At 47.6% G+C, this 141,619-nt stretch overlaps 5 protein-coding genes across 7 annotated transcripts; 2 read left to right on the top strand and 3 right to left on the bottom strand.

Moving 5' to 3' along the window:
- Nucleotides 1-5,158: 5,158 nt before the first annotated feature.
- Nucleotides 5,159-40,793, top strand: ZNF697 (zinc finger protein 697). 3 transcript variants are annotated; one of them, XM_062192072.1, is made up of 3 exons: nucleotides 5,159-5,236; nucleotides 34,208-34,467; nucleotides 36,103-40,793. In XM_062192072.1, the coding sequence occupies exons 2-3, from the start codon at nucleotides 34,251-34,253 to the stop codon at nucleotides 37,530-37,532; spliced, it is 1,647 nt and encodes a 548-aa protein (XP_062048056.1). In that variant the 5' UTR covers nucleotides 5,159-5,236; nucleotides 34,208-34,250; the 3' UTR covers nucleotides 37,533-40,793. The 3 variants fall into 3 exon arrangements, with proteins under 3 accessions (XP_062048056.1, XP_062048055.1, XP_062048054.1); XM_062192071.1 differs by lacking the exon at nucleotides 5,159-5,236 and adding an exon at nucleotides 6,026-6,059; XM_062192070.1 differs by lacking the exon at nucleotides 5,159-5,236 and adding an exon at nucleotides 20,347-20,431.
- Nucleotides 40,794-52,947: 12,154 nt separating this feature from the next.
- Nucleotides 52,948-63,791, bottom strand: LOC133760107 (3 beta-hydroxysteroid dehydrogenase/Delta 5-->4-isomerase type 1-like). The gene is made up of 3 exons (XM_062192074.1): nucleotides 63,647-63,791; nucleotides 56,659-56,823; nucleotides 52,948-53,759 (listed from the first exon to the last, which is right to left on the bottom strand). Exons 1-3 carry the CDS (start codon nucleotides 63,789-63,791, stop codon nucleotides 52,948-52,950), a joined length of 1,122 nt encoding a protein of 373 aa, XP_062048058.1.
- A 12,288-nt stretch (nucleotides 63,792-76,079) lies between these two features.
- On the top strand, nucleotides 76,080-83,130 carry LOC133760105 (uncharacterized). The gene is given in 1 exon segment (XM_062192069.1): nucleotides 76,080-83,130. A coding segment is annotated over 1 exon segment (5,214 nt). The 5' UTR covers nucleotides 76,080-77,135; the 3' UTR covers nucleotides 82,350-83,130.
- A 10,635-nt stretch (nucleotides 83,131-93,765) lies between these two features.
- On the bottom strand, nucleotides 93,766-104,621 carry LOC133760933 (3 beta-hydroxysteroid dehydrogenase/Delta 5-->4-isomerase-like). Its single transcript, XM_062193514.1, has 3 exons — nucleotides 104,477-104,621; nucleotides 97,474-97,638; nucleotides 93,766-94,577 (listed from the first exon to the last, which is right to left on the bottom strand). Exons 1-3 carry the CDS (start codon nucleotides 104,619-104,621, stop codon nucleotides 93,766-93,768), a joined length of 1,122 nt encoding a protein of 373 aa, XP_062049498.1.
- A 15,188-nt stretch (nucleotides 104,622-119,809) lies between these two features.
- Nucleotides 119,810-124,484, bottom strand: LOC133759181 (3 beta-hydroxysteroid dehydrogenase/Delta 5-->4-isomerase type 1-like). Its single transcript, XM_062190127.1, has 3 exons — nucleotides 124,433-124,484; nucleotides 123,516-123,680; nucleotides 119,810-120,621 (listed from the first exon to the last, which is right to left on the bottom strand). Exons 1-3 carry the CDS (start codon nucleotides 124,482-124,484, stop codon nucleotides 119,810-119,812), a joined length of 1,029 nt encoding a protein of 342 aa, XP_062046111.1.
- Between the last annotated feature and the right edge of the window lie 17,135 nt (nucleotides 124,485-141,619).

Below are 141,619 nucleotides of genomic sequence, written 5' to 3'. Positions count from 1 at the left end.
TTGTGGGTAGATCAAACCCTCTAAAATCCTCATATCTGTCCACCTAGACATCTGGGCTCTGAGATGTTTTCATTCGGTTTCTCGGCTACCACATCACAAGGATTTTCAGTTCCCAGCCTCTGGTTACAACAGAGGGATCTTTCCTATCCACGCTTTCCTCCACTCAGTTGCACGTTTCAGGATCTGCGCAGCAGCATCCCACGTCCAGCTGCACAGAATGCTAACTCAGAATAGCTTAAGCCCAAAAGGGAAAGTTTTGATTCATGTAACTAATAAGTCTAAGGATATCTCCACTCCACAAGTGATCAAATAATATAGATTTGCTTATGCAAACATTCTCCTTCTCCCTGCCCTTCTCTGTCTCTGTCGCTCTCTCACACACACCCCCCATACCCACACACAATCCTACACACACACCCCACTCCCACACAATCCCACACACACCCACACCCCTCACACCCACCCACCCACATATACCCACACCCCACACACGCACACACATACACATACTGACACACACCCACACACAATCCCCCACACCCACCCACCCACCCACACACATCCCCCCACATACACCCACACACATCCCCCCACACACTTACACCCCCATACCACCACAAACGCATACATGCCCATACACACATCCACACAGTTACCCATACACCCACACACATCCCTCCACACACTTATACCCCATCCCCATGCACACACCCAGTCACCCACACACCCCCACACACCCATACACAACGCTACCCACATCCAGCTGCACAGCTCCCCCACACCCACACACACAGCCCACCCACCCCCACACACCCCACGCACATACACTCACACACACTTTCTCAGCCCTGCCTTCTTTCGTAGCTCATGCCTCCTACAGCACTAACATGGGCTCATGACAGGTTTTGAGCGTGGACTCCCTCCATGCAGCTCTGCCCTGCTTTAAAGCGTAAGGCTAAGGGTGGAGAGGGGATTATTTCCCAAAGGTGTTGTTACCAAGAAAAGGGAAAATGGGTGCTTGCCAGGTTATGAAAAATAACAGATGTTCTTATATTTGAGAGCTTCAAATATGTAGGCCAATCAGTCCACGTTCAGCTCCTCTTTTAAAAGCTGAGGATGAGAATCGCTAACCTGTTCTACCTCAAAGTGGTGGGAAATAAAACAGCAAAGGTAAAAATATTTGTTGAATAAGATCCAATCCAATCCACTCCACGGGCTTCAGAGTTTACACTTCCCTGAAGCTGCTGTGTGCGGGTGGGAAAGTGGAGGCTGGCACTCCCCCCTTCAGTCACTCCTCTGTCACCTTCCTGAGTCGGGGAAGGGCACCGGAGGGCGCATGACCAGCAGGAAAGGAATGTCATTTCTGTCTGGTCTCAGACTCTGCGTATCTTAGCTGGGAATGTGCAGTCTACTTATTTCAATCTCAATATCTTTGACAAGGAATTTGTTAATTCAGCCAGTATTTGCTGACGGCTAATCCCACATTCTCTTTCTCTCCTCTGTCTTGACCCTCTGATCCTAGCCCAGATATTTTCCCCCAGCATGTAAGCATCCCCACAGGATCTCTCTCTCTCTCTCTTTTTTTTTTTTGTTAAGATTTATTTATTTCAGAAGCAGAGTCAAAGAGAGAGAGAGAGAGAGAGATTGATCTTCAAATCTGTTAGTTCACTCCCCAAAGGGCTACAATGGCTGGAGCTGACTTGAGCCAGGAGCCAGGAGCTTCTTCTGGGTCTCCCACATGCGTGCAGGGGCCCAAGGACTTGGGCCATTTTCTTTGTTTTTAAAGATTGTATTTATTTATTTGAGAGGTAGATTCACAGACAGTGAGAGGGAGAGACAGAGTAAGGTCTTCCATCTGTTGGTTTACTCTCCAAATGGCTGCAACGGCTGGAGCTGCACAGATCTGAAGCCAGGAACCAGGAGCTTCTTCTGGTCCCACGAGGGTGCAGGGCCCAAACACTTGGGCCATCTTTTACTGCTTTCCCAGGCCATAGCAGAGAGCTGAATTGGAAGAGGGGCAGCCAGGACCAGAACTGGCGCTCATATGGGATGTTGGCACTGCAGGCAACTACTTTACCCCCTAAGCCACAGCACTGTGTTTCTCTCATTTGAAACACAAAATAAAACCCCACAAACAGAACATCTTCATTTGTTCCAGTTCCTTCCCAGCTTAACCCCTTCCCTGCCACACTGCACATCATAAGGAGTCCTCTTTAATACACAACAGCTTCTCCTGTGTCCTTCTCCTCCAGCTACTCTGGCCCCACTCCTGCCTCCCAGGAATGACGTGTATTGCAGAAAGAGCATCCCTGCTCTAGAACATGAGCCATTCATAAGGCTGCCTTGTAGTCCTCTAGCCCTGTGTAATCGTCCATGTATAGCTTTCACTGCTATATTTTTGGTTGTCTTTCCCTTTATAATATTTTCCTTCTCATATGAATCATTGAACTCTGTACTTAATATAGAGTTAATCATTTATGTATAAAGTGATTTGGAAATAGATCTTAGTAAAGAAAAAAGTGAAAATAAGAAAGGAAAGAGGAAGGGGGTGGGAGTGTGGGTAGGAGGATGGGCATAGTGGGAAGAATTACCAAGATCCTAAAGCTATAATTTTGAAATGCATGAAGGGCGTAACTGCAAAGCAGTATAGTCATATATACTCCTCTACAGTCTCACTTTTAAGGGTTCAGCTAAACAAATTGCTATAGGATCCCCAAATCCCTTAAGCTGGCTGATAAAAATAGAAGCTTAAGTGTTATAAAGACCAAACAGATAGGATTAAGTGGCAAAGTGACCATATAGTTAGGATCCAGTTATCAAGTGACCATATAACTAGGACTAAGTGTATGGAAACAATAAAAAAACAGAATTAAAAAGGAGAGAAGGCCCCAACATGGGAAGCAGTCCATACAGCAGACTCATAGAATAACAATCACTTTAAATATCACTCCAACTTCAGAATCAGCCCTTATGGCACTCTGGCCAGGTGGAAAGCCCAGGGAGAGCATATCAGGCATGGAAAGCCAAGACACTCCAGTAAAAGACATCCTACACAAAGGACTCCTGTGAGTGAGACCCCAGTGGAAAGAAGGGGCCACCAAAGAAGGATGGACCTTTCTCTGAAGGGAGGAGAGAATTTCCACTTTGTATACAGCCTTGTGGAGCTAGGGTATCCAAAAGGCTTCCACAGCTGAGGCAGCTCATGCCAAGAGCCTTGGGTGATCACTGATGTCATACATAAGAGTATTATTTATTAAATAAACAACAAGAGTCACTGTGCACTAACTTCCCACGCAAAGAGTTGTACCATGAAACTTAATAGTAGAACTTGTTCTCAAGAATCACTTCCTTTTAGTATATTAAAAGGAGGCTACTAGTATGTCTCATAAGTTATATTTAAGGCTAAGAGCCCACAAAAGATGTATCACTCTCGGGTTCTTCTTTAAAGAGAATTAAGTTTCTAAATGGAAAGAAGGGGGAGGAAGGAAGGGAAAAGAGTCAGGGGGGAAAAAGTGAAATCACCTCGGAGAAGCAACAACACAGATCAGCCCTTGTGTAGGCTGTTGAGGAACACTTCTCTTGGATGTTTTTACTCCATTTGTTCTTTTTATCTTTTTCTTTATCTTTATCGGATAAAACAGGAGAGAAAGCAGGAAGGGGGGGAAGGATCGCAGGGCGGGTATAGTGGGAAGAATTACTATGTATATAATGTTGTATTTGTGAGATACAAATTAAACAAATAAATAAAAAAGAAATGAATAAAGAAGGTTTGTGGAAAAAAGAATTAAACGGTGTTTACTTTGGTGCAATTTTTTTTGAAATTCATGTATAGATTTTCCTAATAGCATTTCCCAAGACTTTTGGAAGACTCCTCATATTAGAAGCAAGGCACAAAATAGCTTCAATGAGGGCATTGTAGACAATGTTAAATGCTATAGGCAAATATATTATGTTTTCAAATTGAACACTATTAAATGCTACTCGATTTACCAAAGACTCTCAATTATTCTTTGTGTGGGGTGGAAGAAGTGGGTAATTCCACTGGAATTTACCAGGCTGCAAACCGTGAAGGAACAGTAATTTATAAGGTCCCGAAAATGCAAGCATCTCAGCACAATTAATTTTAAATGTTTGTACTGTGATTTATGTAACCATTTTGTTTGATGGACATTAAAAACATCTTGATTTGAGGAGAGAGAGAAAGAGAGAGAAATTCCTATCCACTGGTTCACTTCCCAAACACCCACAACAGGGCAAAGCCAAGAACCAGGAATTCAATCTAGATCTCCCACGTGGGTTGGCAGGGACTCAACTTCTGGAGCCATCACTGCTGTCTTCCAGAGGCGGCATTAGCAGGAAGCTGGAGTCTGGATCAGGAGCCAGATATGGAACCCAGTACTGCCATGCGGGACACAGACAGCTGGTGTCTCAGCCGCTGGGTCATTGGCCCCAGCACAACTCATTTAGGACAATAAACATCCATGACGTGCACGCCAGGTAGACAAGCCGACCTGCATGCTTCTCATTGATTCCATACCTTATATTAACCCAGCTCATCTTAAATGCAAGCTAATCCCCTCACCCAAGTGTTCTCATTCCTACAGGCTCAAAATATGGGATGCCGGGAAGGTGCTGTGGTGCAGTGGATTAAACCCCTGCCCGGAATGCCTGCATCCCCCATTGGAGCATTCGGGTTCAGAGCCCTGCCTCGGCTTCCCATCCGGCTTCCTCCCTTCTTGGGAGGCTGCAGGTGAGGGGCTATGCACTTAGATCCCTGTTACTCATGTGGGAGACTCCGAGTTCCAGGATCTGCACAGCTACTGCAGCCATCTGGGGAGTGAACCACAGAATGAAAGATGTCACTACTTCTCTCTTTCAAATAAGTAAACATTTTTTTAAAAATGAGATACCAAGTGGAGGTGAGAGGTAATTAGGACCTCCTAGATGATTATTTCTCAGCCACACTCCAGTGCCTCCTAGAACCCCTCCTTTCCTAGCACGGTTCATTGCGTTGGGCTCACTCTTCTGGCCAGTCGCATCTTTTAAGCACCGAGCCTCTACCGGTGCTTCCTCTGGGCAGTGCCAGAAATGGACAGGCACTTGTGGAGGGCACCGCAGACTCTGGCTGTGTTCGCCATAGGGGACGCAGGGTTCCTCTCTTGTGGCCAGCGTCACGACCAAGTTACAATGGCCAGCATGTCTGTTCTGCAGGACCAGTAGTAGCCGGATCCTAAAGGTGAGTCAGGGAAAAGGAAGGGGAAATTCCAGCGCGCTCCCAAGTCAACAACACACGGGTGTTTACATGTCCACTATTTAATTCATGCACGTTATCTTCAATCTCTTAATTGCGTTTCTTGAAAAGATGCTTGGGTCGAGGCCAACATCGCAGGGAGGAATGTCACCGGCTCCGCGGGGCTTTAAGGACGCGGCGCCAAGATCTTAAGGAACCTGGATTCCTGGTGAGCAGTCAAGCTCTCTAATCCGCCCCCAGCAGGATTCCGGCGGCTCAAAAAAGAGAAGGAAAATCTGCTTTTTAAAAAAAAAACAAAAACAAAACACAAGTCTACCCAACGCGAACCCATCACAAACTTCCTCGTTTCTAAAGAGAAGGCCGCTCCCAACGCAGGGTTGTCCTGCACACTGCGCCCGCGTCCGGTGCGGCGGAGAGCACGAGCCAGCGGGGCGGGGCCCGGGCTCCACCCGCGGCCGCTCCAGTGCCCGGGTGCGCCGCGAAGGGGCGAGCGCCTGGCTCCAGCGCGGGGCCCCGGCCTGGCCGGAGCTCGCTCCGGGGCGCTCGCTGCTGCGGTGGCAGGAAGTCCCCGGGAACTACAAATCGAGGCATGCTGGGAACATTCCCCTGCTCCTCCCAGGAAACGTCCTTTGTCCAGCCCTACAGGAAGCCCCAGTGAGGAGTCAGCCGGGCAGCCAGCCAGCCAGCCAGGCAGCCAGCGGCCGCTGCAGCCGCCGCCACCGCAGCACAAGGGCAGACGCGCCGCGGTGCGGGACTCGGGCCGGGGCGCGCGGTGCCCTCGCTCCCCGCCGCGCCCGCCGCCGCGCAGGTAGGAGCGTGGCTGTGGCTGGGCTCACCTGCCAACGGGGGACGGGGCGCCCTGGGACCCGACTGACCGCTGCGGGATGGAGTATATGCCCCAGGGCGGGGGCGGAACGGCTGCGCGATGCTGTGTCTCGCAGGGTGGAACGATGTCCGCTCCCCTGGGGCGCAGGGACCCCGGGCGCTTGGGGTGCTGCTCTTAGCGCCCCGAAGCTGGGGCTGAGCTCCCTCCGGGTCTGGCGAGGGGCGGGGAGGCTGAGACACGAGGGAGGAGACAGCGCTGCAAGAGGGAGTCGGACCGTCCCGCCGACCACCGAAGGGGGCATCAGAGACCCTCGGAAAAACGAGGCCCAGGGAGGAGCTTGGAAGGCCAGGAGAAGGTGAAGGGCTTTGTGTGCAGCTGTGGACCGGGACGGACTGCGCTCTGCTTGCGGTCTGTCCGCGCCTCCAGCCCCACAGAGGGCTAAGAGGGTGGAGGCGGGCCCCCCGGAGAAGGGGCAGGAGAGGGCCCGCAGGTCATCTTGGGTCCTTGTGAAATGTGTGCCTCCCCGTTCCTCTCCGCTCCCTTCTAGCCTGACTCATAGGAGCAGCCGGGGCTGCCGTCACTCCGGGCAAATGGCACAATATGGATGGGTGCGTGGAGGGGTGGGCGACGGCCAGCTTCCCAAGAGGGGTCGCCTCCAGCCTGGTAGTCTTCCCAACGGCAAGTCTCTTCATCGGGCGGTGGGTGTGGGTGGTGGGCAAAGCTCCAGCCTGCACGCTCAGGCTGGGGATTGTGAGCGGAGGAGGCAAGGGCGAGGCGCGCATGCTGTGGGGGTTGGAGGGCGATTGACCATATGGTCAGTGTCGGTGACGGCCAGGCCGTGAGAATCGGGTTGCCACTTGCGCTGGGACTTTCCGCGATTTTCCTTTTTTCTGCCCTCACGCCCCCGCCCCGATAGTGAATCACCCACCCTTTGCACCCTTGGCTACGTGAGCGCTAGACTGAGTTCAGTGTTGTATTCCTAGGGCTCTCAGAGCAGGCTTACTTGTGCTTAACCTGTGGGGATGCAGGAACACTCCACATTGGCCACCTCCTCCCCGGAGACTGAGTGTGGTAAAGGTGGTTGGATAATAGCTAGAGAGTTAATGGTCTTTGAGGAGCTATGATAAATGAGTGGGCAACTTTGCACACAGTCCAAGTGCGGCTGCTGGAACTGCACTCTGCTCCCCGTCTCTCCTGTGTGCCCTCCTCTGGTTTTGGTGGCTGACTCCAGATGCTTACCTCTTTCTCTTGATGAGTGAACACATGGTTATTGGCTAAGGTGGCGTGTATTTTGAGAGCCAGATGAGCCTTGAAAAGTGTGACTTGGGTGGCAAGGTGGGAGTACCCGAATCTGTGGTAAGAAGGATGTGATAGGGTGCAGAGAGCCCTGTATACATGGCTTATAGGAGGAAACAAAATAGTTTTCCATTGGCTTCTATAGGAGAGATCATTGAATGAAGAGAAGAAAAAGAAAAACCCAGTTGTCTAAGGTGAGGGTACAAGTGAAGGGGATCTGTGAAATCAGATGATTGCCAGTTGGAACAGTGGATTGTGTATGTGTGTGTGTGTGTGTGTGCTGGGAGAAGGTTGATGGCAGAATTTCAGGTCAGGGGTGGGCATTCAGCCTAGTGGTTAAGACTCCATAGTCTTGTATTGGGGTACCTGGGTTCATTATCCACTACCTGCTCTTGACTTCAGCCTCCTGCTAATGCAGACCCGGGAGAAAGGGGTGATGGCCTGAGTCACTGGGTTCCTGTAACCCATCGGAGAAGCCTGGGTTGATTGCCTTGCTGTTGGCTTTGACTGAGTCCTGGCAGTTGCTGGGTGTTTGGGGATTGAACCAGAGGATGGAAACTCTGTCTCCTAGTTCAGCCTAGCCCAGGAGAATAAGATGGCACTAGATGAACCAAGATCAGCAACGGGAAGTCAGGCTGCGCTTAGTGTTACATGAAGGAAAACATAGATGGCCTTCGAAGACTACTGGGGTTAGCGCTAAGTGGGTGCAGATCAGGAAGCCCAGCTAAGGCAGCCGGATTGGCGGGATGAAGCGTGACCTCCCTGCCTGCATGACTAAGGCTGATGCGTTTGCGTCGCTTTTCCTCTCTCCTCTCAAAAAGCTCTCTGGATTTCCTCTGAGTCTACATGTTTGCGTATGTTCTAGTATCCAGAGAAGGGAAGAGACAGAGCAAAGGTTAGTTACAAAGATGATTAACTAAGGCAAGAAGAGGTTGTCTTGGGGCCAGCACTGTGGTATAGTAGGTTAGGCCTCCCCTGGGGTGCCGGCATCCCACATGGGTGCTGGTTCGAATCCTGGCTACTCCACTTCCAATCCAGCTCCCTGCTAATGGCCTGAGAAAGCAGCCAAAGATGGCCCAAATGCTTGGGCCCCTGCACCTGCATGGGAGACCTGGAAGAAGCTGCTGGCTCCTGGCTTTGGATTGACCTAGCTCTGGCTGTTGCGGCCATTTGGGGAGTGAACCAGAGGTTGGAAGATCTTTCTCTTTTATCCTCCCCCCCTCCCCCAACTCTACCTCTCAAATAAAAATAGGTAAATCTTAAAAAAAAAAAAAAAAAGAGTTTGTCTGCCTGCTCATGTAGAAAGAAAAAAATAAGCTACAGTGTCCTTAAGAGGTCTGGATCCTAAATCTCTCTCTGCCCGTTTGTTGGCCTTGGCCTTGTATCTGAGATCCTACTTCTTTTTTCTTTCTTTATCCCTCAGCAGGTCTCTTCGTGCCACCTACTTTGCAGAGTTAGTGTGATCAGGGAAGGCTATTTCTTACTTTGGCTTTCGGAGGCCCTTGCAGTTACTGTGCCCAGCTACCTCCCAGGCTTGCAGCACACAGCCCTCCGTTCCCAGGTTTCTTCTACCTCTGTGGTTGTCAAGTTGAACCCCATGCCTGTTGGGCATTCTGGCACTGCCTCGATTCTTTTTGTCCAGATTTTCACCCAAATGATCAGCTCTCTTATAAAAGCCATCCTAGACTTCCCAGTCAGAATTGATCTTATCCCTATGGTACCTGATTTTTTTTTTTGGCACCTTTCTCTGTCTTGTGATACTTATCTTTTTCTCCCTCACTCTATAAATCCTTGAGGTCAAAGACTCCTCTCTACCTGGTGCTTTGTATCTGGCAGGATGCTTGATTTGAAAGGCAGGAGTTAATGAAGAAATAAATGAAAGAGTATATACACCTTAATTTGTCCCTTTCCTTTCCTGTAAAAAAATTAGAGAGCCCTCCTTGTAGACCTGTGAAGATTCATTGCAATTGTGAAAATAAAGTGTCTTTTATGTGGTAGTCATGCTTTTCTATTTGCTGTTGGATGTAGAGACCCTAAACCTCTCACAGGGTCTAATATAAAGACATTCACAAGGAGTTTGTGGATAAGCTTCTTTGCCAACCTAAATTTCAAATATATGAAATGGGTTAATCCTGAGAGAATAATCCACCAGTTTTGCCCTTTCCTGGACTGAAGCAAGTGTTTCCTTTCAGTTATGAAGGTATGACGTGCTCCTTAGAAAGCAGCACTATAAAGACTGTCCTGCTGTTTGCAACGTACCCAGGCATCCACCATGTTGCTTTCCCTTTTTTAAAAAAATAATTTATTTATTTTGCTTGAAAGGCAGAATGACTGAGAGAGAGAGAGAGAGAGAGAGAGAGAAAGGACAGGGAGAGAGAGATACCCATTCTCTGGTTCACTCCCTAAATGCTTGCAGCACTGGGCTGGGCCAGGCCAAATCCAGGACCCAGAAACTCCATCTGGGTCTCCCAGGTGTGAGATAGGCACTCAAGTGCTTGAGGCATTATCTGCTGGCCTCCCAGGCATATTAACAGGAAGCTGGATCAGAAGCTGAGTAGCTGGGACTCGAAACAGGTACTCAGATATAGGATGCTGGCATCCCAAGTGGTGGCTTAACCCACTGTTCCACCATGTTTGCCCACCCCACCTTCATTTTTATCGGCCAGGCAATCTACTAGCTCAAGACACATCAGAGTTTCCCCCAAAGACATTGTAATTTAGTAGTCATCGCCTCTAACCAAACAGTCTTTCATGTTACCTCTGTTTGTTCAAGAGGCAGGACAGACAGACTGAGGGTATTTCTATTCACTGGTTCACTTCCCAAATGCTTGCAACAGCTGAGGCTGGAACCAGGAGCCCGGAACACAATCCAGGTCTCCCATGTGGGTGGCAAGAACCCAGTTAATTACTACTGCCCCCAAGGTCAAGGGGAAGGGAGAAGCTGGAGTCAGGAGCTTCTCACTGCTAGGCTAAACATTCACTCCCTCATGTTGCCTTTTTATGTGATTTCCAGAGTCATCATACCATTTATTGAGCATTTATGAGTCCAGTCAGCTGTTAAGCTCGATTGTTTACATGTGTTGTCTTTTGTAATCTGAGGATTTACATATTATTGTCTCCATTCTAAAATGAGGAAACCAGGGCTCAGAGTATACTTAAGGACCTTGCCTGGAGTCCCAGATTCTGAACTGGAGATGGACTGAAATTTATGTTTGTTGACTGCCTGGAATTTTTCAGAATTTGCTTTCCAGTGGAGAAAACTACCCAATCTCTATTTCTTCTTCCTTAAAGTCTTCCACTTTCCAGGTTGCCTACCAGGAGCATTTTTGGGCTTATTAACTCATGCTAGAGGATCTCATTCTGAGAAATGTGTGTGTGTGTAAATTTATGTCCTTAAACTCCCATGGCATCAATTGGAAAGTCCAAGTTCAGAATGCCTAATCAGACCTTTGGACATAGAACTGTTTGCTTGGAATTCTTTTTTAAAAGTTATTTAGTTATGTATTTTCATCTACTTGGAGAGAGAGAGAGAGAGAGAGAGAGAGAGAGAGAGAGACAGAGAGATTTCATTGGTTCACCACCCAAATGCCCGTAATGGGCAGGCTGAAACCCGGAGCCAGGAGCTCCATCCACATCTCCTACGTGGGAGACAGCCATCACCTGCTACCTTCCAGGATGCATGGTCAGGAAGTTGGATCTGAAGCTGGCACTCCAGTATGGGATGCAGGTATATCAAGTTGGCAGCTTAACCTGCTGTGCCACAATGTCTGCTCCTACCTGGGATTCTTTTTCTTTCAGTATCTCTCAGTCATTTCTGTTGCTCTCTTCAGGCTGACCTCATCTGGGCAGCCCTTCTTGACCAAGACAAGCCACCCTCAACCCTTCCTCCAATCTCTTACATTATTTGAAATACCTGGGGTTCAGTGTCTTCTAAATGAAAGTAAACTTGAGTCAGCGCCCACCTCCCCCACCTCCCCCACCTCCCCACCCCATGTTGCAGAGACCACGTTCAGAACTCAGCCTGGCGTGTGGTGAACTTCCAGAAACTGAGTTATGGATGAACTGGTCATGCCTAAAATGCAGAAAGGTGGGCAAGAAAGATTTGTCGGTTGACAGCTTGTTTCTGTTGTAGAAGACAGAGCAGAGAGAGGATAATTTGCTCAGTTGATTTTCACCCTTCTCATGTGACTGTCCAAACTGGTAAGTGCCCTCTGGAAGTGTCCCAGGGCAGATCTGTGTAACTCTGAGTTTTATGAGCGTGACTAACACCGGCACTCAGGGATTGCAATGTTTTAATGATTTTTGGTAGCATGGATGGGGCCATTGTGTTAGTGCCTTCTGCCTTGCTGGCATGCCCAAACCTTCTAGCAAAGCATTTGCTCTGCATCTGAGAAAAATCAGGAGTTCCTGACAATGCCGGTTTGGGGAAAAGCTGCAGGTTTGAGAAGGGGGGAAGGGGAGAGAGGGAGAGAGGTGGGAAGAGAGAGAGAGAGAGAGAGAGAGGAGAGAGATGAGAGAAGGAAGAAAGGCAGGCGAGAGTGAGGAAGAAAGAGAATTCATTCTGTTTTTGCCTCTGAGACAGAAGTAAGAGTTGTGTGGGGAACAGCTCTGGGCTTTGTTGCTTTGGTGTTAGTCGAGGGTGGTTGAAAGATGAGCAGCTCTTTGGGTGGAGGAGGCCTTCATCTGTCGTAAGACTGAACCCATCTCCCGAGGCTGAGTATGCCTTCTTTTCCTTTGACCTCAGTGCTGCACCGAACTTTAAAAGCCTTGTCTGTGTACACAGTACGCCATGGGTTGCTATGAGCACATTAGTCATTTGACTTTTTAAACTTTTTTACTTAACAGATAGAGATGTACACATGCTGGCTCACTCACAGAAGACAGGATCCTGGAACCCCATCTGTGTCTCCCACATGTGTGGCAAGGGCCCAAGTACTTGGACCATCTTCCACTTCTTTTCCAGGCACGTGAGCAGGATTTGGAAGTGCAGGAGCCAGGCCACAAACCGGCCCTCATATGGGATGCTGGCATCATAGGCAGCGATCTGCGCCCCAACACCCACCCCCATTTGTTGTTTTAAAGGAGATGGAGAGGCAGGTAGTTGGTATAGCATTTTCAGTACCACTTGGAACACTTGAGTCCCATATTGGACTACCTGGGGTTGAGCCCCAGCTCTGCTTACAGTTCCAGCTTCCTGAATAATGGGCACCTTGGGAAGCTGCAGGTGAATGGCTGAAGGACTTTGGTCCTTGCCACCCACTTGAGAGACCTGTATTGGGTTCTGTGTTCCTGGCTTTAGCCTGGCTCATCCCTGGCTGTGATGGGCATTTAGGGGAATGAACCAGCAAATGAAAGCTCTTTTTTTCTTTCTTTCCTTTTGCCTCCCTCCTTCTATTTCCCTACCTGTCAAATAAAATTTAAAGAAGAATAATAGAGATATTTAAAGGAGAATGGGAGAGTTCCCAGAATTGCTACATCTATTCAGCAAGCCATGTTTTATGTATCCATTGGTTAGCAGCCGTGTTTTATTGAGATGTGTGGGAGAGCCACATGGAATCCTTTAGGCTTCCCCTTGCTGTACAGAAGACAGTCTGAGTCCTGTGCCTATAACCCTGACTTGTTAAGTATAGTTAAGGCAAAAGGGCCTGCTTATATTTAGAGAGGTATTTTAATATATGTGTTGTTGATTGATTTTACTTAGGTGTGTATAAAATCTTCTAAGAATTTTAGCAGAATCTTATCATAAATCCAAAACAGGGACCATTCTTTCTGGTTTTATCTACTAAGAAATGTGTCACTTTGGTCTCAGTGTCCTGCATATCCACTTAGAACCCTGTGGGAAGTCCTTTCCAGGTGATTTCCACCAAACCCCTGCCTCCTGAAACTTTGTACATTTCAATCAATTTTTTTTTTTAAGTAGAGAGATTGACATTGAGATGTTTCATCTACTGGTTCACTCCCCAAATGCATGCAACAGCCAAGGGCTAGGCCAGGCTGAAGGCAGGATGCCCTGAACTCTCTCCAAGTTTCCCAAATGGGTGGCAGGGGCCCAAGTACTTGGGTCCTCTTTTGCTGCCTTCCCAGGTGCATTAGCAGGGAGAACCTGCTAATGGCAAAGGATGAGAGTTTGGGTTGCTCCACATATTCACCAACATTTGGTGCTATTGGTGTTTTGGATCAGAAGAGGAGCTGGGACTTGCACCAGCAGTTGGATGGGGTTTCTGGTATGGTGATCGGTGCCTTAACCTGCTCTGTCCCGATGACAGCTTTTTTTTTTTTTTTTTAAAGATGTATTTATCTATCTGAAAAGCAGAGTTACAGAGAGGAAGAGGCAGAGAGAGAGAAAGAGAGGTCTTCCATTCTCTGGTTCACTCCCCAATTGGCCTCAACGGCTGGAGCTGTGCCAATCCGAAGCCAAGAGTCAGGAGCCTCTTCCAGGTCTCCCACTAGGGTGCAGGGGCCCAAGGACTTGGGCTATCTTCGACTGCTTTCCCTGGCCATGGCAGAGAGCTGGATTGGAAGTGGAGCAGCTGGGACTCAAACCCTCGCCCACATGGGATGCTGGCACTGCAGGTGGTGGCTTTAACTGCTACACCACAACACCGGCCCTGATTGCTTTTTGTTCCTTACAGTCTTTCAGTAAGGTATTACTGGTAATAGGAGGTGGTTTTGAAAGCTGACTTCTAAAAAAATTCAGTGTCTGGAATACAGAACCTAAAAAATGGGGAAGACAATGTAAGTGTTCAGTAAATATTTGTTGAATGAATGAATGGGTTATATTTAAAATATTTCATTGCTTTTCTTTCCTAATGTGGTGCTGCCCATATTTTACAGTGAGGTGTGTGACAGGTTATGTGTTTCTAAATTATATATGCTGGGGAAATAATTATACATGTACACACATATATATATTTAAAAACAGAATTAAACAATTTAAATGTATTTATTTATATTTATTTTATTTATTTGAAAGGGAGATAGACAGAGAAAGAGAGATAGAGATCTTCCTTTAGCTTACTCCCCAAATACTCTCAACAGCTGGTGCTTTGCCAGTTTGAAGCCTGGAACCAGGAGTTCAGAGCCCAGATCCCAAAACCTGGAGCCAGGAGCCAGGAAACTCACTCCACTCCTACATGGGTGGCAGGGACCCAGTCACTTGTTACCTCCAGGGTCTGCAGTAGCAGAAGCTGGAATGCGAAGTGGAGTTGGTGCTAGAACTCAGGCACTCCTGTGTAGGATGTGGGCATCCCGAGCAGAGCAGCGTCTTTACTGTTGGACCAAACACCTGCCCTCACACTGTATTTTCAAGAGCTGGTTTAGGTTCAGGCTAAAGCGAGCAGAATGTACAGAGTTCCCATATGCTTCCTGCCCCATAGCATCTTGCACCAAAGTGTTACGTTTGTTAAAATTGATAAAGCTACGGCAGCACATGATCATCACCCAGTATCCATCCATCCATGCATCCATGCACTTTCGGGTTCTCGCTCAGTGTTGCACATACCATGGTTTCTTGACAAATATTTAATGACAAAGAGCATTGTACAGAAACTTCTGTGCTCCACCTGGTCATCCCTCTCTTTCTCTAAACCCTGTGACCACTGATATTTTTACTGTTTCCATCATGTTGCCTTTTCCAGAAAGTCATATAGTTGGAATCATATAGTGTGTGGTCTTTGACTTAGTAATATACATTAAGGCTCCCCCTTGCCTTTTTATGGTTTGACAGCTTATTTGCTCATTTAGCATAAATTGATATTCCATTTTCTGGTTGGTTGTATTGCAATTTAACCATTCATCTACTGAAAGCCATTTTGGCATCTTCTGGTTTTGGCAGTTATGAATAAAGCAACTGTAAAGATTTGTGTAAATGTTTTAGTGTGGAACTAAGTATTTGGGTAAACACAAAGGAGTGTTCGATTCTGTGGGTAAGAGTAGGCTTAGTTTTCTAAGAAACTGTCATCCAAAGTGATTGTATCATGATGCGTTTCCACCAGCAGAGGATGAGAGTTCAGGTTGCTCCGCATATTCACCAACATTTGGTGCTGTTGGTGTTTAGATTTTTGACAATCAGTGGTAGTGGTGTCTTGATGATTTAATTTGCAATTCCTTAGTGTCAGCTGGTGTTGAACATGTTTTCACACACACACACACACACACATATATATGTATGTATGTATGTATATGTATTTGCCATTTGTGTATCATTTTTGGTGAGATGGCTGTTCAGACATGCATTTTTACAGAGTTCTTTGTTTTCTTATTGCTGAGTTTTATGAGTTCTTTGCATATTTGGTTAACAGTCCTTTATAGATATTTCTTTTGCGAATATTTTCTCCCAGTCTATGGCTTGTCTTTTCAATCTCTTTATTGTAAAAAATACAAATTCTAGGGGCCAGTGTTGTGGCACAGCATATTAAGCCACCACCTATGACATTGGTATCCCATATGGGTGCTGGTTGGCGTCCTGGTTGCTCCGGTTCTGATCCAGCTTGCTACCTAATGTGCTTGGGACAGCAGCAGAAGATGGCCCAAATGCTGCCACCCATATAGGAGACCCAGATGGGATTCTAGGCACCTGGCTTTGGTCTGGCTCCGTTCTGGCCATTGCAGCCACTGGGGAGTTAACCAGCAGATGGAAGCTCTCTCTTCTGTGTGTTTCTTCCTCTGTGTAACTCTGCCTTTCAAATAAAAACATAAATATTTTAAAGATAATTTCTAGTTATTTGAAAGGCAGAAAGACAGACAGAGGGAGAGATCTCCCATCCTCTGGCTCACTCACCAAATGTCCACAGCAGCCAGGACTGGATCAGGCTGAAGCCAGGAGCCAGGAGCTAGGAACTCAGACCAGGTATCCAGGTCTCTCTTGTCAGTGGCAGGGATCCATTTTTTTTTTTTTAAGATTTATTTACTTTATTTGAAATGCAGAGTTAACAGAGAGACTGAGGCAGAGAGAGAGAGTGAGGGAGGTTCACTCTCCAGTTGGCCGCAACGGCCAGAGCTGCACCTGTCTGAAGCCAGGAGCCAGGAGCTTCTTCCAGGTCTCCCATGCAGGTGCAGGGGCCTAAGGACTTGGGCCATCTTCTACTGCTCTCCCTGGCTATAGCAGAGGGCTGGATCAGAAGTGGAGCAGCCAGGACTTGAATCAACGCTCATATGGGATGCCGGCACTGCAGGTGGTGGCTTTACCCACTATGCCACATCTTTGGGCTTTGTATCCAAAATAGGTAAGTTGTGACTGGCCACCACCTTGGGATGCTCTTGTGTTTCTACATCTGGTCAGTCAAGTGCCCAGAGCACTTCCGAGCTCTTTTTGTCAGTCTGGAATCTCAAGTCAGCATCCCTTTCTCTCAAAACACATCTAATACCTTCATCCAAAAAATGTTTTCTGTTTTATTGAAAGGCAGGGTTGGGGGTAGAGATTGAGAGATTACTCCCTAAATGCCCACAGCAGCTGGGGATGGGCCAAGCAAAAGCTGAGAGCTGGAAACTCAATCCCAGGTCTCCCATGCGCATGGCAGAGACCCAAGTCCATGAGCCATCACCCGCTGCCTCCCAGGGTGTGCATTAGCAGGAAGCCTGGGGCAGGAACTCAGGCCCTGTGATGTGGGAGGTGGTCGTGTAACGCTGCTTCCAAACCACTAGGCCCGGTGCCAGGCCAGGTGCCCACTCTGCGTGTTGAATATAGTGTGCTCCTGCTCTGCCCTCACCCCAGCAACCTTTCTGGTCTCATGATTCCCGTTTCATTCATGTTTAGTTTCTGTGCTGCTCACTGTGTGTGTGCGTGGGGGGGGTGGGTGGGTAGGAGAGAACTGTGTCTTGTCCGTGTGGAAGAGTCTCGAATATCCCAGGAGGAACACAGAGCTCCCTGGCCCCTGATGAGTGCGTGGCAGAAGGCAGGGTCAAAGCTGCGTGCAAACGGAGGAGCCGCACCGGGTCACTGGTCCGCACTGTGGGTGCTGACATTCAGCCGAGGGCTGCAGGATTCCTTTTCTAGAACGTTCTGTCTAACTTTTGAAGGTAATTGCCACTGTCTGTCATGAGTGCCTGGTTAGCAGGGTAATTAGGTGTGTGTCGGTCCTGCTGCTCCCAGGAGTTAGAAGTTAGTTTGCTCCCGTGGCCCAGCTTTACCTGATGTGATCTTGGCCAAATCATTGGATCTTTTTAGATCTTTTTTATGTTTGTTTGTTTGTTTGTTTGAGGCTGAGGGAGAGAAAGAATTATACCTAATTTTATCCATTTCAAGAAATATTTCAGGGTCTGTTATTTGTGGGGAAATCACTAAAGTGAACAAAAACAACTTTTTTCCCACAGTGAACTTAGAGTTGAAAGGAGGCAGAGGAGAGCGAGAGCCAAAAATAAGATGACTTCACAAAAGTATGGTTCTATTTAAACTCTAATATTAAGCAGAGTAACATAGCTTAAAGAATCATCTATTTGAGCACTTTTTTAAACTTTTTTTTTTTTTTTTATTTGTTAGAAAGAGAGAGAATCTTCCATTTGCTGGTTCCTTTACCAAATACCAGCAACAGCTGGGGCTGGGCCAGACCAAAGCCAGGAGCCAGGGACTCTGTCATAGTCTCCCACATGGGTGGCAGGGGCCCAAGCACCCAGGCCATCCTCTGCTGCCTCTCTGGCACATTAACAGGAAGCCGGGTTGGAAACAGAGTAGCTGGGACTCGCGCCTGCACTTGGACCTGGGATGTGCCCTGCCCAAGTGGCAGCTTAAGCTGCTGCATCACAAGGCCTGCCCTGTGTCATTTTTTGAGGAAGAACAGCCTAGCTAGAGAGGAGAAACAGCATGCCTTCGGGGGCATTTACAGCAACTCTGGCCAGAGTTTGATGAGGGAGGTTAAGGTGAGGTGAGAGAGTCCTGGGCGATGGCATTGAGGACTTGGAGTTTGTGCTTCTGTGGCAGAGTCACTTAGGGGCCTGTGCCGTGACAACCAGGTGATAGGTGGGTACCGGGAACTAGCAAGCGTGTCCCCTGCACTGAGAGTGGCAACAGAAAGAAGAAGAGAAATGTAAAAACATGGCAGCTTACTTGGTTGAAAGGGGCGAGGTACAGGTCAAAGTTGGAGCCAAGGTTTTGTGCCTGATGCATAAGAACAAAGAAGGTATGAACAGAAGTGGACACTGTTGGGAGGAGCTGACTTGCAGCAAAGACTGGGAGAACAAGTCCTTGTTTTTTTAATATGACTTGGGCAGAGCCACATATTGCAAAGGGAAATTGGTATCGTCTTTACAACAACCTCCCAAAGTCACATGCTTTTTCCCATTGTATAGATTAAGAAACTGAGACCCAAAGAGGTGAAAGAGCTGTCGGGGACACACAGGATAAACATGGCAAGCTTCCATCTTTAACAGTGTTTATTTATTTGAAAGGCAGAGAGAAAGAGAGAGAGAGGGATCTTCCATCTGCTGGTTCAGTCCCCAAATAGCCACATCAGCCAGAGCTGGACAAGGCTGAAGCATGGCATAACCTATACTATTTTTGCAGCTTGAGGCTGCCCTCTCCCACCCCCCAACACCAACTTTTCTTTCAAATACTATAGAAAGAACTAGGAAGTATTCCATGTGTACCGTAACACTCCATTAAGTCAATGCTAATTAAAACAACGGCTTTTTTTTCTACTCTACAGGATGTTTTGTATTTTTCTAGTAAAAACAGTAGAGAATCCAAACCTGTTGAACTAGAGACCATTTCTGAGGCTTACAGGAGTTTAGTTTGAAGCATGTTTTATAGAGGAAAAATAATTAAAATCACAATAGGGAAAAGGGATCAGCTAGAATCACGAAGAGAAAGAGCAATATAGGAAGAAGAAAGGTAGGATCAATTAAAGGCTGCCACAAAGCGGGAACAGTGAACCCAGAATAAGGCAGAAGGGGACTGGGGACACCCGACTTGGGACATTGAGACGGTAGCCTGAGTGGTCATCCCGGTTTTCCACCAGCTCACTGGTGAATTCAAACAAAGCACTTACTTTCTTGGATCTGTACTCTTTGTTTTGTTTTTGTAAAATGAGAGCCATTTCAAATAAGTTTTTTTTAGGTTTGTTATTTGAAAGGCAGAGCAACAGAGAGAGCGAGAGTGAGAGTGAGAGCGAGAGCAAGAGCAAGAGCAAGAGAGAGAGAATTTTGCTGGTTCACTGCTCAAGTGGCTATACCAGCCAGGGCTGGGCCAAGCTAAGGCCAGGAGCCAGGAACTCCATCTGGGTCCACCTTCCACTGCCTCCAAGGAGCATTAACAGAGAGTTGGATTGGAAGTAGAGCAGCGTGGACTTGAACTGGTGTTCTGTTATAGGATGCTGGTGTTCAAGCAGTAGTGTTACACCAAACACCGACCCCTAAAGAAATTTTCAACAGAAAGTTGTGAGATCTTTCTCGTTTTCTGTGGGTATATTTTCTTTAGAAAATGTAGCTTGTAGTGGGCTGCCCCTGCCACCTGACCCTCTTCTGCACAGCTGGCCACGTGGGCAGTGTAGAGCCACTAAAGCAGCAGCCAGAAGTGTCATAAAATAGAGGGGGAGGGGCGAGCATTTGGCACAGAGGGTCAAGCCGCTGCCTGGCGGCCAGCATCCCCTATGGGAGTGCCTGGTTGGAGTCCTGGGTCTGGTACACTTCCAGTCAGCTTCCTGCTGATGCACACCCTGGGGGGCTGGAGTTCCCAGCTCCGGCCTAACCCAGTCCTGGCTGTTGTGGGCATCCGGGGAGAGAACCAATGGATGGAAGCTTTGTCTCTCTGCCTTTCAAATAAAATTAATGAATACAAAAATTTTAAGTTTATGGAAAAATAGAATTAAGACAAGTTTATTTTTAAAAAAGACAGAAGGCGACTCAGACTGTATTTGTAGTAATGGGACATGTGGAGTTGAGCTGGGTTCTGGATCTGTGGTGCAGTTTTAAACTCTTTAAACTGGTGTTGCTTGAACAGGGGCCTCCCTGTGCTGTAGTCTTGAGTCATTCCCAGAATCCCCTTTACTAACTCTGGGTCTTTCCATGTTATATTTTCAGGCAAGATGACTTTGCTAACACTTTGAAGATTTGTTAGGAATGAGTTGGTGAGTGCGGCCAGATTTTAATTCTTTTTCTTTTGAGGAGAGAAAGATTAGCTAACAAAGCATTTTGTGTTCTCGATAGGCTGTGGTTTGATTAATGTGCTTTGACTCACTGCCCAAGTAAGCAGCTGATAGGAGCCATAAACCTGGGCTCAAACTTATAAATTGGAGCCGTCCCAGAGAGGCAGTGTGTTGGAGGTCTGAAGAGCAGCTTGGCTCCCTGTTAGTGCACCTGCCCCATAACACAAGTGATTAGGTAGTGAGAAGCAGATGAGCTGATGATGCTTGGAGACCCAGATCGACAGTGAATTAGCCCAGCACCATAGTCCAGGTTGGGTTGGGATTGGGCAAAAGTTGAGATGCCTATGGTGTAGGCTGGTGTGTCCTTTACTGGTGTGTTCGTGGGTAAGTCCCTCAGCCTATCTGAATCCTCCGTGCCTGACACATCTGTGTGTGCCAGGTGAGATCACCAAACTGGATCCGCAGGCTGCGATGTTAGGTCGCCCATTATCCGTCCCTTTGGAGATTTACTGGTACCTTTGCCTGCTTTCGCTTTTACCATGTGGTGGTGACATTGCTCCTCCGCCCCTTCCCCGAGACCTCTCTGGATGACTCCTGCAATGTCGTCGCGCGGCCTCTGTAGGAGTGGTTTACAGTGTTTCCGTCGTTTGGTTTTTGCTCTGTGGATCCTTTCAGAATCCAAGGAAAAGCTATGGGTCTCCTCAGAACAAAGTGTCTGCAGACACATTTACGTAACGTTCTTGGACTTTCGATGTCCTCAGACTTAGAACTCATGCTCGAGAAAAAAAACCCCGCATTTTATTTACAAGCTCCTCAGGAAATGCTAGGAGCTGGAGATACGAGGGACAGATCCAGTCTGATGAATGACTCCGGAATTGTGGTGTTCAAGTTATGAATATACCCTGGACACTTCGATGGACGCATCACTTCCTGGAGGGGAGCTGGGGCCTGGGCCTGGGCTGGCTCTGTGTGCCGTGGACTTCCTGGCCACCGCTGAGCTGTTGGTGTCTGGCATGGAGTGGGAACGTGGTGTCTCCGGGCTGCTCTCTTTCTACTCTGGTGCGGTGGTTTGGATGACACCTTGAGAATTTTCTCTGAGCAGGGCACTACCAAAATGTAAAAGTTCCTAGATTTGGCTGGTAGGGTAATTCTGTTCTGGCAGGTTCATCTCATGAAGATCATGTTTTCATACTTCACTGTAATGCTGGCTTCCTATTTTATCTGTACATCCCCCCTTAGAAGAGCATTCTGGGAACCGGCACTGTGGTGTAGCAGGTAAGGCTGCTACCTGCAGTGCTGGCATCCCATATGGGCACCAGTTCGAGACCCAGCTGCTCCATTTCCTATCCCTCTCTCTGCTGTGGCCTGGGAAAGCAGTAGAAGATGGCCCAAGTTCTTGGGCCCCTGCACCACCATGGGAAACCTGGAGGAAGCTCCTCACTCCTGGCTTTGGATTGGTGCAGCTCCGGCAGTTGCGGCCAATTGGGGAGTGAACCAGCAGATGGAAGACCTCTCTCTCTCTCTCTCTCTCTCTCTCTGTTTCTCTCTCTGCCTCTCCTTCTCTGTGTAACTCTTTCAAATAAATAAATAAATATTTAAAAAAGGAGCATTCTGTGAGGGGTCCGGTGCCATGGCTCACTTAGTTGATCCTCTACCTGTGGCGCCGGCATCCCATATGGGTGCTGGGTTCTGGTCCCGGCTGCTCCTCTTCCAGTCCAGCTCTCTGCTGTGGCCCAGGTGCTTGGGCCACTGCACCCACATGGGAGACCAGGAGGAAGCACCTGGCTCCTGGCTTTGGATCGGCGCAGTTCTGACCGTAGCGGCCATTAGGGGGGTGAACCAATGGAAGGAAGACCTTTCTCTCTGTCTCTCACTGTCTATACCTCTACCTGTCAAATAAAAAAAAAAAAAAAAAAAAAAAAAAAGAGCATTCTGGGGATGGTCAATTGTTGATGTACTTAATCTGTTGGACACTGGCGTCGTTTTGTCAGTTTGATGGTCCTGGGGATAAAACATTCTCCTTGCAAGGCTGTCACCACTAGGTCCCCTGGGTTCTGAATGTGGAGTTGGTGAATTAATGGTGGAAATAAAAAAGTTCTAGCTGGCAGTGTCCTCCCTTGAGTTCTTTGGAAATATAAAAGTAGATCAACATGGAAACAGGATTCTGATTCTATTTTGGACATAATAGCTATTCCTCCATCTTATAAAAAGAAAAAAAGGCCAGCAAGCATCAAGCTGAAGTTTCCTCTTTACTCCCCTGTCCCTCCCTGCGGTTCCCACGAGCACAGTCAACAGTAAGCATGCTAATCACTCCTGATTTGGCATGGCTTGTAAACCAGGCTGGTCCTTTTACGGATATCATTGGCATCAAATCTGTTCAGAATCTTTTAAAATTTTTAAAGTTTTTTTAAAAAAATTATTTATTTGAAAGGCAGAGTGCAGAGGAAGAGGGAAAGACAAGGAGAGGGGAAGAGGAGGAAGGGAGAAGGAAAGGGGTAGGGGAGAGGAAGGGGGATGAGATCTTCCATCTGCTGTTTTGCTCTCCAGCTACCCACTGTGATGGAGACTGGGCCAAGAGTGGACCCAGGTGAAGCCAGGAACTAGAAACTCAATCTAGGTCTCCCATGTGGCAGTCAGGAACCCAACTGCCTGAGCCATCAGCTGCTGCCTCCCAGGGTGTGAGTTGGCAGGAAGCTGGAATTAGGGGCAGAGCTGGGACTGGGACCCAGGCACTCTGACATGGGGTGTAGGCATCCCATCTTGTGTCTTACTTGCTAGGCCAAATATCTGCCCCTCTGCTCAGCATTTGAATGAACATAGTTGGCCCTAAATTTCTGGAAAACCTTTTTTTCCATTTTAATGTTTTCTGGCAAATGTTAAAAGAGATGGAGCAGTATAATCAACTTAGGTATAACACCACTCAATTTTAACAGCGTGGCCAATCTTAATTCCACCTCTACCCCTGCCCATTTCCTTTGCCCTGGAATTGTGTTGAAGGAAACTCTAGACATATCATTTCTCTGTTAAATATTTCATTATGTATCTCTTAAAGATTTAAGAACTCTTTGTAAACTTGATCAAACCTTAAAACATTCACAAGTCATGTCAGATATCCAGTCAGCATTCACAATTCTCCAATTGTCTTAGAGTTTGGTTTTGCAGCTCGTTATGTTGAGTGGAAGGGCCGATGCATTTAGGTGGTTGATAAATCGTTAGGCGCTTTTGCCTATCAGCTTTCCTGCTGTTTCTTCCTTCCCATTTTCTCATCGTGTTGTTGAAGAAAGTGGATCACGAGTCTTAAGTTTCCTAAGATCTGAGTTTTGCTGATAATGTTATTTTAAAGGAAACAAGAGTAGCACAAGTATGTAATTTTCAAAAAGGCGCCTTTGCGTGCGTGCAGGTGTTTTACCTTGGGTCTGGCCGTGGGGTGTAAATTGTAAGGAGTCCGGGATTCAGGCAGCAGGTGACTCCTTTTTCTCCTGCTTGCTCTTTGTTGGCAGAGGATCCGCTGAGGTGCAGTGGGCCGGAACGCGCCAGCCGTTCTTCCTCAGCAGCACCGGTAATTTTAGACAGAGAGCTGGAAGAGCAGTTTTTCTACTGCATCTGCCGTGGAGGAGCCAGGGTGACTGGATGGCTGCCTCAGTTCCTCTGGCCCCAGTGGTCCTCCCTCCTTGCTGGCTGCGAGGCACGTTCTCTGGAGGACTGTTCATTCCAGTGGAAATATGATCACAGGATCATCTGGACTGGAAAAGACTTCCTGAGGTCACCTGGCCCCATCTGGCAACCTTCACTCAGGATTCCGGCATCAACTCTCCCAGAACGAGGCTGTTTATTAACAACTCCCGTATCTCCCACAAGCCCCTCGTGCATTCGGAGCCTGTTTTCTCTTGACCTTCAGAGAAGTGGATGATTAAATTGCATCTCTCTGCTGTGGGGGTGTGTGCCTGGATACACACATGTGTCTGTGTAGATCTTTAATTAAGATTCAGCCCTTCTTCCCTGTTGCCTTCTACAGCATATGAACTCTGAGACTCCACTCAACTGCCTGCGTATTGTAATGGTTTTCATGAAAAAATAAGATGTTTTATGCATAAATTTTGAAATATGATGGGATTGTGACAGAGTGTGCTTTTTAGCTACAATATGTATTGTGGTAAGTTTTTAAAAAAGTATATATTTTTGAGAGAGAGAGAGAGAAAGAATTCTCTGGTCTGCTGGTTCACTCCCCAAATGGCTGCAAAGGTCAGGGCTGGGCTGGAGTCAAAGCAGGTACTAGGGATATATATATATATATTTTTTTTGATAGGCAGAGTGGACAGTGAGAGAGAGAGAGAGAGAAAGGTCTTCCTTTGCCGTTGGTTCACCCTCCAATGGCCGCCGCGGCTGGCGCGCTGCGGCTGGCGCACCGTGCTGATCCGAAGGCAGGAGCCAGGTGCTTATCCTGGTCTCCCATGCGGGTGCAGGGACCAAGCACTTGGGCCATCCTCCACTGCACTCCCAGGCCATAGCAGAGAGCTGGCCTGGAAGAGGGGCAACCGGGATAGAATCCGGCGCCCCGACCGGGACTAGAACCTGGTGTGCCGGCACCGCAAGGCGGAGGATTAGCCTAGTGAGCTGCTGCACCAGCCAGTACTGGGGATATTATCCAGGTCTCCCCCGTGTCAACAACCTAGTTACCTGAGCCATGCTCGCTGCGTCCAGAGGCCTGCAGCAGCAGAACACGGGAGCCAGAAACTGGAGCTGGGAGTTTAACTGAGCACTGCTGTGTGGAAGGCTGGCATTTCACTGCCCGTGTCTCCGCGGTGGGCCACACACTGCCGAGATACCATAGTCCAGCGTCATTCTGAGCATATCTGGGAGGGTGTTTTTGGATAAAGTTAACGTTTTCCTTGGTGGACGTGGGGTCAGTGCAGCGCCCTGTGTAATGTGTGTGGGCCTTGTGCTGTTGGCTGCGGGTCCGAGGAGGACACAGAGACCCAGCAAGAAGGAATTTCCCAGCAGATGGCCGTTAGCCAGGAGCTGCTTCTGTGTGCCTGGGTCTCCAGCCTGCCGGCAGTGGTACCAGAGCTGCGGTGTTGGCTCCCAGGGCTCCAGCCTGTCCACCCACCCTGCAGATCTCGGGCTTGTCAGGTCCTGTGATAGCACGAGCCAGTTCTTTGTAAGAAACCTCTTTCCACAGTCGGATGCATTGACTATTGGTTCTCTTTCTTGGGAGAACCCTAATACGGTCTGCCAAAAGCAGAAGGCAAAAGGGCAAGCGTGTGCCGTGGCTTAGCTGTCTGTTTCTGTAGGAGTGGCTGTTTTTGTGTTGGGAACGCCATCAGGAAATTGAGATTCTGGCCGCCACTCTTCCAGCAACCTGGTCACACTGCTTCCCTGTGGCTTAGTTTAAACAATGAGATGTCCAAGACCTGTGAAATCCATGAAATACTAATGTTGAACATTTGTGCCGGCTGCTGAGAATGTTTCTGAAGGTAATTCTTCTCAAAGCCATCCAAGGTTTCCCTAGTTAAATAAGAAAAAACACAAAACAAAGCAAACTGCTCCCCCTTCCCTCACCCAAAGCAGAGGGTATAGCCACTGTGGTACAATGCCAAGCACTAGGGACAAACATGGTGTGTAGAAGGAAGCCCCAGGTAGCAGTGGAATATTCTAATCAGCTCAGTAGAAAACTGGAAGAAAATGCCTGCATGAAGACTTAGCTTCTTTTTTTTTTTAAGTAAATTATTTATTTATTTGAAAGGCAAAGTCACAGAGGGCCAGAGGCAGAGAGAGAGAGAGAGAGAGAGAGAGAGGCCTTCCATCTGCTGGTTTACTCCCTAAATGGCCACAATGGCCAGAGCTGTGCTGATCTGAAGCCAGGAGCCAGGAGCTTCTTTGGCGTCTCCCACTTGGGTGCAGGGGCCCAAGCACTTGGGTCATTCTCTACTGCTTTCCCAGGTGCATTAGCAGGGAGCTGGATCAGAAGTGGAGCAGCCAGGACTTGAACCAGTGCCCTTATGGGATGCTGTCGCTGCAGTCGGGTGGCTGCTGGCCCTAAGACCTAGCCTCTGTGACTTCTCACCTGGGGGCAGAGTCTAACTTTGAGAGCACTTTCTAATTCTTACTTTATGCAGGGGGTGTAGGGTGGTGGTGGCAGAGGCTTGATAGCTGTGATGGGGGGCTGAGGCCCTTGGGCCAAAACCGAGGGGCGCTGACCCAACCAGTGGTCAGGGAACGCCTGACCGTGTGGACGTTTGGGGCTGGGCCATGGGGTGCAGTTTGCTTTGGTTTTGAGGCTTCCTCTTTTTTCAGCTTGGATGTCCTTCTCCAGGTGGGAAAGCAGTAACCACAAGGCAGAAACCATGTAATTTTAACTTCTGTCTGGAGCGTGGTCAGCACTCAGCTATAGAGGTCAGCTGGCTTTCCCTGTCTGGAGTCCATGTGGTCTTCAGGCAGTCGCGTGCCCCTTGGGAGGCTGGTATTTTGGGTTGGCGGTCTGGGTTTGTGACTGGGAAAGGCAGCTCAGAGGAAAGTCAGCTGTCCCCTTGGGACTGTGGACACATTCTGTGTAAGGTGGTTGCTCCCTGCTCACTGCAGGCATTTGCGGCAAAGGCCCTAGGGCGGCTTCCTTTGCTTTTGAGCTCCTTGGGACCCTGCTCTTTCCAAGAGGGGGCAGGGCCTTGATGCCTGGTCCCTTGAGAGACGAGTTGACCCTTGATCCCATTGGGACTGAAGACCCACAAATGATTAACCCCTTGGAATCCCCAGTTAGACCCTACTTGTGGTCATGAGTTCAGCCTGTTGAACCACAAGCAGAAATTGTTTTCCCAGCCTTCTACCCAATCGGGTGTCCCCTCCAGGATTCTGCTATAGAAATGCTCCCTTGGGATGGAGTGGTAGGCAGGGGGGCGTGGGAAGCCTCCAATTGCTGTTGGCTGACCGGGTCCCCTTGAGGCGCTAGGGAGTGGGCCTGCAAGATGAGTGCGAGACAGGAAGAGAGCTGTAGTCTGGAGGAGTCTGAGTGGGAGCTGCTCCTGGCCCACTGCCTGCCTGGCTGCTTCCTTCCCTTGAGATGACAGCCCTGCCTGCCTGGCCCCCTGCCACCTGGCAGTGGCTCCAGCACATGACCGCCCCCGCCGCCACTCCAGGGCTGCAGGGGGAGCCATAGGGAGTGATCTGCGAGCAGTCTCAGACTGGTCAACTCCCTCCCTGCCCAGCCACCTCTGCTGTGGAGCGCTGCCAGGTGGCACCGCTTGTCCCTTTCTCTTGCTACGCACGAGACCCTCACCAGCCGCCCCCTACACAAGGAGCCAGACTCAGAAGAAAGTACCAAGGTATGGAGCCAGGAGACTTGCCACTGTTGAGTCTTGTTTCTCCACCTAGCAGGTAATGCCACCTGGGGCCCCCCAAACCTGAGCCCCAGTAATCTTATGTAGAAAGAGGGTTGCCCCGCTTTTGCTCACAGAGTTGTGAGAGTCCAAGGAGCAGGAGTTGCCTAGGTCCCTTCCAACGGGACCCTGTCTTTCAGCCCTGGACTACAGCAGCTTCCCTCCCCCAACACGTGTGTCCAGGCCAGAGGTGGTAGGTGCTGTGGGGCCCTGGCCCAGTGCCTCCCTAGCAAGGCGGTAAGCTCCACCATTGTTTATCACTGTGGAAGCTTGTACTATTTCTGGCCTTGGTTTCTCCTTGTAAAATCCAGGAAGGTGGGGGAGCAGTGTGTCCTGCTCTGCTCTGATCCCCTTCACAGGAAGTTAGGTTAAATCCATTCTTTGGTAGGGTTCTTGCTGTTCAAAAGAAATATATTTTACAGCTTGCCCAAGGAGGGGCGGCCGGGAGGATGTGCCAGTAACTCACTTCAAAGTGGCCTGGTTGGTTCTTCACCTGGGGTTGAGTTTGTCTGGAAGGAATTTGAGCGTTTTTGTAGTTTTTCTACTCTACAGATTAGTAAGTGTTACTCTTTCAGTTGGGGGCATGGGTAGGAGAAAGGGACATGAAAATACTGCAAGTTCTATGCGGTGGATGTTTGGCCTGGCGGTTAAGATGCTGGTTGGGATACTCACTCCCATGTTGGAATACCTGGATTCGATCCTGTCTGTGACCCCAGATTCCAGCTTCTTGCTAATGCATGCATTGGGAGGCAGCAGCGAGGGCTCAGTTAGCTTCCTGCACCCATGTGGATCGAGTTCCCAATTGTGGCTTTAGCTTGCCTGGGCCCTTGCGGGCACTTGGCGGGGGGGGGGGGTGAACCTGTTGATTGGGGTTCTGTGCATGTGTGCGTGTGTGTCTTTCAAATAAATAAATTTTTTAAATGGTAAGTTCTAGAATCTGGGTTTAAGCAGTCTTTTTTTTTTTTTTTTTTTTTTTTGACAGGCAGAGTGGACAGTGAGAGAGAGAGAGAAACAGAGAGAAAGGTCTTCCTTTGCCATTGGTTTACCCTCCAATGGCCGCCGCGGCCGGCGCGCTGCAGCCGGCGCACCACGCTGATCCGAAGGCCGGAGCCAGGTGCTTCTCCTGGTCTCCCATGCGGGTGCAGGGACCAAGCACTTGGGCCATCCTCCACTGCACTCCCTGGCCATAGCAGAGAGCTGGCCTGGAAGAGGGGCAACCGGGACAGAATCCGGCACCCCGACTGGGACTAGAACCTGGTGTGCCGGCGCCCTAGGTGGATGATTAGCCTGTTGAGCCATGGCTCAGGCCCATTAAGCAGTCTTTATGAGGTTTATGAGGTTGCCTAATCCTATCTGGGAGTTTTGGGGGGCTGCATGAGCTGCTGAGCAAACAAGCTGGCGCTGAAAATATCTAACGGGACTGAGTGTGGAGCCGTCCTGGGTTAATTCACCTGTACTGTGTTGTACTGAGCTGGAAGAGGATCTAGGCATGTTCAGACCCAAGCTCACAGAACAGAAGCAGAGAGGAGGCATAAACTCAAAAGTCATGCAGTGACGGTGGCTGCGCGGCCCCAAACTGGGCGCTCCTCCATTACTATTTAAGTCTTTGTATCTCCTTCAGTGATTCTGTTAGAATTAGTTTTGTCTGCTTCACTGCCCCCTCCCCTCATTGTTTTTCCGCCTCTAAGCTTCTAGCCCTTTTCACTGGGGGGAGGGTGGTGTAACTTAGGGTTTACGGAGCCAGGCACCCACCTCCCCTTCAGCTTCAGGCTTATATTCTGTGTGTGGGCTGGGTTATTGGCAGCTACAGACTAATATGACAGTGCACTTTTCTCCCTCTACGTGGCTGGGCTGAGTGACCGGTCCCTCCCTGGTGGTTCTCCTATGTGGTATGCTGTTGGAGAACAGAGCCTTACGCAGCAAGATGAGGATCCTTGCTTATGCTTGCCAATACGGCGAATAGGTGACTCCCAACTTAGAATGGACGGGTGTGTGTGTATGTATGATCTGTTTTGTTCTTTTTAAAAAAGATTTATTTATTTATTTGAAAGTCAGAGTTACACAGAAAGAGAAGGAGAGGCAGAGAGAGAGAGAGAGAGAGAGAGAGAGAGAGGTCTTCTATCCGCTGGTTCACTCCCCAATTGGCTGCAATGGCCAGAGCTGTGCTGATCCAAAGCCAGGAGCCAGGAGATTCTTCCCCATCTCCCATGCAGGTACAGGGGCACAAGCACTTGGGCCATCTTCTACTGCTTTCCCAGGCTGTAGCAGAGAGCTGGATAGGAAGTGGAGCAGCCAGGACTCGAACCGGTGCCCATATGGGATGCTGGCCACAGTGCTGCCCCCGTATGATCTTTTAAATCAGGAAGTTGGCTGCAGTTTCATCACAGAGACAACCACCATTCATTGTCTCTCCAGTATGCAAGAGGTGGTTCTCAGAACAACTCTGAAAGGTGACTGGCAGCGTCTTCGATTTTATGGACGCAGAATCTGAGTTCAGCAAGGTCAAGGGTCTCGCACATGACACAGCAGCTGGCACAGAGCAGAGGATTCAAGCTCAAAGCCTTCCCAGCACCCTGCTGCCCAGCGCTCTCCATCCCTGGCCTTGTCTAAGAAAACGTGCTGCTCGTTTTGAGAATTAATGAAAAAGGAGTGGGAACAAAATGTACCTGAACACCACCTACTCTGACACTAGAGCCTGGTGTCTAGATGACGTTGAATATGACGCCTTTTAGATGAAGTGTCACAGCTCCTGCTCATCTTCCTTTCCTTTGCTTCTCATTGACAGGTCTTCCTTTAATATATTTTATTGTGTTAAAAACAAAGTTGGCCTTTTTTTTCCTGGTAAAAGGTACATGTCTAGTGCATAAAATACAGCTAGACACAGTAAGGGCAGGTTTCCCAAACCTCCCTCCAGGTTTTGAATGTGCAACAGGTGAGCAGTGAAGGTGGCCTGCGGGCGGATGGGCCCCTGCTCCACGGTTTGCCTCCTGTGTGACCTTGGGCTCTCCACTTCTGCACCTGTTTCTTGTCTGTCAGGTTGGAAATCATCTCTTTCTTCCTTAGATTTTTGTTACAATAAATGAGTTAGTAACTGCAAAATCCTGACTTGACCAAGAGATGTCTCGTTTTCTTTTTTTTTCTTTGTTTTTTTAAACATACACATCCCAATAGAGAGATACTCTTTTTGCTTTTCTTCAACATTTTATTTATTTATCTGAGAGAGAGAGAGAGTGAGTAAGTTAGTTACAGGCAGAGAGAGAGAGGTCTTCCATCCTCTGGTTCACTCCCCAAATGGCCACAATGGCCAGAACTGCACCAATCTGAAACCAGGAACACAGAGCTTCTTCCACAGGGGCCCAAGCACTTGAGCCATATTCTACTGCTTTCACAGGCCATAGCAGAGAGCTGGAGGGGAAGATGAGCAGCTGGGACATGATCCAGTGTCCATGTGGGAAGCTGGTGCTGCAGGTGGAGGCTTAGCCCACTACACCACAGCACTGGCTCCATGTCTGTCACTTTCATCAATTAACTTCTGGCCTTCCTCTCTGAACCTATGCATACCTGTGAAAATATATATATGCTACTGTGCACAGATGAATAAATAAGGCTGAGATACCAGTTTTAAAATTTTTTTGAAACAGATCTTTATGTGGATCTGTAACTTTTATTTACCTGAATGGCAGAGTGACAGAGAGGGAGAGATAGAGAGACACAGAGATCTTCCATCTGCTGGTTCATTCTCCTAATGCCAGGGCTGGGCCAGGCCAAAGCCAGAAACTAGGAACTCCTTCTGGGTGGCAGGAACCCAAGGACTTGGCCATCTTCTGCTGCGTTCCCAGGCACATTAGTGGGGAGCCGGATCAGAAGCATGGGGTAGCTGGGACTCAAATCAGGCACTCTGATGTGGGATGGCAGCATCCCAATTAATGGTTTAACTTGTTGTGCCACAGTGCCTGCCCTGTGTTTTAAACTGGCCACTTTTCATCTAATAATGTACTGTGACCACCTTCCTTTCCCTTTAAATAGCCTTCTCCATTGCTTGACAGCTGTCTGCACCCCACAATGTGACAATGGGAGCAGAATGGAGTCTGTATGCTTGGGCCTGCAGATTGCCAGTGCTGCACTAGAGAAATGCAATTTTATACAAATCCGAGTGCAGATATGGCACGAGTGGTGGCTCGGAGGGCAGGAGCATCAGCTCTTTACCTCTTTCCCCGCACATCAGTGAGGGCCAGGTTCTGAGTGTGGTGCACTTTCACGCGTCAGCCGCAGTTGGTGCACTTTCACGCGTCAGCCGCAGTGGGGAGCTCAGGCTCTGGCTGTCCCACTCACCTCCTCTGAAGTCTAGAAAAACCCTGGTTTTGTGTTAAATGTCTGCCATGAGTGATGTGTAGGTTCTCACGAAATCACAGATCGGAAAGCCTTCTTGTTCCTTCTTGCTCCATCTGAGCTTTCTCTATGAAGCCTTGTCTGGAGAAGGGCTGGGAGGTAAAGCCCTGCCTACCGCCTCCCAGGTGGCGCCCCAGACCCGGAGCTTCAGGCACTTCTGTACCCGGCCCCGTACCGCAGCCTGCCATCTGGGGTCTGTGAGTTGCTGGTGACTTGCTTATTGAGTACTTTACTTTATTGACATAGGACTCCTGCTGGTCTTGGATGGGCAGAAACCATCAATTAGCAACCCCTTCTCACCCTCCACTGCCTTTGGCCACTAGCAAACCAGTGCTGTCACCTGATGCCTCCCAGGTGCACATTAGCAGGAAGCTGGAATTGGGAGCGGGACTGGAACCCAGGCAGGCATTCAAATATGGGGGGTGTGTGTGTCCCGAGTGGAGTCTTAACTGCGATGCTAACTGCCCATCCCTCAGCTGCAATTCAGGATGCTGCTGACTGCCCCACCTCGGAGGGAGCCATTTCCTAAGACATTGAAGGGAAGGGCTCGATTTTCCACTCTGAAAAGCGTATCTTCATTTCATGGCAGAGAAACAAACCCCTGTGCTATTTAGGGTGACCTGTCTGCCAGAGTTACAGAGGGCTGGTGTATTTGAGCTGTGCCGTAATGACATCAGGAGAAACAAGTGTTTATTGCACATTTGTAAAAGCCAGAGCATCAGTTACTCTTCAGCATCTCTAGCATCTCTAGCTTCCTTCTGACACCCTCTCTGTGAGGAAGATGAAGTGGCATTGCCCTCCCCTCACCGCAGGGGGCTCACCCAGCCGGAATTTCTGCTGCCTGCCCCTCCTGCTTGTTTTCCACTGTGAAGCCTCTGCAGAGCCATGGCTGCCCTGGGGAAGCACTGGACAGAGGCAGGAGACGCTGCCGGCTGAGACAGGGCATTTTGCACATCCATATTCTTGCAGTCCTGTCTGGGGACTGTGGAGGCAGAGAGTGAGCTGGTCTCTAAAACGTCATGGTCAAGATCCTTGACCTTCAGACTGTTCTGCTGCTTTGAGCTCAGCTATAGGAGTGGCAGATGACAGAATTATTTTGGCCTCAATTGGTCAGTCCTGGCAGGGGCCCTTTAAATGTGAAATGTAAATCTGACATCTACAAAAGGTTTAGGAATCTGACATTACTTTTTCCCCTGTAGTTCACTGGTTGGCCTTTTCGATATCGTGTTATCAGTCATTGATCTCTGGTGCATGCTCCTCTTAGGAGGTTTCTACAGTTGAGATACAGTAAAATACGTAATTAGGACTGCAGAGGGACGCTGCATCTCTTCCCTCCTGCTCCCAAGACACACACTAAACACTGAACCTTCCTGGCTCCCCGCTCCCAGCAAAGCAGCAGATCCACAACACAAAGCCAGGTCTGGTGATGCCATTGTCTTAGATGAGAAGTTCCCATACTTGATGCATCTGTTCTTGTCTTGAACATACTTCTCCTCTGGCACCTTAAAGATGCACTCATAATCAAACGCTCAAGGTTGCTGTGGGCTGGAGGACAGCAAACAAGGAAAGCATGGACCAGTGAGGTGGCACCATGGGTTTGATCCCCCCTCTACTGCCTACAAGTTATGGAGCCTCAAGCCAGTGGGGTCTTCTCTTCGAGCTTCAAGTGTTCTAAGCTGTAAAAATGGAAACACCTGCCTCACGGTTAAATCGTAGAACCACACTAATGACAGCCACTTTGTAGACAGAAGCAGGCCCAGTTTTGGCCCAGTGAGTGCTGGCGTGTGGCCTCAGAATGAGGGCACTGGTTCCCCTGCCACCCAGACACCCTCCTTTGCCCTCAGTTGGTTGCTTTCAATTTACATGGAGTGAAGTGGGGGCTTGCCATCTGCAGCGTGGAGCTCCAAACCTGTTACTGGACCAGGAAACCGAGGGCATAACTGGCGAGGGGACAATGCCAGATCCATGTGAGCTTTCTTTGCTTTCTGTGTTTTGTCAGGAGCAGGGGTCCCAGGTCACCTCCCTCGCCCTTTTCTTCCCGGATGGAACAAGAAGCTAACCAGGGTGTGTGTGAACGCCAGGAAGCAGAAGACAGAGGGATGGGCTCCGACTTTGAGAACTCTGAGGACCGGGAAGGGGACCCACAGGATACCGAGAAGGGAGAAGGCCGCCTGGTGCTGGAGGCGGGCTGCAGATCACAGAGGGACGCCCTAAGAGGGGCCTCAAGGGACGGGAAAGTATTGCCTGACACCTGCACAGGTGAGGAGCAAATGGGACTTTTTTTTTAAGATTTGTTTATTTGAAAGGGGGAGGTGGGGAAAGAGAGGAGGAAGAGGGAGGGGAGGGAGATCTTCCATCCACTGGTTCACTCTCCAAATGGCTGCAATGGCTGTGGCTGGGCCAGGCAGAAGCCAGGAGCCAATAACTCCATCCGGGTCTCGCACTGTGGGTGGCAGGGGCCTTAGTACTTGGGCCATCTCCCTCTGCTTTCCCAGGCACATTCACAGAGAACTGGATTGGAAGTGGAGTAGCCAGGACTCGAAGTGGTCCTCTGATATGGCACGCTGGTGTAACCTGCTGTGCCACACGCCAGCGCCTAAAACTGGACTTTTTCTGGACGTTGCCCCATTCACATTGACTTCTAGCTCCTCTAGGAACATAGCTGGGGGCAGTGTTCTTTGTAGGGGAGCTTTCTGGAGACCATTGTGCAGGATTCTGTGCTGACCTAGCCTTTCTAGTAGAGTCCAGTCTGGGGCAGACTGTGCAGGTCAGCAGGGGTGAAGAGGCTCGCTCCCTGGCCCAGGGAATGCTGCAGTCGGTAAACATATGCAGCAGTGCCACATAGCATCTCGCAGGCCGTGTTAGAACCGACCTACCCCCGGTGTGTTGTTGGGAGAGGCAGATGACTTGACGCACGCACATCGGGAGTGACTGAGCACCGCGCTGGGCAAACACTCAGCATGTGGATGTGTACAGGCTGATCTCACTTTGCAGATCAGCAGGAGCCATGAATGCCCTGCCTAGGTCCATGTGGCTCATTCCCGGGGTGCCCAAGGCCACTGCTGGATTCCTTGCTGCTGCTGACCTGGAAAGAGAAAATGCCAGGCCCTCCATCTACCTTGTTTTTGTCTTTGGGCAATCGTTGTTTTATATCCTGCTCCACGTTTGCCCTGGGGACAGAATGAGCTGAAATACTTTACGGCCAGCACTGTGAGATTCCATTCCTTTGCCTGTGACACAGTCCCAGATTCCCTGCTGCCTGCCCTCACAAGCATGTGACTTTGCACAACTCTCTATCTGCTGGGGTGAGGGTGTGTGCCCTGGGTTGGCCTCTCACCATCTGCTGGGGGCGAGGGTGTGTGTCCTGGATCGGCTTCTCACCTGGGCTGTGTGCTCTCGTTCCCTTTGTCTCCTACGGCTACTCCCTCCCCGCCCTCCATCAGTTTGGTGTTCACCTTAAGCTGTTCCAGACTGACCAAATGTATTTCTAAAGCAGGCCAGAGCATGGTTAGCCCAGGTTGTCCTTTCTTGGGGGTTGCCAGATTGGTCTTGTCTTTTTTAAGGCATCGCAGCCTTAAAGGGCACTTGGCACTTTCCTCCTGAGGTCCCATGGAATGTCTCCAGCATAGGCTGTCAAGGTCTCCCCTGGCCCTGCTGGGGGGAATCTCAGGTACAGCGGGCAGGGCAGAGGTGAGCTGAGGCTCCGGAGAGTGCTCTGTACTTTAGGCCTTTCCCTGAAGGCCCAGGGGTGGGGAAGCAGATCACAGGGTGGGCTTCAGGGTCCCAAGGGAGGAGGCTCACTGAGGCCCATGGTTCCAACCCAGGGTTGCTCTGGTGCCTGCCGCCTTTGGGGCGCAGGTGTAGTAACCGCCACTGCTGCTGCTTCTGTTGCAGAGGGGCTGCTGAGGGAGGAGGAAGGGGCTGCTGGCCCTCAGGAAGAGGATGCCCAATCTGGAGGAGCCGACATGGGCATGTTCCCTGGGCTGTCCGAGTCTGACAGTGTATCCCGCAGCCCTCAGGAAGAGGAGGAGGAGGAGGAGGAAAGTGCTGGGGAGAACCGGCTGGAGGAAGAAGAGGAGGGGGAGGAGCAGCCGCCCCCTCCCATGCTCCCCTGGCGGCGCCACCTCTCCCTGGGGACTCGGCACCGGGGTGACAAGCCTGCCCATCGCCGCTTCCACCGGCCCCACCACCCCATGGCCGTGGACCTTGGGGACCTCGATAGCCTGGTGGCCAGCATCATGGACGCGCCCACCATCTGCCCCGACTGCGGCGAGAGCTTCAGCCCGGGCGCCGCCTTTCTACAGCACCAGCGCATTCACCGCCTGGCCGAGGCCGCCGCCGTGGCCAGCCTGGAGCCTTTCGGCTTGGCGGGCGACTGCGGCGCCGTGGTGGGGATGATGGGCGTGGGCATGGCGGGCGGCTTCGGTGCAGGGCCCACGCTGGCCCGGCCGGCGCGGGAGAAGCCCTTCCGCTGCGGGGAGTGCGGCAAGGGCTTCAGCCGCAACACCTACCTGACCAACCACCTGCGCCTGCACACGGGCGAGAGGCCCAACCTGTGCACCGACTGCGGCAAGAGCTTCAGCTGGCGCGCCGACCTGCTCAAGCACCGGCGCCTGCACACGGGTGAGAAGCCCTACCCGTGCCCCGAGTGCGGTGAGGCCTTCAGCCTCAGCTCGCACCTGCTCAGCCACCGGCGCGCGCACGCCGCGGCCAGCGGTGCGGGGCCGGCGGCGCTGCGGCCCTTCGCCTGCGGGGAGTGTGGCAAGGGCTTTGTGCGCCGCTCGCACCTGGCCAACCACCAGCGCATCCACACGGGCGAGAAGCCGCACGGCTGTGGCGAGTGCGGCAAGCGCTTCAGCTGGCGCTCGGACCTGGTGAAACACCAGCGCGTGCACACAGGCGAGAAGCCCTACATGTGCTCCGAGTGCGGGGAGACCTTCAGCGTCAGCTCGCACCTCTTCACGCACAAGCGCACGCACTCAGGCGAGCGGCCCTACGTGTGCCGCGAGTGTGGCAAGGGCTTCGGCCGCAACTCGCACCTGGTGAACCACCTGCGCGTGCACACGGGCGAGAAGCCCTTCCACTGCGGCCAGTGTGAGAAGCGCTTCAGTGACTTCTCCACGCTCACGCAGCACCAGCGCACGCACACCGGCGAGAAGCCCTACACGTGCATCGAGTGTGGCAAGAGCTTCATCCAGAGCTCGCACCTGATCCGCCACCGCCGCATCCACACCGGCAACAAGCCGCACAAGTGCGCCGGCTGCGGCAAAGGCTTCCGCTACAAGACGCACCTCGCCCAGCACCAGAAGTTGCACCTGTGCTAGGGCTGGGTTGGCAGGAGGCCGCGCTCTGGGGAGCAGGTGGCTGTCCTGGGGGCAGACCCTGTAGAAAGAAGTGGAGAAGGGGCGGGAGGGACAATCTCCCAGTGATTCGGGATCCTTTGGGTGTTGGGGTCCTAAAGGGGAGGGTTATGTATGAATTGTTTTGGGGTGCTATATTTTCTCAGCCTTCTCTCTGCCCGAGAAAGGGAGACTTATTTGGGGAGATGCGCTTGAGTTGATGACTTCATTGCAAACAGGCTGTATGGGGCAGAGGAGCAGGCGGTTGGAAGACTGCCTGGAGGAAGGGAAGTTGGGGCGCCGGAGTGGGAACCGGACAGGCAGGCAGAATAGGTGGGGCGGGGCTTGTGATGGCCTTCAGGAACCAGGGGAGAGGATGTGGTTGGAGGAGGGGGTTGTGGGGTACACGAAAACGCGGGTAAGTCTGCTGGTCCCGGCAGGTAGTAAGCCAGTGTTTGCCCGGAACCCGCATGTCAGCTGTCGCCCCAGGCTAAGCTTGGGGGACTTGGCCAGTCCTGCAGGAGAGGGTGTTTAGTGTGCTCTTCCCCTCTTTCCTCTGAGCCACAGTTAGCTGCTATTTTGAGGCCCCTCCGGGGAAACTGGGCAGAAAAACTACACACTGTCATTTTTAAAGCAACTTTGGAGTTAAAGGTTCTTTCATAACTGGTTCTCAAATCTGGGAAATCCTGGTTCTGCTCCTGGTTCTTTGCTACTCCCTTGAACATACTCTAGCTTCATGCTGGGTCAGGGGCCTCTACAAGAGGGGCTTACCCCCCCCAACCCTCCACCCCCACCCATGTGTCAGGTGTGTGCCAGCCCTAGTATTTCTTTTCGGTCTCACCTGTGAACTTTGATGTGCAGGGAAATGGAAGACTCCCAGTGCACTATGGGTGACCCTCCTCCTTACAGGTCAGCTTGGTGTGTGTGTTTGCACTTCAGACCACCAGCAATTGGCCCAGTGACCTGTCACGAGTTGCCCAGCTCCAGCTTTGCTGGCTTTGTCTGGGGAGCACAGGAGCCCACAGCCCTTCAGATGGTGGGGTGCAGGCCTGCTTTGCCCATTAGCCTTCACTTTGCATCTGTGCACCTTGCTCTCCACTAACCTCCCCCCATCCATGTTGATGAAGGATCTAGGCCCAAGAGGAATTTTTGTTTTTCCCCTACATGTGGAGGCTTTGTAGAAATCTCAAGGCTTTATGCAAGGAGGGCACAGTCAGGGAGAGGTACAAATGCAACATTGCCAAATAGCACAAGCAACGAATGTTTTCTGGTTGTTGATCTAGATGCCAAAATAGCACTTTGGTATTTGCAAGGTGCTTTATGATTTTTAATGACTATGACTTGTTTCTCACAGCTCTGTGAGGTAGATCAGTATTATGAGAAAGCCTAGGGACAGGAGTGTGGCAGGCTGTTGGAAAACAGGCTGATGTCAGTGGGCATGGGTGTGGCCTGACCTTGTTTATTCTCCAGCTCAGCTGCTAAGAAGGTTTAACCTGCCATGTTTATATAATTAAATAAGGACACTGAAAATTCTTGTGCTTGATGGGAAAACTTGAGGCTAGCCTAGGAGGGCCAAAGATGTCCTTATTGGACAAAGCTGGTCTTTGTCCTCTAATTAGGTCACCCTAGCTAGGTTTGATTTCTGGTAGGGGGCTGTAGTTAGATGACTGTTGTGTAGATTACAGTCACCCATGCTGAAAATTGCTCCCCTAGGTTAACCTTTAGAAGTTAGAGTGGTGGAAGGCAATACTGTTTTCTTCATTAGCGATTGTTACCCTGTGTCTTTCATGGAAGCATCTTCAATGCTGTTGGACACAATTGATGGGGGGTGGGGAGCTATAAAGTTGTTTTTACTGTTTTAGCAAAGTTTCTGTGGATGCTAGTAATTTATACTTGATCAGTTGTATTCTAGCAAAGAACCTCTCTGGGGACTGTAGGAAAGCATGTTTTTGTCATTATAAGAACATATTTTTTAACAAATCCTGAGAATCCTGGCCTTGCATAATATCTATTAATCCTGCCCTCTTAATCAATTTATTGTTAGTCACAAATGCAAATAGATTTTCAAACTCTAGTTTTAAAAGACACTAATTCAAGTGTAAGACAAGAAAGTGTCCATTATTTATTCTGACTCTTGTAGTCTGAATAACAGGTAGATAAGTCCCACCTGAAAATAATATGGTCAGTTTGTAGGTAATTTTCTTTCTTCATGGTGTTTTCTCATGCATATCTACCTCCTCTGGCTGTTTTCAGTTCTCTCAAGTCTGTGCCTGTGAAATTTCATCCAACTTCTGATTGTTCGTGGGTTGATCATCCTCTTTATAGGTTATTTGGCCTTTTGTTGCCATCCGTATGTGCAGTTTTGCTTGCATCAGATATGTTACATATCAGCAATTTTAGAGAAAGAGTTCAACGGGGAGTAGACATTGAATCCAATGTGAAACGACTTAGTGGTAGTGGGAATTTTTGCACTTCATTTACCTCTCGTTCTCTTAGCACGGATTAGAGAGTTAGCTACCACGTCCGTGTCTGTACTAGGAGCTATTCCCTTACTGAAGTAAACAGTGTAGGCAGCAGCTTCCCACTGGTGGTCTATTTAAAAGTGATTCCCTTATTCTTAGGATTCTTCAGGACACATGAGCACTAGGGGAGGGTCAGTGTATTCAGGAGGTTGTTTCTTGTCTCTAGTTCTAGAAGGGATAGCTTTTCATCAGTAAACCCTGTTAAATGTGGTTCACTCTTGAAAATGTTAATCTGAGGACTCCTCCTGCTAACCCATTCCTGATGGTGGAGCAGGTGTAGTAGTTGTTTTCTGGGGAGTGTGGTTAACAGCAGGCTTCCTCTGCTGCCCTTCACTAAGCAAAGCCTGGAGCAGTTGATTAGGTAGTTTTGATTGCATCTTGAGTTCTAGGTTGGAAGATGAGCAGTTAACCCTTTGAGCCATGTGGTCTCTTTACAATCAAGAGGCCGAACATATGTGAAAAAGTGAAACTAAAGAACCTGTGTTCAAAGACAATCTGAACTGTGTTTCTGAAGTGTGTGCACATTTTCCTTCATGGTAATGTTATTTTACAGCTGTTAAAATTGTGAATAACTTAATGAACTTAAAGTAACAGATTCCGTGTGAATGTGTGCTTATGTATGTGAGAATTGCCTTATTTTCAGGTTGTTTTATTTAATGATGGTTTCCTGGACAGCATTCTGGTGTTCAGCAACCAATGTGGAATATTTGTTATTAAATCCATATCAGTCTTTCACTGTGTCATGCTTTCTTCCTTATTTGTAACCCACAAAATGTCACTCAGCTCAATCTGCAGAAGCTGTATTCTACCAAATGTTGCCTTGCCTCTTTGTAAGTAAGATTTTTAAAGAAAGGTTTCTTTACTTATTTGAAAGAGTGACAGAGAGGGAGAGACAGAGACAGAGACAGAGACAGAGGGACCATCTATCCCCTACTTCACTCTCCTAAATGGCGCTAACAGCCACATCTTGGCCAGGCTGAAGCCAGGAGCCATGGACTCCATTCAGGTCTTCCGTGTAAGTGGAAGGGCCCAGAGCATTTGAGTCTTCATCCACTGCCTTCCCAGGCACAATAACAGGAGGGTAGATTGGAAGCAGAGCAGCTCGGTCTCCCATGGGTGCTCTGATATCAGAGGCCAGTGTTGCATACTGCCTCACCACAATGCTGGCCACTATAAATACAATTTTGTTAGAAGTCATACACATGCAGCTACATTAAGCTGCTGTCCAGTTACTTGCATACTTCAATGGCAAGTTGAATAGTTATGAGAGACTCTATGACCCACAGTCTTTTTTTTTTTTAATGTCTTTTTTTATTTGAGACACAGAGAAAGAGACAGCAAGATCAATCTTCTGTCCCATGGTTCATTCCCTGAATGTCTGCAACAGCTGGGGTCAGGGCAGCCTGAAGCCAAGAGCCATGAGTTGTAGCTGGTTCTTCCATGTAGGTGGCAGAGACACAAATACTTGAGCCGTCACTTGCTCAAGTGTGCATTAGCTGGAAGCTACCTCAGAAATGGAACAGGCACTCTGATATGGGATGTAGGTATCCCAAGTGGCAGCCTGGTTTGTTGTCTCATAATACCCACCCTGATCCACTTATTTTTTTTTTCTTTCTTTCTTGGGACTGGCATTGTACTGTAGTGGGTTAAGCCACTGCCTGTAATGCGGCCATCCTATATGGGTGCCTGTTTGAGTCCACGCTGCTCCACTTCCAATATAGCTCCCTGCTAACATGCCTAGGAAAGCAGTGGAAGATGGACCAAGTGCTTGAGCCCCTGCGACCCACGTCGCTCCTGGCTTTGGCCTGGCTTAGCCCATGATATAGCCATTTGGAAAGTGAACCAAGAGGTAGAAGATTCTGCCTCTCTGTCAGTCACTCTGCCTTTCAAATAAACATAAATGAATCTTTTAAAATAATCTTTGTTTGAAAGGCATGGAGAAAGGTCTTCCATCTGTTGGTTTACTCCTCAAATGGCTGCAGGAGCCAGGAATTCCATCTGGAACTCCTATGTGGGTGGCAGGAGCCCAAATACACAGGCCATCATATACTGTTTTTCCAGGTGCATTAGCAGGGAGCAGGATTGGAAGTGGAGCAACAGGACTTGGAACCAGCACTCCAACATGGGATGTGAATGTTGCCAGTGGTGCTTTAACCTGCTGAACCACAATGCCAACTCCCCCCTCCCCTGCCACTCCCTGTGCTCCCCTTCTCACCCTTCCCCTCAGTTCACAATCTTAAGATATTTATTGTCTAGACCTTTGTGGGAAGGCTCTTGGCTCTTGGCTGCAGACTGTCCTGACCCCAGCTGTTGCAGGCATTCAGGGAATGAACCGTGGGATAGAAGATTGATCTTGCTGACTCCTATACTAGAATGTTCAGGTCAATCCTAGATCCTTCTGGAATTGGCTGACAGCTGGCATCTAAGGAGTCTGCTTATTATAAGCAGTAACGTCATACAACACGTTTATACTAATGAGGCCTTGGGTAACTGGGAATGTGTTAATGTTGTATGATTGGCATTGATTTCCAAAGATCTGTGTGTTCATTCTTTTTCAGTCTGCAGGACGTGGTCAGGGACAGGTGGTTGTGCAGAAGGGAGACAGTCTGCAAACTAACCTATAAAAAATGCTTTCCTGGATCACAGAGCATGGGATAGTCTATCCCCCACCCCAGTGCATATAAATATAACGTAGTGGTTGCTGATAATACTGAACAGGACTTATCAGTTGGACTAGGCTCTGCTCAAAATGTTTCTTAGCTTGTCTCTGCCCACCCTCATGAGACAGTGAGTCTACAGGTCCCAAGGAAGGGATTATCCAGACATAGGGAAGAGGAGTGTGAGATGCACCTTGTTTTCTTGGAAAGATCAGAGCTGCCTCCCACTCTGGACATCCACAAGTCCTTTTCCTGCCTGGCAGGGCCATGCCAATGTTGGGTCTAGTCTCAGAAGGAGGCAGTACCAGGGCTCTGGTCACCATATTTGTCACACACCTGTTTGTTCTGGCTCAAGCGTCTGCCAGGCTGGCTCCTGGTTCCCCAGCGTCTCCTGAGAACCTCATCCTCAGCTAAGGACTTTAGTACCAGTAAACCTGCATCAAGCCAGGACAACAGGAAATCAGGTGCCTTGGGCAGTGCCTTGAAGGTTTGTGCAGCCTGAATTTGCTGTTAGAGAAGGGCTTCTGCCCACATTCCAGGTAGAGATGCCATATCTGACCAACTTGGAAATCCTGGGATTTGATTAACTTAGGCTGCAGATTTTCTTAGCCTTGAAGAGGGATTTTTAGCTTTGGTTTTTAATCTGAAGTTTGATGAGATGAGACCCAGTGCTTGTAATTTTATAGAAGTTCTATAGGTGATTTCAGGGGGAAACAGGATTGAGAATGCTAAAATGTGTTAGGCAACTCCTTTTTTAATTAATAACTTTTTTCTTGTAAAGATTTATTATTATGTGAAAGAGAGTGAAAGAGAGAGAATATTCATCCTCTGGTTCACTCCCTGAATGGCTGCAATGGCCAGGCTGGTCCAGGCTGAAGCCAGGAGCCAGGACCTCTGTCCAGATATCCCACGGGTGTGGCAGGGACCCAAGTACTTGGGCCATCTTCCATTGTTTTTCTTCCCATACACATTAACAGGGAGCTGGATCGGAAGCAGAGCAACCAGAACTTGAACTGGCACTCTGATATGGGTTGTCAGTGTTGCAAGTAGTGGCTTAACCCCCTGTGCCACAACACTGGCCTGGCACCTCCCATCCTCCTGGGGATAACAGAGTGAGCCATAAGCCATAAGTCCTGGCCTCTGCCAAGCAGTGTAGAGGCCAAGGGTGCTGTGAAGTGCAATGGCTGTGCTGCCTGTCTGCTCCCCGGAGGCTGACTTTTCAGCACACTCCCCACGTGGATTGGGCCAGGCCAAGTGTGTGTCTTGGCTGCACACCAGAGAATACTGCACAGGCACGGCAGGCCACCAGCAAACCTTCCTGCCCTCCACCCTGCTTTCTTCCCCTTACGATGTTCATCCCCACACTCAGCTCACAGAGGGAAGCACAATTCCATGTATTACCCTTTGCAGCTGCCCTTGGCAATCACCTTGCCTGCCTTGGTTGTGCCCTGGTGGGAGACAGGAGGAGCTCACTTGGCCAGCATCCAGCGTGAACCGCCAAGTGCTTCGCTCCTCTGGGTCCCCTGTCAGGGCCCCAGGCGCGCTGCAGATTCCAGCGCCATTCTGCAGCCTATGACTTCAAGGTCATCTCTGCTAACCCAGAGCACATTCCAATGGTTTTCTCTTTCCAGTTGCCCCAGTGGGATCCCAGCCACTCTTCTAATACTCTGCATTCATTAGGACAGCAGTAGCAAATGCTCTGCTTTGGAAACTCATGAGGTGGGTGGCAAGGTGCATCACGTTGCCCTATGCTTAATGAGTTTTTTAAGATTTATTTTTATTTATTTGGAAGGCATAGTTACAGAGAGAGAGAGAGGGAGAGAGGAAAAAAGAGAGCCCTCCCATCTGCTGGTTCACTCTCAAATGGCTGCAATGACCAGGAGCTGGCCAGGCTGAAGTCAGGAGCCAGGAACTCCATCCGGGTTTCCCAAGTGGGTGGCAGGGGCCCAAGCACTTGGGCCACTTCTACTGCCTTCTCAGGCACTTTAGCATGGAGCTGGATTGGAAGTGGAGCAGCTGGGCCTAGGACCAGAGCTCATATAGGATGCCAGTATTGCAAGTGCTGGCTTACCACACTGTACCGTAACATAGGCCCCTAACGAGTTTCAAAAAGGCATCCAGGTATGTGCAGTGCTGAGGACGGTGTTCCCAAGCAGACGTGTGGAGATCTTCCACCTGAGTGAGAACATTGACAGCCTGCTGTGCTGGAGGTGGGAAAGTCACTGGACACAGCTGCTCTCAGAAGACACTCCACTGAGACGCCTGCCCAGACCCACTGCAGCGGGCTGAGTTCTGCACAGGTGTCCTTACCATATGCTTAAATCATTCCCTCAGTGTGGTTGATCTTCCTCCTCACAGGCCCCAAGGCTGTGTCCCATTTAGAACAGAGTTTATGCATACGCTGAGTGACCACATGCTTGGTGACGTGGTCAATGTTGAGCAGACGGGTGTGAGAGATGCAGAAGCCAGCATATTCCATCACTGAAGGGTAAAGGCGGATTTCATTCCCTACCCACCGTCAACCCCAGCTTCCTTGTGGTGGATTTGGCACTGCGGTAGGGCACAGGGGTTGGGGAAACAGGGACGTCTTACTGCCCAAGCTTCACATGCTATGCATGGACAAAATAGAGGGCGCAGCAAAGGCTCAGTGGTGAGCAGACTTTCAGCTGAGGGTTTATGCAGCCGGGAGTCAGGGTCCCCATTGCTGTAGCCAAAAGGGAATGCACAATTTATGTGCCTTGGTGGTTGGTGTCAGACCTTGCAGAAGGTATAAAAAGGGGCTGGAAAAGGGTCAGGTGAGACATTCCTATTGTCAGATGTCCTGTGAGCAAATCAGAGTAAAACCAAAGCAAGGACCAACTCAAGGTTTCAGCTAAAGGAACTGTGTTGCTCTCTGGGCTGAAGTCAACAGATGGAGTAGACCTGTGCAACTGTAAGTCATGGTGATCACCACTGCTGCAGAGCAGATGCTATCCAAGCAAGCTGGCTTTTTATGGGGGCAGTATGACCTCGGAGAGGATGCGAACAAGGGGCTGGAAAAGGATCAGGCTAGACATCTCTACGGACAGATGTGCTGCGAGAAAATCAGCAAACCTAAAACAAGGACCATCTCAAGGTTTCAGCTGAAGGAACTCTACTGTTCTCTGGGCTGAAGTGAACAGATGGAGTAGAGTCATGGGCCTGGCTTCACAGCCAGAGGGTGCCTGGCTTGAGATCCATTGCTCAATTTTGTGGCAAAGACCAAACACTCAGATAGGCCTCTTCTGCACACAGGGAAGGCGCAGGTGTGAGGTGTGGGGTGCAGGTCCAACAAAGCAGCAAGCATGAAGGTCTTGGGAGATTCAGGGGCCGTAGCAGTCTTGGGAGTCCAGGGGATGGCAGGGCTGCAGTGGAGGGGCTGCTGAGGGCAGCCAGGAGGTGTAGGGAGCCCAGGAGCCTGGAGAGAGGAGGCAGGCAGTGAGGTGCATGTGGACCATGTCTCCTGGGACTCACTGCTCGTGGGGCAGGGAGAAGGGAACAGAGGTGAGGGCCTGCACCTCCCCAGGGAGAGAGGAAGAAGGAGAAAGAGGATGCAGTTCTGCCCTCCCTGGGAGGGTGTGCTGTGCTAGGGGGAGCCTGGGCAGAACGGTGCACAGCCTGGCAGTGGTCTTGACAAGGCTGTGGTCTTTCATGTTCTTCAGTAATTTTTTTAACATTCAATTGTCTGCTTCATTTGTTTTCATTTGAAAGGCAGAGAGACAGAGAACAAAAAAGAGACAGAGGGGCTGGCATTGCGGCATAGCAGGTAGAGCCACTGCCTGTGACATCAACATCCCATATGGGTGCCAGCTCCCTGCTAATGGCCTAAGTAAAGCAATGGAATATGACCCAAGTGCTTGGACTTCTGCCGCCCATATAGGAGACCTAGATGAAGCTCCTGGCTACTGGCTTCAGCCTGGCCAAGCCCTGGCTGTTGTGGGCATTTGTAAAAGTGAACTAGCAATTGGAATATCCCCTCCCCCCACTTCCTCTCTTCCTGTAACTCTGACTTTCAAATAAATAAATAAATCTTTAAAGAGAGAGAGAGACAGAGACAGAGAGGTCTTCCATCCATGAATTCACTCTCAAATGCCAAAACAACCAGGACTGAGCTATGCCAAATACAGCATCCCAGAATTTAAGCCTTTTCTTCCACGTGGGTGGCAGGGACCCAAGTACTTGAACCATCATCTACTACTCGCAGAGAGTGCATTAGTGTGGCAGTGGAATCTGAAGTGGGGCCATGCCTTGAACCCAGGCAGTCTGGAATGGGATGCAGGAGTTTCACGTGGCATCTTAGCTGCTGCACCAGACACCCATCTAGAGTCTGACCTTCCTGGGACTCTGTTTCCTCCCCAGGAGGTGGGGCTTCCATCAGCTCTGTCCAGTCTAGTGTCTAATGATCATCCAGGAGCTTAAAACCTCCCAGGCAACAGCCAAAGCTCAATGCAAGAATGACAAGAGGCCCTATTTCAGTCAGCAGTAAGTTCTGCAGTTGAGCTGTCTTCAGGCACCACAGGAGGGAGGGACTTGATACTTGGTGAGCTCCTCCTTGTCCCCAGGGCTTGATCCTCCACAGGTGGACTGCCTAGTGCCACTTGAGCTTGGGAAGGGCTAGGAAACCACCTTCGCAGACAGCTTCAGCTTCCCTCAAGCCAACAAATAATCCAACAGTGGGCTGTGTTACCATGAAGCTGGGCTGCAGACGTATGGAGGTGCCAGAGGATGCGAAACCATCTTAATGCTGTCTGATATGATTGGCAGAAGATCCTAGAGGTGGGCCACAGCCTTCCTTTTGCAGGTAAGGAAACAGGCCCAAGAAAGTTGGGAGGTTTGCTTACCTTTGCTGACAACATAGAAATGAGAACCTAGAGTTTGAGCCATGCAGCAGTGTTGGGGCTCAATGGGCTGGACAGATGCTGATGCAGTGCTGTCCCCCCTGTCTCATCCTAGGGTTACTTTGTCCTTACAAATAAGCTGGCAGGGCCAGTTCCTGGATCTGTGCCTTTGTGGCCTCTACAAGGCCAGGCCTCCCCTCCTCCCTCTCAGCTGAGGCTTAGTAAATATTAGGTCTCCGGGTGCAGAGGCTAACTCTGTCTTCCTGAGGAGACCCTTGCCTTTAACAACCTCCAATTCATGTCCTAAATTCCGTTCCTATGGGCCAACACCGTGTTCCCAGGCCAGCACTGTGGTGCAGCAGGTTAAGCCACTGCTTCTGTTGCCAGAGTCCCATAGCAAATGCTAGTTCAAGTTCTTTCTGCTCCACTTCAATCCTGCTCCTTGCTAATGTGCCTGGGAAGGCAGTGGAAGATGGCTCAATTGCTTGGGCCCTGGCCACCCACCTGGGAGACCTGGGTGGAGTTCCAGGATCCTGGTTTCAGCCTGGCCCGGCCTCAGCTATCGCAGCCATTTGGGAAGTGAACCAGCAGATAGAGGATATCTTTCTCTCTGTTTCTCCCTCTATCTCTATTGCTCTGCCTATCAAGTAAATGAAATAAATCTTTTTTTTCTAAAGATTTATTTATTTGAAAGTCAGAATTACACAGAGAAAGGAGAGGCAGAAAGAGAGAGAGGTCTTCCATCCTCTGGATCACTCCCCAGTTGGCTGCATTGGCCGGAGCTGTGCCAATCTGAAGCCAGGAGCCAGGAGCTTCTTCTAGGTCTCCCATGCGGGTCCAAGGGCCCCAGGACTTGCTCCATCTTCCACAGCCTTCCCAGGCCATAGCAGAGAGCTGGATCAGAAGTGGAGCAGCCGGGACTCGAACCAGCATCCATATGAGATGCCAGTGCTTCAGGCCAGGGCGTTAACCTACTGTGCCACAGCGCCAGCCCCCGAAATAAATCTTAAAAATGAAAGAACACCGTGTCTTACTTCCCTCTGTTCCATAAGTGCTCATTGAGTTCGACCACGAGGTCAGATGTGGGGATACAACTGTGCCCAGGTTGCCTGTCCAGAGTCCCCCACATTGCCTTTGCGGAGTCCGCAGTTGAGTGGGAGAGACAGACATGTTCATAAGCAAACACACTGGGCTGTGACGGGTGCCTGGTGGAGGGAGGCTGGCTCCTCCCGGATGGGCTCCATGCTTGCTGGGCACATATATCCTGAAGCACAAGGAGGCAGCCGCTGAGTGAAGGGTGCTCGAATCAGCAGGATGTGTTGAAGGCAGGCGCCACCCTGGTGTAGGCTTGGTGTGGCTGGTATGCATTCAGGAGTGGTGAGAGATGCTGTTGCCCCACCCCTTGTGCACTGAGCTTCTCAGAGACCTTTGTGCTTCCTGGCCCTGGAGCCCCTCTACAAACTCCTCAGCTCCTTGCTACAGGGATACCTGAGTGGCAGAGGGGGAGAGACCTGGGTTCTACCCCAACTCTACCGCAATGGTTTGGGAGACCTTAGGAAAGTCCCTTCATTCCCCAGGCCTGTCTTCTCATTGGTACAATGGGAGAAGGGAAGGAGCCTACAGCTAAGAGCTGGAGGAAGGGTTTCTAGAACCTACAGAGCTCTAACATTTGAATTTCAGAAATGCCTTGGGCTGCCCCAGGGGGACAGGGCATGTCTCAATTTACCTAGGACTGTTAAGTGAGAGTTGTTTAGCCAGCTGCTGAGAGAAAATCCTGTAAAAAGGACCAGCTGCATCCTTTGCAGGGTTAGTGCAAAATCAAAGGGAAGGTCCCTGGGAAGACTTTGGGCCAAGTGCAGAGCCCCAGGTGACGTCATTGATCACATGCCAGGAGGCTGCTCTGCTCCAAGTTGCCATGGAATGTGCATTGAAGCTAGCCACTGCAGGAGGAATTGAGGGCTAGGCTCCAAAGAAGAATATTCCTGCCTTTGTGGCCAGGGTGCACACCAGGAGAACCACGGGCCAGAGGCCCTTAGAAGCAATGACTTTTTCAGTCTGGTTCTTCTATTTGGGAGAGAGGTTGGCCAATTTATTTCAGGGAGCTCCAGTTGTCCAGAACAGATGCCAACTGCTGCAGCGTCTGCCACAGACCCAGGGCCCTGCCCTTAGGGACAGAGTGGGCAATCCAGCCTCAGTTTCCCCTCAGTCCTCTCTCCATTCCCTTGTAAGGAGCCTCATTCCTGCCTCACAAACGTCCTCTCCATTCCCTGCTTGGTGCACTTGCGTGGGAGCTAGGGCCATGACAAAGCAATGTGCTTGCCCCCAACATCCCTGGGTCCGCAGACATTTCAGGAAGCTGGTTCATCAGTAGGCTGTGGCGTACTCGCCAGCTCCCCTGTGATGCTCTGAGGCCTGGCCCCCATGTCCTTGCAGGGTGTGGCACTCACACTACCCACTCTCCCCCGGTGTGCCCTTCCTACCTGGAGGGACAGCTGCCTTGTCCCCTTTGACCCACCTCACCACTCTCTGCCCTGCTCCCCTGTCCTACAGCCCTCTGCTGCCCAGACCCTACCTGCTCTGTGCAATTGTCCCCTTCAGCTCAGCTCCATGCTCTGTGCTTACAGACATAGAACTGACCCTGGCTGAGCATGTGCCTGTGCGTCTTTCCTCTTTGGCCACAGGTCCTTCCTCCCTGGCCACACTGAGCAGACAGAGGATCCTAGGTAGGAGAAGGCAAGGAGAGTTCCAGCAGGGAAGTTCTTTTTCTATGTGGTCGTTGCTGCCCCCAAGTGGTGATTCATGAGTGGCACACCCTGGGCTTGTGTGCCTCCACCTGACTCCCCTGGCAGTCAGTTCTGGGCCCTGTGTCAGCAGGGACCGTGGACTGTGTTGGCCAGGTCAGAGGTGGGCTCCATGTGACTTCAACAGAGATCGCCATCCAACCCTGTCTCCTTCTTTGCTCAGCCTTCCTTGCCCTGTGAAAAAGTGCCATTCCCTTTCCTGTGAGAACGGCCCTGGTGGATTCACAGGTTTGGGAATTCTCTAGGTTACAAATGAAGCTGAAGACCTTGTCCCAGACTCCACCCTTCTTCTGTCTTCCCTGTGTTGTGCTCATAAACACATGGAAGGTGAACTCCTTAAAGGAGCTGGATACACCCAACTGTGTTAAGGGCAGCAGGGAGGCAGTGCCCCAGTCCTCACCCTACGCCAGTGCTGGGGCCTCTCCACCCTTCGCCAGCTGCTGATCACCTGCCCTTGGCCTTTTAGGGTCTGGAAATCTGTGCATGAGGCCTGCAGAGAGTGTGCAACTGTCTCCTTTCCTATGTGGTTGTTGCTGCCCCCAAGTGGTGATTCATGGGTGGAACACTTATATTTGGGAGACAAACACAGCTCAGTTAACCAACTGGAAATTCCTTAGTGACACAGCACAACATTACGAGGTTTAGTTTAAAGATCTTGATTGGCTTTTATTTGTGATGCTAGAATTGGACAACTTACCATGCTGTAGACGGACTGCGTGTTGTGATGCCCTGAGCCCCTGCAGTTGGTTTTGTAGACAAAGGCTGAGGAGAGCAGACTCAGAGACCACCATTGTTCCAAGTACTCTGACCATAGAGTTACAACAGAGAGAACTTCTTTATCATCCTGGGTCAGTCTGGCCTTTTTTAGAATTTAGCTTTTATCCAGCTGTCTCGTGATTTCTCAGAAGGTCAGACAAACACCCTGGATGTTCAGAGCAGGTGGCTCCACTTTGCTTAGCTCTGTGACCTAGTGCAGGAATTCATCCTAAACAGTAGCCCCCTACATACTTTACTGGACACTGGGCATGAAAGAAGTGACCCTGACAGGGTGGAGGACTTGTGTCGTGGTGGTGATACCAAAGGCAGGACAGGCAGCACTGGGTCTGGAGGGAGCCCGTTTGCCCTCCCCACACCCTGACCCCCACCGCCGCCTTCACCTCTGCCTCTGGTGGCCCCTGTCCTGTGGGCCTGACAGGGTTTCAGCTTGCATTAGTTCTCTGATCCATGAACAAGGATGTCCTCATGCAAGTCCTCACTGTGCCTTGAGCGGCTTCGTCTTTGCTTGGGAAGGGAGAAGTGCGGGAAGGCAGTGGGGAGGAGGATGGTGGGGAGGAAGGATGAGGGGAGGAAAGGATGGAGGCAGAGGATGTGTGGGGAACAGGACGGGAGGAGGGGCAAGGAGAACGGGGAGACTGACGTTGGAACTGTGGAGAAAGACACAGCTCCATGTTGTGTGAATAGCTGGTCAATTATTAAGGGAATTTACTACTCTGTTCTGATTTCTCCTGGGAATTCATGTGGTGGCTAAATTGTGTGAGTGGAAAGGTCACAATTCCAGGTTATGACACAGCGGTTGGGCAAACGTGTCTGTGCTGGTGTGTTAAGAGAACGTCAAGTTGTCGTCACTGGAGCTGGAGGCTGGGAGCTTCCTTGCTGTCTCTCTCCTGCCCGGGGCTATTACGTAAGGAGGGCGAGTTCCCAGATGCTCCCACCCACATGCCCAGGGAGTCTACAGGTCCAAAAGCCTAGGGCATAGGAATCGTCAAGAGGAGGCGTCCCATGAAGTGGGGGGTCCCTGAAGATCAGTGCTCTGTGCTCCTGAGCTGTGCTGCTCCATGGCAAACCCCAGTCCAGCTGCATGATTCAGGCAAAATGGGGCTTTCAGGCAGTCTCCTTGGTGAACTGGCCCAGCAACCAGCTGATGAACCTCACCAAGAACAGAGGAAATAGAAGGGATTTGCAGCGAGGACAAAATGGGGACATGCATGTCAGTCATGGAGACCATGAGGAAGCCTAGTAGGTCTTAGCTCCCTGCTCCTGACCTGTCCCCACTCTGCCCACTGCAGTTCCCAGCTCCTCTTCTTTCCTGGGGCATGCAATTGCTGATAATGGCCGGGAAAATGGGCAAGTGCATGTCACAGAAACCACATCTGTTCCACCTGAGGCGTAAATCATTTATTGTTCTTTTCATTAAGCCATGTATAGGATTAGTAGTTTGATTATAAAAGCAATGCTTTGGCAGTAAGATGGAAATCAAATTAATAGGCTAAGCTGTGTTGTCGAAAAGGACCCCATTCATCGAGAACCAGCACCTGAGACTTTGGAAAAGCAGCTGAAGCAAATCAGCTTGCGTGTCCTGTGCTGCGTGGTGAAGTCATTGAGCTTCAGATTGGGGTTGACTGGGAAGGTTTGTGATGGCCAGAGGAGGACAGCAAGTCAGCCACTGAGTGAAAGGGGGCAGGAGGACCCGGGTTGTGTGCATGCTACTATCTGATGGAGTCAGAGGGGCACACCGTGCAGAACTGGCCAAAGAAGAGCACGTGCACGTTCCTGACGTCCTCAGATCACTGGGTCTTGGTCTTCAGGGTCTCCCTGTGCTGTTCCACCAGGGAACCAATCCACTCCATGGTCCTCTGCTTGGCTTCCTCCCAACTGAAGAGGGGCTCATACCCCAGATCTTGCTGAGCTTTCTTGTAGGAGAAGGTGAACACACTGTTGGATAATGTCACCAAGTAGCGGTTGAAGGGGGGTCGATATTTGTAAATTGGGGTCAACAGGAAGCTCACTGCTTCCAGCAGGAAGCTGAGCCAGTACTGCAGAGGTAGCGGGAGGCTCGGTCTGGGATCCAGGCAGAGGCCCCACTTTTGGCTCAGGGTGTAGTTGAGGTTGTCATAGCTCTGGTGAGGGGTGTCATCTGAGATGTAGTAGAACTGTCCTCGGATGCTTGGGGCCTTCTTGGGATCCCGTAGTGCCCTCGCGGCCAGAATGTGAGCCCATGCCACGTTGCCCACATAGACTGGGTTGACTGTGGAGAACTTGCTGGTACTTTCCAGGATCCCTTTGTTCTCCAGGGACCTATTTATAATTCGGGCAAGAAATCTGCTTCCTTCCCCATAGATGTACATGGGCCTTAAGGCACAAGTGTACAAGGTGCCACCATTTTTAAGAGTGTACCCATTGGCTGCCAGCACTGACTTCTCAGCCAACTTTTTGCTGTATGGGTACGGAACAGACCATGTACTTTCGTGGTGTTCTGCCTCGTGGCCATTCCTGATGATCTCCTTGTACGAGTTGGGTCCAGCTACTTCCACTGAGCTGGTGTAGATGAAGATCGGCACACTGGCTTGGACACAGGCCTGCAACAGGAGCTGGGTACCTGCCATGGGGAACGAGCTGTCGTTATCAGGAAATAAACCCAAGTGCTCTGACTCTTGTGGTCACATTCACTCCCTGTCCACACCCAGTGAGGGAGCTTGTTGTTCTAATTCCAGAGGATGTCATTCCTGGATTGTGGATGTGATGTGTCCATTCTGCAGCCACGGGAACTCCCCAAACCTGAGAACTACATGGGCACTGTGCAGAGCATGGATTTCTAGACTTGTTTTTCATTTCCCTATTTGTATGTGTGTGTGTGTTAATTTTTTGGTATATTTTAATTTTGGAAAAATGTAGCATTGCCAGTTTATATGTTTACAAGTGAGGGCATCCAGAAGAGAATCCTCATTTATCGTTCCTACCATCTCATGAAGGCCTTGTTGCTCCAAATCCAACAAATCAGAAGGCCCCACTTTCCGATTACGGAGCATCCTGACCTTCAGCCACCCAAGGACACTGCCTGATTCCCATCACACTCACACCCACCCCATTGTGCACTGGTGACATGCACTCTTCAATGGACTTCAAGTGATTGTGTTTTTCTCATAGACCAGTGAACACTTGGTCACCAGGACCGTTCTTTAGGTCCCTGCAGAAAGGGTTCATGCATTGTGGGATGATGCTGGAGGCTCAGACTGTGTTTGTGTGTTCCCTGAAAAGTTGGCGCCTAATTTTGGCTATGGCCCTGTGCACCTCTTTGTGGACACTGGGGGTGATAAACTTTCCTATTACATAGTACCCAGAGCACTGCACTGGCCTCTCTTTTGAGCCAGGTGGTTGGAAGCTTTCGCCCCCTACTGGTGATCCATGTAATGGGAGGGTGATGTGGCATCCCTGTGGCTGTGCAGAATGAAGCTCACAGCTGAGCCTACCCTTGAAGAAGAAGGACATCTGGGCCAAAGAGTCATTCTTCGTGTATGTGTGTGTGTCTGTGTATGTGGTCACATGTATGAATGTGGTGTGGCGCCTTTGCTCCCTCAAGATCGTGCAATAAGATTTTCTAGTGAGAGACTCCCTTTTCAATTTTTCGTTGTTTTTAACAATGTAAGTCAGTGCAAGAGAAAACTTGGGACTGGTTTACCTAGGGTGGAAATGGCCATCATTGTAAAATATTTTCTCAGGCGGCAGTGCTAATTGGTATAGCAAAGTGACTGTCATTGTTTTCTCTTCCTTTTCACATCCCCTACATGGGGAGCTGTGGACAGCAGTGACAAAACCCTGAAAAGTGGTCTCCTTGTGCAGTCGTCATGGTGTGGGAGCAGATAGTGGTGTTGTTAAGCAGATACCAGCATAGGACCTTTTCTAGCTGGTGCTAAGCCCCCAAGCGCTTAGTTGCTCTAGAGCTGGAGTCAGTGAGTAGAGGAAATTTGGAGGTCGAGGCAGGGAGGACAGAGGGCCAGCGTTTGACTGATTGTGGTGCTTGCAAAGCAGTTTCCACTACATCTCAGCCTTTTGGCTAAGATCAAATGAAGAGGGGTCAGTGCTGTGGCGCAGAGGGTTAACACCCTGGCCTGAAGTGCCAGCATCCCATATGGGCGCTGATTGGAGACCTGGCTGCTCCACTTCTGATCCAGCTCTCTGCTATGGCCTGGGAGGGCAGTAAAGGATGGCCCAAGACCTTGGGCCCCTGCACCCACGTGGGAGACCTGGAAGAAGCTCCCGGCTCCTGGCTTCGGATCGGTACATCTCCGGTTAGTGGGGCCAATTGGGGAGTAAACCAGCAGATGGAAGACCTCTCTTTCTCTCTCTGCCTCTCCTTCTCTCTCTGTGTAACTCTGACTTTCAAGCAAGTAAATAAATCTTTAAAAAAAAGAGATCAAATGAAGAGTTGTTTTCCAGGGGATAAAGGGATGATGTCAACAGCTGTGAGCTTGGGTTTTGTGTCTAGATTTCAAGTCAGTTGGGAAGCCACACTTCAGAGAGAAACTCCAAGGCTTTTTGGCTGATGGTCTAATGAGTGTGTCTTTGAGGACCTGGTTAGAGCTGCTTAGCTCCTCAGTGGGGCAGTAGGAAGCTGTGGTTAAGGAAATGTTATAGGAAGACACATGTTGTTTCGTTCTGTCCTGGTGGACCTCTGTGGATTGCTTGCTAGTTCTCTTGAGGGCAGTTTATTTTCTTTGTTTTTGTTGTTTTAGACTTACTTATTTGAAAGGCAGAGTGTCTCTCACACACACACACACACACACATATCCTCCATCCACTGGTTCAATCTCCAATTGTCAAAGTTGGGAGCCTCAAACTCCATCCAGGTCTCCCACAGGGTCACAGGGGCCAAGACATTTGGACCACCATCAGTTGCCTTCCTAGGTGCATTAGCAAGGAGCTGGATCAGAAGTAGAGCAGCAGGGACTCGAAGTGGCATTGTGACATAGGATGTTGGTATTGTAATTGGCAGCTTAACCTGCTGTGCCACAACAAGAGATCCCAGAGTACATCTTTGATGTGGGCAGGAAATCCTGGCAGCGTCCTCTGATTCCCCACAGAAGGGCTAAAAGGATGGCCAAGGAAGCACCTTCAAAGTTTGGTTCTGACCTAGAGGACGTGGGAGGGCATGGGATGGTTGGATTTCAAGTGCTAGGGTTGGCTTTTTATTAACTTTGGTTGTCACAGTAAAAGAAGAGCATTCCTGGCCCTTGGGCCAGATAGATGTCAGTTGGTAGTCTCGCTTCTTATTTACTATCTGGAGGCACTGCCACATCACTTGCTCTCTCTGAGCCCTAGTATCCTCATCTAAAACACTGAGGATAACAGTCTTGAGCTCTTTCAGTTGGGAGTGAGAAGCAAAGTCACCTATTCCAGAGCACCGTAGGTGCCCGACATGGGAGCTTCTCTTCCTTTTCTGTCCCATTTCTCTCCCTCACCTTCTCACCTGCTCCATCTCCTCCCCAGGCTACCCTTACCTTTCAGATTGACATCTATAATGGTGTCTCGGTGAATGACACCTGTGACGTCAATGACACAGGCAGTGTGGATGACAGCAGAGACGCCCTGGCAGGCTGTGTTGAGGCACTGTTCATCCAGAATGTCTCCTTCCAGCATGGTCAGCTTGGTCTTGTTCTGGAGCTCTGTGTGAACAGAAGGCAGGTCATTGGGAAGCTCTCTGGACTGTGCAAGAAGCTTCCTGGTAAAGGTGGCATTTCCCTAGGTCTTCAAGGACAGTTACAGTGGAGGCATGGTGCTCAGGGGTCTCATTCTCCACCCCCACACTCAAACACACTTGGTACAAGTCAACAAAGACACAGAAATTTGGATGTGCAGCATGGGTATGAGCAAGCATCTGTTTCCACTCCATGTCATTCCAGAAAAGAAATCTGAGCAGGGAGCTAAGTGTGGCTGGAACATAAATGTCATTAAATAGAGTGAGGGGAAATTCATTAAGTTAATTAAGGAGAGGGGGTGGTGTACAGAGTGGGATGTAAGAGGAAAGAATCTGAATTTAACTCTGTGGGGAGTAGGAAATTGCATGTTTATTTGGAATAGGAGGAAAAGTAGAGGTACAGTTGGCAGGTAGGAAGTTAACTTTGGCTTCAGAATGTCAAATGGACTGGTCTGGGGGTGTAAGAGAAGCAAGGTGATCCTGAGACTATGCAGAATGTCCATGGAAAGCTCAGACAAGGAGGACCCAAGCAGGGTTACAGTGTTGGCAGCAGAGGAGATACCCAACATGTTCATTTCATCCTCCTCTGGACAAGTCCTGGTACTCAGAGGATACAGGCTGAGAGGAAAGGAGCAAGCATGAAGGGGCTTATTGTGCCTGTTTAAGGCTATAGTTATTTTGATTAGCCCTTAGTGGTGAGGGGACTGAGGATGAGACAGACCAAGGTCGTGCTTGTAGTGCAGACTTGAACCTGCCTGCCTGCCTCCGACCATCGCTCACTTTCCCTACATCTCACATGTAGGACTGGCTGTTTAGAATCAGCTTTTCTGAGGCAGAGTAAGGGTGAATCTATTTAACTGACATTGACAATTAAGGCAGAGGAATAGGAAGAGAATGAACGAGTATATACCATCAAACTGAAAAACCTAGAATAAATGGCCACATGTCTGGTGTATAGAACTTTCCAAAATAGGACCATGGAGACATAGAAACCTAAAAGGACCAACAATTAGTAAGGGGATGAATGAATGATAAGAAGTTTTAAGAATAAAAAGACAGGACTCGATTGTTTCACACCTAGCTATTATATTAGTAGTTGGTTTCCACCCAACTATGAAGGAAGAAATAATGCAAATTCTTGTTGTACTAGTTAAAAAAATCAAAGGGCAGGAATCCTAGCAAACTCATTTTACAAGCCAGCATTACCTTGATCCTCAAACTGGACAAGGTCACAATGGTAACAAAATGTATAGACCAGTATCTGTGATGAATACAGATGCTAAAGTTCTCAACAAAATACTAGTAGATTGAATCCAACAGCACATACAAAAAGACAATTCACTTTGATCACCTTGAATTTGTACCAGGGGTGCAGGTATGGTTCAGATCTCTCTCTCTCTCTCTCTCTCTCTCTCTCTCTCCCTTTCCTTCTCTCTCTGTGTAACTCAGACTTTCAAGTAAATAAATAAATAAATCTTTAAAAAAAGAAAAGCCATCAAAAGACTGTTAGTAATGATAAGCCACTTCAATAAAATTGTAGGACACAAAATCAATACACATAAGACAATAGCATTTTTATACACCAATAGCAAAAATACTGAAGAAGAAATATAAGAGAAATCTGCTTCACTACAGTTACAAAAATAAATAAAATCCCTTGGAATAAAATTAAAGAAGAATGTGAAAGATCTCTACAATGAAAATTATAAAGCACTAGTGAAAGAAATTTTAAAAAAGAGAAATTGGAAGACATCTTATGTTTTTAGATTGGAAGAAAATATTACTTTTAAAAAAATATTTAATTCATTTAATTCTTTGAAAGGCAGAGAGAGGGCCTGGCACTGTGGCACAGTAGATTGATCCTCTGCTTGCGGCGCTGGCATCCCATATAAGCGCTGGTTCTAGTCCTGGCTGCTCCTCTTCCCGTCCAGCTCTCTGCTGTGGCCTGGGAGTGCAGTGGAGGATGGCCCAAGTGCTAGGGCCCGTACACCCATATGGGAGACCCAGAAGAAGCTCCTGGCTCCTGGCTTTTAATCGGCATAGCTCAAGCTGTTGCGGCCATTTGGGGAGTGAACCAGTGGCTGGAAGACCTTTCTCTCTGTCTCTCCCTCTCACTGTCTGTAACTCTACCTCTCAAATAAATAAAGAAAATCTTTTAAAAAAAGAAAGAAAGAAAGGCAGAGAGAAAGAGAGAGAGAACGTCCATCTGTTTGTTCACTTCTCAAATGGCCGCAACACTCAGGTCTGGGCCAAGCTGAAGCCAGAAGTCAGGAACTCCATCCTGGTCTCCCACTTAGGTGGCAGGGGCCAAATACTGGGCCCTCTTCTGCTTTATCAGGAGCAAAACAGGACGCTGAATAGAAAGCACGTAGCTGGGACCTGAGTCAGGAATCTGCTGTGGGGTGCTGGTTTTCAAGCGGCAGCCTAAACTGCTGCAGTACAGTGTCGGCCCTGAGAATTAATGCGTAAGTTGTGCATACTGTGTGTAGCAGTTTACAGATTCAGTGCAATCCTCATCAAAATACCAACGACAACATTTTGCATAGAGCTCAAAAAAGGAAAAACATTCTCAAATTCATATGAAAGCCCAAAAATCTCGGAAAACCCAGAACAATCCTGAAGGAAAGAAGCAAAGCTGTGAGCATCACGCTAACTGACTTCAAAACATACTAGAAAATCACTGTGGCCAAAATAATATGCATTTGCTTGAAGAAAACATACATCGATGAATGGGACAGAATAGAGGACCCAGAGATACATGTATATATAGGCAACTGATTTTCAAAAAGGCAGCGAAAGCATACATTGGAGGAAGGACAGCGTCTTCACTAAGCAGTGGCAGAGCAACTGGATATTCATAGGCAGAATCAAGAAACTAGGTGCTATATCTCACCTTATACAAAAGTCAAATCATGTCGGATCAAAGATCTAAATGTAAGACCTGTAACAACCACTGCTAGAAGCATTGTAAGGGAATACTTGCAGACATTGGTCCCGGCAACTATGTTTCAAGTGTGACCCCAAAAAGCACAGGCAACAAAAACAGTCACGTGGGCTTATAACAAACTAAGCAGCATCCACAAAGCATAGGAAACAATCAGCAGAGTGAAGGGGGAACCAGCAGTATATATAGCAGAAAATATTTTCAAACTCTTCACTTGAGAAAGGATTAATATACAGAATACATGAGTAACTCAAAAAACTCAACACAAAGCACCAAACAGTCCAGTTATGAAATAGACAAAAGATTCTGAGCTTATGTTTCTCCAAAGAAGATAAACAAATGATCAACAAATGCATGAGGCAAATGCTCAATATTATTAACCATCAGGAAAATGCAAATAAAAGCCACAGTGAAATATCATCCCACTCAAGTAATCACTAACATCGAAGAGACAGAAAATAACAAATGTTGGCAAGGCTATAGGGAAAATGAAACCCTATACACTCTTGGTAGAAGGTAAATTAGTGCAGTTATTATGGAGAAAAGGATGGAGTTTCCTCAACAAACTAAAAGCAGATCTAGCAAATGACTCAGCTATCCCACTTCTGGGCAGAGAGCTGAAGGAAATGAGATCAGTGTATCAAGGATAACTGCATTCCAGTGTTCCTTACAGTACAATTCATGACAGACAAGACATGTGTCCATCATTCATGGATGAATGGATAAAGAAAACATGTATAAACGTACAAGGGATTATTAAGCATAAGAATGACATCGCGACATTTGTGGCAAAATCGATGGAATTGAAGGTTATTATTTTAAGTGATAAGTGTGATCCAATGATGAATATCATATGTCCTGTCTTATTTGTGGAAATTGAAAGCGTCAGACTGATTCCTCGAGGCTGGGAAGGATAAGGGGTAGGGATATAGGGAGATTGGATAATGGGTGCCGAAACACAGAGGCAATGAACAAGTTGTAGTGTTCCACAGCCCAGTGGGGGCAAACAGTTCATACCAATGTATTAAATATTGTATAAAGAGCTGGAAGAGAGGACTTGGAAAGTTCCTTTTATAAATAAAAAAAGGCAATGAAAATGCTATACTTTCCTGATGAGATCAGTGTATGCTGTACACATGCGTTGAAACATGGCACTGTACTCCATAAGATGTGCGAGCCCTAATGTTAATAAAAATTGTTAAAGCTAAAATCAAGAAGAATGACAGTGAGAGAGAAATGGAGAAGGACAAACTCAGGGAGCAGACTCAGGGATGCAAACTCAGGTTGCATCCGAGTTGGGATGCAACCACAGCCAGTTCTTCTCTCTAGGAGCCAATGAATTCTGTCTACATCCAGCCCCTTTCCTTTGTCAGGAGTCTCTGGGCCGGTCCTGAAGACAAGGAAGATAGGGAAGAGGCTGCAGGAAGGAGCTGGGACTCCTGGGAGTGGGTTCTCTCTGATGGTCTCCACCTCTGAGCCCTCCTCCCTTGCTGTGCTGACTTCAGACACTGGCTCAAAGAGAAATGGGCCTCACCCCATGCGTTCCAGGAACCTGGGGAGTTCAGGAGCGGGCACTTTGGGTGTGTTGCTGATGGAGCCAGAGCTCCCTTCTTCTCCCAGCACTGGGCACTTGGGAAGTGGTTCATGCAGACTGAGTTAGCAATTGCTCTTCAGGTGTGAACCGGAGGTAGAAGGAGGCCCAGGGAGAGGCTATTAGTCTGGCTGCAGCAGAACCACCAGGGCTGCAGTCCATCTTCTAGCTATGGGAACTTGCCTAAGTTCATGTACTTCTCTGTGTCTGTCCCATCTTAGGGGAGGATGTTTCCCCTCCTAGGGTTCTTCCCAGGAGCAAGTGAGTCTACATGCAGAGAGCTATGTGTGTGCAGTGCAGGGGTCTCAGGGCAGCCAGTGGCTACACATGGACAGCCAGAGCCTAGGGGCTGGAGAGAGAGAGAGATAGGAAACTGGTTTGTGGCAACCAGCAGCGCCACGGGAGAGACTGAAGATTCACTTTGCCAGGAGGCAGTCCCAGGGCCATGTGCTGGGATTCTAGTCTGAGCTGTGCTCCTCATCAACCCGGGGTCCCATGCAAGGCCCCCTGTCTGCCTGGACCTCGAAGTCCTCATTATCCAGATGGGTAATCGCCCCTTGCTATGTTCCCCACAGAGTTGTTACGTAGAGGTTCTAGGAGGGGACGTGTGGAGAAGTCACCAGCCAGCCAGCTCCTGGCTTTGCCCCAGGGCAGCAAGTTGGGAAAGGAATGGTGAGCTGCTCCAGCCACTTCTGAAGTCCCTTTCTTGTGGTGCAGAGGAGCAGAGAAATGGACAGAAAGACATGCACAAGAAATCCAGGGCAGGCGCATCCAGGCTGTTCTGTCTCTCAGTCTGGGTCCTGCACACTTGTGCTCTTGCTCTCTCTCTCTCTCTCTCTCTGTTTTTAGAAAACTTTAATTTAATAAATATTAATTTTGAAAGTACAATTTTTGGATTACAGCGGTTTCCCCCCCCCCCCCAACCACGCTCCCACCCACAAACCATCCCATCTCCTACTCCCTCTCCCATCCCATTCTTCATTAAGGTTCATTTTCAATTATTTTTATATAGAGACGATCAACTTAGTACATACTAAATAAAGATTTCAACAGTTTGCACCCACACAGACACACAAAGTATAAAGTACTGTTTGAAGACTATTTTTGCCGTTAATTCTCATAGTCCAACACATTAAGGACTGAGCTCCTACATGGGGAGTAAGTGCACAGTGACTCCTGTTTGTTGATTTAACATTTGACACTCTTATTTATGACGTCAGTAATCACCCGAGGCTCTTGTCTTGAGCTGCCAAGGCAATGGAAGCCTCTTGAGTTCACAAACTCTGACCTTATTTAAACAAGGCCATAATCACAGTGGAAGTTCTCTCCTCCCTTCAGAGAAAGGCATCCCCTCTTTGATGGCCTGTTCTTTCCACTGGGATCTCATTCACAGAGATCTTTCATTTAGGTCATTTTTTTTCCTCAATGTCTTGCCTTTCCATGACTGAGAAACTCTCATGGGCTTTTTAGCCAGATCCAAATGCTTTAAGGGCTGATTCTGAGGCCAGAATGCTGTTAGGGCATTTGCCATTCTATGAGTCTTGTGTTTATCCTGCTTCCCATCTTGGATCATTCTCTCCTTTTTAGTTCTATCAATTATTATTAGTAGACACTGGTCTTATTTATGTGATCCCTTTGACACTTAACCCTATCTTAATGATCCATTGTGAACTTAAACTGATCACTTCAACTAGTAAGATGGGATTTGTACCTGCCAACTTAATGGGATTTGCTCCTGCTCTCTCTGAACTCCCACCCCCAACACTGAGTTCTACCTCACTTCCCTTTATTTTGCCTTCCCTGCAAACGCCGTGTGAACCACAAAAGCAAAACAGAAATAAGCGGAACCCAGGGCAGTTGGGAGAGGCAGGGACCCACTGCTGAGACCTCCAGGCTGTTGGTCCTTGCAGGTGTGCACAGTGAGTGCCAAGTCAGAAATCCTCATGAGCATGGGAGTTGTGAACACAGGAAGGCAGTGATGTGTGAATTTCTCCATGAGAAGAGAGGACTAGAGGTGGAAGTGCTGGCCTGCAGACCGTCCCTCTGGCCCTGGATGCAGCCATGTTCCTGTCTCCTACACTGACTCCAGGGTCTTTCCTACTGTGCCTGCTGGGATTTCCTTTCTGATGACTGTGGACATGAGGTTAGCCTTGGTTGTGCTACAACTTCTCTTGATTTGCGAGGCAAGGATCCCCTCCCTGCACCCACACAGATCATACAGTGGAGCCTCAACACCCAAGGCTCGCGTTCACTTACTTGAAAATTCCTCCTTCACTTCAGGCTGGAAGACCTTGTCCAGGATCCTGATCTCCTGCAGCCCCTTCTCCTGGACCAGCAGGTGGACGATCCTCTGACCCAGAAACCCTCCTGCTCCTGTCACCAGGCAGCTCCAGCCAGTCATGGCCATTCGTGGATACAAGAAAGCGGTGCTAGGAACCAGGAATCACCAGCCTGAAGATCTGGTTACTGGGGGAACCCTGGAGAAGGCTAAAAAGAGAGGTCACATTGGCACAAGGTCACAGAAACTTCTTCTGTCCCTATAATGCGAAGGAGGAGCTCAGCTTCAGTTCTCCTACTACACACTCACAGCACAGGTTGCTTCTGTGACCTCAGAATGTGCAGGGAATTCCCTAAGCCACGCAGCAAGGAGTCAGTTCTGCTGCAGACACCAGCTGGGTATGCTCTAGTCCAAGTCTGTTCTGACTCCGGGTCCCTGGATGCAGCATCACATGCCACAGGCTGAGGGCTCAGGGCCCCTCCCCGCCAGCCTCAGATGCCCAACACAAGCCCCTGTTGTTTTACCTGTGCTTCTGACTCCCTCCCTCTTAACCGGGGATCCCAGAATCTCTCCTTGGGCTTGGTGAAGTTACTTGAGCAGCTTGCGGAGCTTGGGGAAACAGGTCTGTCAGTTTATAGAGAGGAGTTTACAAAGAATGCAGCAAAAGAGAGGCAAAGGCTGAGACGTTTGCAGAGCTGTGGCCTCCAGGAACGCTTGTGCATTTAGCTCTCTGGAAGGTCTTTTGATCCTCTCCTTATGGAGATTTTGTTGCCTGGATTTACAAGAATTGTTGCATAGTTGTGACTGAAGCATAGATACTGTGTTGAAATGTGACATGTGATTGGTGAGAAGGTGAATGACCCAGTGTGGGACTGGGCAGGAAAACCCAGCAAAGCCAGTCAGTTCAGATTCTTCAGAATTTCTTCCTTAAGGGTATGGGGTGGGTGGGATCCCTCTGCAATGAGGAGGGCCTTATGGCCTAGTATCCAAGCTTCCATTACCTGCTGTGTGGAGGGACATGGTCACAAAACAGTGGTTAAAACCCTGTGTTTATCTATCTTCTATCTATCTATCTATCTATCTATCTATCTATCTATCTATCTTAATATCCCAGTCCTTCCTGGTTTTCCTCTTAAGGTTTTACTCGATGAAATTCTACTAAGTTATTTAGAAGTTTATTTATTTATTTTCTTTTTATTTGAAGGCCAAAAGAGGAACACACACACAGAAGAGAGAGAGAGAGAGAGAGAGAGAGAGAGAGAGAAGCTTCCATTCAAGGGTCCACTCCACAAATGCCTGTAGGAGCTGGTGCTGGGCCAGGTTGAAACCAGAAGCCTGGAAAACAATGCAGATATCCCACATGCATAGCAGCTACCCTCCTCCTACCTGCTACTTCCCGGAGTCTGCATGAGCAGAAGGCTGGAGTCAGGACAAGAACCAGGTATTCAACCCAAGTACATTGAGATGGGAAGTACACATTTTGCTTATAATGTTTTATTTCTTTGAAAGGGTTGGCAGAATGAGAGAAAGATTTCCTATTAACTGGTTCACTCCCCATAAAGGCCACAGCAGCCAGAGGTGGGCCAGGTTGAAGCCAGGATCCCAGGACTCAATCAGGATCTCCCATATGTATGGCAGGGACCCAAGTTCTTGAGCCAATTCCACTGCTTCTCAGGGTCTGCAACAGCACAAAGCTGGATGGGAAGTGGAGTAGCCGGGACACTCAACTGTCACTCTGATACAGGATGCAGTTGTCCCAGGGAGATCTGCATGGTCTTCACTGCTGGGACAAGCCACTCTACCACCTACTGGTTTGTACATGGATCTCCTACACTGAATAGACAGTCTCTAGACACTATAGCTGTACTTACTATTATCCCCAGTTTTGCCTGGTGGGTTGAAGGTTCAACCACTAACCCATACAAAATTCTGACATATATTTCTTAGAAATTATCCTCATTTCCAGCACTTCCAGTTGTTGCCCTGGTCCTATGACCCTTGCATCAGATGAAGGATTTAAAAAAAATTTAGGTGATGTAGGGAATAAAGAAAACTATACATAGTCATTATTATCCACGTCGTCTTCATTTGGCAAGAATCCCATCGTCATACCAGTGTCCCTCTCAACTGCCTTGCCCAGATCCACCAGGATAGCAGAGTGCTCTGCAGTCAAGCTCCTCCATTTGTCCTGTTGCATGCGGGTGCACACTTGGGAAGGCAAGTAAGCCAGCCCTTGACTGCTTCTCTCCCCCCATTTCAGACGACCAAGGTTTTCACTGCACATTCCTCTTCTTATCTGACCATGGTTCCAAAGAAGCTATCTCCCTACCCATTGTCACACACTGTGGGCTGTACTGTGTGGTCCTTGGTCTGAAGAAATGACATTTGCCTGCCCAATCTGTGTAATTTTTTTTCCTGACTTTTCTGTAGCATCTGAGCATTTGCTCCTTCTACCAGTTAAGCAAAGCCCAGTCCAAGCAAGACAGAATAATGCTCTTCACTGGAAAGTCCCTAGTCCTTAGTCCCAGAAGTCATTTCTGGAAGGCACACACAGGGTCTTCTAATAAGCCCCAATTTCTTTTTCTTTTAACTTTTATTTAATGAATATAAATTTCCAATGTACAGCTTATGGATTACAGTGGCTTCCCCCTCCCATAACTTCTCTCCCACCCACAACCCTCCCCTCTCCCGCTCCCTCTCCCTTTCCATTCACATCAAGATTCATTTTCAATTCTCTTTATATTCAGAAGATCAATTTAGTATATATTAAGCAAAGATTTCAACAGCTTGCACCCACATAGAAACACAAAGTGAAACATACTGTTTGAGTACTAGTTATAGCATTAAATCACAATGGACAGCACATTAAGGACAGAGATCCCACATGAGGAGCAAGTGCACAGTGACTCCTGTTGTTGACCCAACAAATTGACACTCTAGTTTATGGTGCCAGTAACCACCCTAGGCTGTCGTCATGAGTTGCCAAGGCTATGGAAGCCTTCCAAGTTCGCCGACTCTGATCCTATTTAGACAAGGTCATAAAAGACAGAGTGAGGATAGTAACCAATGATCCTAAGAGTGGCATTAACCAGGTCTGAACAATTATACAGCATTAAGTGGGGAAGAGGACCATCAGTACACACAGGTAGGGAGTAGAGCCATTGGTGGTAGAGTAGAGGTTATGATTACGAAGGAATGAGGCCCAAGTGCACTAGACAGGGTCTAGAACAAAGGACAGAGTCATTATTAGAGGAGCTAAGAAAGGTGCTGTCTAAGCTACAATTAAGTTTTCTGATTGAGAGGCAAATAGAACCTGACAGAAGGGGTAATAAGCCCCAATTTCTATTCTACACAGAGCTGCTGTCCCTCCCATCACCCAGCTTTTACTCTACATGCTGGGGGCCGTGCAATCATACTGGTTCCCACGTGTCACATCCAGTTAATATTGCTTGCAGGGTTCATTACATGCCCTCTGCCTTTCAGTACTAGGGAGGGAAAGCAGCCCCCAGTGAAATTTCCATCATCCAGCCCCATACCACAATCAGGTGGAAGAGATGCACTCACTTCACGTGAAGCCATTTAAAGTGTAACAACCCTCCTAGAAACCCTTGTCTGCCTTCCATCTGTGCTCACTTTCTGAACTGTGGCCTCCATGAGGACTTGATCAACAGGCTTTGTTGTTGCAGTACTTGATTGAGAAACTGTTCCCCAGAGACACACATTGTCCATTGCCATAAAACACTTAGGTAAAGGAGACATAGCATTTATTGAAAGCCTGTTTAGACACTTCCCTGACATTCTTACAGTTTTGTCCCAGGGATTTCCTTTCACCGCCCCAGGCCATCTTGTCCCCTTTCCTGTAGGGGATTGACCAAGTGACCCTGGCCCTGTTGTCAATCTTTATCGGGACTCACCTGCCTGTTATTGTCTCAGGCATTTCCAGATCAGGTTTTTTATTATAATCTTTGACATCTGACTTGTACAAATTCTCCAAACTCAGATAAATACAGAAAACTTGTTAAGCCTGCTGTATAATGTTGAATAACCAGTAGGGGTTTCCTCTGGTCCACCCACCCTTCAATAGAGCTGCATTAAACCAAACCTTTGTTTTAACCCCTCAATGTCCATTGTATTCATTCCATTTCTTTTTTTAAAGATTCATTTATTTATTTGAAAGGCAGAGATACAGAGGGAGAAGGGAGGAACGGAAGGAGGGGGAAGTAGGGAGAGAGTGAAAGAGAGAGAAAGTACATGCCCATCTGCTAGTTTATGCCCCAAACACCCGCAACAGCTGGAACTTGGCTGGGTTCAAGCCAGGAGACAAGAACTCAATCTATCTTGCATGAAATGGTAGGAACCCAACTGGAGCCATCACTGCTTCCTCAGGGTCTGCATTTGCAGGCAGATGGAATCGGGAGTGATGTAGGGACTTGAACCTGGACACTCCCGCAGGGAGCAACTTTGGGGAACCTGGCCAGCGTTCAGACAGACTGAAATCTGAGCTCAGTCTACTTTCAACGTCTGACCCAGCACTCTCTTTTACTTTCATTTTAGCTATTACAGAAAACAATAATCAAAGGTTGTCTATTTCACTTTTCCTTTGGATTACTTTGTGCATCAGTGAACCAGATCCTGGAAGGTGGCTTCCTCTCTCAGTTCCTTTGTCAACTTTGACCTTTCATGACTGATTTAAGTACAGCTGCTACTCTGTACCATGGGTGACCAAGTAGCCACCCAACAATCAACACTTCCTCATGCCTCACCCTTTTGTCCTTTCTCTTTCCAAGCCACATGTTTCCACGAGCCAGCCTCTTTCTAGAAAATCCCACTCCACTGCCACCAATTCTGAGATTCGGAAGGAAAAGACAAACTCAGTGCCGCTGCTCTACATGCACAACACAGATCACTCTGGTCTCTCAGTATGCAGGGATTTCTCCCCCACCCACTCAGAGCCAGTTCTTCTCTGGAAAGCAGCTGGACGTCCATCTTCTGATCCAAGTCAATTCTGATTCTGCACTCCTGGAGACAGCATCACATCCCATAGGGTGAGAGCTTAGTCTCTGCTACCATTCCCACCGCCACGTTATATGCCAGATGCAAGCCCGAGTTCCTTTCCCTGTGCTTCTGAGACACCAGCTATAAGTTGGAGCTCTACAACACCCTTCTTGGCTTCAATTAATTCTCTTGAGTGACTCACAGACCTCAAGGAAACTCTTCTGATGTTTTGCAGGTGTAGGGGCAAAGGGAACTATCCCTTGGTCCTCTGAAACTCACTGAACTAAAGTGACAAATATTGAGTAAGAGAAAAGGTATACAAGTATATTGATGTGCAAGAGGAGGAAGTCACTGCACGAGGGAGATGACAGGTGAGTGAATGTTCCCTAGTCCAAATGATTCAGAAGCTCATGTACCTCTTTACCTACAGTGCAGGGGGAGAATTAGGTGTGTAAACAATATTTGAGGGAGTAGCTAGTGATTTTAGGGGCCTTCATTGGATTTTGAGGACAATCTCTAGCCCAGGACAAATTCCATCTGCCAACAGAACATCAGTTTGTAATTGATTCCCTCTTTGAGAGCAAACTAGAGGGCAATGGTGTGTGGCCAAATTCTGTTCATGTGTGTTTACAAAGTTCAGTCTTTTTTCCTGTGATATGAATTCAGTTGGTGGAAGTTCAAAGGAAGGACCAGAGGTCTTCGTTTTCTCCCCCGAGAGTCCAGACTTCAAGGAGACAAGCTGTCTCAGAGGAGAGCATCATCTAGCACATGCTTCTCTCTGAGTCCTTTATCTTAAAATAATCAGCATGTCAGAATGCCAGGTCTGGAGGTGACAGTCTTGGGATTCCTTCACCCATTGTAATGGGTACTGTAGGGTATTCAGATGAACAGACACACAGGGCCAGCTACATGGGCACGTGCAGGGAGTGTCTATAAACTGTGCCAACCTCCAGGAGCCTCCAGGTGTTCAGCTCTCTGGAGGTGCTCAGAACCCCATCCTTTTGGACTTTTATGGAGACTTCATGGCAAAGGCATCCATGAAGTATGGACAACTGTGTTAGAAACAGAAAGGATGACGCAGTGCTCACAGACTGGCTAGGGAGACACAACAAGGCCTGTCTCTTTAGATTCTCCAGTGTTCCTTCCTGAGGACCTGGGCTAGGACTCCTCAGTAATGTGGAGGGGTCTTATGATAACCTATTGAGAGTTTCTATGACTTACCTTGGGGAAGGCTACAAGCCAGGAAGCAAGAACCACAGCTGAAAATACTTACACACACACACACACACACACATATATATATAATATCACCCCCCTTCTTTCCCTATACCTCATTATTGATAAAACTGTGTGTCCCTATGATCTCCAGGAGAAGTTGAAAGAAAATGAGAAGCTCTTACCTGTTAGGTTGCTTAAAACCCAGAGGAAAGGGCCCGGGTGCTGGTCTCACCTTTCGAGGCGGGACTGCAGCTTATATATATTGGTCTCTGACTCAGCCTCTCATCTGGGACTCTCACTATCATTGGTCACTCTCATTATGATAGCAAGGCTGAGAATAACAGGGAATGTGTTGCTGTTGCACCACTCGTACTGGCATTCAAAGATCTGTGTCTTCAACCTTATCAAGCTGTGGAACGTGGTCAGGGACAAGTAGTCATGGAGAAGGGATGCAATCTCCAATCTAATCTATCAAATGTATTCTGGAATCACAGAACGCAGATTTCTTTCCCTTAGTTCTCATAAATATAATGACGTGGCTGCTGATAATACTGAACAGGACTTATCGGTTGGACTGGGCTCTGCTCAAAATGTTTCTTAGCTGGTCTCTGTCCAACCACGTGAGACAGTGAGTCTACAGATCCTGAGAAAGGCATTATCCAGACATAGGAAGAGGAGTGTGAGATGCATCTTGTTTTCTTGGAAAGATCTGAGCTACCTCCCACTCTGGACGTCCACAAGTCCTTTCCTGCCTGGCAGGGCCATGCCAATGCTGGGTCTAGTCTCAGAAGGAGGCAGTACCAGGGCTCTGGTCACCATATTTGTCAGACACCTGATTGATCTGGCTCAAGCGTCTACCAGGCTGGCTCCTGGTCCCTCAGCATCTCCCGAGAACCTCACCCTCAGCCAGGGACAGTAGTACAGATAAACCTGCCTCGAGCCAGGACAACAGGAAATCAGGTGCCTTGAAGGTTTGCACAACCTGAATTTGTTGTTAGAGCAGGGCTTCTGCAGGCCACCATGGACTTTCTGGAAGTCTTGGGGTTTGATTAGTTTAGTCTGTGGATATTCTTACCCATGAATAGTATTTTTTGAGCTTTTTTTTTTAATCTGAAGTTTGATAAGAATGGGCCCGTTGCTTGTAATTTTATAAAAGTTATGCAGGTGATTTCAGGGGTTGGAAACAGGATTCAGAACACCAGGACAGGTTAGACACCCGAAGGAGGAATGACAGTAATATTGAGCCAAAAGCCACACGTTCTGTCCTGTGCCTAGCAGTGTAGTGGAAGGAGTGTTGTAAGGTGTGATGGCTGTGCTGCCTGTCTGCTTTTAGAAGGGGAGACCCACACATGGCCAGTGTCCAGCATGAAGTGCCTGGTCCTTGGCTCTTCTGCTGGGCCTGTCGAAGCCCCAAGTGCACTATAGATTTCACTTCCCTGCTGTGGTCAGTTTCATTGAGGCCGTGTCTGCTAACTCCATGCACATTTCATTTCCAGCTGTCCCAGGCATATCCCGGCCACTATTGTTGTATTCTTTGCATCCATCTCGTGAAATGTGGCACCCTTGAACAGTGGGTGAGGTACAAAAAGGAGGACATTCTTTTTTAAAAGAAAGAGATTCATTTTTTATATATTTGAAAGGCCTAGGTACGAAAAGAGAAGGAGGAGGAGAGAGAGCGGTCTTCCATTCACTGGTTCTCCATATATGGCCACAGTGGCCAGGGCTACCCTGGCTGAAGCCAGGATCCCAGAGTTTCTTCTAGGTCTTCTACTTGGGTGCAGGGGCCTAAGGACTTGGATCATCTTCCCTTTCCTTCCCAGGTGCATTAGCAGGGAGCTGGATGAGAAGTGGAGCAGCCTGGTCTTGAACTGGTGCCCTTATGGGATACTAGTGTTGCAGGCAGAGTCTTAACCTGCAATGCCAGAACACAGGGCTTAGGAGGAACTTGTTAATGCCAAGGCACAGCAGGTATGCTGTGCATGGGCAAGAGGGCATTTCCTTCAGGAAAGGCTCAGGGTTAAGCAGATTCTCTGCTGAGGACCTGTGCAGCTGTAAGTCATGGTGATCACCACTGCTGCAGAGCAGATGCTATCCAAGCAAGCTGGCTTTTTATGGGGGCAGTATGACCTCGGAGAGGATGCGAACAAGGGGCTGGAAAAGGATCAGGCTAGACATCTCTACGGACAGATGTGCTGCGAGAAAATCAGCAAACCTAAAACAAGGACCATCTCAAGGTTTCAGCTGAAGGAACTCTACTGTTCTCTGGGCTGAGGTGAACAGATGGAGTAGAGTCATGGGCCTGGCTTCACAGCCAGAGGGTGTCTGGCTTGAGATCCATTGCTCGATTTTGTGGCCAAGACCAAGCACTCAGATAGGCCTCTTCTGCACACAGGGAAGGCGCAGGTGTGAGGTGTGGGGTGCAGGTCCAACAAAGCAGCAAGCATGAAGGTCTTGGGAGATTCAGGGGCCGTAGCAGTCTTGGGAGTCCAGGGGATGGCAGGGCAGCAGTGGAGGGGCTGCTGAGGGCAGCCAGGAGGTGTATGGAGCCCAGGAGCCTGGAGGGAGGAGGCAGGCAGTTGCTGTGCATGTGGACCGTGTCTCCTGGGACTCACTGCTCGTGGGGCAGGGAGAAGGGAACAGAGGTGAGGGCCTGCACCTCCCCAGGGAGAGAGGAAGAAGGAGAAAGAGGATGCAGTTCTGCCCTCCCTGGGAGGGTGTGCTGTGCTAGGGGGAGCCTGGGCAGAACGGTGCACAGCCTGGCAGTGGTCTTGACGAGGCTGTGATCTTTCTGGGTCTCTGTTTCCCTTCCAGTGGATACTGTCTCCATTGGCTCCCTCCAGTCTAATGTCTACTGATTGACCAGGAGCTTAAACCCTCCCAGGCAACAGCCAAAGCTCAATGCAAGAATGACAAGAGGCCCTATTTCAGTCAGCAGTAAGTTCTGCAGTTGAGCTGTCTTCAGGCACCACAGGAGGGAGGGACTTGATTCTTGGTGAGCTCCTCCTTGTCCCCAGGGCTTGATCCTCCACAGGTGGACTGCCTAGTGCCACTTGAGCTTGGGAAGGGCTAGGAAACCACCTTCGCAGACAGCTTCAGCTTCACTCAAGCCAACGAATAATCCAACAGTGGGCTGTGTTACCATGAAGCTGGGCTGCAGACGTATGGAGGTGGCAGAGGATGCGAAACCATCTTAATGCTGTCTGATATGATTGGCAGCAGATCCTAGAGGTGGGCCACAGCCTTCCTTTTGCAGGCAAGGAAACAGGCCCAAGTAAGTTGGGAGGTTTGCTTACCTTTGCTGACAAGACAGAAATGAGAACCTAGGATTTGAGTCTTGTTGGCAGCGATAGTCTGGATCCAAGTAGGAGAACACCCTCTACTTTTTCTCCTTCTTCTACACCTTGGCCACTGCCTCACCCACAGTGACTCTGTGCACCTGTGCCTCCATTTGTGTGGGGCCCTCATCCCGCAAGCTTTCATTCATGCAGTGGTGCTGGGCCCCATGGGCGGGACAAATGCTGAGGCAGTGGTTTGCTGCTGAATCCTGCTCCTTGCCTGCTTTCCAAGCCTTCTTTCATTTTCAGACTATTTTTCCTTCTTTAGAAAAAAATATGTACTTTAGTGGCACATAATATTTGTATTTGTGATGTGCGATATGAAATTAATTATCTATATGCAATGCTGAATTGTCAAATCAAGGTAACTGATATATCTATATCCCCAGACATTTATTATTTCTTTGTAGTGGGACTATTCAAAATGCTCTCTGTTAGCTTTTTCAAAAATATTCAGTGAATTGTTATCAACCACAGTTAACCTGCTACGCTATAGAACATTACAAATTATTCCTGGTATCCAACTCAGTCTTGTACCCTTAATCACCTTCTTCCAAGCTCTTCTATCCTACACCCTTTCCAGGCTCTGGTGAATACCATTCTCCTCTTTACTTCTTTGAGATAAATTTTTTAGCTTCCACATAGCACTGAGAACATTTTATTTGTTTCTCTCTGCTTGAATTATTTCACTTAACAGTCCTGTTCATGTTGCTTCAGATAACTGAACTTCATTCTTTTAAATGGCTGGATAATAAATTATTGTAAAACTTTATTTATTAATTGTAGAGTGGGTACTTGTGCTGTTGTCTGCAGATTCACGCTCCACATTACCTGCAATAGCCGGGGCTTGTCAGTGAGGAAAGTAGCAGACATCTCCCACGTGGGTACAGGAACCCAATTACTTGAGCCATCCCTGCTGCCTCCCAAGGTCCGCATTAGCAGGAAGCTGGAATCTGGACTAGGAGCAGAAGCTGTGTATCCAACCCAGGTGCCTCAATATGAGATGCAGGCTTCTTAACTGCTAGACTAAATACCTACCTCTCTACAATGTTCTATTCCATGTTTCCTTTATCCATTCACCCATTGATAATCACCTAGGTTAACTCCACGTTTTGGCTACTATGAATAACACTACAATAAACATGTGTGTGCAGATGTCTCTTTTACAAGCTCATTTCATATCCTTTGGATATGTAAGTATACCAGTAATATATTTTCTTTTTTTTTAAACTTTTATTTAATGAATATAAATTTCCAGTATACAGCTTATGGATTACAATGGCTTCCCCTTCCCATAACTTCCCTCCCACCCGCAACCCTCCCCTCTCCCGCTCCCTCTCCCCTTCCATTCACATCAAGATTCATTTTCAATTCTATTTATATACAGAAGATCAATTTAGTATAAATACTTCAACAGTTTACACCCACATAGAAACACAAAGTGAAACATACTGTTTGAGTACTAGTTATAGCATTAAATCAAAATGTACAGTACATTAAGGACAGAGATCCCACATCAGGAGCAAGCGCACAGTGGCTCCTGTTGTTGACCCAACAAATTGACACTCTAGTTTATGGCGCCAGTAACCACCCTAGGCTGTCGTCATGAGTTGCCAAGTCTATGGAAGCCTTCCAAGTTCCCCGACTCTGATCATATTTAGACAAGGTCATAAAAGACAGGGTGAGGATAGTAACCAATGATCCTAAGAGTGGCCTTAACCAGGTCTGAACAATTATACAGCATTAAGTGGGGAAGAGGACCATCAGTACACACAGGTTGGGAGTAGAGCCATTGGTGGTAGAGTAGAGGTTATGATTACAAAGGAATGAGGTTCAAGTGCACTAGACAGGGTCTAGAACAAAGGACAGAGTCATTATTAGAGGAGCTAAGAAAGGTGCTGTCTAAGCTACAAGTAATTTTTCTGATTGAGAGGCAAATAGAACCTGATAGAAGGGGCTTGATAATAATCTGTTGGGTTTTAGGCCTTGTAAGTTAAGAGGCCCAGACCTATCTATCTCTTCACATGGGGTATATCCTAAGGGAGGTGTGAACCTCCTAGGGGAAGGCACTCTGTTGACTTTCATTACTTGGCTGGCCTGGGAGGAGAGCTGGCCAGGTAAAGGCAGGGGGCATCTCTAACAAGAAATTTACAGTTCTGCCTGCAATGTTGCTGACCCTACTTGACCATCCCCTCAGCTGCAGTGGTCACTTTGGAAGTTGGGCTGAGTGAAGGGCTTTTCAGCTTGGAGCCAATAAGATCTGTGGCTCTGACCTGGGCATCCTTCGATTCCAGGGCAGGTCCATTTCCAGTGATCCAACTCTTGGCAGAGCTGCCAGGGCTCTTCACAAGCTGATTTCTGCTGAAGCCCAGGCTTACCACATTGAAAGCCACTGCAGTGGACTGGCCTGTTGGGTCTCCTTGAGGGCAGATCACTGTACAGATCAGCCATTAATAGGCCTGCCACCCATTGCTTCTGACGCCTAGCTTTCTTTTCCTCCTGGTTTGTGTTAAAGCAGACCAGAGGATGCAAGTCAAGGGAGTGCCTATGTCCCATCTCTAATCTTCGGTGGCCTGAACTACATGTCTATAGTCACAGGCATGTTCTGTAGTAGTTTTTCTAAGGTAGACAATGCCCATGAGGAAAATTATATTCTCACTTTAAAACTTTCTTTCCCTTTGGTCTGAAAGGGAGGTTTTTTTTTCTACTTACTGTATACTTCGCTGATGGCGATGTGAATCTAGCTATGAGATTATTAGTTAAGTTCTTATTTTGGCTATGCTATTACAGAAAAATGTCAGCCATCTCTTATAAGGTCTAAAGATTAAATTGTGCTGAAGGACCCTTATGGGGGAGAGGGACAAGAAACTAGGCCTGGGCAGATATCAGGGGCTTCTTAAGAGGTTAGATGTTCCCCAGAGTCCAGCGGGCAGGACGTTCTCTGGGAAGGAAAAGTCAATCCCCTTCAGAGAACCTCTAGGCATGCCCAGAGCAGAGCTGCCACTCTCCTCAGCACTCTCCTCAGCACGTTCCCTCAGCACTCCCCTCAGCACTCCCCTCAGCACTCTCCTCAGCACTCTCCTCAGCACTCTCCTCAGCACTCTCCCTCAGCACTCTCCGATATGCTAATTGTCCCTCCGAACCAGCCAATCCCGTGTTGCCACTGCATCCCATATGCTAATTGTCCCTCCGAACCAGCCAATCCCGTGTTGCCACTGCATCCCATATGCTAATGGTCTCTCTGAACTGACCAATCCTATGCATGCGCATTAGGAATATGCTAATTCGTTGCCTATATAACCTGTGTGAAACTGCCGCTCAGGGCTCCTCACTGCCTGAGGTGGGGGCCCGTTTGCGCAAACGTACAATAAAAACCTCGTGCTTTTTGCATCAACTGGTCTGGAGTCTGGATCTTTGGGCGTCCTCCCGAGCAAGTGGGCATCTCTGCAACTGAGAGGTCCTACATTTGGCGCCCAACGTGGGGCTCGAGGTCGCCCTCAGACCCATTCTCTGCAGGACCAGTTGGAGGTATAATTAAGTGTTTTCTGTCTGTTGTTTTTTGTCTTGAGTATTCTGACTGGATTCTGACTGAAGTATTCTGACTGGCCAGTATCTGACCTGACTCTGTGGGACCAGTGGGGGAGGCAGGCGTGCCCAGCAACCCCTGGCCCGTTCCCCGGAGGACGCTCCGGGATGAGAGGGGAAACCCTCGGTCTGTTCCCCCGGAAGACGCACCGGGGTGGTCTGGAGGTGGGTCGGAGACCAAGTCTCCCTCCTTCCCGGGGAGGGCTGGTCAGGCAGCCGCTCCCAAAAATAGCGCAATAGCGTTCGATTTGTCCTAGCCATGTGTTTTGTCTTGCTTACTGTATATGTCTGTGCATTGGCTGTTCTTTTTGTTTGGGCTGAAATCCTTGTACGCATGGGTCAACAAATAACCACCCCTTTAAGTCTCACTCTAGATCACTGGAAGGACGTTCGAGAACGCGCGCGCCACCTCTCATTGGAGGTTAAAAGGAAACAATGGGCAAAATTCTGTTCCTCAGAGTGGCCGGCCTTCGAGGTCGGCTGGCCAAGGAACGGCACTTTTAACCTCGATATTATTTTACAGATTAAGGAACGAGTCTTTCAGCCAGGATCCGATGGACACCCTGATCAGGTGCCCTACATTACCACGTGGGAGGATCTTTCACGTAACCCCCCTCCCTGGATAGAACCCTTCTCCTTCCCGACGGAGCCCATACGTACCCCGTTACCCCCTCCTCCTATCCCGGTTGTGCCAACCTCCTCCCTATACCCTCTGAAGGAGATTCGAGATCCAAAACCTGACAAGCCACCGGTTCTTCCGGCTGATCAGGACTTTCTGCGCTTTGACTCTCCCCCACCCTATCTTCCCGGCCAGCCTGCTCCCCCGCAGGAACTCCCACAACAACCAGAGCGGGATGTGCAACCTTCTGCACCATCCCCTGATTCCACGAGGGCAGGAGAAGAAGTCTCAGCGCCTTCCCCGCCCTCCAGCCGCCTGCGCCTCCGTCGGGGGCAGGCAGGGGGCTCGGGAAGCGTCTGGACTTCGCAGGCTTTTCCTCTTCGCTCGGTGGCTGGCCAGATGCAGTACTGGCCATTTTCTGCTTCCGATCTTTACAATTGGAAAACCCATAACCCCTCTTTCTCTCAGGACCCCCAGGCTCTGACTGGGCTGGTCGAGTCAATTTTATTGACTCATCAGCCCACCTGGGATGATTGTCAGCAGCTTCTGCAGACCCTCCTCACTACTGAGGAAAAGCAGCGTGTCTACCTTGAGGCACGGAAAAACGTCCCTGGAGCAGATGGCCGACCGACCCTACTGCCAAACGAAATCGAGGAGGCGTTTCCCTCAACCCGTCCTGATTGGGACTACACCACCGTTGCTGGTAGGGAGCGACTTCGTCTTTACTGCCAGATTCTCCTTGCGGGTCTCAGAGGGGCTGGAAAGCGCCCCACCAATTTGGCCAAGGTACGTGCAGTAGTACAGGGGGCTGAGGAAACGCCGGCAGGCTTCCTAGAAAGATTAATGGAAGCCTACCGTATGTACACCCCGTTTGACCCCCTGGCAGAGGACCGGCAGGGAGATGTAATCATGTCCTTTATAGGACAGTCAGCGCCGGACATCCGCAATAAATTGCAGCGGCTAGAGGGGCTTCAGGGGTATACTATACAAGATTTAATGAAGGAGGCAGAAAAGATTTACAACAAAAGGGAGACCCGAGAGGAGAAGGAGGAAAGGATCCGCAAGGAGCAGGAGGAAAGGGAAGACAAAAGAGACAAAAGACGTAATCGAGAGCTTAGTAGAATTTTGGCCACCGTAGTGCAGGATACAGAAAGGAGTAGACCAGGACAGAATAGGGACTTGGGAGACAAACGAAAGCCTCGGGTGGAAAGAGATCAATGTGCCTATTGTAAAGAAAGAGGACACTGGGTCAAAGACTGCCCGAAGAAAACACAGGGACCAAAGAAGAGACCAGTTCCAATCCTGTCCCTGGAAGAAGACGACTAGGTGAGTCAGGGCCAGGAGCCCCCCCCTGAGCCCAGGATAACCCTTGAAGTGGGGGGCAGACCGGTAACCTTCCTGATTGACACGGGAGCCCAGCACTCGGTACTGACTTCAGAAAAAGGGCCTTTAAGCTCCAAGACTTCCTGGGTTCAGGGGGCAACTGGAGGGAAGTTATATCGCTGGACAACCAATCGAGAGGTCCAGTTAAGTACAGGACTTGTGACACACTCGTTCTTACTAGTGCCAGACTGCCCCTACCCCCTCCTGGGCAGGGACCTACTCTCGAAGGTAGGAGCCCAAATTCACTTCCATGAGAAAGGAGCTACCATCACAGACTCAGGAGGGCGGCCCCTCCAGGTATTAACACTACGCTTGGAGGACGAACACCGATTATTCGAGAGGCCCTCGTCCACCATGGCTCCCCTGGACCCCAAGTGGCTCACAGATTTTCCTCAGGCCTGGGCAGAGACTGCGGGAATAGGGCTGGCCGTCAACCGGCCTCCCTTGATCATAGATCTGAAGCCCACGGCCATTCCCGTGTCAGTTCGTCAATATCCGATGGGCAAGGAAGCTAAGGAAGGTATCCGGCCACATATCCAGAGACTGTTACACCTAGGCATTTTAAAACCTTGTCGTTCACCTTGGAACACCCCCCTACTACCAGTAAAGAAGCCTGGTACGGGTGACTACCGCCCGGTACAGGACTTGCGGGAGGTTAATAGGAGAACGGAGGATATGCATCCCACAGTGCCCAACCCCTACAATCTGCTAAGTACCTTGCCTCCGACCCACGTATGGTACACTGTGTTAGATCTAAAAGATGCATTCTTTTGTTTAAGACTGAGCCCTCAGAGCCAATCCATCTTTGCTTTTGAGTGGAAAGACCCAGAGACCGGGTTTTCAGGACAACTCACCTGGACAAGGTTGCCCCAAGGATTTAAAAACTCGCCTACCTTGTTTGACGAAGCTCTGCACCTAGATTTGGCCGACTTCCGAGTTAACCATCCGGACCTGGTCCTCCTGCAATATGTGGACGACCTCCTCCTTGCCGCTGAAACTGAGCAGGACTGCCTAAAAGGTACCGGGGCCCTGCTACAGAGACTGGGGGAATTGGGCTATCGAGCCTCCGCGAAAAAGGCCCAAATATGTCAGAAACAGGTGGCCTACCTAGGCTACCTCCTAGAAGGAGGGCAACGGTGGCTGACAGAGAGCCGAAAAAGGGTGGTTGCTCTAATTCCACCCCCCACCGATGCCAGAAAGATGCGGGAATTCCTCGGGAGTGCGGGATTCTGCCGCCTTTGGATTCCTGGGTTTGCGGAGCTGGCAGCCCCATTGTACCCCCTCACGAAGTCCAATGCTCCCTTTCAATGGAGAGAAGAGCAACAGCGGGCGTTTGACAACATAAAAAAGGCCCTATTGTCAGCCCCAGCCCTGAGCCTCCCTGATATGACCAAGCCCTTCACATTATACGTGGATGAGAATAAGGGAGTGGCGAAGGGAGTGCTAACACAAATGCTTGGACCCTGGAAAAAGCCGGTGGCATACTTTTCAAAAAAGCTAGACAATGTAGCGGCCGGCTGGCCTCCGTGCCTCCGCATGATAGCGGCCGTGGCAGTTCTGGTGAAAGACTCGGATAAATTGACTCTAGGCCAACCTCTCACCATAGTGGCACCTCATGCTGTGGAGACAGTTATCCGCCAGCCACCAGATCGGTGGCTCTCAAATGCTCGGATAACTCATTACCAGACTATGTTATTAAACTCAGAGCGGGTCCGGTTTGGGACTGCCACCTCCTTAAACCCGGCCACCCTGCTCCCGGAACTGGGGCCCCAGGCCCAGGTAATCCATAACTGTCATCAAATCCTGGCTGAGGCCCACGGCACCCGAAAAGACCTAACCGACCAGCCTCTGCCGGATGCCGAAATGACCTGGTTCACGGATGGGAGCAGCTTTCTACAGAACGGTGAGCGGAGGGCTGGGGCAGCGGTGGTGGATGGAAAAACTGTTATCTGGTCAAGTGCCTTAAAGCCTGGAACTTCTGCTCAAAAAGCCGAGCTCATAGCCTTAACTCAAGCTTTAAAACTGGCACAAGACAAAAAGGTCAACATTTACACAGACAGTCGGTATGCTTTCGCCACTGCCCATGTACATGGGGAGATATACCGGCTAAGGGGCCTCTTAACCTCAGCAGGCAAGGACATTAAAAATAAGCAGGAAATCCTAGATCTTCTACAGGCCCTGTTCCTGCCCAAAATGTTGAGTATAATTCATTGCCCCGGGCACCAACGAGGAGACGACCCCGTAGCAAGGGGAAACAGGATGGCAGACGAGGCCGCTAGGGCGGCAGCCCTGAGCCAACAGGTGCTCCCGTTAAAGACAATTGAGCCCACCCAAGTATCGAGGGAACCACTTTTCCTCTATTCGGACCAAGACTTAGATACGATCCAGCGGCTCGGTGCAGAGTATGATGAACAAATAAGGGTTTGGAGGCTCGGAGAGAAAATAGTCCTGCCACACCAATTGGCTAAAGAAATAATTACCAGCCTCCATCAATGGACTCATTTGGGACACAAAAAGCTAAAAGCAGCCTTACAGGAAGATAGGCAGTCTTATTACATCCCCGGACTTGACTCTTTAGTCCAGCAGGTGACTGAATCCTGTGTTCCGTGTGCCAAGGTAAATGCCAGACACCTCAAGCTCCCGGAGGGAGCTAGGGTAAGAGGAGACCGACCAGGAATCAACTGGGAGGTCGATTTCACTGAGATAAGGCCGGGCAGTTATGGGAATAAGTATCTTCTAGTTTTTGTAGACACCTTCTCCGGATGGACTGAGGCATTCCCCACAAAACGGGAAACCGCCCAGGTGGTCGTCAAGAAGATCATAGAGGAGATCTTCCCCCGGTTCGGCTTGCCTAAGGTAATCGGGTCCGACAATGGCCCAGCGTTTGTCTCCCAGGTAAGTCAGTTGGTGGCCAAAGCATTAGGCATAAATTGGAAATTGCACTGTGCCTATAGACCCCAAAATTCAGGACAGGTAGAAAGAATGAACAGAACAATTAAAGAGACCTTGACCAAATTAGCGTTGGAGACTGGTGTTAAAGACTGGGTCCAACTCCTCCCTATGGTGTTGTTCCGGGTCCAAAACACGCCCTCTCATTGCGGGCTGACACCATACGAAATCCTTTATGGAGGGCCCCCACCAGTAGCAGGCTTGCTTGACCTTGCCAGTGACTCTGTTGCCGATGCCCCTAAGTTACAGGCCCGGTTGAGAGCACTCCAGATCATCCAGAACCAGGTCTGGAAACCTCTTGCAGCAGCCTACCAACCCAAGACGACAACCATTCCACATCCTTTCCAAATCGGTGATGCTGTGTATGTCCGAAGGCACCAATCTAAGACTCTAGAGCCCCGGTGGAAAGGCCCCTTCACTGTGCTGTTGACAACTCCCACCGCTCTCAAGGTCGACGGAATCGCTGCTTGGGTCCACGCCTCACACGTGAAGCGAGCACCACCTCCCCAGGGCCCCGAGGATCCGGACAGACCAGCCAAATGGAAGCTCCAGCGCACTCAGAACCCACTCAAGCTAAGACTTTCAAAAACTGTTTAATATTTGTGATGTTCCTGGCCTTTCCCCATTGTTTTTCCAATCCCCATGCTCCACAATTGTTAACGTGGAACCCAACCCAGTCCAGCAAGAACAGAGTTCCCTCCCTCCAGTGAGGCAGGCTCTCCCCAGGCCGGTCCAATAGATTTTAGGATTAAAATCTTTGCAAAAAGAAAAGGAGGGAATGAAGGACCCTTATGGGGGAGAGGGACAAGAAACTAGGCCTGGGCAGATATCAGGGGCTTCTTAAGAGGTTAGATGTTCCCCAGAGTCCAGCGGGCAGGACGTTCTCTGGGAAGGAAAAGTCAATCCCCTTCAGAGAACCTCTAGGCATGCCCAGAGCAGAGCTGCCACTCTCCTCAGCACTCTCCTCAGCACGTTCCCTCAGCACTCCCCTCAGCACTCCCCTCAGCACTCTCCTCAGCACTCTCCTCAGCACTCTCCTCAGCACTCTCCCTCAGCACTCTCCGATATGCTAATTGTCCCTCCGAACCAGCCAATCCCGTGTTGCCACTGCATCCCATATGCTAATTGTCCCTCCGAACCAGCCAATCCCGTGTTGCCACTGCATCCCATATGCTAATGGTCTCTCTGAACTGACCAATCCTATGCATGCGCATTAGGAATATGCTAATTCGTTGCCTATATAACCTGTGTGAAACTGCCGCTCAGGGCTCCTCACTGCCTGAGGTGGGGGCCCGTTTGCGCAAACGTACAATAAAAACCTCGTGCTTTTTGCATCAACTGGTCTGGAGTCTGGATCTTTGGGCGTCCTCCCGAGCAAGTGGGCATCTCTGCAACTGAGAGGTCCTACAGTGCGTCCCACAGATTCCTTCATAATAGAATTAGTTCCCTACCTTGAAGAGAATAGAGAAGTGAAAGAACAAGTTGGGCTTAGAATAGAGAAATGAGGGAGCAAGTCCTAGATCACTTGCTGACAATAGCAATATTACATGAATACTTAGCAAACCGTTTCAACCCTTAGATAAGAACTTAATAAAACATTTACCGGAAGGTCCAATGCCTTCTATAAATTTTAAGAATCATGTATTTGAAAACACGTCTTAAATATCTATCATGGTGTAGTTTGTTTAACCAGTAAACTTAAGCACAACCCTATAAAATGTTTTTAGTTTCTTTCTACCAACAAGTTTAAAACATATGATACACAGATTCAGGTCATACAAATTAAAATGTATCTTTGATTGATTTTAGCAGCTTAAATTTATGGACAATCTTATCTAAAAGCCATTTAAAATAAAACTCTTAATAAAATATTTTCAATCTTACAGTACCTCTATTTCTGTTTTTTTTTTTTTTTTTTTTTTTTTTGTAAACTAAACTTTCATACCATTTTCTAGCTGGCTGTATTAATTTACATTCCCACCAAACAGTGTGAGCATTCCCTTCCAAATCCTTACCAGCAAATTTGTTATTTGTTGTCTTTTATTTGAAATGTTTTTTATTTTTATTCTTATTTTACATTTGAAAGACAGAGAAAAACAGAGATCATTCATCCACTGGTTCACTCCCCAAACACCTATAACAGCCACGGCTGGGCCAGACTGAAGCCAGGAGCCCAGAGCTCCATTCAGTTTCCCCATGTGGATGGCAGGGAGCCAAGTAGCTGAGCCATTACCCCCTGCCTTCCAGGTGTGTTAGTAGGAAGCTGGATCCTAAGCTGAGTAGCCGGCACCCAAAGTGGCACTCTGATAGGGGATGCAACATTGCAAGTGATGGTTTATCCTGCTGTTCCACAACGCCTGTCTCCCTTGTTGTCCCTTTTACGGTAGCCACTTTAACTGAGGTGAAGTGATATCTCACTGAGGTTTGGATTTGCATTTCTCTCCAGGTTAATAGTGCTTTTTCCCCATATAGTTGCGGGTCATTTGTATATTCTCTTTCAAGAAATGTCTTTTCAGGTCATTCATCTGTTGTGAAATCAGATCATTTGTTATTTGTTTGAGTTGTTTGGGTGACTAGTTGTTTGCATACATTTTCTGTACATAGCGTCTTCACTATGCTAAATGTTTGCTTTGCTGTTCAAAAGTGTTTAAGGTTGATGTAATCCTATTTGTCAGCTTCTGCTTTTGTATCCCGTGTTTTTGGAATCATTTCCAAAAAACAAAACAAAACAAAAAACCAAAAAAACCCAGACATTGTTGTGTAGCTCAGTGTACTAAAGTATTTCCCTCATGTTTACTTCTAGCAGTTTCAGTTTTGGGTTTTACATTAAAGTTTTTAATCTGGGGCAGCACTGTGGTGTAGTGGGTAAAGGCGCCACCTGCAGCGACAGCATCCCATATGGGCACTGGTTTGAGTCCTCACTCCACTTCCCATCCAGCTCTCTGCTATGGCCTGGGAAAGCAGTAGAAGATGGCCCAAGTCCTTGGGCCCCTGCACCCACGTGAGAGACCAGGAAGAAGCTCCTGGCTTCAGATTGGCCCAGATCTGGCCATTGCAGCCATTTGGGGAGTGAACTAGCAGATGGAAGTCCTCTCTCTCTCTCTCTCTCTCTCTCTCTCTGCCTCTGCCTCTCTGTAACTCTGCCTTTCAAATAAATAAATACATCTTTAAAAAAAAGTTTTTGATTCATTTTGTGTTGATTTTTGTATATCATGAAAGATAGCATGGATCATCTTTCTTCTATATATGGATATTTGGTTTTCCTAGAATCATTTATTGAAGAGATTGTCCTTTATGCAGTGTGTGTTCTTGATGTCTTTATTGAAAATCAGTTGGCTGTAAATATCTGCATTTATTTCTGATTTTGCTATTCTGGTGCATTGGTTCAGGAGTCTCTAATTCTGTGAAGAATATCACTGGTATGCTGATAGGAATTGTATTAAATCTGTCTTCTGCTTTGGATAGTAAGAAAATTTTAACAATATTAACTTTTCTGATTCATGTGCATTGGGTGCCTTTCCATTGTTTGTGTGTCTACTTCAATATGTTTCATTGGTATTGTAGAATTTTCATTATAGAGGCATAGTGGTCAGCTTTTTGTTACTGCAACTAAACACCTAAGAGAAGATACTTGTGTGGGAAGGAGGTTTATTTTGGCTCACGTGCTTGGTGGGTCACAGTCCTAGGGCAGGCAGGCCTTATCGGTTTGGCCATCTGGTGAGGTTGTAGCTGGCAGTGATGGGTTGTGTGTGGAGCAGTGATCACATGATGATCCAGGAACAGAGGGAGTGGTTAGATAATCAATCAGGCTTAGATAATCAATTTATCAATCAATTAATCAAAAGTCTTGCAAGAGCTGCTTTTTAAGGACATGCCCCCAGTGACATGTGACTCTTGGGAGTAAATGTCTGCCTGAATTGGGGAGCAAAACCATGGTCTAAGTGTAGCCTCTGCTGCTGTCTCGCTGAAACTCGTGTCCTTCTCACATACAACAGTTATTTTATCTGAACTAGTTCCAAAATCTTAATTCAGTCTGATATTATTTCAAAAGTCTTCAATCCAAAGTCTCATCTGAGACTTAAGGCAAACTCCACCTGTGATTTTTTTTATTAACCTTTTATTTAATGAATATAAATTTCCAAAGTACAGCTTATGGGTTACAATGGCTTCCCCCCTCCCATAACTTCCCTCCCGCCCGCAACCCTCCCCTTTCCCGCTCCCTCTCCCCTTCCATCTACCTGTGATTTTAATAAAAATTGACATTATAGGCCGGCACTGCAGCTCACTAGGCTAATCCTCCACCTGCGGTGCCGGCACCCCAGGTTCTAGTCCCAGTCAGGGCGCTGGATTCTGTCCCGATTGTTCCTCTTCCAATCTAGCTCTCTGCTGTGGCCCGGGAGGGCAGTGGAGTATGGCCCAAGTGCTTGGGCTCTGCACCTGCAAGGGAGACCAGGAGGAAGCACCTGGCTCCTGGCTTCGGATCGGCGCAGCGCGTGGGCCGTAGCGGCCATTTTGGGGGTGAACCAATGGAAGGCAGACCTTTCTCTCTCTCTCTGTCTCTCTCTCTCTCTCTCTCTCTCTCTCACTAACTCTGCCTGTCAAAAAAAATTGACATTATATACTTCCAAGATACAAGGGTTAGACAGAGACGTTTCAAAGGGAAGAGTCAAGGCAAACCCAGCAGGGCAAATATGACATCTAAAGCTCCATGTCAAGTATCCTGGGCACACTGTAATTGGGCAGTGCCACTCCTTTGGCTTTGCTGGTTTTAGGTCATGCTTCGGTTCTCATAGTTTGTAGGATCATCTCTGCGGTTCCCGTAGGCAATATCCTGATTGGTACTCATTGTTCCAGCTCCAAGCTTCTATTTCCTCTTAGCATTGCCTTAGTCTGGGCTCTCTGCACAGGATTCACCTTTGTGGCAGGTGTCTGCCTGAGCCCCCTCTCTCCAGGTTGTCTGAGATGTCCTTTGAAATCTAGGTGGACGCTTCCATGCCTCCATAGCTCTCTTGGTCTCTGCCCACATGGCTGCTCTTTAGGGCTGCACACTGATGCTCTGGCTTTCCTGAGCTTGTGTGGCACATTGCCTGCAGCTTTCCTTCAGGGGTGTGGCACATTGCTTGTATCTCTACATTCCTGAGGTCTCCATGATGGCTTTACTCCTATAACTCCACTAGACATGACCAAGTTGGTGACTTTGTCCAAGGGCTTCAACCAAGCAGCATAACTCACCTGTGTTGGAGTCTGTTTCCCATTTAGACCCTATAACGTTTGCTTTACATAATTGGCTGCTTCAGCATTGGGTTGTATATATTTATAATTGCTATTTCCTCTTGTAGAATCGATCCCGTTATTTGTATATGAAGACCTTCATTATCTCTTTTTACAATTTTTGACTTAAAGTCTATTTTCATCTGATGTAACTATGGTATTCCCACTTGTTTTTGGTTTCACTATACATGCATATTTTTTCAAGTTATTTCACATTTAGTATATGGGTTTCCTTACTGGTAAAGTGGGTTTATCATAGGCAGTATATCACTGGTTATGACTTTTCTTTTATCCAGTCAGTACAAATCTTTCAATTGGGGGAATTGAATCTATTTAATATTATAATTAATTATTATTTAATCTATAAAATTATTAATAAGTAAAGGCATACTCAAATCATTTTGTTAAATTTTCTGGTTGTTTTATATACCTTTTCTCCTCATGCTCATTTTTGTGGTTTGGTGGCTTTCTTTTTAAGAAGATTTATTTATTTATTTTATTGGAAAGGTAGAGTGACAGTGGAGTGAGAGATCAAGAGATCTTCTGTTTGCGGGTTCACTCTCCAAAGGACTGCCACAGCCAGGACTGGACCAGGCCAAAGGCTGGAGGTATGAAGTCTATTCTGGTCTCTCACATGGGTAGCAGGGGTCTCATGTATTTTAGCCATTTTCCACTACCTCTCCAGGCTGGATCAGAAGCAGACTAGCCATAAACCCACACTCCAATATGGGATACCAGGGTTGCAAGTGATGACTCAATCAACTGCATCACAATGCTGGCCCCAGCTCCTACTAGGATATTTCAAAAGGCCAGTCTTCAGGGGCCAGCGCTGTGGCGTAGTGGATAAAGCCGCCACTTGCAGTGCCAGCATCCCATATGGGTGCTGGTTCAAGTCTCGGCTGCTCCACTTCCAATCCAGCTCTCTGCTATGGCCTGGGAAAGCAGCAGAAGATGGCCCAATTGCTTGGGTCCCTGCACCCATATGGGAAGACCCGGAGGAAGCTCCTGGCTCCTGGCTTCAGATCGGCACAGCTCCAGCCATTGTGGCCATTGAGGAGTGATCCAGCAGACGGAAGACCTCTCTCTCTCTCTCTCTCTCTCTCTCTCTCTTTCTCTTTCTCTGCCTCTCTTCTCTCTATGTAACTCTGCCTTTCAAATAAATACATAAATCTTAAAAAAGACCAGTCTTCAAGCTCAAAAATTCTTTCTCCTGCCTAAGCTTGTCCACTGTTGAGGTGCTCAATTATATTTTTTAAATTTCATTTATTGAGTGCATTAGTTTTGAGGTTTCTGTTTGATTCCCTTTAAATTACCTCTGTCTCTTTGCCTAATTTCTCTTTCATATTGTCGTCTTTCTAATTTCATTGACTTGTCTGTATGCTCCTGTCTTATTAAGTTTATGGATTTTTTTCTAAGGCAAAGCTTCAGTTTCCTTTTCCTTGGCTCTGTTGTTTGAGTCATGTTCCTTTGGAGACATTGTGTTCCTTTGTTTTTTCTCATGTCTCCTGTATCTTTATATTGGAATGTGTGCATATGTTGGGTCAGTTGCCTCTAACAACTTTATATAAAGGTGGCTTTATGTATTATAAGACTTTCTCCTGATGATATACACTAGGGTGCTGGTTGTGTTAGCTTTGCTTTCAGCAGGATTTTTCAGTGTAGTGCTCGTGTAGCTTCTTCAGCTATAATCAACATTGATGATGTCTGTGGTATCTAAGTGGCCAAGCTGCAGGATTTTAGGAATACACTGACATCTGTGATGCAGCTCTCTTAGATGGTGCACCTGGCTCTGAGTGTGGGGCAAATATCTTTCCCTGTGGGTCGTGTGAGGGAGGAGCTGCTACAATGGGCACAGGAGGCTGCAGTACAGCATTCTTGGTGGTGAGATGAGGTGCCTGTTGGTGTTTAAGCTGCTGTGTGAGGGACTTCATGGAGGCTCAAGAGGCTGATCGGCTTAGGGAAGTGCATCCAGCTACTTTCTGGGGGATGAGGGTGGGTGATCAAGGCCATTTGTCAACTTCTCAGGGTCTCAGTGAGTGGGGCTTCTGGGTAGGGGCTGCCCAACTGCTTTGTGTAGCCACAGGATGATGTGCCAGGTCAGCTGGTGGTGCCCATTGTCCTTGTGTGGAAGCTAGAGGCATGATAAAAGAGTGGACTGACTTTAAATTTCTCATCAGTCCCATTACATTTAAGAAGTACTGTGGGAAATGGCAATGCATCATCCTCCAGGGACTGGTTTTCAGAAGGAACAGCAGGGTCAGGTGTCAGTTTGGAGAGACAGCTCTGACAATACTGCCAAGAATGTATTTCATGGCCTTCCTGAGGGATGAGGCAAGGAATATTGAGGCCTAAAGCAAGACTGACATCTGTGATGCAGCTCTCTTAGACGGTGCGAGACATCTAAGGAAGAAGACACATTTAAGAAGTATTTCAGAGGTAAGCTAGACAGGACTGAACGACAGTTTGGAGGTGGAGTAGGGATTCAGTTCAGGTTTCTGGCCTGAGCAAGTGGGTGCGTGGCAGTGCTGTGACCACAAGGCACTCAGCTTTCCTAAAGTCATATCCATTCTCCGGCTTGTCTCAGCTGCCTCTGCATTCCATTTTATGAGCACTTCACAAATCAGGCCTTCTTTTCTTGCTTAGGTTCTGGAAATGTCCTCTGAATCTCTTTCAATCCTCACTTCATGCTGCTTTCCAAATTGTCTTCCAAGGAGAACTAAGCAAGAATCTTCACTGGTTTACCATTGCATTTTGAAAAATGCAATGTCCGGTTTCCTAGCCTGTCAATATCCCTTGCTAAAGGAGACATTCTCTTATCCCTTACAAATCCAACTTTTCAGAGAAGATTGGGGCATCTTAAATGTGAATTGATTGAATGTTATATGGTTTTTAGGAAGGGCATAGAATTTCTATTCTGAGATGAGAACAGGAAGGAGGAAGAGTACCTTCTCAGAGACCCCAGGTTCACAGATTTGTGTTCTTGTGTTTCCACGTGCATCTTCCACTGCTCTCAGGTTCCTGTGCTCTCTGGTCTACGCAGACTGATCTTCACCCTAGAATTGGCCTTTCTGATGTGTTTTCTGCCAGTGGTGATCATGGTGCACTCCCCAGCCCCAGTGTGGCCCTGCAAGATCTCTCCTGTGTGTCCTTGCTGGGTGTGGTGCCTACGCTACTCACTGTCTCCAGTATCCTCTGCCTCCCTGGATGAGCAGCCTGCTCACTTCCCTTTGGCCTCCTCCCATGCCACCTGTGCACTCAGCCTCTCTGCCCTCTGCTGCTCATCCAGTTTAGTCCCCTGCCTTATAGCCCACCCTTGGCTGCCCCAATCCCCGTGCTGTGTAGCTGCCCCAGTGCCTTCAGCTCAGCTCCATCCTCTGTGCTCATGGACATGGCACTGACCCTGGCTGGATGTTTAGCTGTGCTTCCTTTGGATCCCACACTGTGCAGAGGGTCCCAGGCAGGGGAAGGGAAGGAGAGTCCAGGCAGGATGGGCTCCTTCTGAGTTTCCCAGTCCTTGTTGTCTTGTGAGGCATATTCTGGGCAGTGCCCCAGGCTTGTGTGCAGCAGCGTGGAACACCTGGGTAGAGCAGAGAAGGTCTCAATGAGTATTGAGTCAAGAGCCCCAGCCGATCCAGTCTCTTCTTCTTTGCTCAGCCCTCCTTGCCCTGTGGAAACAGTACCCTTCTCTTACCTATGAGAACAGGTGTGGGAATTCTCTAGGCTATCAATGAGAGTGATGGTCTTTTTATTTAAAAAGTATAAACATGCATATATATATACATATACATGTAGGTATGTGTATATGTACACATACACATATACAAAGTGAAAGTCAGAGTGACAGAGAGAGGAAATGAACAGCAGAGTGAAAGAGAATTTTCCAACGCCTGGTTCATTCCCTAACTGACCACACTGACCAGACTCGGCCAGGATGAATCCAGGACTGTGGAACTCCATCTAGGTCTCCCACTTGGATGGCATGGGCCCCAGTAGTTGGGACCATCTTCTGCTGCTTTGCCAGGCACATTAACAGGAACTAATTAGAAGTGGAACATCTGGAATTTGAACCAGCACTCTGATATGGGATGCCGACATAGTAGGCTTCAGATCAGCCACTGCCACAATGCCAACTCAGAGGGTGGAGGCCTTGTCCCAGGATCCACCACCTTCATCCTCTGCTGCTTTCCCAGCACATTAACAGGGAGTTGGATCAGAAGTGGAGCAGCCGGGACTTGAACCAGTGCCCATATGGGATACTGGAACTCTAAGTGGAGGTTTAACCTTGTATACCATAGTGCCAGCCCCCAATTTTAAGGTCTTCATTGGTCTTTATCTGTGACTCTAGCATTGAACAACTTATAATTCTATAAACAGATTTAAAGTTGTGAAGCCCTGAGCATCCAAGATGGTTTTCTTTTTCTCTTCTTAATATTTATTTTATTTATTGAAAGTCAGAGTTACAGAGAGAAGGGGAGAAAGAGAGAGAGAGAAGACACTTCCGTCCACTGGTTAATTTTCCCAGTGTTCACAATTGTCAAGTCTGGATGAGGTCAAAGGGATGGATGGAGAGAGAGAAAGAGAGAGAGAGAGAGAGAGAGAGAATCTTCCATCCACTGGTTCACTCCCCAGATGGCTGCAGTGGCCAGTCTGGGCCAAGCAAAAACCAGGAACCAGGAGTTTCTACCTGGTCTCCCACATGGATGCAGAGGTCCAGGCACTTGAACTATCATACATTGCTGTCCCAGGTGTGTTAGAAGAGAGCTGGGTTAGAGCGGAGCAGCCAGGACTCCAACCGACATCCTTATAGGGCGCTGCAGGCTGTGGCTTAACCTACTACACCACAATGCAGGTCCCACAAGGTTGGTTTATAGTCACAGAAAGTCTGGAAAGGAAACTCAGGGACCAAAAGTATATTTATTGTTTCCAGGTTACTCTGCTTAGAAGATAAAACAGAGATAACTTTCCTTGTCAAACTAGCTCAGTCTGATCTTTGAGGATTTTAGTTTATCTATTTTAGCTTATTTTTTATTTATTTATTTTGTCTACCTGTTTGTGATTTCCCCATAGATCAGATAAACACCCTGGTAGTGGGTTGGAAGTATGACATTTCTGCAAGTGCGGCACCATTTTGCTTTGCTCTGTGACCTAGTGCAGGAATTCATCCTAAATAGTAGCCCCCTACATACTTTACTGGACACTGGGCATGAAAGAAGTGACCCTGACAGGGTGGAGGACTTGTGTCGTGGTGGTGATACCAAAGGCAGGACAGGCAGCACTGGGTCTGGAGGGAGCCCGTTTGCCCTCCCCACACCCTGACCCCCACCGCCGCCTTCTCCCCTGCCTCTGGTGGCCCCTGTCCTGTGGGCCTGACAGGGCTTCAGCTTGCATCAGTTCTCTGATCCATGAACGAGGATGTCCTCATGCAAGTCCTCACTGTGCCTTGAGCGGCTTCGTCTTTGCTTGGGAAGGGAGAAGTGCGGGAAGGCAGTGGGGAGGAGGACGGTGGGGAGGAAGGATGAGGGGAGGAAAGGATGGAGGCAGAGGATGTGTGGGGAACAGGACGGGAGGAGGGGCAAGGAGAACGGGGAGACTGACGTTGGAACTGTGGAGAAAGACACAGCTCCATGTTGTGTGAGTGGCTGGTCAATTATTAAGGGAATTTACTACCCTGTCCTGTTTTCTCCTGAGAATTCGTGTGGTGGCTAAATTGTGTGAGTGGAAAGGTCACAATTCTAGGTTATGAAACAGCAATTGGGCCAACGTGTCTGTGCTGGTGTATGAAGAGAACGTCAAGTTGCTGTCATTGGAGCTGGAGGCTGGGAGCTTCCTTGCTGTCCCTCTCCTGCCCGGGGCTATTATGTAAGGAAGGCGAGTTCCCAGATGCTCCCACCCACATGCCCAGGGATTCTCCGGGTACAAAGAACATAGGGCATATAAATCTGCAAGAGGAAGCGTCCCATGAAGTGGGGGTTCCTGAAGATCAGTGCTCTCTGCTCCCAAGCTGTGCTGCTCCATGGCAAACCCCAGTCCAACTGCGTGATTAGGGAATACGGGGCTTTCAGGTAGTCTCCTTGGTGAACTGGCCCAGCAACCAGCTGATGAACCTCACCAAGAACAGGGGAAATAGAAGGGATTTGCAGCGAGGGCAAAATGGGGACATGCATGTCAGTCATGGAGACCATGAGGAAGCCTAGTAGGTCTTAGCTCCCCGCTCCTGACCTGTCCCCACTCTGCCCACTGCAGTTCCCAGCTCCTCTTCTTTCCTGGGGCATGCCATTGCTGATAATGGCCGGGAAAATGGGCAAGTGCATGTCACAGAAACCACATCTGTTCCACCTGAGGCTTAAATCATTTATTGTTCTTTTCATTAAGCCATGTATAGGATTAGTAGTTTGATTATAAAAGCAATGCTTTGGCAGTAAGATGAAAATCAAATTAATAGGCTAAGCTGTGTTGTCGAAAAGGACCCCATTCATCGAGAACCAGCATCTGAGACTTTGGAAAAGCAGCTGAAGCAAATCAGCTTGCGTGTCCTGTGCTGCGTGGTGAAGTCATTGAGCTTCAGATTGGGGTTGACTGGGAAGGTTTGTGATGGCCAGAGGAGGACAGCAAGTCAGCCACTGAGTGAAAGGGAGGCAGAAGGACCCGGGTTGTGTGCATGCTACTATATGATGGAGTCAGAGGGGCACACCGTGCAGAACTGGCCACAGAAGAGCACGTGCACGTTCCTGACGTCCTCAGATCACTGGGTCTTGGTCTTCAGGGTCTCCCTGTGCTGTTCCACCAGGGAACCAATCCACTCCATGGTCCTCTGCTTGGCTTCCTCCCAACTGAAGAGGGGCTCATACCCCAGATCTTGCTGAGCTTTCTTGTAGGAGAAGGTGAACACACTGTTGGATAATGTCACCAAGTGGCGGTTGAAGGGGGGTCGATATTTGTAAATTGGGCTCAACAGGAAGCTCACTGCTTCCAGCAGGAAGCTGAGCCAGTACTGCAGAGGTAGCGGGAGGCTCGGTCTGGGATCCAGGCAGAGGCCCCACTTTTGGCTCAGGGTGTAGTTGAGGTTGTCATAGCTCTGGTGAGGGGTGTCATCTGAGATGTAGTAGAACTGTCCTCGGATGCTTGGGGCCTTCTTGGGGTCCCGTAGTGCCCTCGCGGCCAGAATGTGAGCCCATGCCACGTTGCCCACATAGACTGGGTTGACTGTGGAGAACTTGCTGGTACTTTCCAGGATCCCTTTGTTCTCCAGGGACCTATTTATAATTTGGGCAAGAAATCTGCTTCCTTCCCCATAGATGTACATGGGCCTTAAGGCACAAGTGTACAAGGTGCCGCCATTTTTAAGAGTGTACCCATTGGCTGCCAGCACTGACTTCTCAGCCAACTTTTTGCTGTATGGGTACGGAACAGACCATGTACTTTCATGGTGTTCTGCCTCGTGGCCATTCCTGATGATCTCCTTGTACGAGTTGGGTCCAGCTACTTCCACTGAGCTGGTGTAGATGAAGATCGGCACACTGGCTTGGACACAGGCCTGCAACAGGAGCTGGGTACCTGCCATGGGGAACGAGCTGTCGTTATCAGGAAATAAACCCAAGTGCTCTGACTCTTGTGGTCACATTCACTCCCTGTCCACACCCAGTGAGGGAGGTGGTTGTTCTGATTCCAGAGGATGTCATTCCTGGATTGTGGATGTGATGTGTCCATTCTGCAGCCACGGGAACTCCCCAAACCTGAGAACTACATGGGCACTGTGCAGAGCAGGGATTTCTAGACTTGTTTTTTAATTTCCCTATTTGTATGTGTGTGTGTGTTAATATTTTGGTATATTTTAATTTTGGAAAAATGTAGCATTGCCAGTTTATATGTTTACAAGTGAGGGCATCCAGAAGAGAATCCTCATTTATCGTTCCTACCATCTCTTGAAGGCCTTGTTGCTCCAAATCCAGCAAATCAGAAGGCCCCACTTTCCGATTACGGGGCATCCTGACTCTCAGCCACCCAAGGACACTGCCTGATTCCCATCACACTCACACCCACCCCACTGTGCACTGGTGACACGCACTCTTCAATGGACTTCAAGTGATTGTGTTTTTCTCATAGACCAGTGAATACTTGGTCACCAGGACCATTCTTTAGGTCCCTGCAGAAAGGGTTCATGGATTGTGGGATGATGCTGGAGGCTCAGACTGTGTTTGTGTGTTCCCTGAAAAGTTGGCGCCTAATTTTGGCTATGGCCCTGTGGACCTCTTTGTGGACACTGGGGGTGATAAACTTCCTTATTACATAGTACCCAGAGCACTGCATGGCCTCTCCTTTTGAGCCAGGTGGTTGGAAGCTTTCGCCCCCTGCTGGTGATCCATGTAATGGGAGGGTGATGTGGCATCCCTGTGGCTGTGCAGAATGAAGCTCACAGCTGAACCTACCCTTGAAGAAGAAGGACATCTGGGCCAAAGAGTCATTCTTCGTGTATGTGTGTGTGTCTGTGTGTGTGGTCACATGTATGAATGTGGTGTGGCGCCTTTGCTCCCTCAAGATCGTGAAATAAGATTTTCTAGTGAGAGACTCCCTTTTCAATTTTTCGTTGTTTTTAACAATGTAAGTCAGTGCAAGAGAAAACTTGGGACTGGTTTACCTAGGGTGGAAATGGCCATCATTGTAAAATATTTTCTCAGGCGGCAGTGCTAATTGGTATAGCAAAGTGACTGTCATTGTTTTCTCTTCCTTTTCACATCCCCTACATGGGGAGCTGTGGACAGCAGTGACAAAACCCTGAAAAGTGGTCTCCTTGTGCAGTCGTCATGGTGTGGGAGCAGGTAGTGGTGTTGTTAAGCATATACCAGCATGGGACCTTTGCTAGCTGGTGCTAAGCCCCCAAGCACTTAGTTGCTCTAGAGCTGGAGTCAGTGAGTAGAGGAAATTTGGAGGTCGAGGCAGGGAGGACAGAGGGCCAGCGTTTGACTGATTGTGGTGCGTGAAAGCAGTTTCTGCTACGTCTCAGCTTTTTGGCTAAGATCAAATGAAGAGGGGTCAGTGCTGTGGCGCAGAGAGTTAACACCCTGGCCTGAAGTGCCAGCATCCCATATGGGCGCTGATTGGAGACCTGGCTGCTCCACTTCTGATCCAGCTCTCTGCTATGGCCTGGGAGGGCAGTAAAGGATGGCCCAAGGTCTTGGGCCCCTGCACCCACGTGGGAGACCTGGAAGAAGCTCCCGGCACCTGGCTTCGGATCGGTACATCTCCGGTTAGTGGGGCCAATTGGGGAGTAAACCAGCAGATGGAAGACCTCTCTTTCTCTCTCTGCCTCTCCTTCTCTCTCTGTGTAACTCTGACTTTCAAGCAAGTAAATAAATCTTTTAAAAAAAGAGATCAAATGAAGAGTTGGTTTCCAGGGGATAAAGGGATGATGTCAACAGCTGTGACCTTGGGTTTTGTGTCTAGATTTCAAGTCAGTTGGGAAGCCACACTTCAGAGAGAAACTCCAAGGCTTTTTGGCTGATGGTCTAATGAGTGTGTCTTTGAGGACCTGGTTAGAGCTGCTTAGCTCCTCAGTGGGGCAGTAGGAAGCTGTGGTTAAGGAAATGTTATAGGAAGACACATGTTGTTTCGTTCTGTCCTGGTGGACCTCTGTGGACTGGCTTGCCAGTTCTCTTGAGGGCAGTTTATTTTCTTTGTTTTTGTTGTTTTAGACTTACTTATTTGAAAGGCAGAGTGTCTCTCACACACACACACACACATATCCTCCATCCACTGGTTCAATCTCCAATTGTCAAAGTTGGGAGCCTCAAACTCCATCCAGGTCTCCCCCAGGGTCACAGGGGCCAAGACATTTGGACCACCATCAGTTGCCTTCCTAGGTGCATTAGCAAGGAGCTGGATCAGAAGTAGAGCAGCAGGGACTCGAAGTGGCATTGTGACATAGGATGTTGGTGTTGTAATTGGCAGCTTAACCTGCTGTGCCACAACAAGAGATCCCAGAGCACATCTTTAATGTGGGCAGGAAATCCTGGCAGCGTCCTCTGATTCCCCACAGAAGGGCTAAAAGGATGGCCAAGGAAGCATCTTCAAAGTTTGGTTCTGACCTAGAGGACGTGGGAGGGCATGGGATGGTTGGATTTCAAGTGCTAGGGTTGGCTTTTTATTAACTTTGGTTGTCACAGTAAAAGAAGAGCATTCCTGGCCCTTGGGCCAGATAGATGTCAGTTGGTAGTCTCGCTTCTTATTTACTATCTGGAGGCACTGCCACATCACTTGCTCTCTCTCAGCCCTAGTATCCTCATCTAAAACACTGAGGATAACAGTCTTGAGCTCTTTCAGTTGGGAGTGAGAAGCAAAGTCACCTATTCCAGAGCACCGTAGGTGCCCGACATGGGAGCTTCTCTTCCTTTTCTGTCCCATTTCTCTCCCTCACCTTCTCACCTGCTCCATCTCCTCCCCAGGCTACTCTTACCTTTCAGATTGACATCTATAATGGTGTCTCGGTGAATGACACCTGTGACGTCAATGACAGAGGCAGTGTGGATGACAGCAGAGACGCCCTGGCAGGCTGTGTTGAGGCACTGTTCATCCAGAATGTCTCCTTCCAGCATGGTCAGCTTGGTCTTGTTCTGGAGCTCTGTGTGAGCAGAAGGCAGGTCATTGGGAAGCTCTCTGGACTGTGCAAGAAGCTTCCTGGTAAAGGTGGCATTTCCCTAGGTCTTCAAGGACAGTTACAGTGGAGGCATGGTGCTCAGGGGTCTCATTCTCCACCCCCACACTCAAACACACTTGGTACAAGTCAACAAAGACACAGAAATTTGGATGTGCAGCATGGGTATGAGCAAGCATCTGTTTCCACTCCATGTCATTCCAGAAAAGAAATCTGAGCAGGGAGCTAAGTGTGGCTGGAACATAAATGTCCTTAAATAGAGTGAGGGGAAATTCATTAAGTTAATTAAGGAGAGGGGGTGCTGTACAGAGTGGGATGTAAGAGGAAAGAATCTGAATTTAACTCTGTGGGGAGTAGGAAATTGCATGTTTATTTGGAATAGGAGGAAAAGTAGAGGTACAGTTGGCAGGCAGGAAGTTAACTTTGGCTTCAGAATGTCAAATGGACTGGTCTGGGGGTGTAAGAGAAGCAAGGTGATCCTGAGACTATGCAGAATGTCTGTGGAAAGCTCAGACAAGGAGGACCCAAGCAGGGTTACAGTGTTGGCAGCAGAGGAGATACCCAACATGTTCATTTCAGCCCTCCTCTGGACAAGACCTGGTACTCAGAGGATACAGGCTGAGAGGAAAGGAGCAAGCATGAAGGGGCTTATTGTGCCTGTTTAAGGCTATAGTTATTTTGATTAGCCCTTAGTGGTGAGGGGACTGAGGATGAGACCACTTATGAGACAGACCAAGGTCGAGCTTGTAGTGCAGACTTGAACCTGCCTGCCTGCCTCCAACCATCGCTCACTTTCCCTACATCTCACATGTAGGACTGGCTGTTTAGAATCAGCTTTTCTGAGGCAGAGTAAGGGTGAATCTATTTAACTGACATTGACAATTAAGGCAGAGGAATAGGAAGAGAATGAACGAGTATATACCATCAAACTGAAAAACCTAGAAGAAATGGCCACATGTCTGGTGTATAGAACTTTCCAAAATAGGACCATGAAGACATAGAAACCTAAAAGGACCAACAATTAGTAAGGGGATGAATGAATGACAAGAAGTTTTAAGAACAAAAAGACAGGACTCGATTGTTTCACACCTAGCTATTATATTAGTAGTTGGTTTCCTCCCAACTATGAAGGAAGAACTAATGCAAATTCTTGCTAAACTAGTTAAAAAAAATCAAAGGGCAGGAATCCTAGCAAACTCATTTACAAGCCAGCATTACCTTGATCCTCAAACTGGACAAGGTCACAATGGTAACAAAATGTATAGACCAGTATCTGTGATGAATACAGATGCTAAAGTTCTCAACAAAATACTAGTAGATTGAATCCAACAGCACATACAAAAAGACAATTCACTTTGATCACCTTGAATTTGTACCAGGGGTGCAGGTATGGTTCAGATCTCTCTCTTTCTCTCTCTGCCTCTCCTTCTCTCTCTGTGTAACTCAGACTTTCAAGTAAATAAATAAATAAATCTTTAAAAAAAAGAAAAGCCATCAAAAGACTGTTAGTAACGATAAGCCACTTCAATAAAATTGTAGGACACAAAATCAATACACATAAGACAATAGCATTTTTATACACCAATAGCAAAAATACTGAGGAAGAAATATAAGAGAAATCTGCTTCACTACAGTTACAAAAATAAATAAAATCCCTTGGAATAAAATTAAACAAGAATGTGAAAGATCTCTACAATGAAAATTATAAAGCACTAGTGAAAGACATTTTAAAAAAGAGAAATTGGAAGACATCTTATGTTTTTGGATTGGAAGAAAATATTACTTTTAAAAAATATTTAATTCTTTTAATTCTTTGAAAGGCAGAGAGAGGGCCTGGCACTGTGGCACAGTAGATTGATCCTGTGCTTGCGGCGCTGGCATCCCATATAGGTGCCGGTTCTAGTCCTGGCTGCTCCTCTTCCCGTCCAGCTCTCTGCTGTGGCCTGGGAGTGCAGTGGAGGATGGCCCAAGTGCTAGGGCCCCTGCACCCACGTGGGAGACCCAGAAGAAGCTCCTGGCTCCTGGCTTTGGATCGGCATAGCTCAAGCTGTTGCGGCCATTTGGGGAGTGAACCAGTGGCTGGAGGACCTTTCTCTCTGTCTCTCCCTCTCACTGTCTGTAACTCTACCTCTCAAATAAATAGAGAAAATCTTTAAAAAAAAAAAAAAGAAAGAAAGGCAGAGAGAAAGAGAGAGAGAGAACGTCCATCTGTTGGTTCACTTCTCAAATGGCCACAACACTCAGGTCTGGGCCAAGCTGAAGCCAGAAGTCAGGAACTCCGTCCTGGTCTCCCACTTAGGTGGCAGGGGCCAAATACTGGGCCCTCTTCTTCTGCTTTATCAGGAGCAAAACAGGACGCTGAATAGAAAGCACGTAGCTGGGACCTGAGTCAGGAATCTGATGTGGGGTGCTGGTTTTCAAGCGGCAGCCTAAACTGCTGCAGTACAGTGTCGGCTCCGAGAATTAATGCGTAAGTTGTCCATACTGTGTGTAGCAGTTTACAGATTCAGTGCAATCCTCATCAAAATACCAACGACAACATTTTGCATAGAGCTCAAAAAAGGAAAAACATTCTCAAATTCATATGAAAGCTTAAAAGTCCCGGAAAAGCCAGAACAATCCTGAAGGAAAGAAACAAAGCTGTGAGCATCACACTAACTGACTTCAAAACATACTAGAAAATCACTGAGGCCAAAATAATATGCATTTGCTTGAAGAAAACATACGTCGATGAATGGGACAGAATAGAGAACCCAGAGATACAAGTATATATAGGCAACTGATTTTCAAAAAGGCAGCGAAAGCATACATTGGAGGAAGGACAGCGTCTTCACTAAGCAGTGGCAGAGCAACTGGATATTCATAGGCAGAATCAAGAAACTAGGTGCTATATCTCACCTTATACAAAAGTCAAATCATGTCGGATCAAAGATCTAAATGTAAGACCTGTAACAACCACTGCTAGAAGCATTGTAAGGGAATACTTGCAGACATTGGTCCCGGCAACTATGTTTCAAGTGTGACCCCAAAAAGCACAGGCAACAAAAACCGTCACGTGGGCTTATAACAAACTAAGCAGCATCCACAAAGCATAGGAAACAATCAACAGAGTGAAGGGGGAACCAGCAGTATATATAGCAGAAAATATTTTCAAACTCTTCACTTGAGAAAGGATTAATATACAGAATACATGAGTAACTCAAAAAACTCAACACAAAGCACCAAACAGTCCAGTTATGAAATAGACAAAAGATTCTGAGCTTATGTTTCTCCAAAGAAGATAAACAAATGATCAACAAATACATGAGGCAAATGCTCAATATTATTAACCATCAGGAAAATGCAAATAAAAGCCCCAGTGAAATATCATCCCACTCAAGTAATCACTAACATCGAAGAGACAGAAAATAACAAATGTTGGGAAGGCTATAGGGAAAATGAAACCCTATACACTCTTGGTAGAAGGTAAATTAGTGCAGTTATTATGGAGAAAAGGATGGAGTTTCCTCAACAAACTAAAAGCAGATCTAGCAAATGACTCAGCTATCCCACTTCTGCGCAGAGAGCTGAAGGAAATGAGATCAGTGTATCAAGGATAACTGCATTCCAGTGTTCCTTACAGTACAATTCATGACAGACAAGACATGTGTCCATCATTCATGGATGAATGGATAAAGAAAACATGTATAAACGTACAAGGGATTATTAAGCATAAGAATAACATCGCGACATTTGTGGCAAAATCGATGGAATTGAAGGTTATTATTTTAAGTGATAAGTGTGATCCAATGATGAATATCATATGTCCTGTCTTATTTGTGGAAATTGAAAGCGTCAGACTGATTCCTCGAGGCTGGGAAGGATAAGGGGTAGGGATATAGGGAGATTGGATAATGGGTGCCAAAACACAGAGGCAATGAACAAGTTGTAGTGTTCCACAGCCCAGTGGGGGCAAAGAGTTCATATCAATGTATTAAATATTGTATAAAGAGCTGGAAGAGAGGACTTGGAAAGTTCCTTTTATAAATAAAAAAAGGCAATGAAAATGCTATACTTTCCTGATGAGATCAGTGTATGCTGTACACATGCGTTGAAACATGGCACTCTACCCTATAAGATGTGCAAGCCCTAATGTTAATAAAAATTGTTAAAGCTAAAATCAAGAAGAATGACAGTGAGAGAGAAATGGAGAAGGACAAACTCAGGGAGCAGACTCAGGGATGCAAACTCAGGTTGCATCCGAGTTGGGATGCAACCACAGCCAGTTCTTCTCTCTAGGAGCCAATGAATTCTGTCTACATCCAGCCCCTTTCCATTGTCAGGAGTCTCCGGGCAGGTCCTGAAGACAAGGAAGATAGGGAAGAGGCTGCAGGAAGGAGCTGGGACTCCTGGGAGTGGGATCTCTCTGATGGTCTCCACCTCTGAGCCCTCCTCCCTTGCTGTGCTGACTTCAGACACTGGCTCAAAGAGAAATGGGCCTCACCCCATGCGTTCCAGGAACCTGGGGAGTTCAGGAGCGGGCACTTTGGGTGTGTTGCTGATGGAGCCAGAGCTCCCTTCTTCTCCCAGCACTGGGCACTTGGGAAGTGGTTCATGCAGACTGAGTTAGCAATTGCTCTTCAGGTGTGAACCGGAGGTAGAAGGAGGCCCAGGGAGAGGCTATTAGTTCGGCTGCAGCAGAACCACCAGCGCTGCAGTCCGTCTTCTAGCTATGGGAACTTGCTTAAGTTCATGTACTTCTCTGTGTCTGTCCCATCTTAGGGGAGGATGTTTCCCCTCCTAGGGTTCTTCCCAGGAGCAAGTGAGTCTACATGCAGGGAGCTATGTGCGTGCAGTGCAGGGGTCTCAGGGCAGCCAGTGGCTACACATGGACAGCCAGAGCCTAGGGGCTGGAGAGAGAGAAAGAGAGGAAACTGGTTTGTGGCAACCAGCAGCGCCACGGGAGAGACTGAAGATTCACTTTGCCAGGAGGCAGTCCCAGGGCCATGTGCTGGGGTTCTAGTCTGAGCTGTGCTCCTCATCAACCAGGGGGCCTCATGCAAGGCCCCCTGTCTGCCTGGACCTCGAAGTCCTCATTATCCAGATGGGTAATCGCCCCTTGCTATGTTCCCCACAGAGTTGTTATGTAGAGGTTCTAGGAGGGGACGTGTGGAGAAGTCACCAGCCAGCCAGCTCCTGGCTTTGCCCCAGGGCAGCAAGTTGAGAAAGGAATGGTGAGCTGCTCCAGCCACTTCTGAAGCCCCTTTCTTGTGGTGCAGAGGAGCAGAGAAATGGACAGAAAGACATGCACAAGGAATCCAGGGCAGGCACATCCAGGCTGTTCTGTCTTCAGTCTGGGTCCTGCACACTTGTGCTCTTGCTCTCTCTCTCTCTCTCTCTCTCTCTCTGTTTTTAGAAAACTTTAATTTAATAAATATTAATTTTGAAAGTACAACTTTTGGATTTTAGCGGTCCCCCCCCCCCCATAACCACGCTCCCACCCACAAACCATCCCATCTCCTACTCCCTCTCCCATCCCATTCTTCATTAAGGTTCATTTTCAATTATTTTTATATAGAGACGATCAACTTAGTACATACTAAATAAAGATTTCAACAGTTTGCACCCACACAGACTCACAAAGTATAAAGTACTGTTTGAAGACTATTTTTGCCATTAATTCTCATAGTCCAACACATTAAAGACTGAGCTCCTACATGGGGAGTAAGTACACAGTGACTCCTGTTTGTTGATTTAACATTTGACACTCCTATTTATGACGTCAGTAATCACCGGAGGCTCTTGTCTTGAGCTGCCAAGGCAATGGAAGCCTCTTGAGTTCACAAACTCTGACCTTATTTAAACAAGGCCATAATCACAGTGGAAGTTCTCTCCTCCCTTCAGAGAAAGGCATCTCCTTCTTTGATGGCCTGTTCTTTCCACTGAGATCTCACTCACAGAGATCTTTCATTTAGGTCATTTTTTTTTCCTCAATGTCTTGCCTTTCCATGCCTGAGAAACTCTCATGGGCTTTTTAGCCAGATCCAAATGCTTTAAGGGCTGATTCTGAGGCCAGAATGCTGTTTAGGGCATTTGCCATTCTATGAGTCTTGTGTTTATCCTGCTTCCCATCTTGGATCATTCTCTCTTTTTTAGTTCTATCAATTATTATTAGTAGACACTGGTCTTATTTATGTGATCCCTTTGACACTTAACCCTATCTTAATGATCCATTGTGAACTTAAACTGATCACTTCAACTAGTAAGATGGGATTTGTACCTGCCAACTTAATGGGATTTGCTCCTGCTCTCTCTGAACTTCCCACCCCCAACACTGAGCTCTACCTCACTTCCCTTTATTTTGCCTTCCCTGCAAACGCCGTGTGAACCACAAAAGCAAAACAGAAACAAGCCGAACCCAGGGCAGTTGGGAGAGGCAGGGACCCACTGCTGAGACCTCCAGGCTGTTGGTCCTTGCAGGTGTGCACAATGAGTGCCAAGTCAGAAATCCTCATGAGCATGGGAGTTGTGAACACAGGAAGGCAGTGATGTGTGAATTTCTCCATGAGAAGAGAGGACTAGAGGTGGAAGTGCTGGCCTGCAGACCGTCCCTCTGGCCCTGGATGCAGCCATGTTCCTGTCTCCTACACTGACTCCAGGGTCTTTCCTACTGTGCCTGCTGGGATTTCCTTTCTGAAGACTGTGGACATGAGGTTAGCTTTGGTTGTGCTACAACTTCTCTTGATTTGCTAGGCAAGGATCCCCTCCCTGCACCCACACAGATCATACAGTGGAGCCTCAACACCCAAGGCTCGCGTTCACTTACTTGAAAATTCCTCCTTCACTTCAGGCTGGAAGACCTTGTCCAGGATCCTGATCTCCTGCAGCCCCTTCTCCTGGACCAGCAGGTGGACGATCCTCTGACCCAGAAACCCTCCTGCTCCTGTCACCAGGCAGCTCCAGCCAGTCATGGCCATTCGTGGATACAAGAAAGCGGTGCTAGGAACCAGGAATCACCAGCCTGAAGATCTGGTTACTGGGGGAACCCTGGAGAAGGCTAAAAAGAGAGGTCACATTGGCACAAAGTCACAGAAACTTCTTCTGTCCCTATTTGCGAAGGAGGAGCTCAGCTTCAGTTCTCCTACTACACACTCACAGCACAGGTTGCTTCTGTGACCTCAGAATGTGCAGGGAATTCCCTAAGCCACGCAGCAAGGAGTCAGTTCTGCTGCAGACACCAGCTGGGTATGCTCTAGTGCAAGTCTGTTCTGACTCCGGGTCCCTGGATGCAGCATCACATGCCACAGGCTGAGGGCTCAGGGCCCCTCCCCGCCAGCCTCAGATGCCCAACACAAGCCCCTGTTGTTTTACCTGTGCTTCTGACTCCCTCCCTCTTAACCGGGGATCCCAGAATCTCTCCTTGGGCTTGGTGAAGTTACTTGAGCAGCTTGCGGAGCTTGGGGAAACAGGTCTGTCAGTTTATAGGAGGAGTTTACAAAGAATGCAGCAAAAGAGAGGCAAAGGCTGAGACGTTTGCAGAGCTGTGGCCTCCAGGAACGCTTGTGCATTTAGCTCTCTGGAAGGTCTTTTGATCCTCTCCTTATGGAGATTTTGTTGCCTGGATTTACAAGAATTGTTGCATAGTTGTGACTGAAGCATAGATACTGTGTTGAAATGTGACATGTGATTGGTGAGAAGGTGAATGACCCAGTGTGGGACTGGGCAGGAAAACCCAGCAAAGCCAGTCAGTTCAGATTCTTCAGAATTTCTTCCTTAAGGGTATGGGGTGGGTGGGATCCCTCTGCAATGAGGAGGGCCTTATGGCCTAGTATCCAAGCTTCCATTACCTGCTGTGTGGAGGGACATGGTCACAAAACAGTGGTTAAAACCCTGTGTTTATCTATCTTCTATCTATCTATCTATCTATCTATCTATCTATCTTAATATCCCAGTCCTTCCTGGTTTTCCTCTTAAGGTTTTACTCGATGAAATTCTACTAAGTTATTTAGAAGTTTATTTATTTATTTTCTTTTTATTTGAAGGCCAAAAGAGGAACACACACACAGAAGAGAGAGAGAGAGAGAGAGAGAGAGAGAGAGAGAGAGAGAGAGAGAGAGAGAAGCTTCCATTCAAGGGTCCACTCCACAAATGCCTGTAGGAGCTGGTGCTGGCCCAGGTTGAAACCAGAAGCCTGGAAAACAATGCAGATATCCCACATGCAAAGCAGCTACCCTCCTCCTACCTGCTACTTCCCGGAGTCTGCATGAGCAGAAGGCTGGAGTCAGGACAAGAACCAGGTATTCAACCCAAGTACATTGAGATGGGAAGTACACATTTTGCTTATAATGTTTTATTTCTTTGAAAGGGTTGGCAGAATGAGATAAAGATTTCCTATTAACTGGTTCACTCCCCATAAAGGCCACAGCAGCCAGAGGTGGGCCAGGTTGAAGCCAGGATCCCAGGACTCAATCAGGATCTCCCATATGTATGGCAGGGACCCAAGTTCTTGAGCCAATTCCACTGCTTCCCAGGGTCTGCAACAGCACAAAGCTGGATGGGAAGTGGAGTAGCCGGGACACTCAACTGTCACTCTGATACGGGATGCAGTTGTCCCAGGGAGATCTGCATGGTCTTCACTGCTGGGACAAGCCACTCTACCACCTACTGGTTTGTACATGGATCTCCTACACTGAATAGACAGTCTCTAGACACTATAGCTGTACTTACTATTATCCCCAGTTTTGCCTGGTGGGTTGAAGGTTCAACCACTAACCCATATGAAATTCTGACATATATTTCTTAGAAATTATCCTCATTTCCAGCACTTCCAGTTGTTGCCCTGGTCCTATGACCCTTGCATCAGATGAAGGATTTAAAAAAAATTTAGGTGATGTAGGGAATAAAGAAAACTATACATAGTCATTATTATCCACGTCGTCTTCATTTGGCAAGAATCCCATCGTCATACCAGTGTCCCTCTCAACTGCCTTGCCCAGATCCACCAGGATATCAGAGTGCTCTGCAGTCAAGCTCCTCCATTTGTCCTGTTGCATGCGGGTGCACACTTGGGAAGGCAAGTAAGCCAGCCCTTGACTGCTTCTCTCCCCCCATTTCAGACGACCAAGGTTTTCACTGCACATTCCTCTTCTTATCTGACCATGGTTCCAAAGAAGCTATCTCCCTACCCATTGTCACACACTGCGGGCTGTACTGTGTGGTCCTTGGTCTGAAGAAATGACATTTGCCTGCCCAATCTGTGTAATTTTTTTCCCTGACTTTTCTGTAGCATCTGAGCATTTGCTCCTTCTACCAGTTAAGCAAAGCCCAGTCCAAGCAAGAAAGAATAATGCTCTTCACTGGAAAGTCCCTAGTCCTTAGTCCCAGAAGTCATTTCTGGAAGGCACACACAGGGTCTTCTAATAAGCCCCAATTTCTTTTTCTTTTAACTTTTATTTAATGAATATAAATTTCCAATGTACAGCTTATGGATTACAGTGGCTTCCCCCTCCCATAACTTCTCTCCCACCCACAACCCTCCCCTCTCCCGCTCCCTCTCCCTTTCCATTCACATCAAGATTCATTTTCAATTCTCTTTATATTCAGAAGATCAATTTAGTATATATTAAGCAAAGATTTCAACAGCTTGCACCCACATAGAAACACAAAGTGAAACATACTGTTTGAGTACTAGTTATAGCATTAAATCACAATGGACAGCACATTAAGGACAGAGATCCCACATGAGGAGCAAGTGCACAGTGACTCCTGTTGTTGACCCAACAAATTGACACTCTAGTTTATGGTGCCAGTAACCACCCTAGGCTGTCGTCATGAGTTGCCAAGGCTATGGAAGCCTTCCAAGTTCGCCGACTCTGATCCTATTTAGACAAGGTCATAAAAGACAGAGTGAGGATAGTAACCAATGATCCTAAGAGTGGCATTAACCAGGTCTGAACAATTATACAGCATTAAGTGGGGAAGAGGACCATCAGTACACACAGGTAGGGAGTAGAGCCATTGGTGGTAGAGTAGAGGTTATGATTACGAAGGAATGAGGCCCAAGTGCACTAGACAGGGTCTAGAACAAAGGACAGAGTCATTATTAGAGGAGCTAAGAAAGGTGCTGTCTAAGCTACAATTAAGTTTTCTGATTGAGAGGCAAATAGAACCTGACAGAAGGGGTAATAAGCCCCAATTTCTATTCTACACAGAGCTGCTGTCCCTCCCATCACCCAGCTTTTACTCTACATGCTGGGGGCCGTGCAATCATACTGGTTCCCACGTGTCACATCCAGTTAATATTGCTTGCAGGGTTCATTACATGCCCTCTGCCTTTCAGTACTAGGGAGGGAAAGCAGCCCCCAGTGAAATTTCCATCATCCAGCCCCATACCACAATCAGGTGGAAGAGATGCACTCACTTCACGTGAAGCCATTTAAAGTGTAACAACCCTCCTAGAAACCCTTGTCTGCCTTCCATCTGTGCTCACTTTCTGAACTGTGGCCTCCATGAGGACTTGATCAACAGGCTTTGTTGTTGCAGTACTTGATTGAGAAACTGTTCCCCAGAGACACACATTGTCCATTGCCATAAAACACTTAGGTAAAGGAGACATAGCATTTATTGAAAGCCTGTTTAGACACTTCCCTGACATTCTTACAGTTTTGTCCCAGGGATTTCCTTTCACTGCCCCAGGCCATCTTGTCCCCTTTCCTGTAGGGGATTGACCAAGTGACCCTGGCCCTGTTGTCAATCTTTATCGGGACTCACCTGCCTGTTATTGTCTCAGGCATTTCCAGATCAGGTTTTTTATTATAATCTTTGACATCTGACTTGTACAAATTCTCCAAACTCAGATAAATACAGAAAACTTGTTAAGCCTGCTGTATAATGTTGAATAACCAGTAGGGGTTTCCTCTGGTCCACCCACCCTTCAATAGAGCTGCATTAAACCAAACCTTTGTTTTAACCCCTCAATGTCCATTGTATTCATTCCATTTCTTTTTTTAAAGATTCATTTATTTATTTGAAAGGCAGAGATACAGAGGGAGAAGGGAGGAACGGAAGGAGGGGGAAGTAGGGAGAGAGTGAAAGAGAGAAAAGTACATGCCCATTTGCTAGTTTATGCCCCAAACACCCGCAGCAGCTGGAACTTGGCTGGGTTCAAGCCAGGAGACAAGAACTCAATCTATCTTGCATGAAATGGTAGGAACCCAACTGGAGCCATCACTGCTTCCTCAGGGTCTGCATTTGCAGGCAGATGGAATCGGGAGTGATGTAGGGACTTGAACCTGGACACTCCCGCAGGGAGCAACTTTGGGGAACCTGGCCAGCGTTCAGACAGACTGAAATCTGAGCTCAGTCTACTTTCAACGTCTGACCCAGCACTCTCTTTTACTTTCATTTTAGCTATTACAGAAAACAATAATCAAAGGTTGTCTATTTCACTTTTTCCTTTGGATTTCTTTGTGCATCAGTGAACCAGATCCTGGAAGGTGGCTTCCTCTCTCAGTTCCTTTGTCAACTTTGACCTTTCATGACTGATTTAAGTACAGCTGCCACTCTGTACCATGGGTGACCAAGTAGCCACCCAACAATCAACACTTCCTCATGCCCCACCCTTTTGTCCTTTCTCTTCCCAATCCACATGTTTCCACGAGCCAGCCTCTTTCTAGAAAATCCCACTCCACTGCCACCAATTCTGAGATTCGGAAGGAAAAGACAAACTCAGTGCCGCTGCTCTACATGCACAACACAGATCACTCTGGTCTCTCAGTATGCAGGGATTTCTCCCCCACCCACTCAGAGCCAGTTCTTCTCTGGACAGCAGCTGGACGTCCATCTTCTGATCCAAGTCAATTCTGATTCTGCACTCCTGGAGACAGCATCACATCCCATAGGGTGAGAGCTTAGTCTCTGCTACCATTCCCACTGCCACGTTATATGCCAGATGCAAGCCCGAGTTCCTTTCCCTGTGCTTCTGAGACACCAGCTATAAGTTGGAGCTCTACAACACCCTTCTTGGCTTCAATTAATTCTCTTGAGTGACTCACAGACCTCAAGGAAACTCTTCTGATGTTTGCAGGTGTAGGGGCAAAGGGAACTATCCCTTGGTCCTCTGAAACTCACTGAACTAAAGTGACAAATATTGAGTAAGAGAAAAGGTATACAAGTATATTGATGCGCAAGAGGAGGAAGTCACTGCACGAGGGAGATGACAGGTGAGTGAATGTTCCCTAGTCCAAATGATTCAGAAGCTCATGTACCTCTTTACCTACAGTGCAGGGGGAGAATTAGGTGTGTAAACAATATTTGAGGGAGTAGCTAGTGATTTTAGGGGCCTTCATTGGATTTTGAGGACACTCTCTAGCCCAGGACAAATTCCATCTGCCAACAGAACATCAGTTTGTAATTGATTCCCTCTTTGAGAGCAAACTAGACGACAATGGTGTGTGGCCAAATTCTGTTCATGTGTGTTTACAAAGTTCAGTCTTTTTTCCTGTGATATGAATTCAGTTGGTGGAAGTTCAAAGGAAGGACCAGAGGTCTTCGTTTTCTCCCCTGAGAGTCCAGACTTCGAGGAGACAAGCTGGTCTCAGAGGAGAGCATCATCTAGCACATGCTTCTCTCTGAGTCCTTTATCTTAAAATAATCAGCATGTCAGAATGCCAGGTCTGGAGGTGACAGTCCCGGAATTCCTTCACCCGTTGTAATGGGTACTGTAGGGTATTCAGATGAACAGACACACAGGGCCAGCTACATGGGCACGTGCAGGGAGTGTCTATAAACTGTGCCAACCTCCAGGAGCCTTCAGGTGTTCAGCTCTCTGGAGGCGCTCAGAACCCCATCCTTTTGGACTTTTATGGAGACTTCATGGCAAAGGCATCCATGAAGTATGGACAACTGTGTTAGAAACAGAAAGGATGACGCAGTGCTCACAGACTGGCTAGGGAGACACAACAAGGCCTGTCTCTTTAGATTCTCCAGTGTTCCTTCCTGAGGACCTGGGCTAGGACTCCTCAGTAATGTGGAGGGGTCTTATGATAACCTACTGAGAGTTTCTATGGCTTACCTTGGGGAAGGCTACAAGCCAGGAAGCAAGAACCACAGCTGAAAATACTTACACACACACACACACACACACATATATATAATATCATCCCCCTTCTTTCCCTATACCTCATTATTGATAAAACTGTGTGTCCCTATGATCTCCAGGAGAAGTTGAAAGAAAATGAGAAGCTCTTACCTGTTAGGTTGCTTAAAACCCAGAGGAAAGGGCCCGGGTGCTGGTCTCACCTTTCGAGGCGGGACTGCAGCTTATATATATTGGTCTCTGACTCAGCCTCTCATCTGGGACTCTCACTATCATTGGTCACTCTCATTATGATAGCAAGGCTGAGAATAACAGGGAATGTGTTGCTGTTGCACCACTCGTACTGGCATTCAAAGATCTGTGTCTTCAACCTTATCAAGCTGTGGAACGTGGTCAGGGACAAGTAGTCATGGAGAAGGGACGCAATCTCCAATCTAATCTATCAAATGTATTCTGGAATCACAGAACGCAGATTTCTTTCCCTTAGTTCTCATAAATATAACGACGTGGCTGCTGATAATACTGAACAGGACTTATCGGTTGGACTGGGCTCTGCTCAAAACGTTTCTTAGCTGGTCTCTGTCCAACCACGTGAGACAGTGAGTCTACAGATCCTGAGAAAGGCATTATCCAGACATAGGAAGAGGAGTGTGAGATGCACCTTGTTTTCTTGGAAAGATCCGAGCTACCTCCCACTCTGGACGTCCACAAGTCCTTTCCTGCCTGGCAGGGCCATGCCAATGCTGGGTCTAGTCTCAGAAGGAGGCAGTACCAGGGCTCTGGTCACCATATTTGTCAGACACCTGATTGATCTGGCTCAAGCGTCTACCAGGCTGGCTCCTGGTCCCTCAGCATCTCCCGAGAACCTCACCCTCAGCCAGGGACAGTAGTACAGATAAACCTGCCTCGAGCCAGACAACAGGAAATCAGGTGCCTTGAAGGTTTGCACAACCTGAATTTGTTGTTAGAGCAGGGCTTCTGCAGGCCACCATGGACTTTCTGGAAGTCTTGGGGTTTGATTAGTTTAGTCTGTGGATATTCTTACCCACGAATAGTATTTTTTTGAGCTTTTTTTTTTTAATCTGAAGTTTGATAAGAATGGGCCCGTTGCTTGTAATTTAATAAAAGTTATGCAGGTGATTTCAGGGGTTGGAAACAGGATTCAGAACACCAGGACAGGTTAGACACCCGAAGGAGGAATGACAGTAATATTGAGCCAAAAGCCACACGTTCTGTCCTGTGCCTAGCAGTGTAGTGGTAGGAGTGTTGTAAGGTGTGATGGCTGTGCTGCCTGTCTGCTTTTAGAAGGGGAGACCCACACATGGCCAGTGTCCAGCATGAAGTGCCTGGTCCTTGGCTCTTCTGCTGGGCCTGTCGAATCCCTAAGTGCACTATAGATTTCACTTCCCTGCTGTGGTCAGTTTCATTGAGGCCGTGTCTGCTAACTCCATGCACATTTCATTTCCAGCTGTCCCAGGCATATCCCGGCCACTATTGTTGTATTCTTTGCATCCACCTTGTGAAATGTGGCACCCTTGAACAGTGGGTGAGGTACAAAAAGGAGGACATTCTTTTTTAAAAGAAAGAGATTCATTTTTTATATATTTGAAAGGGCTAGGTACGAAAAGAGATGGAGGAGGAGAGAGAGCGATCTTCCATTCACTGGTTCTCCATATATGGCCACAGTGGCCAGGGCTACCCTGGCTGAAGCCAGGATCCCAGAGTTTCTTCTAGGTCTCCTACTTGGGTGCAGGGGCCTAAGGACTTGGATCATCTTCCCTTTCCTTCCCAGGTGCATTAGCAGGGAGCTGGATGAGAAGTGGAACAGCCTGGTCTTGAACTGGTGCCCTTATGGGATACTAGTGTTGCAGGCAGAGTCTTAACCTGCAATGCCAGAACACAGGGCTTAGGAGGAACTTGTTAATGCCAAGGCACAGCAGGTATGCTGTGCATGGGCAAGAGGGCATTTCCTTCAGGAAAGGCTCAGGGTTAAGCGGATTCTCTGCTGAGGACCTGTGCAGCTGTAAGTCATGGTGATCACCACTGCTGCAGAGCAGATGCTATCCAAGCAAGCTGGCTTTGTATGGGGGCAGTATGACCTCGGAGAGGATGCGAACAAGGGGCTGGAAAAGGATCAGGCTAGACATCTCTACGGACAGATGTGCTGCGAGAAAATCAGCAAACCTAAAACAAGGACCATCTCAAGGTTTCAGCTGAAGGAACTCTACTGTTCTCTGGGCTGAAGTGAACAGATGGAGTAGAGTCATGGGCCTGGCTTCACAGCCAGAGGGTGTCTGGCTTGAGATCCATTGCTCGATTTTGTGGCCAAGACCAAGCACTCAGATAGGCCTCTTCTGCACACAGGGAAGGCGCTGGTGTGAGGTGTGGGGTGCAGGTCCAACAAAGCAGCAAGCATGAAGGTCTTGGGAGATTCAGGGGCCGTAGCAGTCTTGGGAGTCCAGGGGATGGCAGGGCAGCAGTGGAGGGGCTGCTGAGGGCAGCCAGGAGGTGTATGGAGCCCAGGAGCCTGGAGGGAGGAGGCAGGCAGTGCTGTGCATGTGGACTGTGTCTCCTGGGACTCACTGCTCGTGGGGCAGGGAGAAGGGAACAGAGGTGAGGGCCTGCACCTCCCCAGGGAGAGAGGCAGAAGGAGAAAGAGGATGCAGTTCTGCCCTCCCTGGGAGGGTGTGCTGTGCTAGGGGGAGCCTGGGCAGAACGGTGCACAGCCTGGCAGTGGTCTTGACGAGGCTGTGATCTTTCTGGGTCTCTGTTCCCCTTCCAGTGGATACTGTCTCCATTGGCTCCCTCCAGTCTAATGTCTACTGATTGACCAGGAGCTTAAAACCTCTCAGGCAACAGCCAAAGCTCAATGCAAGAATGACAAGAGGCCCTATTTCAGCCAGCAGTAAGTTCTGCAGTTGAGCTGTCTTCAGGCACCACAGGAGGGAGGGACTTGATTCTTGGTGAGCTCCTCCTTGTCCCCAGGGCTTAATCCTCCACAGGTGGACTGCCTAGTGCCACTTGAGCTTGGGAAGGGCTAGGAAACCACCTTCGCAGACAGCTTCAGCTTCACTCAAGCCAACGAATAATCCAACAGTGGGCTGTGTTACCATGAAGCTGGGCTGCAGACGTATGGAGGTGCCAGAGGTTGCGAAACCATCTTAATGCTGTCTGATATGATTGACAGAAGATCCTAGAGGTGGGCCACAGCCTTCCTTTTGCAGGCAAGGAAACAGGCCCAAGAAAGTTGGGAGGTTTGCTTACCTTTGCTGACAAGACAGAAATGAGAACCTAGGATTTGAGTCTTGTTGGCAGCGATAGTCTGGATCCAAGTAGGAGAACACCCTCTACTTTTTCTCCTTCTTCTACACCTTGGCCACTGCCTCACCCACAGTGACTCTGTGCACCTGTGCCTCCATTTGTGTGGGGCCCTCATCCCGCAAGCTTTCATTCATGCAGTGGTGCTGGGCCCCATGGGCGGGACAAATGCTGAGGCAGTGGTTTGCTGCTGAATCCTGCTCCTTGCCTGCTTTCCAAGCCTTCTTTCATTGTCAGGCTATCTTTCCCTCTTTAGAAAAAAATATGTACTTTAGTGGCACATAATATTTGTTTGTATTTTTGAGTGTGATATGAAATTAGTTATGTATATGCAATGCTGAATAGTTAAATCAAGGTAACTGATATATCTATATACACAGACATTTATTATTTCTTTGTATTGGGACTATTCAAAATGTTCTCTGTTAGCTTTTTCAAAAATATTCAGTGAATTGTTATCAACCACAGTTAACCTGCTATGCTATAGAACATGATACATTATTGATGGTATCCAACTCAGCCTTGTACCCTTAATCACCTTCTTCCCAGCTCTTCTACCCTACACCCTTTCCAGGCTCTGGTAATTACCATTCTCCACTTTATTGCTTTGAGAGAAACTTTTAGCTTCCACATAGCAGTGAGAGCATGCTTTACTTGTCTCTCTCTGCTTGAATTATTTCACTTAACGTAACGTTCCCCAGTCCTGTTCATGTTGCTTCAGATAACTGAACTTCTTCTAAATGGCTGGATAATAAATTATTTTTTTACCTTTTATTTAATAAATATAAATTTCCAAAATACAGCTTATGGATTAAAATGGCTTCCCCCCATAATTTAAAACTTTATTTATTAATTGTAGAGTGGGTACTTGTGCTGTTGTCTGCAGATTCATGCTCCACATTACCTGCAATAGCCGGGGCTTGTCAGTGAGGAAAGTAGCAGACATCTCCCACGTGGGTACAGGAACCCAATTACTTGAGCCATCCCTGCTGCCTCCCAAGGTCCGCATTAGCAGGAAGCTGGAATCTGGACTAGGAGCAGAAGCTGTGTATCCAACCCAGGTACCTCAATATGAGATGCAGGCTTCTTAACTGCTAGACTAAATACCTACCTCTCTACAATGTTCTATTCCATGTTTCCTTTATCCATTCACCCATTGATAATCACCTAGGTTAATTCCACATTTTGGCTACTATGAATAACACTACAATAAACATGTGTGTGCAGATGTCTCTTTTACAAGCTCATTTCATATCCTTTGGATATATAGGTATACAAGTTATATATTTTCAATCTTAGAATACCTCTATTTCTGTTGGTTTTTTTTTTTTTTTTTTTGGTAAACTTTCATACCATTTTCTAGCTGGCTGTATTAATTTACATTCCCACCAAACAGTGTGAGCATCCCCTTCCAAATCCTTACCAGCAAATTTGTTATTTGTTGTCTTTTATTTGAAATGTTTTTTATTTTTATTCTCATTTTTATTTGAAAGACAGAGAAAAACAGAGATCATTCATCCACTGGTTCACTCCCCAAACGCCTACAACAGCCACGGCTGGGCCAGACTGAAGCCAGGAGCCCAGAGCTCCATTCAGGTTCCCCATGTGGATGGCAGGGAGCCAAGTAGCTGGGCCATTATCCCCTGCCTTCCAGGTGTGTTAGTAGGAAGCTGGATCCTAAGCCGAGTAGCCGGCACCCAAAGTGACACTCTGATAGGGGATGCAACATTGCAAGTGATGGTTTATCCTGCTGTTCCACAACGCCTGTCTCCCTTGTTGTCCCTTTTACGGTAGCCACTTTAACTGAGGTGAAGTGATATCTCACTGAGGTTTGGATTTGCATTTCTCTCCAGGTTAATAGTGCTTTTTCCCCATATAGTTGCGGGTCATTTGTATATTCTCTTTCAAGAAATGTCTTTTCAGGTCATTCATCTGTTGTGAAATTAGATCATTTGTTATTTGTTTGAGTTGTTTGGGTGACTAGTTGTTTGCATACATTTTCTGTACATAGCGTCTTCACTATGCTAAATGTTTGCTTTGCTGTTCAAAAGTGTTTAAGGTTGATGTAATCCTATTTGTGAGCTTCTGCTTTTGTACCTAGGCTTTTGGAATCATTTCCAAAAAAATAAATAAAATAAATAAAATAAACACACACACACACAAAACAAACCAGACATTGTTGTGTAGCTCAGTGTACTAATGAATTTCCCTCATGTTTACTTCTAGCAGTTTCAGTTTGGGTTTTACATTAAAATTTTTAATCTGGAGCAGCACTGTGGTGTAGTGGGTAAAGACGCCACCTGCAGTGCCAGCATCCCATATGGACACCGGCTTGAGTCTTCAGCTCAGCTCCATCCTCTGTGCTCATGGACATGGCACTGACCCTGGCTGCATGTTTAGCTGTGCTTCCTTTGGATCCCACACTGTGCAGAGGGTCCCAGGCAGGGGAAGGGAAGGAGAGTCCAGGCAGGATGAGCTCCTTCTGAGTTTCCCAGTCCTTGTTGTCTTGTGAGGCATATTCTGGGCAGTGCCCCAGGCTTGTGTGCAGCAGCGTGGAGCACCTGGGTAGAGCAGAGAAGGTCTCAATGAGTATTCAGTCAAGAGCCCCAGCCGATCCAGTCTCTTCTTATTTGCTCAGTCCTCCTTGCCCTGTGGAAACAGTACCCTTCTCTTTCCTATGAGAACAGGTGTGGGAATTCTCTAGGCTATCAATGAGAGTGATGGTCTTTTTATTTAAAAAAGTATAAACATGCATATATATACATATACATGTATGTATATGTATATGTACATACATGTATTTACATGTATGTACATATACAATGTGAAAGTCAGAGTGACAGAGAGAGGAAATGAACAGCAGAGTGAAAGAGAATTTTCCAACATCTGGTTCATTCCCTAACTGACCACACTGACCAGACTCGGCCAGGGTGAATCCAGGACTGTGGAACTCCATCTAGGTCTCCCACATGGATGGCATGGGCCCCAGTAGTTGGGACCATCTTCTGCTGCTTTGCCAGGCACATTAACAGGAACTAATTAGAAGTGGAACATCTGGAATTTGAACCAGCACTCTGATTGGGATGCCGACATAGTAGGCTTCAGATCAGCCACTGCCACAATGCCAGCCCAGAGGGTGGAGGCCTTGTCCCAGGATCCACCACCTTCATCCTCTGCTGCTTTCCCAGCACATTAACAGGGAGTTGGATCAGAAGTGGAGCAGCCGGGACTTGAACCAGTGCCCATATGGGATACTGGAACTCTAAGTGGAGGTTTAACCTTGTATACCATAGTGCCAGCCCCCAATTTTAAGGTCTTCATTGGTCTTTATCTGTGACTCTAGCATTGAACAACTTATAATTCTATAAACAGATTTAAAGTTGTGAAGCCCTGAGCATCCAAGATGGTTTTCTTTTTCTCTTCTTAATATTTATTTTATTTATTGAAAGTCAGAGTTACAGAGAGAAGGGGAGAAAGAGAGAGAGAGAAGACACTTCCGTCCACTGGTTCATTTTCCCAGTGTTTACAATTGTCAAGTCTGGATGAGGTCAAAGGGATGGATGGAGAGAGAGAGAGAGAGAGAGAGAGAGAGAGAGAATCTTACATCCACTGGTTTACTCCCCAGATGGCTGCAGTGGCCAGTCTGGGCCAAGCAAAAACCAGGAACCAGGAGTTTCTACCTTGTCTCCCACATGGATGCAGAGGTCCAGGCACTTGAACTATCTTATATTGCTGTCCCAGGTGTGTTAGAAGAGAGCTGGGTCAGAGCGGAGCAGCCAGTTTTCCAACCGACATCCTTATAGGGCATTGGCGCTGCAGGCTGTGGCTTAACCTACTACACCACAATGCAGGTCCCACAAGGTTGGTTTATAGTCACAGAAAGTCTGGAAAGGAAACTCAGGGACCAAAAGTATATTTATTGTTTCCAGGTTACTCTGCTTAGAAGATAAAACAGAGATAACTTTCCTTGTCAAACTAGCTCAGTCTGATCTTTGAGGATTTTAGTTTATCTATTTTAGGTTATTTTTTATTTATTTATTTTGTCTACCTGTTTGTGATTTCCCCATAGATCAGATAAACACCCTGGTAGTGGGTTGGAAGTATGACATTTCTGCAAGTGCGGCACCATTTTGCTTTGCTCTGTGACCTAGTGCAGGAATTCATCCTAAATAGTAGCCCCCTACATACTTTACTGGACATTAAGGGTGAAAGGAGTGACCCTGACAGGGTGGAGGACTTGTGTCGTGGTGGTGATACCAAAGGCAGGACAGGCAGCACTGGGTCTGGAGGGAGCCCGTTTGCCCTCCCCACACCCTGACCCCCACCGCCGCCTTCGCCTCTGCCTCTGGTGGCCCCTGTCCTGTGGGCCTGACAGGGCTTCAGCTTGCATCAGTTCTCTGATCCATGAACGAGGATGTCCTCATGCAAGTCCTCACTGTGCCTTGAGCGGCTTCGTCTTTGCTTGGGAAGGGAGAAGTGTGGGAAGGCAGTGGGGAGGAGGACGGTGGGGAGGAAGGATGAGGGGAGGAAAGGATGGAGGCAGAGGATGTGTGGGGAACAGGATGGGAGGAGGGGCAAGGAGAACGGGGAGACTGACGTTGGAACTGTGGAGAAAGACACAGCTCCATGTTGTGTGAATAGCTGGTCAATTATTAAGGGAATTTACTACCCTGTCCTGTTTTCTCCTGGGAATTCGTGTGGTGGCTAAATTGTGTGAGTGGAAAGGTCACAATTCCAGGTTATGACACAGCAATTGGGCCAACGTGTCTGTGCTGGTGTGTGAAGCAGAACGTCAAGTTGCTGTCATTGGAGCTGGAGGCTGGGAGCTTCCTTGCTGTCCCTCTCCTGCCCGGGGCTATTACGTAAGGAAGGCGAGTTCCCAGATGCTCCCACCCACATGCCCAGGGATTCTCCGGGTCCAAAGAGCATAGGGCATAGGAATCTGCAAGAGGAAGCATCCCATGAAGTGGGGGTCCCTGAAGATCAGTGCTCTCTGCTCCCAAGTTGTGCTGCTCCATGGCAAACCCCAGTCCATATGCGTGATTCAGGCAAAATGGGGCTTTCAGGCAGTCTCCTTGGTGAACTGGCCCAGCAAGCAGTTTATGAACCTCACCAAGAACAGGGGAAATAGATGGGATTTGCAGCCAGGGCAAAATGGGGACATGCATGTCAGTCATGGAGACCATGAGGAAGCCTAGTAGGTCTTAGCTCCCCGCTCCTGACCTGTCCCCACTCTGCCCACTGCAGTTCCCAGCTCCTCTTCTTTCCTGGGGCATGCCATTGCTGATAATGGCCAGGAAAATGGGCAAGTGCATGTCACAGAAACCACATCTGTTCCACCTGAGGCGTAAATCATTTATTGTTCTTTTCATTAAGCCATGTATAGGATTAGTAGTTTGATTATAAAAGCAATGCTTTGGCAGTAAGATGGAAATCAAATTAATAGGCTAAGCTGTGTTGTGAAAAGGACCCCATTCATCGAGAACCAGCATCTGAGACTTTGGAAAAGCAGCTGAAGCAAATCAGCTTGCGTGTCCTGTGCTGCGTGGTGAAGTCATTGAGCTTCAGATTGGGGTTGACTGGGAAGGTTTGTGATGGCCAGAGGAGGACAGCAAGTCAGCCACTGAGTGAAAGGGGGGCAGGAGGACCCGGGTTGTGTGCATGCTACTATCTGATGGAGTCAGAGGGGCGCACTGTGCAGACCTGGCCACAGAAGAGCACGTGCATGTTCCTGACGTCCTCAGATCACTGGGTCTTGGTCTTCAGGGTCTCCCTGTGCTGTTCCACCAGGGAACCAATCCACTCCATGGTCCTCTGCTTGGCTTCCTCCCAACTGAAGAGGGGCTCATACCCCAGATCTTGCTGAGCTTTCTTGTAGGAGAAGGTGAACACACTGTTGGATAATGTCACCAAGTGGCGGTTGAAGGGGGGTCTATATTTGTAAATTGGGGTCAACAGGAAGCTCACTGCTTCCAGCAGGAAGCTGAGCCAGTACTGCAGAGGTAGCGGGAGGCCCGGTCTGGGATCCAGGCAGAGGCCCCACTTTTGGCTCAGGGTGTAGTTGAGGTTGTCATAGCTCTGGTGAGGGGTGTCATCTGAGATGTAGTAGAACTGTCCTCGGATGCTTGGGGCCTTCTTGGGGTCCCGTAGTGCCCTCGCGGCCAGAATGTGAGCCCATGCCACGTTGCCCACATAGACTGGGTTGACTGTGGAGAACTTGCTGGTACTTTCCAGGATCCCTTTGTTCTTCAGGGACTCATGCATAATACTACTAGTGTTAGGGCTTCTTTCCCCATAGATATACATGGGCCTTAAGGCACAAGTGTACAAGGTGCCGCCATTTTTAAGAGTGTACCCATTGGCTGCCAGCACTGACTTCTCAGCCAACTTTTTGCTGTGTGGGTACGGAGCAGACCGTGTACTTTCGTGGTGTTTTGCCTCGTGGCCATTCCTGATGATCTCCTTGTACGAGTTGGGTCCAGCTACTTCCACTGAGCTGGTGTAGATGAAGATCGGCACACTGGCTTGGACACAGGCCTGCAACAGGAGCTGGGTACCTGCCATGGGGAACGAGCTGTGGTTATCAGGATATAAACTCAAGTGCTCTGACTCTTGTGGTCACATTCACTCCCTGTCCACACCCAGTGAGGGAGCTGGTTGTTCTGATTCCAGAGGATGTCACTCCTGGATTCTGGATGTGATGTGTCCATTCTGCAGCCACGGGAACTCCCCAAACCTGAGAACTACATGGGCACTGTGCAGAGCATGGATTTCTAGACTTGTTTTTCATTTCCCTATTTGTATGTGTGTGTGTGTGTGTGTGTTAATATTTTGGTATATTTTAATTTTGGAAAAATGTAGCATTGCCAGTTTATATGTTTACAAGTGAGGGCATCCAGAAGAAAATCCTCATTTATCATTCCTAGCATCTCTTGAAGTCCTGTTGCTCCAAATCCAGCAAATCAGAAGGCCCCACTTTCCGATTACGGAGCATCCTGACTCTCAGCCACCCAAGGACACTGCCTGATTCCCATCACACTCACACCCACCCCACTGTGCACTGGTGACACGCACTCTTCAATGGACTTCAAGTGATTGTGTTATTCTCATAGACCAGTGAATACTTGGTCACCAGGACCGTTCTTTAGGTCCCTGCAGAAAGGGTTCATGGATTGTGGGATGATGCTGGAGGCTCAGACTGTGTTTGTGTGTTCCCTGAAAAGTTGGCGCCTAATTTTGGCTATGGCCCTGTGGACCTCTTTGTGGACACTGGGGGTGATAAACTTTCCTATTACATAGTACCCAGAGCACTGCACTGGCCTCTCTTTTGAGCCAGGTGGTTGGAAGCTTTCGCCCCCTGCTGGTGATCCATGTAATGGGAGGGTGATGTGGCATCCCTGTGGCTGTGCAGAATGAAGCTCACAGCTGAGCCTACCCTTGAAGAAGAAGGACATCTGGGCCAAAGAGTCATTCTTCGTGTATGTGTGTGTGTCTGTGTGTGTGGTCACATGTATGAATGTGGTGTGGTGCCTCTGCTCCCTCAAGATCATGCAATATGATTTTCTAGTGATAGACTGCCTTTTCAATTTTTCGTTGTTTTTAACAATGTAAGTCAGTGCAAGAGAAAACTTGGGACTGGTTTACCTAGGGTGGAAATGGCCATCATTGTAAAATATTTTCTCAGGCGGCAGTGCTAATTGGTATAGCAAAGTGACTGTCATTGTTTTCTCTTCCTTTTCACATCCCCTACATGGGGAGCTGTGGACAGCAGTGACAAAACCCTGAAAAGTGGTCTCCTTGTGCAGTCGTCATGGTGTGGGAGCAGGTAGTGGTGTTGTTAAGCATATACCAGCATGGGACCTTTTCTAGCTGGTGCTAAGCCCCCAAGCACTTAGTTGCTCTAGAGCCGGAGTCAGTGAGTAGAGGAAATTTGGAGGTCGAGGCAGGGAGGACAGAGGGCCAGCGTTTGACTGATTGTGGTGCTTGCAAAGCAGTTTCCACTACATCTCAGCCTTTTGGCTAAGATTAAATGAAGAAGGGTCAGTGCTGTGGCGCAGAGGGTTAACACCCTGGCCTGAAGTGCCAGCATCCCATATGGGCGCTGATTGGAGACCTGGCTGCTCCACTTCTGATCCAGCTTTCTGCTATGGCCTGGGAGGGCAGTAAAGGATGGCCGAAGACCTTGGGCCCCTGCACCCACGTGGGAGACCTGGAAGAAGCTCCTGGCTTCTGGCTTTGCATCAGCACAGCTCCGGTTGTTGGGGCCAATTGGGGAGTAAACTAGCAGATGGAAGACCTCTCTTTCTCTCTCTGCCTCTCCTTCTCTCTCTGTGTAACTCTGACTTTCAAGTAAATAAATAAATCTTTAAAAAAAAGAGATCAAATGAAGAGTTGGTTTCCAGGGGATAAAGGGATGATGTCAACAGCTATGAGCTTGGGTTTTGTGTCTAGATTTCAAGTCAGTTGGGAAGCCACACTTCAGAGAGAAACTCCAAGGCTTTTTGGCTGATGGTCTAATGAGTGTGTCTTTGAGGACCTGGTTAGAGCTGCTTAGCTCCTCCGTGGGGCAGTAGGAAGCTGTGGTTAAGGAAATGTTATAGGAAGACACATGTTGTTTCGTTTTGTCCTGGTGGACCTCTGTGGACTGGCTTGCCAGTTCTCTTGAAGGCAGTTCAATTTCTTTGTTTTTGTTGTTTTAGACTTACTTATTTGAAAGGCAGAGTCACACACACACACACATCTTCCATCCACTGGTTCAATCTCCAATTGTCAAAGTTGGAAGCCTCAAACTGCATCCAGGTCTCCCACAGGGTCACAGGGGCCAAGATATTTGGACCACCATCAGTTGCCTTCCTAGGTGCATTAGCAAGGAGCTGGATCAGAAGTAGAGCAGCAGGGACTCGAAGTGGCATTGTGACATAGGATGTTGGTGATGTAATTGGCAGCTTAACCTGCTGTGCCACAACAAGAGATCCCAGAGCACATCTTTAATGTGGAAAGGAAATCCTGGCAGCGTCCTCTGATTCCCCACAGAAGGGCTAAAAGGATGGCCAAGGAAGCACCTTCAAAGTTTGGTTCTGACCTAGAGGACGTGGGAGGGCATGGGATGGTTGGATTTCAAGTGCTAGGGTTGGCTTTTTATTAACTTTGGTTTTCACAGTAAAAGAAGAGCATTCCTGGTCCTTGGGCCAGATAGATGTCAGTTGGCAGTCTCACTCTCTTATTTACCATCTGGAGGCACTGCCACATCACTTGCTCTCTCTCAGCCCTAGTATCCTCATCTAAAACACTGAGGATAACAGTCTTGAGCTCTTTCAGTTGGGAGTGAGAAGCAAAGGCACCTGTTCCAGAGCACTATAGGTGCCCAACATGGGAGATTCTCTTCCTTTCCTGTACCATTTCTCTCCCTAACCTTCTCACCTGCTCCATCTCCTCCCTAGGCTACTCTTACCTTTTAGATTGACATCTATAATGGTGTCTCGGTGAATGACACCTGTGACGTCAATGACACAGGCAGTGTGGATGACAGCAGAGACGCCCTGGCAGGCTGTGTTGAGGCACTGTTCATCCAGAATGTCTCCTTCCAGCATGGTCAGCTTGGTCTTGTTCTGGAGCTCTGTGTGAGCAGAAGGCAGGTCATTGGGAAGCTCTCTGGACTGTGCAAGAAGCTTCCTGGTAAAGGTGGCATTTCCCTAGGTCTTCAAGGACAGTTACAGTGGAGGCATGGTGCTCAGGGGTCTCATTCTCCACCCCCACACTCAAACACACTTGGTACAAGTCAACAAGACACAGAAATTTGGATGTGCAGCATGGGTATGAGCAAGCATCTGTTTCCACTCCATGTCATTCCAGAAAAGAAATCTGAGCAGGGAGCTAAGTGTGGCTGGAACATAAATGTCATTAAATAGAGTGAGGGGAAATTCATTAAGTTAATTAAGGAGAGGGGGTGCTGTACAGAGTGGGATGTAAGAGGAAAGAATCTGAATTTAACTCTGTGGGGAGTAGGAAATTGCATGTTTATTTGGAATAGGAGGAAAAGTAGAGGTACAATTGGCAGGTAGGAAGTTAACTTTGGCTTCAGAATGTCAAATGGACTGGTCTGGGGGTGTAAGAGAAGCAAGGTGATCCTGAGACTATGCTAATGTCTGTGGAAAGCTCAGACAAGGAGGACCTAAGCAGGGTTACAGTGTTGGCAGCAGAGGAGATACCCAACATGTTCATTTCAGCCCTCCTCTGGACAAGTCCTGGTACTCAGAGGATACAGGCTGAGAGGAAAGGAGCAAGCATGATGGGGCTTATTGTGCCTGTTTAAGGCTATAGTTATTTTGATTAGCCCTTAGTGGTGAGGGGACTGAGGATGAGACAGACCAAGGTCGTGCTTGTAGTGCAGACTTGAACCTGCCTGCCTGCCTCTGACCATCGCTCACTTTCCCTACATCTCACATGTAGGACTGGCTGTTTAGAATCAGCTTTTCTGAGGCAGAGTAAGGGTGAATCTATTTAACTGACATTGACAATTAAGGCAGAGGAATAGGAAGAGAATGAACGAGTATATACCATGAAACTGAAAAACCTAGAAGAAATGGCCACATGTCTGGTGTATAGAACTTTCCAAAATAGGACCATGGAGACATAGAAACCTAAAAGGACCAACAATTAGTAAGGGGATGAATGAATGATAAGAAGTTTCTCAAGAACAAAAAGACAGGACTCGATCGTTTCACACCTAGCTATTATATTAATAGTGGGTTTCCACCCAACTATGAAGGAAGAACTAATGCAAATTCTTGTTGAACTAGTTAAAAAAATCAAAGGGCAGGAATCCTAGCAAACTCATTTTACAAGCCAGCATTACCTTGATCCTCAAACTGGACAAGGTCACAATGGTAACAAAATGTATAGACCAGTATCTGTGATGAATACAGATGCTAAACTTCTCAACAAAATACTAGTAGATTGAATCCAACAGCACATACAAAAAGACAATTCACTTTGATCACCTTGAATTTGTACCAGGGGTGCAGGTATGGTTCGGATCTCTCTCTGTCTCTTTCTCTCTCTGCCTCTCCTTCTCTCTCAGTGTAACTCAGACTTTCAAGTAAATAAATAAATAAATCTTTAAAAAAAAGAAAAGCCATCAAAAGACTGTTAGTAATGATAAGCCACTTCAATAAAATTGTAGGACACAAAATCAATACACATAAGACAATAGCATTTTTATACACCAATAGCAAAAATACTGAGGAAGAAATATAAGAGAAATCTGCTTCACTACAGTTACAAACATAAATAAAATCCCTTGGAATAAAATTAAACAAGAATGTGAAAGATCTCTACAATGAAAATTATAAAGCACCAGTGAAAGACATTTTAAAAAAGAGAAATTGGAAGACATCCTATGTTTTTGGATTGGAAGAAAATATTACTTTTAAAAAAATATTTAATTCTTTTAATTCTTTGAAAGGCAGAGAGCGGGCCTGGCACTGTGGCACAGTAGATGGATCTTCTGCTTGCGGCGCTGGCATCCCATATAGGCGCCGGTTCTAGTCCTGGCTACTCCTCTTCCCGTCCAGCTCTCTGGTGTGGCCTGGGAAAGCAGTGGAGGATGGCCCAAGTGCTAGGGCCCCTGCACCCACGTGGGAGACCCAGAAGAAGCTCCTGGCTCCTGGCTTTGGATCGGCATAGCTCAAGCTGTTGCGGCCATTTGGGGAGTGAACCAGTGGCTGGAGGACCTTTCTCTCTGTCTCTCCCTCTCACTGTCTGTAACTCTACCTCTCAAATAAATAGAGAAAATCTTTAAAAAAAAAAAGAAAGAAAGGCAGAGAGAAAGAGAGAGAGAGAACGTCCATCTATTGGTTCACTTCTCAAATGGCCACAGCACTCAGGTCTGGGCCAAGCTGAAGCCAGAAGTCAGGAACTCCATCCTGGTCTCCCACTTAGGTGGCAGGGGCCAAATACTGGGCCCTCTTCTTCTTCTTTATCAGGAGCAAAACAGGACGCTGAATAGAAAGCACGTAGCTGGGACCTGAGTCAGGAATCTGATGTGGGGTGCTGGTTTTCAAGCGGCAGCCTAAACTGCTGCAGTACAGTGTCGACTCCGAGAATTAATGCGTAAGTTGTCCATACTGTGTGTAGCTGTTTACAGATTCAGTGCAATCCTCATCAAAATACCAACGACAACATTTTGCATAGAGCTCAAAAAAGGAAAAACATTCTCAAATTCATATGAAAGCTTAAAAGTCCCGGAAAAGCCAGAACAATCCTGAAGGAAAGAAACAAAGCTGTGAGCATCACGCTAACTGACTTCAAAACATACTAGAAAATCACTGTGGCCAAAATAATATGCATTTGCTTGAAGAAAACATACGTCGATGAATGGGACAGAATAGAGAACCCAGAGATACAAGTATATATAGGCAACTGATTTTCAAAAAGGCAGCGAAAGCATACATTGGAGGAAGGACAGCGTCTTCACTAAGCAGTGGCAGAGCAACTGGATATTCATAGGCAGAATCAAGAAACTAGGTGCTATATCTCACCTTATGCAAAAGTCAAATCATATCGGATCAAAGATCTAAATGTAAGACCTGTAACAACCACTGCTAGAAGCATTGTAAGGGAATACTTGCAGACATTGGTCCCGGCAACTATGTTTCAAGTGTGACCCCAAAAAGCACAGGCAACAAAAACAGTCACGTGGGCTTATAACAAACTAAGCAGCATCCACAAAGCATAGGAAACAATCAGCAGAGTGAAGAGGGAACCAGCAGTATATATAGCAGAAAATATTTTCAAACTCTTCACTTGAGAAAGGATTAATATACAGAATACATGAGTAACTCAAAAAACTAACACAAAGCACCAAACAGTCCAGTTATGAAATAGACAAAGGATCTGAGCTTATGTTTCTCCAAAGAAGATAAAGAAATGATCAACAAATGCATGAGGCAAATGCTCAATATTATTAACCATCAGGAAAATGCAAATAAAAGCCCCAGTGAAATATCATCCCACTCAAGTAATCACTAACATCGAAGAGACAGAAAATAACAAATGTTGGCAAGGCTATAGGGAAAATGAAACCCTATACACTCTTGGTAGAAGGTAAATTAGTGCAGTTATTATGGAGAAAAGGATGGAGTTTCCTCAACAAACTAAAAGCAGATCTAGCAAATGACTCAGCTATCCCACTTCTGGGCAGAGAGCTGAAGGAAATGAGATCAGTGTATCAAGGATAACTGCATTCCAGTGTTCCTTACAGTACAATTCATGACAGACAAGACATGTGTCCATCATTCATGGATGAATGGATAAAGAAAACATGTATAAACGTACAAGGGATTATTAAGCATAAGAATGACATCGCGACATTTGTGGCAAAATCGATGGAATTGAAGGTTATTATTTTAAGTGATAAGTGTGATCCAATGATGAATATCATATGTCCTGTCTTATTTGTGGAAATTGAAAGCGTCAGACTGATTCCTCGAGGCTGGGAAGGATAAGGGGTAGGGATATAGGGAGATTGGATAATGGGTGCCGAAACACAGAGGCAATGAACAAGTTGTAGTGTTCCACAGCCCAGTGGGGGCAAACAGTTCATACCAATGTATTAAATATTGTATAAAGAGCTGGAAGAGAGGACTTGGAAAGTTCCTTTTATAAATAAAAAAAGGCAATGAAAATGCTATACTTTCCTGATGAGATCAGTGTATGCTGTACACATGGGTTGAAACATGGCACTGTACTCCATAAGATGTGCGAGCCCTAATGTTAATAAAAATTGTTAAAGCTAAAATCAAGAAGAATGACAGTGAGAGAGAAATGGAGAAGGACAAACTCAGGGAGCAGACTCAGGGATGCAAACTCAGGTTGCATCCGAGTTGGGATGCAACCACAGCCAGTTCTTCTCTCTAGGAGCCAATGAATTCTGTCTACATCCAGCCCCTTTCCTTTGTCAGGAGTCTCTGGGCCGGTCCTGAAGACAAGGAAGATAGGGAAGAGGCTGCAGGAAGGAGCTGGGACTCCTGGGAGTGGGTTCTCTCTGATGGTCTCCACCTCTGAGCCCTCCTCCCTTGCTGTGCTGACTTCAGACACTGGCTCAAAGAGAAATGGGCCTCACCCCATGCGTTCCAGGAACCTGGGGAGTTCAGGAGCGGGCACTTTGGGTGTGTTGCTGATGGAGCCAGAGCTCCCTTCTTCTCCCAGCACTGGGCACTTGGGAAGTGGTTCATGCAGACTGAGTTAGCAATTGCTCTTCAGGTGTGAACCGGAGGTAGAAGGAGGCCCAGGGAGAGGCTATTAGTCCGGCTGCAGCAGAACCACCAGGGCTGCAGTCCATCTTCTAGCTATGGGAACTTGCCTAAGTTCATGTACTTCTCTGTGTCTGTCCCATCTTAGGGGAGGATGTTTCCCCTCCTAGGGTTCTTCCCAGGAGCAAGTGAGTCTACATGCAGGGAGCTACGTGCGTGCAGTGCAGGGGTCTCAGGGCAGCCAGTGGCTACACATGGACAGCCAGAGCCTAGGGGCTGGAGAGAGAGAGAGATAGGAACTTGGTTTGTGGCAACCAGCAGCGCCACGGGAGAGACTGAAGATTCACTTTGCCAGGAGGCAGTCCCCAGGCCATGTGCTGGGATTCTAGTCTGAGCTGTGCTCCTCATCAACCCGGGGTCCCATGCAAGGCCCCCTGTCTGCCTGGACCTCGAAGTCCTCATTATCCAGATGGGTAATCGCCCCTTGCTATGTTCCCCACAGAGTTGTTATGTAGAGGTTCTAGGAGGGGACATGTGGATAAGTCACCAGCCAGCCAGCTCCTGGCTTTGCCCCAGGGCAGCAAGTTGGGAAAGGAATGGTGAGCTGCTCCAGCCACTTCTGAAGCCCCTTTCTTGTGGTGCAGAGGAGCAGAGAAATGGACAGAAAGACATGCACAAGGAATCCAGGGCAGGCACATCCAGGCTGTTCTGTCTCTCAGTCTGGGTCCTGCACACTTGTGCTCTTGCTCTGTCTCTGTCTCTCTCTCTGTTTTCAGAAAACTTTAATTTAATAAATATTAATTTTGAAAGTACAACTTTTGGATTACAGCGGTCGCCCCTCCCCCATAACCACGCTCCCACCCACAAACCATCCCATCTCCTACTCCCTCTCCCATCCCATTCTTCATTAAGGTTCATTTTCAATTTTTTTTTATAGAGACGATCAATTTAGTACATACTAAGTAAAGATTTCAACAGTTTGCACCCACACAGACACACAAAATATAAAGTACTGTTTGAAGACTATTTTTACCATTAATTCTCATAGTCCAACACATTAAGCACAGAGCTCCTACATGGGGAGTAAGTGCACAGTGACTCCTGTTTGTTGATTTAACACTTGACACTCTTATTTATGACGTCAGTAATCACCCGAGGCTCTTGTCTTGAGCTGCCAAGGCTATGGAAGCCTCTTGAGTTCACAAACTCTGACCTTATTTAGACAAGGCCATAATCAAAGTGGAAGTTCTCTCCTCCCTTCAGAGAAAGGTATCTCCTTCTTGATGGCCCATTCTTTCCACTGGGAGAAGGGAACAGAGGTGAGGGCCTGCACCTCCCCAGGGAGAGAGGAAGAAGGAGAAAGAGGATGCAGTTCTGCCCTCCCTGGGAGGGTGTGCTGTGCTAGGGGGAGCCTGGGCAGAACGGTGCACAGCCTGGCAGTGGTCTTGACGAGGCTGTGATCTTTCTGGGTCTCTGTTTCCCTTCCAGTGGATACTGTCTCCATTGGCTCCCTCCAGTCTAATGTCTACTGAATGACCAGGAGCTTAAAACCTCCCAGGCAACAGCCAAAGCTCAATGCAAGAATGACAAGAGGCCCTATTTCAGCCAGCAGTAAGTTCTGCAGTTGAGCTGTCTTCAGGCACCACAGGAGGGAGGGACTTGATTCTTGGTGAGCTCCTCCTTGTCCCCAGGGCTTGACCCTCCACAGGTGGACTGCCTAGTGCCACTTGAGCTTGGGAAGGGCTAGGAAACCACCTTCGCAGACAGCTTCAGCTTCACTCAAGCCAACGAATAATCCAACAGTGGGCTGTGTTACCATGAAGCTGGGCTGCAGACGTATGGAGGTGGCAGAGGATGCGAAACCATCTTAATGTATCTGAAATGATTGGCAGAAGATCCTAGAGGTGGGCCACAGCCTTCCTTTTGCAGGCAAGGAAACAGGCCCAAGAAAGTTGGGAGGTTTGCTTACCTTTGCTGACAAGACAGAAATGAGAACCTAGGATTTGAGTCTTGTTGGCAGCGATAGTCTGGATCCAAGTAGGAGAACACCCTCTACTTTTTCTCCTTCTTCTACACCTTGGCCACTGCCTCACCCACAGTGACTCTGTGCACCTGTGCCTCCATTTGTGTGGGGCCCTCATCCCGCAAGCTTTCATTCATGCAGTGGTGCTGGGCCCCATGGGCGGGACAAATGCTGAGGCAGTGGTTTGCTGCTGAATCCTGCTCCTTGCCTGCTTTCCAAGCCTTCTTTCATTTTCAGACTATTTTTCCTTCTTTAGAAAAAAATATGTACTTTAGTGGCACATAATATTTGTATTTGTGATGTGTGATATGAAATTAGTTATCTATATGCAATGCTGAATGGTTAAATCAAGGTAACTGATATATCTATATCCCCAGACATTTATTATTTCTTTGTATTGGGACTATTCAAAATGTTCTCTGTTAGCTTTTTCAAAAATATTCAGTGAATTGTTATCAACCACAGTTAACCTGCTATGCTATAGAACATGATACATTATTGATGGTATCCAATTCAGCCTTGTACCCTTAATCACCTTCTTCCAAGCTCTTCTATCCTACACCCTTTCCAGGCTCTGGTAAATACCATTCTCCTCTTTATTGCTTTGAGAGAAACTTTTTAGCTTCCACATAGCAGTGAGAGCATGCTTTACTTGTCTCTCTCTGCTTGAATTATTTCACTTAACGTAACGTTCCCCAGTCCTGTTCATGTTGCTTCAGATAACTGAACTTCTTCTTGTAAATGGCTGGATAATAAATTATTGTAAAACTTTATTTATTAATTGTAGAGTGGGTACTTGTGCTGTTGTCTGCAGATTCACGCTCCACATTACCTGCAATAGCCGGGGCTTGTCAGTGAGGAAAGTAGCAGACATCTCCCACGTGGGTACAGGAACCCAATTACTTGAGCCATCCCTGCTGCCTCCCAAGGTCCGCATTAGCAGGAAGCTGGAATCTGGACTAGGAGCAGAAGCTGTGTATCCAACCCAGGTACCTCAATATGAGATGCAGGCTTCTTAACTGCTAGACTAAATACCTACCTCTCTACAATGTTCTATTCCATGTTTCCTTTATCCATTCACCCATTGATAATCACCTAGGTTAATTCCACATTTTGGCTACTATGAATAACACTACAATAAACATGTGTGTGCAGATGTCTCTTTTACAAGCTCATTTCATATCCTTTGGATATATAGGTATACAAGTTATATATTTTCAATCTTAGAATACCTCTATTTCTGTTGGTTTTTTTTTTTTTTGGTAAACTTTCATACCATTTTCTAGCTGGCTGTATTAATTTACATTCCCACCAAACAGTGTGAGCATCCCCTTCCAAATCCTTACCAGCAAATTTGTTATTTGTTGTCTTTTATTTGAAATGTTTTTTATTTTTATTCTCATTTTTATTTGAAAGACAGAGAAAAACAGAGATCATTCATCCACTGGTTCACTCCCCAAACGCCTACAACAGCCACGGCTGGGCCAGACTGAAGCCAGGAGCCCAGAGCTCCATTCAGGTTCCCCTTGTGGATGGCAGGGAGACAAGTAGCTGGGCCATTATCCCCTGCCTTCCAGGTGTGTTAGTAGGAAGCTGGATCCTAAGCCGAGTAGCCGGCACCAAAGTGACACTCTGATAGGGGATGCAACATTGCAAGTGATGGTTTATCCTGCTGTTCCACAACGCCTGTCTCCCTTGTTGTCCCTTTTACGGTAGCCACTTTAACTGAGGTGAAGTGATATCTCACTGAGGTTTGGATTTGCATTTCTCTCCAGGTTAATAGTGCTTTTTCCCCATATAGTTGCAGGTCATTTGTATATTCTCTTTCAAGAAATGTCTTTTCAGGTCATTCATCTGTTGTGAAATTAGATCATTTGTTATTTGTTTGAGTTGTTTGGGTGACTAGTTGTTTGCATACATTTTCTGTACATAGCGTCTTCACTATGCTAAATGTTTGCTTTGCTGTTCAAAAGTGTTTAAGGTTGATGTAATCCTATTTGTCAGCTTCTGCTTTTGTATCCCGTGTTTTTGGAATCATTTCCAAAAAACAAAACAAAACAAAAAACCAAAAAAACCCAGACATTGTTGTGTAGCTCAGTGTACTAAAGTATTTCCCTCATGTTTACTTCTAGCAGTTTCAGTTTTGGGTTTTACATTAAAGTTTTTAATCTGGGGCAGCACTGTGATGTAGTGTGTAAAGGCGCCACCTGCAGCGACAGCATCCCATATGGGCGCTGGTTTGAGTCCTCACTCCACTTCCCATCCAGCTCTCTGCTATGACCTGGGAAAGCAGTAGAAGATGGCCCAAGTCCTTGGGCCCCTGCACCCATGTGAGACACCAGGAAGAAGCTCCTGGCTTCAGATTGGCCCGGATCTGGCCATTGCAGCCATTTGGGGAGTGAACTAGCAGATGGAAGTCCTCTGTCTCTCTCTCTCTCTGCCTCTGCCTCTCTGTAACTCTGCCTTTCAAATAAATAAATACATCTTTTAAAAAAGTTTTTGATTCATTTTGTGTTGATTTTTGTATATCATGAAAGATAGCATGGATCATCTTTCTTCTATATATGGATATTTGGTTTTCCTAGCATCATTTATTGAAGAGATTGTCCTTTATGCAGTGTGTGTTCTTGATGTCTTTATTGAAAATCAGTTGGCTGTAAATATCTGGATTTATTTCAGATTTTACTATTCTGGTGCATTGGTTCAGGAGTCTCTAATTCTGTGAAGAATATCACTGGTATGCTGATTGGAATTGTATTAAATCTGTTTTCTGCTTTGGATAGTAAGAAAATTTTAACAATATTAACTTTTCTGATTCATGAGCATTGGGTGCCTTTCCATTGTTTGTGTGTCTACTTCAATATGTTTCATTGGTATTGTAGAATTTTCATTATAGAGGCATAGTGGTCAGCTTTTTGTTACTGCAACTAAACACCTAAGAGAAGATACTTGTGTGGGAAGGAGGTTTATTTTGGCTCACGTGCTTGGTGGGTCACAGTCCTAGGGCAGGCAGGCCTTATCGGTTTGGCCATCTGGTGAGGTTGTAGCTGGCAGTGATGGGTTGTGTGTGGAGCAGTGATCACATGATGATCCAGGAACAGAGGGAGTGCTTAGATAATCAATCAGGCTTAGATAATCAATTTATCAATCAATTAATCAAAAGTCTTGCAAGAGCTGCTTTTTAAGGACATGCCCCCAGTGACATGTGACTCTTGGGAGTAAATGTCTGCCTGAATTGGGGAGCAAAACCATGGTCTAAGTGTAGCCTCTGCTGCTGTCTCGCTGAAACTCGTGTCCTTCTCACATACAACAGTTATTTTATCTGAACTAGTTCCAAAATCTTAATTCAGTCTGATATTAATTCAAAAGTCTTCAATCCAAGTTTCACTCAAGACTTAAGGTAGATTTCATAAATGTTCCTTGAATTGAATGGACAAAAAATATACAGGAAAACCACTTTCCCTTCCTTATCACGTATATAAAAATGATGTGTTCGAGAAATCCAAGACGGCGGAATAGGAAGGGAGCACATTGATATTCTTCGGCAAGACACAGGTTAATAAAAGTGGAGATACTGCAGGGTCAAGGAAGAGTAGGGGAAGAAACAGCAGAGGAAACTCTTCCGGAACTAGTGATTCACAGTGGACCTGCGTGGAGAGCGTGGGAGCCCAAGTTCGGGACACCAGCAGCAGACTCAACGCACGAGCGCTGGAATGCGAGGTGAGCCGAACCTCCATAGCCCGAGACACCAGCGGGCAAGCAGAAAGAGGAGGCTAGAGGGAACGAGGCTTGAAACTCCGTGGGGAAAAGTTCACCAGGCTAACTAGAAGAGAGAGAGGGAAAAAAAAAAGTGACCGAAACGGACACGAGTTTCTCTCTCTCCGCTCATCCCTCAAGGGCGAGCAAGACAAAGAGCAGGCGCCATTTTGGACATACCTCATAAGCAGGGCGACCTCAGGTCTGCACCGGCCCTGAGCCTAGCAGAAAAACCTGACTCTGGGAGGAGGGGTGAAATAACTGGAGATTAGCATCTAACTTGGCAACCCAGTGGGAGACTGCAGGAGAATTGGAGCCCACACTGAGGGCAGCAGAGATTCCCTGTGTGGTCCTTGGGAAAGAGCTTCCAATCTCTGGCTCCTGTGGGTATATCATTTGCCTGCTAACTACCTCCAATTACATTCAGCTGTGCGGAATTACTTCCCTTTTGAATCAACAAAAGAAAGAGACATTTACCACACCTAACCTGGGAGTGTCATCTTGACACACCCTCAACCCTGAGGAACCAAACACAGCTCTCAGTCCACACCCATCTCAAGCCTCTAAGGCTCCACCAAAAGCAGACAGTCCACTTAATCTAGAGTCATAGTATAACAAGAAAAAAAAAAAAACACCACAGTGAAGAAACCAAATATCTCCAACATGCCATACAACAAACGCAAAAACCGAGGTAACAAGAACAAGGAAGACACTATGACGCCCCCAAATGAAAAAGACACCCCAACTCAAGATTATGAAGATGATGAGATAGAAGAAATACAAGAAGCGGATCTCAAAAAATTGATAAGAACATTAAGAAGTTCTCAAAAACAAATTCTTGAACTACAGAAATCCTTTAAGGACAAGATAGAAAATCTCTCTCGTGAAAGTGAAATATTAAGGAGGAATCAAAATGAAATGAAACAACTAGTGGAACAAGAAATGGTGATTGTGACGAGAAATCATAATGAAATGAAGAATTCAATAGATCAAATGACAAACACATTAGAGAGCCTTAAAAACAGAATGGGCGAAGCAGAAGAGAGAATATCAGACTTAGAAGACAGAGAACAGGAAAGGAAACAGGCAAACCAAAGAAAAGAAGAAGAAATTAGAAATCTAAAAAATATTGTCGGGAATCTACAGGATACTATTAAAAAACCCAACATTCGGGTTCTAGGAGTTCCTGAAGGCATGGAGAGGGAGAAAGGATTAGAAGGCATTTTCAGTGAGATACTAGCAGAAAATTTCCCAGGTTTGGAGGACAGAGGCATCTTAGTACAGGAAGCTTATAGAACCCCTAATAAACATGACCAAAAGAGATCCTCACCACGACACGTCATAATCAAACTCACCACAGTGAAACATAAAGAAAAGATTCTAAAAGGTGCAAGAGAGAATCGTCAGATTACTCTCAGAGGATCTCCAATTAGACTCACAGCAGACTTCTCATCAGAAACCCTACAAGCTAGAAGGGAATGGCGAGACATAGCCCAGGTACTAAGAGAGAAAAACTGCCAGCCCAGAATATTATATCCTGCAAAGCTCTCATTTGTGAATGAAGGTGAAATTAAGACTTTTCATAGCAAACAGAAACTGAAAGAATTTGTTGCCACTCATCCTGCCCTGCAAAAGGTGCTTAAAGATGTGTTACACACAGAAACACAGAAACATGGTCACCAATATGAAAGAAGGTAAATGAAGGAAACCTCACAGCAAAAGATCACAGGAAGCTCAATTTCTCTTTGACATAGAATTAAACTCTGATGCACTGTTAGAGCAATGTGTTAAAGTAATCTATTATGTTCTCTTGATGTCTGTTAAATTCTAATTGTTCAAAAACAGCTGAATTTTTATTAAGAGCTATGGGTTATTTAACTATGTGCTTATTTTCAAAGACTTGAATAATCACCTTGTAACAATGATCAAATTTGGTCTATGTTATGTCATGATTTTAAGGAATCTTAGTTCAACCAGATATTTTGGATTTTGATATTGGTCTATTATGCTATGTTATATCTGCGTACATATTGTATGTCCACATGGGGAAATTTTATTAAGAGTTTTATTTTAAATGGCTTTTTGATAAGATTGTCCATAAATTTAAGCTGCTAAAATCAATCAAAGATACATTTTAATTTGTGTGACCTGAATCTGTGTATCATATGTTTTAAACTTGTTGGTAGAAAGAAACTAAAAACATTTTATATGGTTGTGCTTAAGTTTACTGGTTAAACAAACTACACCATCTTAGATATTTAAGAGGTGTTTTCAAATACATGATTCTTAAAATTTATAGAAGGCATTGGACCTTCTGGTAAATGTTTTATTAAGTTCTTATCTAAGGGTTGAAACGGTTTGCTAAGTATTCATGTAATATTGCTATTGTCAGCAAGTGATCTAGGACTTGCTCCCTCATTTCTCTATTCTAAGCCCAACTTGTTCTTTCATTTCTCTATTCTCTTCAAGGTAGGGAACTAATTCTATTATGAAGGAATCTGTAGGACGCATAATTTAATCTTTAGACCTTATAAGAGATGGCTAACATTTTTCTGTAATAGCATAGCCAAAATAAGAGCTTAAATAATAATCTCATAGCTAGATTCACATCGCCATCAGCGAAGTATACAGTAAGTAGAAAAAAAAACCCTCCCTTTCAGACCAAAGGGAAAGAAAGTTTTAAAGTGAGAATATAATTTTCCTCATGGGCATTGTCTACCTTAGAAAAACTACTACAGAACATGCCTGTGACTATAGACTTGTAGTTCAGGCCACCGAAGATTAGAGATGGGACATAGGCACTCCCTTGACTTGCATCCTCTGGTCTGCTTTAACACAAACCAGGAGGAAAAGAAAGCTCGGCATCAGAAGCAATGGGTGGCAGGCCTATTAATGGCTGATCTGTACAGTGATCTGCCCTCAAGGAGACCCAACAGGCCAGTCCACTGCAGTGGCTTTCAATGTGGTAAGCCTGGGCTTCAGCAGAAGTCAGCTTGTGAAGAGCCCTGGCAGCTCTGCCAAGAGTTGGATCACTGGAAATGGACCTGCCCTGGAGTCGAAGGATGCCCAGGTCAGAGCCACAGATCTTATTGGCTCCAAGCTGAAAAGCCCTTCACTCAGCCCAACTTCCAAAGTGACCACTGCAGCTGAGGGGATGGTCAAGTAGGGTCAGCAACATTGCAGGCCGAACTGTAAATTTCTTGTTAGAGATGCCACCTGCCTTTACCTGGCCAGCTCTCCTCCCAGGCCAGCCAAGTAATGAAAGTCAACAGAGTGCCTTCCCCTAGGAGGTTCACACCTCCCTTAGGATATACCCCATGTGAAGAGATAGATAGGTCTGGGCCTCTTAACTTACAAGGCCTAAAGCCCACCAGATTATTATCAAGCCCCTTCTATCAGGTTCTATTTGCCTCTCAATCAGAAAACTTAATTGTAGCTTAGACAGCACCTTTCTTAGCTCCTCTAATAATGACTCTGTCCTTTGTTCTAGACCCTGTCTAGTGCACTTGGGCCTCATTCCTTCGTAATCATAACCTCTACTCTACCACCAATGGCTCTACTCCCAACCTGTGTGTACTGATGGTCCTCTTCCCCACTTAATGCTGTATAATTGTTCAGACCTGGTAAATGCCACTCTTAGGATCATTGGTTACTATCCTCACTCTGTCTTTTATGACCTTGTCTAAATATGATCAGAGTCTGGGAACTTGTAAGGCTTCCATAGCCTTGGCAACTCATGACGACAGCCTAGGGTGGTTACTGGTGCCATAAACTAGAGTGTCAATTTGTTGGGTCAACAACAGGAGCCACTGTGCGCTTGCTCCTGATGTGGGATCTCTGTCCTTAATGTACTGTACATTTTGATTTAATGCTATAACTAGTACTCAAACAATATGTTTCACTTTGTGTTTCTATGTGGGTGCAAACTGTTGAAATCTTTACTTAATGTATACTAAATTGATCTTCTGTATATAAAGAGAATTGAAAATGAATCTTAATGTGAATGCAAGGGGAGAGGGAGTGGGAGAGGGGAGGGTTGCGGGTGGGAGGGAAATTATGGGAAGGGGAAGCCATTGTAATCCATAAGCTGTATACTGGAAATTTATATTCATTAAATAAAAGTTAAAAAAAAAGACAAAAAAAAAAGACTTAAGGCAAACTCCACCTGTGATTTTTTTTTATTAACCTTTTATTTAATGAATATAAATTTCCAAAGTACAGCTTATGGGTTACAATGGCTTCCCCCCTCCCATAACTTCCCTCCTGCACGCAACCCTCCCCTTTCCCGCTCCCTCTTCCCTTCCATCCACCTGTGATTTTAATAAAAATTGACATTATAGGCTGGCATTGTAGCTCACTAAGCTAATCCTCCACCTGCGGTGCTGGCACCCCGAGTTCTAGTCCCAATCAGGGCGCTGGATTCTGTCCCGATTGTTCCTCTTCCAATCTAGCTCTCTGCTGTGGCCCGGGAGGGCAGTGGAGTATGGCCCAAGTGCTTGGGCTCTGCACCTGCATGGGAGACCAGGAGGAAGCACCTGGCTCCTGGCTTCGGATCGGCGCAGCGCATGGGCCGTAGCGGCCATTTTGGGGGTGAACCAATGGAAGGCAGACCTCTCTCTCTCTCTCTCTCTCACTAACTCTGCCTGTCAAAAAAAATTGACATTGTATACTTCCAAGATACAAGGGTTAGACAGAGACGTTTCAAAGGGAAGAGTCAAGGCAAACCCAGCAGGGCAAATATGACATCTAAAGCTCCATGTCAAGTATCCTGGGCACACTGTAATTGGGCAGTGCCACTCCTTTGGCTTTGCTGGTTTTAGGTCATGCTTCGGTTCTCATAGTTTGTAGCATCATCTCTGCGGTTCCCGTAGGCAATATCCTGATTGGTACTCATTGTTCCAGCTCCAAGCTTCTATTTCCTCTTAGCATTGCCTTAGTCTGGGCTCTCTGCACAGGATTCACCTTTGTGGCAGGTGTCTGCCTGAGCCCCCTCTCTCCAGGTTGTCTGAGATGTCCTTTGAAATCTAGGTGGACGCTTCCATGCCTCCACAGCTCTCTTGGTCTCTGCCCACATGGCTGCTCTTTAGGGCTGCACACTGATGCTCTGGCTTTCCTGAGCTTTTGTGGCTCATTGCCTGCAGCTTTCCTTCAGGGGTGTGACACATTGCTTGTATCTCTACCTTCCTAGGGTCTCCATGATGGCTTTACTCCTACAACTCCACTAGACAAAACCAAGTTGGTGACTTTGTCCAAGGGCTTCAACCAAGCAGCATAACTCACCTGTGTTGGAGTCTGTTTCCCATTTAGACCCTATAACGTTTGCTTTACATAATTGGCTGCTTCAGCATTGGGTTGTATATATTTATAATTGCTATTTCCTCTTGTAGAATCAATCCCTTTATTTGTATATGAAGACCTTCATTATCTCTTTTTACAATTTTTGACTGAAAGTCTATATTCATCTGATGTAACTATGGTATTCCCACTTGTTTTTGGTTTCACTATACATGCATATTTTTTCAAGTTATTTCACATTTAGTATATGGGTTTCCTTACTGGTAAAGTGGGTTTATCATAGGCAGTATATCACTGGTTATGACTTTTCTTTTATCCAGTCAGTACAAATCTTTCAATTGGGGGAATTGAATCTATTTAATATTATAATTAATTATTATTTAATCTATAAAATTATTAATAAGTAAAGGCATACTCAAATCATTTTGTTAAATTTTCTGGTTGTTTTATATACCTTTTTTCCTCATGCTCATTTTTGTGGTTTGGTGGCTTTATTTTTAAGAAGATTTATTTATTTATTTTATTGGAAAGGTAGAGTGACAGTGGAGTGAGAGATCAAGAGATCTTCCGTTTGTGGGTTCACTCTCCAAAGGCCTGCCACAGCCAGGACTGGACCAGGCCAAAGGCTGGAGGTATGAACTCTATTCTGGTCTCTCACATGGGTAGCAGGGGTCTCATGTATTTTAGCCATTTTCCACTACCTCTCCAGGCTGGATCAGAAGCAGACTAGCCATAACTCAAACCCACACTCCAATATGGGATACCAGGGTTGCAAGTGATGACTCAATCAACTGCATCACAATGCTGGCCCCAGCTCCTACTAGGATATTTCAAAAGACGAGTCTTCAGGGGCCAGCGCTGTGGCGTAGTGGATAAAGCCGCCACTTGCAGTGCCAGCATCCCATATGGGTGCTGGTTCAAGTCTCGGCTGCTCCACTTCCAATCCAGCTCTCTGCTATGGCCTGGGAAAGCAGCAGAAGATGGCCCAATTGCTTGGGCCCCTGCACCCATATGGGAAGACCCGGAGGAAACTCCTGGCTCCTTGCTTCAGATCGGCACAGCTCCAGCCATTGTGGCCATTGAGGAGTGAGCCAGCAGACGGAAGACCTCTCTCTCTCTCTCTCTCTCTCTCTCTCTCTCTCTTTCTCTTTCTCTGCCTCTCTTCTATCTATGTAACTCTGCCTTTCAAATAAATACATAAATCTTAAAAAAGACCAGTCTTCAAGCTCAAAACTTCTTTCTCCTGCCTAAGCTTTTCCACTGTTGAGGTGCTCAATTATATTTTTTTAATTTCATTTATTGAGTGCATTAGTTTTGAGGTTTCTGTTTGATTCCCTTTAAATTACCTCTGTCTCTTTGCCAAATTTCTCTTTCATATTGTCGTCTTTCTAATTTCATTGACTTGTCTGTATGCTCCTGTCTTATTAAGTTTATGGATTTTTTCTAAGGCAAAGCTTCAGTTTCCTTTTCCTTGGCTCTGTTGTTTGAGTCATGTTCCTTTGGAGACATTGTGTTCCTTTGTTTTTTCTCATGTCTCCTGTATCTTTATATTGGAATTTGTGCATATGTTGGGTCAGTTGCCTCTAACAACTTTATATAAAGGTGGCTTTATATATTATAAGACTTTCTCCTGATGATATACACTAGGGTGCTGGTTGTGTTAGCTTTGCTTTCAACAGGATTTTTCAGTGTAGTGCTCGTGTAGCTTCTTCAGCTATAATCAACATTGATGATGTCTGTGGTATCTAAGTGGCCAAGCTGCAGGATTTTAGGAATACACTGACATCTGTGATGCAGCTCTCTTAGATGGTGCACCTGGCTCTGAGTGTGGGGCAAATATCTTTCCCTGTGGGTCGTGTGAGGGAGGAGCTGCTACAAAGGGCACAGGAGGCTGCAGTACAGCATTCTTGGTGGTGAGATGAGGTGCCTGTTGGTGTTTAAGCTGCTGTGTGAGGGACTTCATGGAGGCTCAAGAGGCTGATCGGCTTAGGGAAGTGCATCCAGCTACTTTCTGGGGGATGAGGGTGGGTGATCAAGGCCATTTGTCAACTTCTCAGGGTCTCAGTGAGTGGGGCCTCTGGGTAGGGGCTGCCCAACTGCTTTGTGTAGCCACAGGATGATGTGCAAGGTCAGCTGGTGGTGCCGATTGTCCTTGTGTGGAAGCTAGAGGCATGATAAAAGAGTGGACTGACTTTAAATTTCTCATCAGTCCCATTACATTTAAGAAGT

The sequence above is a fragment of the Lepus europaeus genome, chromosome 5 (genome assembly GCF_033115175.1).
Source record: "Lepus europaeus isolate LE1 chromosome 5, mLepTim1.pri, whole genome shotgun sequence".
Lineage (NCBI taxonomy): Eukaryota > Metazoa > Chordata > Mammalia > Lagomorpha > Leporidae > Lepus > Lepus europaeus.
The sequence above is the reverse complement of the archived record's forward strand: the minus strand, read 5'-3'. Positions and strand labels throughout refer to the sequence as shown.

Excerpts from the sequence above, each read along its gene's own strand:
- ZNF697 (XM_062192070.1), top strand. Across the intron at positions 34,468-36,102 it reads ATTGCCTGACACCTGCACAG|AGGGGCTGCTGAGGGAGGAG; the intron begins GTGAGGAGCAAA and ends CTTCTGTTGCAG.
- LOC133760107 (XM_062192074.1), bottom strand. The coding sequence starts at position 63,791 with ATGACTGGCTGGAGCTGCCTGGTGACAGGAGCAGGAGGGTTTCTGGGT. Across the intron at positions 56,824-63,646 it reads AGTGAAGGAGGAATTTTCAA|AGCTCCAGAACAAGACCAAG; the intron begins GTAAGTGAACGC and ends CTGTTCACACAG. Across the intron at positions 53,760-56,658 it reads TATAGATGTCAATCTGAAAG|GTACCCAGCTCCTGTTGCAG; the intron begins GTAAGGGTAGCC and ends TCCCCATGGCAG.
- LOC133760933 (XM_062193514.1), bottom strand. The coding sequence starts at position 104,621 with ATGACTGGCTGGAGCTGCCTGGTGACAGGAGCAGGAGGGTTTCTGGGT. Across the intron at positions 97,639-104,476 it reads AGTGAAGGAGGAATTTTCAA|AGCTCCAGAACAAGACCAAG; the intron begins GTAAGTGAACGC and ends CTGCTCACACAG. Across the intron at positions 94,578-97,473 it reads TATAGATGTCAATCTGAAAG|GTACCCAGCTCCTGTTGCAG; the intron begins GTAAGAGTAGCC and ends TCCCCATGGCAG.
- LOC133759181 (XM_062190127.1), bottom strand. The coding sequence starts at position 124,484 with ATGGTCAGAGGCAGGCAGGCAGGTTCAAGTCTGCACTACAAGCACGAC. Across the intron at positions 123,681-124,432 it reads GCACTACAAGCACGACCTTG|AGCTCCAGAACAAGACCAAG; the intron begins GTCTGTCTCATC and ends CTGCTCACACAG. Across the intron at positions 120,622-123,515 it reads TATAGATGTCAATCTAAAAG|GTACCCAGCTCCTGTTGCAG; the intron begins GTAAGAGTAGCC and ends TCCCCATGGCAG.